Source organism: Mytilus trossulus, chromosome 4 (assembly GCF_036588685.1).
Source record: "Mytilus trossulus isolate FHL-02 chromosome 4, PNRI_Mtr1.1.1.hap1, whole genome shotgun sequence".
In the NCBI taxonomy this organism is placed as follows: Eukaryota; Metazoa; Mollusca; class Bivalvia; order Mytilida; family Mytilidae; genus Mytilus; species Mytilus trossulus.
Window position 1 is genome coordinate 14,476,590 of NC_086376.1, and position 124,699 is coordinate 14,601,288.

At 32.8% G+C, this 124,699-nt stretch overlaps 5 protein-coding genes across 5 annotated transcripts; 2 read left to right on the forward strand and 3 right to left on the reverse strand.

Annotated features, from left to right (window-relative positions):
* Positions 1-2,900: 2,900 nt before the first annotated feature.
* Positions 2,901-10,958, reverse strand: LOC134716437 (uncharacterized). The gene is made up of 9 exons (XM_063579434.1): positions 10,953-10,958; positions 9,773-9,856; positions 9,088-9,268; positions 8,340-8,429; positions 7,424-7,519; positions 7,143-7,200; positions 6,373-6,402; positions 5,846-6,030; positions 2,901-5,442 (listed from the first exon to the last, which is right to left on the reverse strand). Exons 1-9 carry the CDS (start codon positions 10,956-10,958, stop codon positions 4,817-4,819), a joined length of 1,356 nt encoding a protein of 451 aa, XP_063435504.1. The 3' UTR covers positions 2,901-4,816.
* A 23,818-nt stretch (positions 10,959-34,776) lies between these two features.
* Positions 34,777-37,932, reverse strand: LOC134716438 (uncharacterized). The gene is made up of 2 exons (XM_063579435.1): positions 37,876-37,932; positions 34,777-35,976 (listed from the first exon to the last, which is right to left on the reverse strand). The coding sequence occupies exons 1-2, from the start codon at positions 37,930-37,932 to the stop codon at positions 34,777-34,779; spliced, it is 1,257 nt and encodes a 418-aa protein (XP_063435505.1).
* A 35,540-nt stretch (positions 37,933-73,472) lies between these two features.
* On the forward strand, positions 73,473-89,656 carry LOC134716439 (carbohydrate sulfotransferase 15-like). Its single transcript, XM_063579436.1, has 7 exons — positions 73,473-73,478; positions 74,979-75,186; positions 81,747-81,869; positions 82,760-82,916; positions 86,571-86,733; positions 86,988-87,135; positions 89,184-89,656. Exons 1-7 carry the CDS (start codon positions 73,473-73,475, stop codon positions 89,375-89,377), a joined length of 999 nt encoding a protein of 332 aa, XP_063435506.1. The 3' UTR covers positions 89,378-89,656.
* Positions 89,657-98,105: 8,449 nt separating this feature from the next.
* On the reverse strand, positions 98,106-99,014 carry LOC134716440 (3-galactosyl-N-acetylglucosaminide 4-alpha-L-fucosyltransferase FUT3-like). Its single transcript, XM_063579437.1, has one exon. It carries the CDS (start codon positions 99,012-99,014, stop codon positions 98,106-98,108), a length of 909 nt encoding a protein of 302 aa, XP_063435507.1.
* A 9,762-nt stretch (positions 99,015-108,776) lies between these two features.
* LOC134716441 (beta-1,4-galactosyltransferase 1-like) lies at positions 108,777-114,421 on the forward strand. The gene is made up of 4 exons (XM_063579439.1): positions 108,777-108,956; positions 109,659-109,846; positions 111,265-111,387; positions 114,313-114,421. Exons 1-4 carry the CDS (start codon positions 108,777-108,779, stop codon positions 114,419-114,421), a joined length of 600 nt encoding a protein of 199 aa, XP_063435509.1.
* Positions 114,422-124,699: the final 10,278 nt, after the last annotated feature.

A 124,699-nucleotide genomic window follows, 5' to 3' on the forward strand; every position in this document is an offset into this window, starting at 1 on the left:
TATCAATATTTATGTAGCAGCTTGTCTATATCTACACGTTCAAGTCAAAATCTACATAGCACTACGTAGCAGCTACGCTATTGAACGCGGCCCTGGTACCCAGCTGTTTGATGTATGAGTAAAATAAAATATTGTCCATCGCTCACTGTTTCATTCTAAAATAATACTAGTAATTGTCCTTGTCCATTAATTTTTGTCATCTCCTTGTGGACAATATTGCACCGAGTTGTGATCACTGAAAACACTAATTTTTGCCCGAATGACTATTCTCTTGGAGGACAATATGTTCACTATGGTCCAAAAAAGAATTTCTCAATAGATATATAGTTTATTCTCATAAAACCATGCAAGTATTTCAAACTCTATTTCTTCAAACACTGGCTTCAGTGCCTCTGCAAGTGATGACTTAAGTTATTGACACCTCTTATGGGAGTGAATTCATCACATTGAATATAACAAGCTTACTTGTTTGACTGACGCAGTGACATTGAAAATTATGAAAAATTGGATCATCTTGCAAAAGGCTATCAATTTGTGCCTTTTTGTAACATCATTTGTTTTCTTGTCGGATCCTAAAGAAAATGAATTGACCCATCTGCCTTCTAGTAATTTTTAACCGATTTTCAAACATTTCCTGGTCACGTGTAGAACTTCATGACTGCCATTTTCGAAAGTGTATTGATGAACAAAAATAGTTTTGTTTCCAACGTGTATTCATTAATTAATTTGTGATTGTTATCATCAACCAAATAAAACACTTTACTGCTATCATTATCCAATATGATATATGTTGTAATTCCACCTTATGTAATAATGCTGTATTTTGATTGGATGAGAGACATGGTATTTTTTACCAATTTCTATGTATTGAGATTTTCTTTTCTCTGCCGGGGTATTTGTCATTAGGGAATTCCATGTGCCGGGGTATTTGCTAGCAAATACCATAGCAGATGGGGAATACCCTAGCAAATACCATGGCAGATGGGGAACACTGTGTCTAAAAATAACTCAATGAATTATTTCGATTCTAATATGACAAATTCATGGTCATTTTAAATATACGGTTCCAGATGAAATATTTTAAGGATAAAAAACATCATTTGAAAGAGGTTGAACATTCGGTGGAATTAAACAATTATATCATGCTTACAAGGGGTATTTGCCAAAAATACCGGTTTCGAGGTAATCAAATTTCACTCGCCTATCGGCTCTGGAAATTTGTACCTCTCAACCGGTATTTTTGGCAAATACCCCTTGTAAGCATGATATATTTGTATAATAACCTACTTTCATGAGACACAATTAAATGACAATTCGTCTATGAAATGTCTTTATACACACAAAATATAGCCTCCTTGCAACAGGACAAAGTTGATCTTATTCATAAGCTAAATATTGTCTTTATACATAGAAAATTCCACAATGAAATTTTGTCCTTCTCTGGACAAATGACTAGTAAAAATATTTCATGATACATAGTCAATATTATGAAATATTGTCTTGATGGACAGTATTTGGCTTTATAATTTGTACTTGCAGATTAAGATATTTGAATGCACTCAGACAAGCATCAAAATCTGTTTACATGAAAGTCCTGTAGAGGTATATAACACATTGAAGGAAAAGTTCATTGTCATGTTACTTTGTACATCAACTTATTATATTTACTGAGTTCTGAACTTGTGGCCATGTAGGATGGCTTATCAGCATGAAGCAACAATTTAGAGTTGGGAGTCAACCGAGTGTAAAGTCCCTTCTTACACGCCTTATAGAAATAATTTTCCAAACAGTTTCTGCCATGAATTTTTGTATCAGCGTCACTGATGAGTACAAGTCTTTTGTAGTCTGAAGACAAAATGCAAAATTTTTAATCCTGTACTTTATCATCCCGCAAATGTGCTGTGCCTTGATCATTTTTGCTAATGTGCATTGTCTATATGCCATTTTTTTCTTCCTTGTTTATTTTGATCATTTTTACCAATTATGTCTGATTTACACATTCTTGTCAATATAATGTAATTCTAAGGTACTGTCATTAAAGTAAGAGGTTAGACCATCTATAAAACCAGGTTTTATAATGTATCTCTCTCGTTGTAAGCAAGGAAAAGGAATGCCTGTACCCAGTTAGGAATTTGAGTTGTTTTCCATTAACTTGATGTGTTTTATCTTTTGATATTACAACCATTTGTAACTTTTAGTTGTTGAACTCGCAATATGATAGTTTCTAGGTGAATTTCAGACTTCCAGTAACTCAATTATGTACTACTCTTTTTTTCACTCACCTGACAGTTTTATACAACAAATCAAATCAAATCAAATATATTTTATTGTCAATTAAAGACGCCCATAACAGGCAGAATAATCACAAGTTAAATTTGGTACAATGATAACAATTATTTGAATACAATTAAATCAATGATTACAATGAAAAGACAATTGAAAATGACAAGAAACACATACTAATGTGTATTTATAAAATGTATCATGTTTCAACTTTGACAAATACAGTGATCCTAAAAAATATAGGAGACTGAAATTCAATATTCTGTTTTTTTCCCCTGGTGCTTTCATGATCCTACATTTACAAAAAGAAGCTTTACAAATATCTTAATTTGTAAATTAAGCCTCTGTCTTTTTACAGTAAAATATATAAAATATATAAACTAATAGTTGTTTTCGAACAACATTTAAATTATTAATTAAATTGCTTACTTGATTAAAAATGTGACTATCTTCATTGGACATAAGCCAAATAAATGGTGATTGATAATCTAAATCGTGAAAGTTTTTGTAACAAGAATAGAATAGAATATAATATTTTAATTTGCCAGATCACAGGGCCTGTTAAGGGTACAAGATTTTATATATTTTTTATATAATATAATATATAATATATTTATATATATTTGATAAATAATACAGCAATAAACATCACAGTGTACAAATGTAGAAGAATCAATTAAGAACTATCAACCAGGGACTTTCTATACTGACAGGACTCATCTCTATTGATTTTAATTAATAATAATAAAGCCACCAGTGTAAAGATACCACCAATCATAAAATAAGTTTCAAATCTCTGATATATGAAGCTAAAAGTTATTTCAGTATTTCACTCAATTGAAATTATACTGGGGATTCATTTATTTTCCTGGGTACCAATTTTTGTGGATTGAGGAAAACTTGCATTTTCGTGGAGATTTGATATCATGGTTTTGACAAATTCTGTATATATTCCTATAGAAAATTCTTAATTCGTTGAACAATTTAATTCGTGGTGCCCCTCTACCCACGAAATCAACGAAAATTGGTATCAAACGAATAATAATGAATCCACAGTATATAACTATTTTTTTGTTAAAACATAATCTGAATACAAGCCAATCATTATGACTAAAAAAATAAGATCTATCTTTAAAGGGACATTAGCTACGAGATATATGAGAAATCTTAAGTATGATTTGTTTTTGTTCAATCAATAATAGAACTGAAAAAAATATTCGTTTTAAGGGTACCATACATTTACAGGAGAGGTAATGACGTTGCTAACATAAATTGTTAATTTCGCTACGTTAAACTATGACTTGTAGGGAAAAGATTCAATTTTTGACAGATTTTTATCATTCAAACTTATTTAACTTGAAAACAAGTTCATGCACTGTTTTAAAATGCCTATTTTCATGAAAATGTAAATAGTACTATTTTTATAAATTTAATAAATATATAGCAAGTTGTTATGTCTTTCTTTTAAAAGCAAAAATACGGCCACAAATCTGATTTTTGAGCAGATAAACAAAATTTCAACCTCATTTTACTCAAAAATTAGCGCATAACATTGTATTTTGCATTACATATTTGATTTAATCAGGTAAAAAATAGTCTATGGATTTTTTTATTTATCAAAATGTAAATACATGATCATACAGGATCAAACCTGTATAAAATGGTTCAATTTTGACAAATGAAGCTAAATAACATTGATTATGAATTATTCACTTGCAATTTCCACCTCATTAAATCTATTCATGAGAACTTCAATTTAACCCCTAAACTAGTAATAGACAACACATGCATTGTATGTGTACTGGTTATTAAAAGGAAAAGAATGTCAACATTGAAAGTGAAACAAAGGTGAATCAATTGATGAGTGATTTGACCTACCATTTTTTTTAAACAGGTAAAAATGATAAGAAAAATATATTTTTAATCTATATAATAAAATTAAACAGACCTTTAAAAATCTAAGAAAAAGAGTTGGCTTAATATATTTGTATCTATATTTATGTTAACATCGCTTATATGGTCATCTAAGGTCAACTTGATAGTTTATTAGATGTAGTCTTGACTAAGATATTCACAAAATTAAACTACACATTATTGACCCTATGCTCTGTAAAGTGTTGACTTAAAATTTTTGATAGTTTTGATAAATGAAGTACATTGTTATAAAAAAAATATGAGAATTTGAGTTAAATCGGTGACCATGAATTTGACAAACTCTTTAAAGTTTTTTCCAATAAATTCTTAAAAGGCTTATTCTCAATTTCAAAGTTAGACATCTTTAACAAATACTGTAGTTTATATATTTCTTTATTTAAACAATAATTTACAGACAAATAACTAATTCCTTTTTTCTTGAGTTTATCATTTGATACTTCAGTTTATACCAAAATGTTAAATAACTTTCTCATATTGAACATTAGGTATCAGCTATGTTGAATCAATTAGCAAAAAATCTGTTGAAAATTATGAGTTTATAAAGCAAATTTTTAATTATATATCATAAACCAAAAAAAAAGGATTTAAAATGTACTTTTTAAGCTAATTCGGTCTCACAGTCACTCTCATCTTCACTGTCACTTTCTATATCACTGTCACTATCTCCATCTACTAATAAATCTTCAACAGATGCCAGGTAAGCCAACATTTCAGACATTTTTTTGTGGTCATCTGACATTACATTTTCTGTTAAAATTAAAGGTAGAGGAGTAAATGTATCCCCAATGTATTCTTGGAAAAGATTACTCAAATGAGTAATTAACATTTCCAAGTACATTCCTTCTCGTATAAGATGTGAGAAACTCCCAGAAGTATCAAGCTCTCCCAACCTTCTCCTTAATTTCACAAGTTGATCCTGGTACCAATTCAAAGTCGAGGACATTTCTTGTTTCAGGAGTTCTTTCTCTTCCTGACATCTGGTGACAAGGCATTTCAACTGGACAATTTCCTGTTTCAATACTGATGGTATCCTGGAGCTTCCTTCATTCTGTCCTAGGCAATTGAAAATCTCGCTCTCAACAGTATTTACATCATCAGAGCAAATAATTAGAGGCATGTTAAAACAGGGCTCTCCTATTTTGTTGTATCCGTCAATTGACTTCTTTTCTTTTTTAATGACACACTTAAGCTGTTTCGAAAGTCGATGGTAAATTGCTTGCCCCTCTAAATAAAAAAATAATAATTTAGTTAACAAGAATTAGAATGAAAATAGAAATGAAGATATTTAAACACTGCTTATTATGAGTTATTAAATCTCAATTATTGCCAAGTACAGTAAATATAAAAAAAAATAATAAACACACTCTCTTTTAATATAATAATTATTAACTACAAGACATATATTTCTTTTAGCCTATTGCTTGAAAAGTAAAACATGATATATATGTTTTTTAGATACCAGTGGTGGGAAGGAACCAGTCATAATTAAATGTAGGATTTTCCTTTTTTAACAAATCTGTATACTAAATAGATTAAAATCAAATGCAAATGGGTTTAATAATTAGCACCTTTCAAAACCCCTTAAACAACGCTGCAATAGCCTAAACAACATTTAATTGATCCTTACTTGCATATTTCCTTATTAGTTTCAACAGATACTGTTTCTCTGAAACCTGCTGGCGAATTGTAGTCAGTGCTAGCTTCTTTTCCTTGGTCTTTGCTACTTTCAAACAAGATATGAAAGTCTCACCGTCTTTATCAATTCTTTTTATCTTGTTCTTATTTTCATAAGCAGATAACTTCTTTTCCAACCTGAAAAAATAGATTAATATTTCACATAAATCCTCTGTTCCATTAAAACATATATGGTACGCATGAAAGGCAATTTAAACCCCTAAATATATTCTTAAATCAAACAAACATACCATAAAGTTTAATTAGTAATGGTAATCAGAATTAATGTTTTAAATACATCAAAGTTATGTTTATTTCTGCTTCCGCTAAAATCGAGAAAAAAAAGAACAAACTTTCGTTTTAATTAAAATATTTCTTTGATGAGTGTATTTAAAAAAAATATATGGTTGCGATTTTGTAGTATGTTTCCTATGTCTTTTTATAAAAAAAAAAACAATTTACTATATTCAATTGCTATACCTTGAGAGATCTTCCTCATTTCCATCACATCTACAAATACAAAATAATTTTACTGAAGAGAATTTTCAGCTTAGCAAGATGAGACTATAGCATGTTCACAAAGGAAAATACAAATTTACAAACAAAAACATGAAAAAAATATAGTATAAATTTTATCTGTTGCCAACACTTTTAAGTTTCCGCATTGAAAATAATGCCGAGGCTATGATTTCAAAATGTGCAGTTTTTTTATCAGAAAGTTCATATATATATATACTGAAACATTACTTTCAACAACTTGCGATCTTGAGAAAACTCAAGATCATAAAATGTTCATATGTGAAGTCAATCTCTGTTTTGACAATATTAAATACAAAAAGAAACATCAATGTATTGCCACCATTTGTTTGGAAAATGGGATAAATAGGTGTCAGATCGCATATTTCTCTCTCCAATTTAGAACAAATGTAAAAGTAACCCTACTCTGACACAATATAGTGCTTTGATGTCATTGTTTACTTAAACTAACCAACAAATTTGCAGAAATGAAACTTTTGATGAAAGAGAAATATATTTATACTATGCGAGTTGGCTTTAGGGTTAATGCACTCCACAGTTTAAATAAATGAAGATTTAAAAAAAAACAGACATTATTTTTAGGAGTACATCTATTCCATGGTCAGTTTTATTTTTATTACAAACTATCCTATTTCCCTCAAGGACCACCCGAGAAAATGATATCAAGAACTCTCCTCTATGACAGTTCATGGTCCTTTATGTTATGATAGTACCTTATTCTATAATATTTCTGCAGATCCAAAGCATAAATATCTGTCTTGCTAAGAACATCTGAAAAAAAGAAACACTAGACTGAACATTCAATTTTTTAGTTGAATAAATGAAAGATCATATATATACTTTTTAGAAATCTCTTACAATCAACAAGATGTAAAAGTGAATTATAATCGTGTCTAAAAAAACATCTTTAACCCGTAACATTTTATTTTAAGGATGATATAATGAAACTGGTATTCACTAATAATTATCATTATATGAAAAATGGGATATTTACATTCAGATTCATTTGAACTGTTCTGCATTCTGGACAAGATAGATGTCTTTTCTTCATTCACCCATTCCTCAACTATGTCCATGTCAGCTTCACCATCTATAATAAGAAATTGCTTATATCAAGTTTAAAGAAACCACTTAGCACTATCACTATCTTAAAGGAACTTTTTAAATCAGGCCTAATGGAAGATGGTTTGCAATAGCCCTAAACGTCCAATCTTAAAAGAAAATATTTCTATGCATTTGATCTTTAATAATCTCATAATTGTCTTCATTTTTTCCCAACAACTTTAAAGAGTAAGTGGTAGATGGTGTTACTGATCCCCTGATTCAATGTGAAAAGTTGAATTGGGAAAGTTAATTTTATATTTTTTTTTAAAGCCAATGATATTATCATTACAGCAGCACAATAATTGAACAAAATCAATCAACAAAAAGATAAAGAATTTTTTTTTGGTTAAAACTGTTTTCCACTCCTGTTATCATATGAATACTACAATCTACTCCTAGAAAAGACTCTCATAAGCATAATTGTAAGCCAAAATGATGACTGGAACAAAATATGAAGAATGTACAAACTATTATTAACACATCATAATGACACAATTAAGTATTGATGCCATACATCCTTCAAAATAGCCAATTGCATGCTTCAATTAACTAAATATTCTTTTATCAAATAGTTTTTCATGGTTTAGAAATTTTAAGGTGAATGCATGCACTCAATTTGACCATAACTAAAAATACATTTTTTGGCCCCATTATAGATAGCTGTTGGGTGCCTTAAAGTGTTGAAGATGTACTTTGACGTATTATGGTTTTCTCTTACAAATTGTGACTTGGATGGAGATTTGTCGAATTGGCACTCATACCACATCTTCTTATATCTAGATTAATCTTTTACCCATAAACTTTACCTGGAAATGAAGATAACATTTCTAGCAATGAAGTGTTACTGTTCTCCTCTAATTTTGATGCTCTTTTATACTTTGATACAAGAGTGTCACCTAAAAAACACAATATAAACAAGCATTCTGAGAAAACTGCATAGAAATACATAGTCCTGTGCCAGTTAAAAATTAATTGTATTGGAACACAACCTGATCTATTACTTGTATGGTTGAACTATTTCACAAAAATATAAAGTCAAGCCTTACAAAAAAGTGTGGAAAACTGATTACTTGCCTATATTTAAAATTTTGACAAAACATTGGGTTCCAATATTTACCTATTATGGTCCAATAATAACACAGTTAGATTTACCCATTATGGTCCAATAATAACACAGTTAGATTTAGCATATCACAGAAGTTAAGAATAAAAGACTTGTCAATGGACACAGATGATGACCACATTATAAAGGGACATGACTCAACAATGGTAAAAATGAGGCAACCAAAATACCAACGAATTCAATTTTTTTTTAATCTGTATTAGTGGTCATGAGCATTATGTTAAAAAACTTTTGGTTGAGGCATACTAAAGTTTGGATGTACATAAAGACAAGGGTAACACTTAACGCCCTCTCCATTGCAGCATGGCTGTAAAAAAAACTGTACGAGTTTAATCACTTAACTAATTGCTGGGCACATACATACACCTTTCACATTTGAGTTTTAATGTTCTTTCGGTCTATCTGATTCGAGATCAACTATTAGAAATTACCTAACTTGTCTTTAATCTTCTGTCCATAATAAATCAAGCCATCTGTCAATAAATCAGTTCGGTTTTCTGGGGACATCTCTTTAGTTATAGATGAAAACTTGCCAAGATATGACCAAAGCCTCTCTATCCCTTCTCCATCTGTCAAACCAAGATTTTTAGTTCTTCTGGGTCCATACAAAATCTGTAAAAAAAAATGCATTTATCTAAATTATACTCTCGCTGGAATTCCCAAGTTTTATGATTTTTTTGGTCTGATAAACATAGGCCACAAGATCTACTGTTCATCTGTTGATATATTTGTTTAAAATATCTTTTATCCTCATCCCATTACTTTAATAATTGCTTCATCAGCATCCCTATTAATAGTTATTCTGTTAAGGGACCAAAATTAACATACAAATACAGTAATTAATCATAATTGAAGGAAATCAAGACCCTTTTTTTGCTGACAACAAACACCAGTAATTTTCATTTTTTTTTTTATTGATTAATAACGATTGAACATGAAAATAAAACTAGAACAGAATCATATTGAGTGAAATTTCTTCCAGATCAAACTTTATTGAAAATTTAAATTTGTTAAAAAGGAAAGACACCACAAATATTTTCTTTCTAAAACATTATAGTGAATTTTTCATCTGCCTTTCTCACCTTGAAAATAGAAGTAAATGATATGACAAATTACCTGACATGGAACACCATGCCCATAACAGTGGAATATTGGTATAGAAAATGATACTTTCTTCAGAATATCTTCATGACCATTTTTCTGAAACACAAATTTAGTAAATAATTTGATTTGTTTTCCCCCCAACAACCTATTATAAAAAATAACATTGCATAATCACTACAAACAAAAGCATTTTTTTGAAGTAATATTAATTGTTCTTTTTTACTTGTAAAGTTTGAAAAAAAAACCTTGCAACTTTCAAAAACTACATGTATATTTAAAGGAGTAAATAAGGTGATTGTCAATTATACAAAGTCAGATTCAGAAGGTAAAATTTGGAACTTACTTATACAAAATGTAAACACAGAATACACTCTAATTGCAAGAGAAATGACCTCATTCAACATAGATGCTCGGCTAGAAAGACTTGTTCGGGAAATTGAATCATTAGACGTAGTTATCGCTGGGGGAGCTACGCGTGAACAAAATGGAATTTGGAAATTAGGATGTTATCAAACTTCATATGCGAATTATTCGTTAATGTATCGTGAAGGTTATGACGAGTCAATGCATGAATGTGTCTTTTGTGATTATATAAGTGGTCCATTTATTTCGAAGACAAGTGTTTTGAAAAGATATGATTTTGACACAAACATGAAAGTTATTTCCGTTTTTCATGATTTCTTTTTACGTATTTCACAGAATAAGTTAGAGACCGTTGTGTGCCCAGATTCAATGTTTTATGTGCAAAGGCAAGAGCAGCCAGCAGAAATGAAAAATTGGATTCCTTTTATTAATAAATGGCAACTTTTCCATTTAAAAATTGCTGACGAAGTTGATATCATCGCTGATTGCGAGAACCTTACACAAGAGTGCATTCCAAGAAAAGGCTACATGTCATTGCCTTGCTGCCTACAAGAACTTAAAAGAATAATACCATTGTAATTGTTTATATAAAACTGGTTTGATATTTAATCGGTATCAAAACAATAATGCCATTATTTTCTATGTACTTGTTTACGAGTTTCTAAGAATGTGGTATCGATGTAAAGCAAGAGCAAATAACATAAGACAAACAAGGTGTATTTACGCAAAGCAAAAGCAAAATTCCCTTAAAGCAAATTTTGATTTTGTGAACATGCTCTAACGACTAATCATATGATTAAATACTAAGCAGGAAATATTCATATCAAACTGGCATGTTGGTATCGTAATAAGTCGTAATATGTTTCTTCTCCTGAGGGTGATTCAGCTATCAATTAACAAACTGAAATTCAAATTGTTCACAATCTATAGGTTGTGTGTATCTGCTGGTTGTCTCATTGACGTTTTATCAATACCCTCATACCAGGTTAATATTGCGCCTTCTTGTTTACATCACTATACAATGACTATGATATACAAATAGTATGCATACATCGAATTAAACCGCTTTTTTTTCAAGTATAATGTATAAGGTACATGAATATCAAATAGGAAAATGAATGTGTTTGTAAGCTTACTACTTATTCAAATAAGACTAACAATAACAAAATGGTAAAATTTATTTGTATTACTTTTGTATTCTTATCTAGTAAAATCAATATCATCATTAAATCTTTAAATCTTTTGGGGGCATGAACTTAACACGGCACTGAATGTGTTATAGACATCAAACAGACTCGATGCCTTGTTATTCATTTGTACCCAAATCGTGTCATTTGTTATCAGTTGTATATTGATAGTTTGGGATGCCATGTTATAGTATTTATCAGTGTATAGCCACACCAAAATTACTCCATTCTTCCTAATAGTAGTGTGAGCAGTTACAAGGCCTGACATCATGGTAACAGACACCGAGTAAACACCGTCCACTGGTACAGTAAAGATTCCCGTAGAGTTATCGTATGCATTTCCAACATTATCAATGACTTCGCTGTATTTAATAATACTATCCTTCTGGTATGATTGGTCACCTCCAGGTAATGTTACTGTAAATGCAGCTGTAAAAAAAATGTATAATATAAAAGTGAACATAAGCGCAAGTGTAATTCTTTAAGATAAAAAAAGGCATTACACAATCCCTTGAATAATTAATCATAAAATCAGATGTTTGATATACTTGGTATTTGTAACTATTAAAACAGAAACGTTCTTGAATATTTTAAGTTGGTATTCTGTTTCTGTGATTTCATATGTTGTACAGGCTGCAGATACACTTAAAACTGTCCAAATTTTTTCCATTTAATGTTTTGGAAATCCAATATAATATATATTTTCATATATTCAACGGGCTATGGACGTTTATCGATTTCAATATCGATACCTTCAATATTCAAATAGTAGATTCGATCTATATATTTTATTCAAATGAAAGTAAAATCTGTTTTCATTTCAGCATGTTCAGTGGACATTTTTGGACATATATTGTGTCTACAGCTTTATTATAATTTTCATTCGAAATGTAAATACCAAATGGTTCATTTACGTCTCAAAGAGTTTCAAATGTAAAAATTAATGATCTTTTGCGAAACATCTGACCAATTTCAAAGAAAGAAGCAAGAAAACTGTGTAAACATGTTAAGGCAACATATTTTTCAATTTGAACAGGAACACCATCCATTTTGGTTTTCTATTTACAGTAGGTGTTCATTAAAAACAAATGCTTATGTTTTATTACATTAAAGACAATGATACGATTATGTCGCGCATAATCCCTTAATTCTTGTTACAATGGTTTTTGTAAGACGATAACCGATAACTCAGGTTTATAGAATCGGCTCAGCAAAACTAATCAATCAACACCATTTCTCTTCGTATGATTGTAGGACTTTGTAAAAACAGTTCAGCTGTTCCAAAATCATCACTTTTTTGATTATTGTTCACTTAGAGTTAGTGTAACGGGTTATAACTTAAAAAGTTTTTGTCATTATGTAAATAACACATAAAAAAGGGACGAAAGATACCAAAGGAACAGGTAAACTCATCAATCGAAAATTAACTAACAACGTCATGGCTAAAATGAAAAAGACAAACACAAGTACACATGATACAACATAGAAAACTAAAGAATAAGCAACACAAAACCCACCAAAAACTAGGGATAGTCAGGTGCTCCGAAATGGTATGTAATCCTGCTCCACATATGGCACCCGCCCTTAAAGAGAGGCACTAGTCATGCTATTCGTACATATCAAATTTCACAAAGTGTTTTTACTTGCAAAAGGTTTAAAAGAAGACTAACATGACAACTTGGCAAATATGTTTGAAATAATTAATTTTTAGATTGAACGATTTAAATGATGCGGAGACAAATGATGTTTCTTAAAAATGTACTACGTTTATAAATCTGAAGATCAAATTAAAGATTCTTTTTAATCCAAAAAGTATATTCTGTTCTCTAAATTATCAGGAGAAAGATTGGCAAATAAAGCAACAAAATGATTTAAATGAAAAAAAAAATCCCCAAAACTGTAGTGAAGTTAATACTATTTATGGGTTTGGTGCCCATTTTTCAGCATAAAAAAGTTAAAAGCAGATAAAGTCAAAACTGAATTCAATATTCGATATGACAACTGCCCGGAGGATATTTGTTTTTCTCTCTCTCCTAATAGATTTTCAGAAAGGGGACTTTCTATTTAAAAGTTGAATATTTGTTTTCTGTCTGTTTTTAAATCCCGAGTTTTTCTACGTCACATTCTTGAAGCAAAATTAATATATATATTTATAATTATACAAAAAGGACTAAATTGAAAATAACGTTCAAACCGGAATAATGTTTTTTGTTCGAGTGCAGGAATAAACAATTTCTTGAAAGAGGGGTCTAATTACAGCACACGCAACAATTTCCAGAAGACTATTTCAACAAAACACACTTGACTAACAGTTCGAACAACTGATGTTCTTTAACCCTGCTGTCTGCCATTGGCATAAATTGATCAACAGGTCTATCAAAATGGTTTTTAATATTAATTTTATGCCAAACAGAAAACAAAAGACTTGTAGCAAATATGGTATACCACAAACATGAGGTGCAAAATTTGTACGACATATCAGGATTTCAACAATCAATGTTTCTTCAGTGATGTTAAAAATAGAGACGGTATTTGGAAGGCCATATGGTGTACCACAATTTAGGATAGCTTCAATATATATATATTTTCCCTCCAGTTTATATGATCCGTTCATCCTGTATCAACTTTTAATACATATGAGGGTACTTTTTATGGCCTTCCAAATACCGTTTCGATCCCTTACATCACTGAAGAGACATTTATTGTCGAAATCCGGATCTGGTGTACTAAAATAATATTGACACCGTATGTTTACGGCATAACATCGTGGCCACAAGTTAATATATTAAGATCCATTTTGTTACATCTTGTGATCAATTTTATTTGGCAAACGCCAAAAGCGGTCAGCAGGGTTGAAGAACATCAGTTGTTCGACCTGTTAGTCAAATGCGTTTTGTTTAAATTTACTTTTTCTCTTTTTTGGTCTTTTGGAAAATGTTGTTTGTGCTGTTTTTAGACACTTCTACAACGAAATTTGTTTACATGCACACGTATAAAAATTGCGGTTTTTATCCAACGCAACCATAGGTTTGAATGTAGTTTTCAATTTAGACTCGTATATATATATATATACAACCCGTCTAAACATTAACCAAACAATGTTAGATCTGTAAATTTTCTTTCGCAAATTTTTGTTCTTCCCTCGCCGGGATTCGAACCCATGCTACTGACATATCGTGACACCAAATCGAATGCACTGTAACTGACGCGCTAGACTACACGACACCTGGACGTGGTGGCCAGATGTTACCTTTCCACGTCAGTTTAAATCTAGCGTCGTACTACAGTACATGATATATAATGTAAGATACAGCCACAGAAATAATTATATCTATAAGTACGTCCGAACCAGTGACAACTCTACAACAGATGTATCCATCGGATCACCAGCAGTAATGGTGATACATGGCTGTGTACATTCTGTATATACAACTCGTCTAAACATCAACTCAACAATGTTTAATCTTTAAATAAAGGCAACAGTAGTATACCGCTGTTCAAAACTCATAAATCCATGCACAAAAAACAAAATCGGGTAACAAACTAAAACCGAGGGAAACGCATTAAATATAAAAGAAGAACAACGACACAATACTGAAATGTAACACACAGAGAAACGAACCAAGCATCAGACAAATTCCCACGAGAATAACAAATATAAAATCAAAACCAAATACATGAATTTGGGATAGACAAGTACCGTGACACTTCTTATCGCAATGTGAATTTACACTAAAAATAAGAGAAAACAAACGACGCAACGTTAAATTGTAACACACACAGAAAGGAACAATAATATAACAATGGCCATCTTCCTGACTTGGTACAGGACATTTTTAAAGGAATAAATGGTGGGTTGAACCTGGTTTTGTGGCATGCCAAACCTCGCAATTTTATTGTTTTTCCCTCGTCGGTATTCGAACCTATGCTACTGAGATATCGTGAAACCGCAGCCACAGAAATAATTATATCTATAAGTACGTCTAAACCAGTGACAACTCTACAACAGATTTATCCATCGGATCACCAGCAGTAATGATGATACATGGCGGTGTACATTCTGTATATACAACTCGTCTAAACACCAACCCAACAATGTTAGATCTGTAAATTTGCTTTCGAACATTTTTTGTTCTTCCCTCGCCTTGATTCGAACCCATGCTACTGAGATATCGTGACACCAAATCGCCTTTATATGTATATTTACTTTCATATCACTATCTACCAATTTATTGTATGGTTTTGTTTTTATTTCAGTTTGACCAAAACTTCAATCTTTAAATATTAATTTGATGGAGGCGGGTTGTTCTACAGAAACAAACTTATGCTTAGAATACTCAGGAAAGAAAGTTTGGAAAATTATGAGATAAATGAATCAAATAAAATATGGTAAGTTAAAAGCACGAATTACAACTTTATATATTATATGGCTTCCAAGTGAAACCAAAGCTTACAAAATATATTACGAACGCACAACAAAAAAAGGAAACTATTCGTTAAATGCTTTATTTTAAAATATGTTTTTTTTTAGTAAAACTATTGATCAGTATCGAACGTAAACCACATGAAATAGCATCAAATCTTTGGATGTGGTTTTCTTTACTTACGATGTTTCAGAACTGGCGCACCTGTAAATAGAAATCAAACAATAAAAACCTTATGCTAATGTTAACACATTATGTTTTGTCAAATTGATAGTACCTATTTTATATGTTATAATATTTATAGTTAATTAATATCATCTATATTGATCTATATTGGTTTTCTAATATTTACAATACGGACTGGCAATGAATCCTGAATTGCATATTAACACATATTATGCTTGCATTCAGCATCATTCATTGCAAGTCCGTATTGGAAATATTGGTCCTATATTCATATATTTGACAGTCCGTATTGGGAATATTGGCCCTATAATTACATCGTTGCCATTCAGTATTGGAAATATTGGCCCTATATTTACATCATTGCCATTCAGTATTTGAAATTTTGGCCCTATATTCACATTTGATGTATGTTATACATAGTTCTCTTATATTTGATAAGTTTCCCTCAGTTTTAGTTTGAAACCCGGATTTGTTTTGTTTACTATCGATTTGTGAATTTTGAACATCGGTATACTACTGCTGTCTTTAATTATATATCATAGAGAACAAGTCTCTATTGAACAAGTTGGATTATATAATAAAAGTGTAATGAACTGGCTGTTTCTTGACTGATATTAGTATAGATTATCGGTAAGCTGCATTGGACCTCGCGAGTGGGTATTTTTCCGAAGAATTTAACAAGTCTCTTATATAACGTGGGAAGTCTTCCGATGTATTTAACAAGTCTCTTATATCACGTGGGTATTCTTCCGAAGTATTTAACAAGTCTCTTATATCACGTGGTTATTCTTTCGAAATATTTAACATTTCTTTTATAGTATGTGTATATTCTTCCAAAGTATTTAACAAGTCTCTTATATCATGTGAACTTTCTTCCGAAGTATTTAACAAGTCTCTTATATCTCGTGGGTATTCTTTCGAAGTATTTAACAAGTCTCTTATATCATGTGGATATTCTTTCGAAGTATTTAACAAGTCCCTTATATCATGTGGGTATTTTTCCGAATTATTTAACATGTCTTTTATATCACGTGGGCGCAAAATATTGAATACAAATTGTCTTGTTTCTTATTTTGAACGCATTGTGTGAAAGAGAAATTCTTCTCTCCTTCGATAGAATAAGCAATTCATAAAAAAGTTGATAATCCCTTAAACAATGGAAACGAACTATGGTAGGCTTTATGCTTTTCCTACATGTATGTGTCAGACATTTATGTGCATTTACAAATGGTACACCTTTTTATCTCTTGTCAATATGTTTCTATATATTGGTCTCAAGTTTTCTAATTTCCATTGTCCTATGTATTGCAAGTAATTATAATTATTACATAACATAAAAAGGCAAATATGGTATGAGTGTTAATGAAACATTCAAATGAATAGTCTTTGGAAATTTAAAGATACATTTAACTATTTTAAATTAACTTTTTGTATCCAATGCAGGTTTTATGTTGTGTTAAGGAAGAGTGGTAACATTAAAAGATGGATTAATCATAACATTTGTCATAAACGCAGATATAGTGTATAGTTTTTTCTTATTATGCTACGATTAGTGATTGTTGCCAGTTGAGAAATCCTTTAAAAAACAAAAATATGTTTAATAGTTTCGTTCACGATGAGTAAAATTTTATCACATGTATCAAACTATCGATACATACATATTAAAACTCTATCACATGTATCAAACTGTTGATACATACACATTAAAAATCTATCATATGTATAAAAATGTCGAAACATACACATTTCAAACTCTATCACATGTATCAAACTGTCGATACATATCATTAAAACTCTTTCACATGCATCAAACTCTCGATAAATGAAAATCGAAACTCTATTACATGTATCAACTGTCGATACATACACATTAAAACTGTATCACATGCATGTATCAAACTGTCGATACATACACATTAAAACTCTATCACATGTATCAAACTGTCGATACATACACATAACAACTCTATATCACATGTCCAAAACTGTCGATCCATTCACATTACAACTCTATCGCGTGTATCAAACTGTCGATACATACACATTACAACTCTATCACATGTATCAATCTGTCGACACATACACATTACAACTCTATCACATGTATCAAACTGTTGATACATACACATTACAACTCTAGCACATGTATCAAACTGTCGATACATACACATTACAACTCTATCACATGTATCAAACTGTCAATACATACACATTACAACTCTTTCACATGTATCAAACTGTCTATACATACACATTACAACTCTATCACATGCATCAAACTGTTGATACAAACACATTACAACTCTATCACATGTATCAAACTGTTGATACAAACACATTTAAAAAGTGACAACAACTTACCACTACTTGAACGAATCATTAACACACACAAGAGGAGTGAAAAGATATTTCCCATATTCATTGCACTGATAGTAGGTAAGCGTAGCTGCAAAACAAAAGCATACAAAAGTCAATCAGCCAATTGGTCAGAAAATCATAGGTCATTTAACAACAATTTTATGAATCTTATGATAAGAAGCTACTTCCGGTTTACTGAAAAAACCTTTAGGCGATTACTTATGTGTTTTCAAACTGATTCAATATATATATGTATATGTAATATACACAATGTAGTCAATAAGTTAACTAAACTAAACTTGTCAATTGATGTTGAAAAATACTGGTCTGAGGTTAATTGTTAAACAATGCAATTAACCTCTGAAGGATACACGTTATTTTACAGTGGACAATGTCATTTATTGGCTGCATGGTATTGGTATATGTTTATGATATTCGTACACATTGTTATTAAGTGTCTAAAGGGTAAATGTAGTTGTTTCGGGTATGTTATATTTAATTACACCTTGATAATAATTGTTATGAAACACAATTGTGTTACATATTCTTTCCTCCAAATAGAACGAAAGTTTAGTAAAAGATGGTAGTTTTTCTTCCTGTATGTTGTTCTAAATAGTTCATTGTTAGGTTTTCGGTAACCATCCGCACACATCTAAAGTTTATAAAGTTCTATAAGTCCAATATCAGGATATGATAAATTCATTTAATTCATTAAGTTCAATTGCTGGATATATTCACACATAGTTGAATCGACAGTGCAATATTTCGGTATACATAGTTTATGTTTTATTTCCGTCACCATCATAGTATAATGTTCATCAATACTGGGTAGGAACGCAAGTCTCATAGGTTCACTTTAAAATAATTTACACGGTTCGCCATCTGCTAGTGGATACGGTCGTCTACGTTGTAAGGTTTACAATCTAGTCCTTTTACAAAGTAGTTGACGTATCTAGCTCTGGGTACATCTTTCTCAAGAGACTGGTCGCATCGTTCTTCGGTTTGGCTTGTCTTTGAATAATGGTGCAGAAGAAATCTTCTCTCTGGAATCAGGTACTTCTGTCCCAACATTTTACGTTGTCACCATTTGGTACCAATCGTTCGTGGCATTCGAATCTGAACTCACACCTTTCTTTCTGACAATCATTTTCTGTTTGTAATAGACAGTCATCGCTTAAGACGGTGACACATTCATTCAAAAATAACAAAAAAATAATCTAGTGTTGCGTTTCTAAAGAAGGTCAGTATATTTGGTTTATATTGTACAAAGTCAAACATTCATCAAAACTATTAAAAGTATAACATATACAGTTGACAGGTCGTGAGCTCGATAATATGTAGCTTCGTTTCGTGTGTATTTTAATCTAGACGCCATCAAGTTACTATTCCTGAAAACGTCCAATGACCATATAAGCGATATCAACATGAATATAGATGTAAATGGATTTAGCAACTCGTGCAATTAGATTTGTCATGGACTGTTTAATTTCAAATTATATATTAGAAATATAATTTTATTATCGTGTTTACTTGTATAAAAATGGGCTTTATTTTGTGGTTCGAATCAGTTAATCAAATGGGTTACCTTTGTTTCAATTTCAATGTGTAAATCCTTCTCTTTTACAAATAAAAACATAAATTTTAAAAATTACTTTACACGGACAATGCATCTGTGATGAATCTCTAGCTGAGGATTGAATTGAACTTCACATTAATAAGGATTCGATGAGGTCAATGTTTTCATTTGCATGTGAATAATTCACGATCTATAATCCTTAGCTAATTTTGACAAAATTTAACCATACTGTGAAGGTGTGATGCGAGCACCAATCAGAAAACACTCCATCCAAGATTGCAAGCCTCAATATGTAAAAAGTAAAAATAAGATATTGAACAAAGTACAGATTTCAACGCGGAGCCTTGTCTCATAAGAAACAGAAAGCTACAGGTAACAATAGCGCTATAGTCCATCAGCTGGTAGGGCAAACATTCAGTTCTGTGTTACACCCCAGGGTACCGCAATTTTTTTGTTTATAAATTTAAAGAGTAATATCTGAAGAATATTTTAAGAGGTGTTAGACTTTTGAAAAAGTGTCCAAAAGGGGTTAAAAGGGGACTTATTTAAGGGTATATCAAACAATTTGTTTTGCACATATTTACAGAAAAATGTAAAAGTAATCATGTATTCAGTACTATACTGTTTATTAAATGGAACACATCATATCTAATTAAAACGCAGGCTATTTTTTAATTCATTTTTAAATCGTAGAGTACCAAGAATAAAAGGCGGAGGGTGATTTCCAAAAGTCATGATTTTGAATGAAAAGTAGCATACGTACTAATTTTTTTGATAAAATGGTATATGTTTTCACATTGAAATAAAGAGCATAAAGTATATAAAGCCTATTGAAAAAAAAATAAAGGTAAGAAACAAAAACGTAGAATCAACGACAAACACAAACATAAGCAACCAGAAATGCACGATTCTGTCACAGATTTATACATCACATTCATGAAATAACTCACATATTAAAACACACAAAACTGTCAGGGTTTCTATATCTCTATTTTTTTTTTAAATTTAACAATCGAATTACCATATTTTAAGGTCACACAGACGGTCAATCCATAGAATCATCATCAGATTGGTCACCTGCATCTACCAAATTATCATTATCATCATTTCCATCATCTTCGTCGTCGTCGTTAGCAATATCAACGATTTGATAATGCTTATATCTACACGCTTTCGAGCATAAACATACAGCTATCTGTTCAGGATAAACCTTGTTGTACACATGAACAGCACATTAGAATTATCAAAGCATCTAACGCTGGTTGGTCTAGCAAATTGATACTGATCAAAGCGCTCTTAACAATCCAACCATATAGTTGTTTGGCAACAGACCAGCGTTGTGTTTAAGAGCAGATTTCCAAATCTTCGTCTGAAAATTGGCTTGCGTGATGTGCTTTAACATTGCGTCTTTTGCATTTCAAAACGTTCTGATCTTTATTCATCGATATTTTTTAATTTCGTAGCCATATAAAGACCACGAAAATCTCTCCCAAAGACCTGCCGTTCTATTTCTTTATGAATATTGTGGGATATTAACCTGTGACAAAAGCAATGCGGGACCACTTACGAAACTAAAAGGATGGTTTTTGAAATAATAATAATTGCCAAATCGAAAAAAGGGCTTGGTAATCTAGTAATGGTTTGAATAACTGCCATGTCATCAAAAATCCACATGCTTTCCTAAGGAATGAGCCTTTTCTAAAAGACCACTCAGGATTTTAATTATTCATTACATGTGTACCATCAAAGTTTGCAAGAGACATTGGAAGAGGACCTAATTCAAACTGGAGAACCTATCGCATAACCAACTATCTTGTCTGGGTTATGACAAGCATGCGATTTTTTTTTCATCTGCTCTCAATGTTTTGTTGTTCTTATCAGCCATTAACTGCTTGCCTTTTATTTCCTTTTTTAAAAATGTAGGCTAAGATTTTCTTTTGAGTGTTTTGGAGATGTCGGTTGACTTTTGAATAAGCCGTTCCGTAATGAAATTTTCGGAAGCAAATTTTTCCTTTTCCTATGCGTTTAAAAGGTCGCACATTAATTCCGAAGAAGCAACATAACCCGATAACAATCCATATAACTGTTCAGATGTTATAATGGAATTGGCCAGCTTTGAAGTGTCTGAAACAGTTTAAAAACATCAGTTTCGTCTCGCTTCATTCTAGTTTTTCTGAGTTTTTTTGGGCGGATGTTTCAAGGTTAACCATTCCTACCAAAGCTCGACATTTTAAGGATATAGAAGCTATGTCATGTGCATAATTTTAGCCACCAACGTTTATCAGAATCTTTATTTAAACTGAAACAATCAAAACCATTTTTTTTTTGTATCTCTAAGAAACCTAAGAAAAATAAAAAGTATTGCCAAATCCCACAACTGACTATTTGACGTTCGTTCAAATCGATGTTTGTCGATTGAATGACTTAACAATCTTAAGTCAATCATTACATAGCTAAAACACAAATTGTTATCAAGCACACCTTTATTGAGTTCGATAGAGTGCACCTTTTGTGAACGCAAAAAATTCTTATTAATTTGTTATGTTTTCATAAATATTTCGTTACTCATTCACTTAATAAAATAATTTGTCTCACAAAAACACCATAAACCGACACTTAAATGTTTGTTTTCAGTTGCAAATTGATACTGCTTATGTGTGATTACATCGTACAAGTTGCATACTGAATCAAAGACGGTAATTTTATGATTTCCGGGATTTCACGAGTATTTGCATGTACATGTATTTTATTAAATAATTCATATTTTAGACGATATATAAATACTGCAAATGATTTAAACATTGCATAAAAATGAATTCTCAAGTTTAATTAACTAAAACGTGTAGTTGTATAACGAACTTCTTTATGAAAGGAAAAAAATATGCCTTAATTTGAATCCAAAAAAATCGGATTGTTTGTAATGTAAAAAAAAACATTATTTTTTAAACAAAAATCTTTCGAGTTACATTTTTAATATGATATTTTTGTATCTGTTTTACTTGTTTAAACCTATACTTTTTTTTTAATCGCTTTATTATAAAAATTTTGATAAAAAATTACTTTAATCGTGATTGCTAAATGAGGGAACCATTGGAAGGGACGTTTTTAATCCTTTTTTGGACACTTTGTTTTTAGTGTAACACCTTGTATTTTATCAATAAGAAAATGAAGTTGAATTCTATAAAAAAAATCGCGGTACCCTGGAGGGTAACACAAACTCCTTAACTAGTGCGCTTTTGAGAACTAGCTGATGGACTACTAGCATAAATTTGTAGTTACTTTGCATTGATACAAAAAGTGAAATATTATTCAAGACATCTATAAGTATGCACAATATATTTCATCAATAAAAGCTAGGTTTAATTAACAAATATCAATAACGTACTGACTGAGTAAAAGTCCTTAATTCACATATTATATATGTAAATAATTTATTAAACAAAATGGCAATAAATGTTCTTTCTGCGTATTTGTAAATTGTATTTTTCAAGAATTTCAACATGTTATTTGAAAATATTGTTTTTTGAACAACTTCATAGCTTGTTGCATTAGATTTCTTGCATTTGACATAAAATACTTGAATTATCCTGATTAACTTGCAAATGTTCTTTTTGTCTGCTGCGGCGCTTTCTCTTTGGTTGTTATGTGTGACGTTATAACGTCATAAATCTTTTAGCTAGATATTGTTATATTAACGACCAATATACATATAAGTAGAAATATAGCGTCAATATAACTTAGTAATAGAAACAAGCCTATATATACGTAAAACAACTATTGAAACACGCGCTCGTTATATCCAATGTAAAATAGTAGAATACTACACCATGTCTAATTTTTGATAATATTATGCATTGTCGACAAAAGTTTAACGTATACCCCATTAACACAGTGCATGCCACGCATTTCCTGTGTAGAGTCAATGGCTACACAAAAAAATGGGAAACAACACATTTAATAATTTTTGTTGATCCATTGTTTACAATAGTTTAACGTTTACCCCTTTAACACTGTGAGTGTCACGCCTTTCCTGTGTTGATCCATTGTCTACAATAGTTTAACGTTTGCCCCCTTTACACTGTGAGTGCCACGCCTTTCCTCTGTTGAGTTCAACTTGATCAATTGTCTACAATAGTTTAACATTTACCCCTTACCACTGTGAATGCCTCACCTTTCCTCTGTTGATCCATTATCCCCAATAGTTTCACGTTTACCCCCTTAACACTGTGAGTGACACGCCTTTCTTGTGTTGATCCTTTGTCTGCAATAGCTTAACATATACCCCCTTAACACTATGAATGCCACGTCTTTACTTTGTTGATACATTGTCTACAATATTATAGCTTAACGTTTAACCCCTTTACACTGTGAGAGCCTCGCCTATCCTTTTGCTGTTAACCCATTAAAATATATAACTTACCTGTTATTTACTCTTTTTTCCTTAATTGATGATTCAACTCTCGTTGGAACTAATCTGTTCATACCTATGGAAGAATGGTCGCTTTTATACTCTATTTAACAGTGTAAGTATTCATTAAATGCAACAGATTTTTGAGTGCCATGTTAATAAATTAGAAAACCAATAATATCTTGATAAGAAATTGAAAAGAAGGAAAAATGAAAAAAACATTATGATATACTGACATCTGATTAACCTCTACGGTATTTCGAATTAACGATCTAATGTATCATGTATCTATGAGTAATGTGTATATCCAACAATATCAACGAACATACTTAGCATCGTATTCAACTCAAAATAATAACCACTTGTAGCTATAGCGTCAGGCTATCCATCAATTCTAACCCTGCAACTCTCTTTATAAAACCTATCCTGCAATTCGCCATCATGTGATTGCGTTTGGAAAACTACTTTAGTGACAATTATATTTTTCTTTAAAATCATAGTCTTTTGACTTTTTTGTTTGAAACAAGATTTATATAGAAAATCAAAGCTTTTTATATCCCATTGACAAAATTATTTTTATTTGCAGTTATGTAATATGCATTTACAATTACTGATTATGCCTGTTTTGTTCACGCATCGTTGTCAAAAAAACGGAATTTAATTTTAAATGCCTGTACGCAGCCAGGAATATGACTGTTATTGTCCATTCGATTTATTTGTTTTATCCTTGTATGACAATATCTTTACCCGGGCTAAAATATTTTCCTTAAAAAAATCCTCCTAAAATTACTATGATATGTATATAACTTTGAGAAAAATGTCCTTTTTTAAAACACGACTGTTCATATATCTATTTCGCAGTAAGCCGAGAGAGAAAAGTAAGAGAAAACGGGAGTTAAACTATTTTGAGAAATATCGTTTTCCTGATACTAGTACATGTACATATAAACCTGAACAAATTACATAGAAACATTTACCAACCGACGAAAATTATTCTAAATTTTGAGTCCATAAATCAGTTGTTAATGGTGCAAAACACATTATACAGCAACATCGTATTTTCCATATAACATTACGAAGAGTTTGAAAGACATATTCATATTGCATTAGTGAAAGAATGAATTAATCTTTATTTCCTCCATGTATATGAAGATTTTGCATACAATTCACATAATAAACAAAATATTATAAATTTCCAGATAAATACCCATTGGAAAAAAAAAAAAAAAAAAACCCCACACAATACACATTCTTGTATACACAACAAAAACACAATTTTTTTCAATCAAAGTCTATTCAAAATTCATTTTTCTATCATTACTGTACGACAAATGATTTAATGGCTGTTCATTGGTAAACATCATCCCTCGTAGATTATATATACTACTCGCAGGCACGTGCAATACATAGATTAACTCGCGACAATATTTACCAATAATTACATTAGATGTATGTTTCATTGTGATACTTTATTATGATTGGCTAACTGCACATCTCGTGTTATACCGTAAGCAATTGCATTGCTCTAAAAAACTTTTCATTCATGATAACACGTGGTCCCACAATAAACTGCACAGGTGAATTAAATAAAACAATAATAAAATTCGTGTTTTCATGATCATAGCTAAAAAATGTAATTATAAGTATTGAATGCTTCTTTTTGTAACTTCATAGGGTTGTAAAAGCGTTGAACTAGCGCACATTTTTCGTCCGCGCTTCATACAAAATGTACTTCGGTCAACGCTTTTACACCCCAAGGAAGTTACAAAAAGAAGCATTCAATTCTTAAATATTAATGTAATAACAATATTTAGTGACATATCAAGAATAAACAAACAAGGTGAAATAACATCGTGATGACATATATTTCGACTCAAGAAATGGCTTTCGTAAGTGCGTTAAAATTTATATTCATTCTTTAAGTAATATAATCAACAAATTTATTAAAACGTTCAGTGACAAATTATGAAGAAGAAGATAGATTGATATTTTAAAATGGCGTTTTAAGAAAACATGTTTCTCCAATGATCGAAAAGATAGCTTAATTAATAAAAAAATGATTTTAATGAGAAGTCATCACAACTTTGAAGATATTTTTGCCATTAGCACGTGTACTAGTTCAGTGGCGGAACCAGAACTTTTCATAATAGGGAACGCTGACTGACAAAAAAAGAGGCTCCAGCCATACGTCAGTGATTCCCTATATAATCAACCAATTTTTTCAAACAAAAGAGGGGCCGGGCCTCAGACCTCCTGGATCCGTCTCTGTAGTTATAAAGACACTAGTAAAATACAAGTAAGATATTATCTAAAAATAATTTCTAATTATTCCAATTTATATTTAAGAATAAGAAAACATTCGTTATTCTAACCTTTTTCTAAATATACAGAAAACACAAACATAGTCTTACAGAAACGTATATATTTAGAAATTAAAGGCCGAGGTGACTCAGTTCAAGTAAGGACTGTTCATAATCTTGTGCACATAATAAATTTTATCGTATTAAATCACGAGTTTTTCTGGAGGCAGTGAAATCGTAATAAAATAAAAGATTAAGGTTTTAATCGCTGATATGCAATTCGATTTCTCCAAAACACACCCACCGGTTGTGTTACGTACCAACCGTACCTGATACGTAGCAAATCGGGAAACCTCTGATAAGACATTACCTCGGTAAATTTTACGGACGAATAACGTAACAGGATAATTGGAGATAGTCGACAATAACACATATGCTAGTAGTTCATGAAAATAAAATCTGCAGAATGTAGTATAAGAGCAAAACATGTCAAATTGACCAAAATATTTATTCAATATAATAGTAAAAAGTCTAATTCGGTAGTTCACAATCATGAACAGTAAAAGGTATCGTAGTTACGACATAAGGAAATGGCTTATCAACTATTGCCAGCTAAACAAAGTGTGTAAATGCAACAGAAAGATCAAGGCCTACAACACAGGCTAGACCAGCTTAAACAAAGGGTTATCAAATATGCACAACCTGTGCAACAATAACACCCAGTTTCATTTATTTACAACCACTGGGTCGATGTCACTGCCGTTGGAGTATTAACTCCAGGAGGGTATCAAAAACTCAGGAGTCAGCACTTCTGTGATGACATGAGGTATCATTTATATGGTCATATTTATTAACTAACTGTTTACAAAACTTTTGAACTTTTGAAGAAACTAAGGATTTTCTATCTTAGGAATATATTACCTTAGCTGTATTTGGCAAAACTTTAAGAACCTTGGTACTCAATGCTTTTCAACTTCGTTCTTTATTTGGCCTTTTTTACTTTTTGGGGTTTGAGCGTCACTGATGAGTTATTTTGTAGACGAAACGTGCTTCTACCGTTAATACAAAATTTTATAATCGTATTACAATTGTTATTTAAACTGATCGGGTGGGTCTTATGTTTAATTTGCATAATGACATCATCTGAAATTGTGTGCGATAAGATTGATTGCCGTTACAAATATAAACAAGTTTTTAATCACTATTAGTGCCATCGAACGGATATACAAAAGAACTGAGTGTGTAAGTTGGGAGCAATAACTGTATACTTCATTGATGAGTTTATCCCCAAACTCCTGTCTATAGATGGGCTGGTTTTTAATAAGTGAACCGGATAAATTCCACCAAGTCAAGTGAAATAAATCAAGTAAGATCTATGATTAATTTATCCTTACTTCCTGATGTTGTTACCCCAACAGCGGCTACACCAAAAGGTTTCAACCTCCAAGTTCTGTACAAAGGATTAAAAAAACTAAAATGATTGGTCAGCGATCATCAATGTTCCAGTCTCCTCGAGGTGGACCATCGCTACAGCCACCAAAACATTTAACGCTTTACAACCAAGTCAGGGTCAGCCTTACCCTTCAAGCTATCAGTCACACCATTACACGTGCCTTATCAGCAGTTATTTATACCTGACACACAACTGCAACATCCACCATAAGGGGCATCACATTACGACCGACCGTCAACAAGACAGAAGGAATGTCATAGTGATTAATACGAGAGACAACGAGAAGCGATCCTGAACATAACTATACAAGTGTCTCTGACACGTCATATGCTTTAGTATACCGTCAGACAAGAAATAAGCGAAGATCTGAACCTGGATACAACAGACCCCGTGAGGATCAATAGCGTGATTTGTCACCTATATGGAGTATAAGGAATTCTCCGTTACACAGTACTGGTCATATTCATAGAAGGTCTAGAAAGGCAAATGACTCACAATCAGAATTGGACACAGATGGGTGACTCTCTAAAAGCAGTTGGGGGCTGTAAGAAAAAAAATTATAAAATAGATAGAAAACCATTTCTGTTCTCAATCCTAAAAACAATCTGTTACAGCAGGAAAGGTAAATAGAAAGCATATGACACCATGTTAAAACTGCTGAGTTGACAGTTGAACAAATTAGGGAACATCTCTGCTGGTGATTGGATGATGTAATCAGTTAGTACTACACTTTACTTCTAGAAAATAATTAAACTGCGAGTTTAACTGATATGATATTTTATATGAACAGTAGATTCGGTTAGAACTGCCAGAAACCACACAATTTCAGTTGAAAGCCGCAATGAGACACTGGAAGAGTGATTGGAAAGAGTGTGGCTTCTCGCTACTAGCGCTTACAGCAGGTACAGCCAACAACTGATGACTAAACAGTAAATCATGATTTTTTGCAAGGGTTGCAATGATACAGTTGCTGGAACAGAAGCCTTCATCTCTTAACCTAAGCCTATGGATGCAGCCTTGGATATGAGTCCATCTTACTAAGACAACAGGCGTACTGACTGTTAGCCTAGGCGTAATATTGGCCGAGTTAGTGGAATAATTAAGGTGACGGGAGATATATCAGACGTGGTTATTATAATGAAGAATTTCATTGTCACCAGCAATGGCATTATATCAAAATCAGTCCAGATATTTATGTAAACGAAACAAGAAATGGTCAGTCAGTACAGAAAAAGCCAACATCGATGACAGCAAGTATCTTTAAATGGGAATAGAAAAAATGATGAATCCAAAGGAGTAGTATCAGGAATCAATACAGTCAGACCAATATGAGCAGCCAAACGTTTCGGAAATGAAGTACTTGCACTAGTTTACTTAGTTGAGCCTCATCCCTATGTTATCAGGGATCCTTCCATGTAAGGACTGGTACCAACATCACAACGCAGGCTTACTAGTCCTATGGAGTTCAATATTGGACATATGATGTTCAATCAACAACTGGTTGTAGCTCCATTTTCATGTGATATGATACTTGGATGTAACTTAATCATTCAAGGTTTTAAATTTCATATATTTAGTCGTATATTTTTTTTTTTTTTTTTTTTTAACGGTTTCTTTTTTTATTTGATATTTAAATTTGTTTATATGTTCTTGTTTCATTGTTTTTTATGCATTGTAAAGCACTTAGAGTAAATGTTTATTTAGATAAGCGCTATATAAGCACTGTAAATAATAATAATAAATAATAAAAATAACGTTTTCATGAATATTGGAGAATTAACTATAACTGTACAAAATATGAACATGCTACTTATTCTAGGGGTGAAAATACTGCTCATTTACCGAAGGTCAACATTGTTCAAGGACCAAACACTTTAGATTCATCATTTGATGAGAAACTCAGTACAGATGGGTCAACACAGAGGTTCACAACCACACTACTCTGCAAGCAAAGTGCTGATTTTCATTATAAAACGGTCATCCCTCGACTAGAGTCTAACCTAAGCATGATAGCCTCTACCCAGGAGTCTAATGATAGAGGAATAAAGAAAGAGCCTGATTAATGTACAGACAATAAAAAGCAGTGCTAGAGGAATAAAGAAAGAGCCTGATTAATGTACAGACAATAAAAAGCAGTGCTAGAGGAATAAAGAAAGAGCCTGATTAATGTACATACAATAAAAAGCAGTGCTAGAGGAATAAAGAAAGAGCCCGATTAATGTACAGACAATAAAAAGCAGTGCTAGAGGAATAAAGAAAGAGCCTGATTAATGTACAGACAATAAAAAGCAGTGCTGTACTAATAAGGTATAATCCAGAGGAAACCTTGGGTTTTCTACTTGTCCCAAAAGTAGGAAAAGGGAGATAACATGTGTTAAATGTCCTGTATAGAAGTGTCCTGTAGTGGTAGATATACGAGACTTAAATCGACATTGTTTCAATGACCAAAAGGCTCTAAATGATAGTAGATTTCACCAACATAGAGCATATGTAGAGGGTTGCCGCTTACAGGGAAAACCAAGAGTTCAAAATGGTGAAGTTGAAATCACACCTTCGTAAAGGAGAATGTTCAGTACGGGCCGATTTTGGCCTCAAATTTCAGTTTCATCTAACGAAAGATTTAAGACAATCTTTAAACACTGAAGTGTTTATTTAAATTGATTTGATTAGTTTATTCGACACTGATTTGGTCATTAAAAACGCTCCGATTCAAGCTAATATATGAAACATCTATCAAATATACTTTTCAAATGGTTTTTGTCAAAAATGAAAGTGATCGCATCCGTGTTCATCCTAAACTTATATATATATGTTATGTATTATCATCAAAGACAACTTACATTTCAAAATTGTGAATGAACACAAATGCGGCCACTTTCATTTAAGACGGAAAGCGTCTAAAATCTAACTAAAATTCTAAAATCGTGAAGATTTCAGTAATTTAGCATGACTTTCATGATACTCTTACCAGATATATGTGATTTGTTTGTCAAAAACAGTCTATATTTATGTATATAAATAACTAAAAGATAACATTTTTACAATTTTATATATATTTTGGGGCAAAAAAGGGGTCTTACTAAACCTACTACTTACGAACGCAATCACAAGTTGTTGCATTGTTATGGAATAACTGGTTCACTGATGATTCCGGGTATGTTCCTTACGTCGTAACCACAATCCCCTCCCCTTTCATGAATTTGAACTACCGACTAAGACTGTTTACCGGATTTGTTATAACATGAGCAACATCATGGACGCAACAGCTGGATCAGGATCTGCTTACCCTTCCGGAGTAAATTAGATCAACCCCAGTTTTTGGAGGGGTTCGTGTTTCTTGTTCTTTAGTTTTCTATGTTGTGTCATGTATACTATTATTTTAATTTGTCTTTTTCATATTAACCATGTCGTTGTCAGCTTTAGACTCAAGAATTATTAAACGGGTAGTTTTCCTTTTTAAACATCACTGGGTCTATACATCTGCTGGTGCACTATCAGTTCTTTACTCAGTATTTTGGTACTGACATAATATAACATTTTTTCTAAAATTATCCGTGTATAGATTTTGAAATTATTTAGAAACCAAGGTTTCAACTTCCTGAGGCAAAGTTGACTTTTGATGAATTTCACTAGTTATTTTAGACTTTTTTGTCATAAAGCTCTTCAACGGGTTCAGTACTTGTAAACATCTTCGGATCCCAAATATTTGGCTTTAAGCTTTTTAGATGAAGGTAAATCCAGAAAAGTGCTATAGAAGCATGAAATTATTAAAAATGCTTTTTTCCATTTTTTCTTTTCGATTTATGAGTTTGACTGTCCCTTTGGTATGTTTTGCCTCCCTTTTATGTAGTAATGCGAAAAGGGAAATGTTTTACCAGGTAGGAAAAGGTGACTGCTAATGAATTGTTGATCTTCCCAAATGAGAAGTCTTTTGTGCCTCGTTGTACACATGCTACAGGGAAACAGAAGCAAATCCATTGTAAAGTGTGTAAAGAGATGGGGTGGACAGATTATTTCAGATATAGTAAACACTGGTAAATAGCCCTTCATGTTTACTCAACTTGAGAGTCTTTAATTCAGATCTTCCCTTTGTCAGCCCAAAACAACAAGATATTGTAGCATAGGGATTTAACACTAATCCTAGAAATCTTCTAGAACTCGAGGAACTTGCTCAGATGATAGACAGTTTCTGGCCAGTGTTTGTTAATAAAACTCAAGTTGAGTCAGCAATTCTACCAACAGAAGGGGAGGAAGACAATGTTGTGTCTGAACAGGAATAACGTACCATAGGAATGGAAGAAATAGAAGAAATTCACTATAGAGAGTGAAAGTTTAAACTTTAGTTATACGGACACATCTAGCAATAAAAAAAATCTATGGGAAAGATTTAGTTGGATCCATTTAAATTTCCTACAGTTAGAGAAGTGGAAATTAAAGACACCCTTTGTCATTGTTAGGTTAGTAAAATACGCTGCCGTCCTCTTCTGAGGATTTAAGTGAGATTATACAGTAGTTTTTTTGTCGGAACTGAAGTTATTTCTTTTTAAAACGGAGGGGATGTGTTAATTTGCCCGGTAGTTCTAGGTGGCTTCCCTACTCTGTAACGAGCTCGAGGGTATTGGTAAATCTCTGCGGGATCCGATGGGATACTTGCCACAAGGGTAACAGTTTGGTACTTCCAGCGTTTACTTCGAGTGCACCCCTCTCCTATCGTGTGTAACATGTCAAAAATTACATTAGAACTGTTTGAGTTATCCCTCTTTGTATAAAGTTCAGCATTTGAAATTTTATAACATGTAAAATTTTACATTAGAAATTCTTGAGTTATCTCTCTTTGTATAGAGTTAAGCAAATGAAGTGAAATTTGGAAAGGAAATAAAATAAAAAAAAAAGAGAAAAGATAATTCTTATATGAGCATTTATATATTTTATCAAATCACATTTATGATACAGTTTTATTATTTTGTTCAGATATTATTTAAAGGTATTTCAAAATATTATTTACTTCATTCGTGTAATCAGTGTACAGGTAAAATCTGTTCACTACATTGTATGTTTTTACTAATGATAAATAACTGATCGACAGGTATAGTTGTGTCTCAGTTTTGTGAACAAGAATATTTGAAGATTTAAGGTTGGTGTATTTTGTAAATATTTATAATAATTGTGAATATGGCTGTTTGATATAAAAGAGTTTTATAAAATACAAAAAAAACAAAACTATGATATGTACATGTAAATAGCATGTGACGGGGTTGCTTCCCTTAGAAAAACTTAGAAGTTACTTAGTCAGCCGTAAGCGGTTGAGCTAAGGAAGTACTTCTTTAGCTCAGTCGGTTAGCGCGCTGTCTTGTTATTTTGTTTTTTGTCCATGGATTTATGAGTTTTGAACAGCGGTATACTACTGTTGCCTTTATTTGTAACACAGAGGTCCCGGGTTCGAGTTCCGGTTGAGACAAGCAATTTTGAAATGAAATTCGTGGTCTCCCGTTACTTTGGCGCCCAACAATAATAACCCAAGGTTAGAAGAATTACCTAGCCAGGTTAAAAAATATAAAAAAGATGAAAATATCATCATTATAGAGTATAATGACTCTTGAGGTGGGGGGAAGTGTGACAGGATTGCTTCCCTTAGAAAAACTTAGTAGATACTTAGTCGGCTGTAAGCGGTTGAGCTAAGGAAGTACTTCTTTAGCTCAGTTGGTTTGCCCCCTGCTTGTAACACAGAGGTCCCGGTGGAGACATACAATTTTGTAATGAAATTCGTGCTCATCGGTTACAAATATTCTATATTCTTATCTAAAGTATAGCAAATGCAAATATGATTTTTGAAATTTTGTTTAATCATTTGAATTTGAAATATAGTTTTATTGAACTTATTGATAGGCATTGTTGAGAAATATTTATACTATGAAATATGTGTTTTACATTTTAAATATAAAAGGTTCTGATAAAGTGAATATTGTTCACAGGTAGATCTATGGGATTTTAATACTACAGGATGATATTATTGCAGTAAAATTGTCTGCCATTATCTTAATTAGGGTATGTATATTGAATTGTTATTATGTTCCCTTGATTGATATTATGATTATGTGTAGTTAATTTTTGATATTTCTAATTGAAACATTATTGATTATTCATAAACAAATGTTGTTTACCTTGAAGACTTTCTCTTGTGTTCATATTTTGATTTGAGAAATGTTATGAATTGTAATATTTAGAAAAGGAGATAATTGTTGTCCGAAAGCTTTGATATAGCTTTGTATAAATTAATGTTTCTATTGTATTTAATTGATATTTGAAAAAGGTAATCTTTATTTCAAGTTAAATTTAATTTAATTGATATCTGCATTTCATTAGACTTATGATGTTTTGTGTTTTGTGTTTCCAATTTTTTCACAAATATTTAACTATTCAGCGTTGCCAATAACTAATGTTATTTTCGATATATGTATAATGTGAATTCGAATATATGAATACAGCATACAAAATTCATGAATCTTTGTGCCTTCGTAAGCCAGTTTTGTCGTTTTAGGAGGTTGCACGTGAACGTGCAAGGCAAGGTGCCTTCTATCTAGGATATGGTTATCTGGGACTGATACCTAGTATGAAGGTAAGGGCACTCTCACGTTACGCATAGCTGGTATAAACTCATGGGTTAACCGTAAAGCTCAGCTAGACAGGCAAAATAACACATGAAAACATTTTTGCTTTCTACCACAATAATAACACCCTCAAAACTCTTAAATTTTTATTAACTATGGCAGGTGCATTGTAAATTGAAGATTACCGTCTCCATTATAAGTATCTAAGCAATCATGGCGTCCTGATAGTAGACATGACGTAAATGTCATAGATTTATATCTTTCAGGTCTTTTTATTCCTAGAACCGCCCAGTGTTCAGCATGGGCATATATTTCGTTTCCAAATTCATTTCGAAGCCAGAAACCCGGATTTCTAGGAACCTGAATTAACTGGCCGTCCAAAAAGACTTTCGTTGGCTTCATCCCTTTTGTTGCTAGTAATCCTGAAGTCATAGGATCTAACTCATACATTTGAAGCTGCCAGTTTGTGCTATCTACAATCAAACACCGAACGTTCCACATTTTCTTAAATTCCACCACATATTTCTTTGAAAGTATGGGTTCCAGTTGCTTTAAAGACGAAAAATTTGATGATAAAACTCTGAAATCTGCATCTTTTTCCCAAGGCAAGACTTTGTAGAATTTGACAGCTCCAAGTACAGTCCCACCATCTGCTTCACAAATGATATCATTTTCTTCACAAGTTTTCATGATAAATTTAATCATATCAGTAAGTTCTTGTAGACAACAAGGCGCTGACATAAAACCTATATTTGAATGACACTTTTGTTTTTGATCTTTACAATCGACCTTCATGTCAAGTTCGTCGCCAATGTTTAAACGGAACAGAATCCATTTATTGGTGAAAAGTGACCAGTTAGTCAATTCTACTGACTTCTCTTGTTTTTCCACATAAAACATTGAATCTGGACAAACAACAGACTCAAACTTATTCTGTGAAATACGTAAAAAGAAATCATGAAAAACTGTAATAGCGGTCATGTTAGTGTCAAAATTATATTTTTTCAAAATATTTGTCTTTGAAATAAATGGACCACTTATATAATCACAAAATACACATTCATGCAATGATTCGTCATATCCCTCATGATACACTAACGAATAATTTGCATATGAACTTTGATAACATCCTAATTTCCAAATGCCGTTTTGGTCACGTGATGCTCCGCCTGCTATAACAACGGCTAATGATTCTATTTCCCGAACTAATCTTTCTAGTCGAGCATCTATGTTGAATGAAGTCACTTCTCTCGCAATTAGAGTGTATTCTGTTTTTACATTTTGTATAAGTAGGTTCCAAATGTTTCCTTCCGAATCTGATGTTAATAGAGGCCGAGATGAAACGATATTATACTGGTTTTTGTTTGTTTGTCTAATTTAGCTTACCAATACAAAGTATTAGCTATCATTGTTCAGAAAAGTCATGACAGAGTGATGGGGTATGGTCTGTTGTATGCATGACAGTTGTTGTCCATTCGATTTTGATGTGTTTTGTCATTTGATTTTGCCATGTGATTAGGGACTTTCCGATTTTTGTGAATTTATTTTTCACTATGTAACTCACTGTGTAGCGCACGGACTTAAATTAAAATTGAAATCATAACAATGACCGTGTACTATACGTATTTACAACATACAACTATTACAGTGTTGGGTGCTTTGTTGGCCTGTACATACACAAACTGTTCTGTAAGTGTTTGAAGGTTGATTCTTATCGTAGAAATAGGCGTATGATGCACTCTTTTTTATTATGAATATTACTTTTCTACCATCATTATTTTATTTATTAATATTACTTTCACTAATCTATCTTGGTCCGAAACAACAATTATTTCGTTGTGCATTTCCTTTGGAACATAAATGAAAATTTAAAATTCCACACGCGCTTTCTCAATGAAATTTTTACAATGTGTTGTACTACTCTTGGGACAAATTATATTAAAATTTAATATGTTGTGGGTTTCCCTCAGTTTTAGTTTGTTACAAATTTTATAAATCTATAAATAATTATCATAAAGACCAACCTAAAAGCAAATAACTTCGACCAATATTAAAGACATAAAGTACCAATGAAAGAGTATTCACAAACCCTGAAATATATTCAAAACAAATAGGAATACATACATATGTTCATTTTAGATATTTGTTTTATGGCGCTAGCTCAACTAACGTTTTCTAAGGTAATTAACTCTCTGCAGGGTGAGATTGATTAAGACATAATTTATGAGGGCCTGAATATATCGTGATTTTACCACGGGTCGGCCCTTTATGGCAAATATTTTACTCTGAACCCCATGAATTATTTCGAATCTAATATACACATGGAAAAAAGTATTGCAACACCTTGATTTTTTAAAACTTTAAAAATCAGCCTTTTTTTTTGGATGAAATATAATAAAATATGTGTATGATATTATTGAAACATAGTTTATGATAACATTGGCATTAAAACGAACAAAAAATGTTTGAAAAAAAATGATTTATGTAACCACAATTTTAATAACAAAATGAAGTGTTTTTTGTACAAAAAAATGCATTTTACAACTTTTACTGTAGTCGAACTTTACAATGTCAGGCATTTCAAAATTAATCTTCAGATGACTGTTCGCATCATGGTTGGTCATTATACGCCAAAGAATTAGTACTTTGTGCGCTGCCTCCAATCAAACGGATAACCGCATCTCAACGTCATCGGATTCCTGCCATAAAACGACTAATATGTTGTTAAGGTAGCAGCAACCATTTCTGATGAAGGGCATTGTTTATTTCAAGATTTTTTTGAACTGGTGTGTCCTTTTGTGCACTTTCCACCCAATAGTGTCCCATATATGCTCGATTTGGTTCAAATCCGGGCTACGATCGGGCCAAGGAAAATGAACCGAATTCCATTTGAACATTGGATCTTCCTCCACGATGCTAATTTCCAACTTTGGCGATTACTGCACTACATTGGATACGGAAAACTGTGTGTCTGTTCGTTAGCAAAGGTCTCCGAAATGGTCTGTTCGCAAGATAACCAGTAGCGACGAGTTGATCTCGAACAGTTCTTGTTAAAAGGCTCATGTATGGCCACCACTCTCTTTTTAGGATTGTCTTGTATGCAATGGGTTTCCTTCTGACTAACCTTCAGTATGCTTGATTTTCTCAAGCAAATGATATAGGGGGTCTTTATTATCTCGGAAGGTCTTTAACAGCGTTTATTGTCGGATTTTTATTCTCAAAACGACTTATAGTGGAATGGTGATGACCAACAATACGTGCAGTTGTTACAGTGACATCCCTGCTTCTCTTATGCTGATAATCTGCCATCTTGCTACAGTTAAGAGTTGTCAAGGACCCATTACAAGGTGCCAATCACATAAATTTAAAAACTTGATTTTTTAAAGTGTTGAAAACAAGGAGGATAAAAACATCTGTTTTGCTGTTTACGGGTACAGTAGCTGCATGTGCAGATAAAAACTTATCGAGTCGATATTTATTGATTAAACTCAGGTGATACTTAAATGATGTTTAACTAGTTCTATTTTACTAAATTATATCACAAACAAATCAAAAGTGTTTTTTTTCTTCATTTCAATTTCAATTTGGTGTTGCAATACTTTTTTCCAACTGTATAGGACAAATACGGTCATTTGTTTGGATCGAAGCGCTCTATGCGGAAGCAGATATTTGCCATCCCAATAAATAAACGCACTATTGAATTGGCGTAAAAAAGAGATGCTAACTGAATTAGTGACATGCTTAAAATGTTTCGTTTTGGATGAATTCAAATGATAATTAACTTATATGTCTTATGAGTTTTAAAAAACGGCTAATACCACATTTCAGCATTGTTTGTTTACGTTTCCTTGCTGTGATGATTTTTGGTGTCAGAAGCGTGAATTTTCCCGTAAAATGCTTATATTTTTACGTCATCGTTCTATGACGTCGGGAAGCTCATTCATAAAAAAACATATGACGGTGGAGTACGATCGGAACAGCCCTTGAAATATATTTAGATTTACCACGGGTGTGTACTCAAAGCGTTTGAATGACGTCATGTTTGAATTTATATTGTATTTTTATAACCCTCATGTGTATGTTCGATATTATACAAATACAGCCTTTGTATGAGGTCGATACAAGGATATATTGACCTGAAAGAAGTATATTGACTGAGGACGAAGTCCGAGGTCGATATATACTTCTTTGTGTCGATATATCCTGTATTGACCTCATACAAAAGCTATATTTGTTATATTATTAATTTCCGACCATATTTGTATACAAATCGTCATTTAGGATTATTGGAATTTTATAGATATTACATTGTCTACTTGACAGTAACAACATATTAGTTGTTATTTCATTTACCTTTTTTTTTTTACATCTTATGTATTTAAAGATTTTTTGTCAAATAATCGATGACAGATATCATGTGTTATAAAACGTTAAAAAATATCATGAAATTCATTACATGACGTCACAAAGTATATCGGTTTTTAGATATTCTAAAAATAACCGTGCGATATGCTTTTTGCCGGTCAATATGCTTTTTGTTATCCGCCTTTTTCTCTCTACCTTCGAAAATATAGTTTAACATGTGACTATCTCTAAACGAATCAAATTTGTTAAAGTATACGAATTAATAATATACATCTTTAATAGCTAGGAACGTCCCTTTGAAATACTTTTTTCTTATCCCCAATCGACAATCAAGTTCAACGTCTAATGTTCTTTGCATTGTACATATTAAAAAGGGAAAAACTTCCAGGAAGCAAATTAAATCGAATGGATAGCAACTGTCATATTCCTGACTTGATACAGTCATTTTTGTTTAGGAAAATAGTGGATTTAACCTTGTTTTATTGCTAGCTAAACCCCTCACTTGTAGAGCAGTTGCATCAATTTCCATCATATTGACAACGACGCGTGAACAAAACAAATAGACGCAATAGGTAAAAATTTCAAAAATAGGAGTACATGAGTCAACATTGCGTTATCATCTTAATCATTCATCGAATACATTAGATTGTTGTTCATCTGATTGTCATTTGTATTTGTGCATTTAATATACACCAGTTCCAGATTATGATATCACAATGACATTGGAAACCGAACTGCAGTACTGATCATGCATCTCATGAAGTGTCTTCTGATTTTCAGAACCATGTTTGACTTAAACATAATTCCAGTTTACCGAGGGGCACCAAATGTGAAGGATATTTTACCCGCTGGTACTTTTATACCAACGCTAGATTTCAAATCACCAAAAGCACTAGCGGTATACTTGAAATACGTTGCTGACAATGAAATTGTTTATTGTAATTATCTAAAAGAGAAAGATAAGTTCTGGGCAGCTCCGTATACACGACATGAGATTGTTGAATTTATATATTGTTCTGTGTGTGAAAAACTTTCAACAAACTATATACGTGATACCAAACTTAACTTAACACGCTGGATAGCGAACAAAGGATGTCGACATTAGATGTCTGAATTTACTGTTACTTTATATAGATATAGGAAGATGTGGTGTGAGTGCCAATGAGACAACTCTCCATCCAAATAACAATTTATAAAAGTAAACCATTATAGGTCAATGTACGGCCTTCAACACGGAGACTTAGCTCAGACCGAACAAAAAGCTATAAAAGGCCCTAAAATGACTACTGTAAAACCATTCAAACGGGAAAACCAACGGTCTATTCTATATAAAAAAAACGAGAAAGGAGAAACATGTATAAATTACATAAACAAACGACATGTACTGTTCATCAAATTCCTTTATGTGTGTTTCAATGGGATACTTAAAAACAAGTAAAGACCATGTTATAACTGACCTTGTTAGATGAATAGATCGTTTACCTCATTAATATTTAAATCAAATAAAAACCATGATATAAGTGGCCTTGTAAGGTGAATAGATCGTAAACCTCATTAATATTTAAAGCATTACGATACTATTATCGACACAAATTTGAAATAAAGATACTCTTACACACCAGTACATTAGGTCGTCCCATATTAATCCAAAGTACTAGAATTGTTTTCCCCGCTTACTTGTTTCATCTGCAATAATTTTGTTTGGCAAACTAATTTTAAGATTTGTTTTTATATTATATCAAACAATTGTTGCGAGTTGGAAAATAACAACACTTTACCGAACTACTTTCACTGTGTGAATTATCTCCCCAACCACTATTGGTTTGGTAAAAAATATTTTTTTTGTATTCTTAAAAGAATCCGACAAATACCATGCATGTTTAAATTGCTCGAATTCTGATGCATATTTCCTTCTGTGTCTTTGATACATGTGGTATGCATTAGTAACTGGCCATGGTAGACCGTAATTGATTGAGAAATATCGTCTTTTAATGTAAATCCTAGATTCACCAAATAGAAAATTAGGTCATTATCAAAATCGTAAGACGTTGTTTTTTATTTGTATTTGGCATATCATTGTCTATTTTGAAAATCATTTAATATACCAACGTTTTAACCAAACTGTAAGTAACATGACTATTCTCTTACAAAAAGGTTATGGTGACATTTTAAAGAAATGAGCTTTCTTGTAATATTAAAGATTACCTGTATTGGGATATATCTTTTAATAGTAAATACAATGTAACTTTCTTTCAATTTGCATAGTATTACCACTTTTATCGTTTCTACACTTTACAAAATTATTCCATAGTCCAAACTAAAAGACAAATTAAAAGAGTTAGTATTGCTTTGTCTCATACAAAGAATGGCCAATGAAACTGAGAGTATCAGGATGCTAAATTTCATAATTGACAATTTGGGTCACGTTTGGGGGACATGCATTTCAACAAACTGTCGGCATTCCAATGGGAAAAAAATTGTGCCATACTTCTTGACGACTTGTTTCCTGATAGGCTGACTTTATACAGGAACTTCTTAGGAAGAAGGATAATAAGTTAGCAATGTCCTTTAACTTTACTTTCCGCTAAGTAAATGATGTTCTTTCACAAAATATTTCAAACTTTGATGACCTCATCTATCCCAATCTTGCTAGAGATAAGGGATACTACAAATACAGTTAATCGGTCTCATTTCCATTTCCATTTCTAAGTTGCAACATTCCGGCGGCGACTGCATACGGGTATACATCTCCCAATTGATACGATATTACAGTGCTTGTTTTTCCTTTCATAACTTTCTTAACTTTCTTTGTTCCTGCTTACAAGGAAGCTATTAAACCAAGAGTTTGAAATGGTGAAGTTGAAATCATTTCTTCTAAATTTTATGAACGCCACCACGAGTTGGTTGACCGTTATGGAATAACCATTTCACAGATGACATTGAATATGTTCCTTGTGTCATAACTGTAACCGAATTAGACTGTTTACCACATTTGTTAAAACATGAGAAACACGACGGGTGCCACATGTTGAGCAGGATCTGCTTACCCTTCTGGAACACCAGAGATCACCTTAATGTTTTGGTGCGTTTCGTATTGCGTAGTCTTTAGTTTTCTATGATGTGTCATCTGTACTTTTATTTGTTGTTTTTTTTTCAATTTTTAGACACGGCGTTGTCAGTTTATTTTCGATTGATGAGTTTGACTGTCTCTCTTGTATCTTTCGTTCCTCTTTGACAGAAGGAAGCGAATACATTAACTACAACGGGAAAACATTGAAACCACAGGAACACCTTTTAAGTTGCCACAAAGTAAAAACACACATAACAAACAAATTGAGAACAATTTTCATAACCCTGACACGCAATTCAACTTTGTAAATGCGTTTATAGCAGGAATATATGAATCGCAGGTCATTAAATACTCTTATATTTCCTATTTTGAGCTCTGTGAATTTTTAATTTCTAAAGAAACTACTGATAATTTACAGTTCATATTATCATTTACGACCATAGAGCAGGCAACAGCCGAATGCAACCAATGGGTCTTCAAAGTAGCGAGAATTCCCGCACCCGTAAGTGTCCTTCAGATGGTCCCTAAAAATATTCATACTATTACAGTGATAATGGACGTCATACTAAACTCCCAATTACACACAAGAAACTAAAATTTAAAATCATACAAGACTAACAAAGGCCAGAGGCTCCTGACTTGGGACAGGCGCAAAAATGCGGCGGGGTTCAACATGTTTGCGAGATCTCAACCCTTCCCTTATACCTCTAGCCAATGTAGAAAAGTAAACGCATAAAAATACGCACAACAAAATTCAGTTCAAAAGAAGACCGAGTCTGATGTCAGAAGATGTAACGAAAGAAAATAAACAAAATGACAAAAATACAAAAATAACAACAGACTACTAGCAGTTAACTGACATGACAGTTCCAGACCTCAATTAAACTGATTGAAAGATAATGTTTTCATCATATGAATATCAGGCACAATCCCTTCCGTTAGGGCTTTAGTATCATACTATCATGCAATGTATGAGAAGAACATAACCCGTGTCATGCCAACAACTGTTTTTTTTTTTTTTAGAAATAAATGTGTTTAGTAACGATGCAAAGACCCTATAATTGAATCAATATTAAAGTCAAATATGCAATCTTTAATGACCTGACAACAGTATCGTAACTATATCCCTTTTTAATAAGTCTATTTAAGGTTTTGTGTTAGTTTCTGAGAAGAAAATTGACATTCTTGTACTTTATAAAGAATATTTCCATAAAAAATTGGATGTGAAATAACTGAACGTATAAGATCATGTTGAGTTATATTTACGAATTATTTCCTTATACCGGTGATAAAATTTAGTGATGGTTTTGACCAGTTTGTGATATCGAAAACCCTGGTGTTATAATTTTTCAGTAAAACATAAATTTCTCTCGGTAAAATCTAATACGTTGTCTGTTATAATGTTTGTCTGCGTGCACCAGTGATATAAGGCACTTTCATTATTTGTCAACGTGCACTAGTGATATAAGGCAGTTTAAACATTTGTCTTCATGCACCAGTGATATAAGGCAGTTTAAACATTTGTCTACATGTACCAGTGATATAATGCAGTTTCAATGTTTGTCTGCATGTACCAGTGATATAATGCAGTTTCAATGTTTGTCTACGTGTACCATCGATATCAAACATTTTCCACAATTTTCTACCTGTACCAGTAAAAAACGCAGTTTCAACGTTTGCCTATCAGTACTAGTTGTGTCTGATCTTTTTGTCATTTTGAACAATAAAATATGTTTTAACTACTAGTTATATAATGCTTTTTGACATGTGTTTACCTGTAAGAGTGATATAGGGCAGCTGTAACGTTTGTCTATGTGTATTAGTGATTTATGGCAGTTGAAACGTTTGTCTAATTGTATTAGTCATATGTGGCAGTTTAAACGTTTGTCAACATGTACTAACGATATAAGCCAGTTTAAACCTGTGCTACGTGTACCAAAGATATAAGCCATTTTCAACGTTTGTCTAAGCTCAACAACCATATAAAGCAGTTTCATCGTTTGTCGATGTGTTCCAGTGATATAAGGCAGTTTCAAAATTTGTGTATGTGTACCTGTGATATACGGCAATTTTAACATTTTTTTACAAGCACCAGTGTTATATGCAGATGGCAGTTAGGTCCGCTGCTGTATGACCTGAGGGAATCGGTGCCCTCAGGTAATCGTGGCAATAGTGCCCATATGCGTAGTAATAACATGATCTAAAAATAGAATAAACTAAAAATACATCATTGTACTTTCTATTTCGACTGACAGTATATGTGCGAAAAATAGGAGAAAACAGTAACACATACAATTTTTACAATAAGTTACAACAAATAATTCACTAAAAAAAATCCAAATATTTGGTTTATTTGTGATCATTGCAACGTGAACAGATATTTAGTTAGTGAAACGTAAATGACTTAAAATAATTAAAAAGAAAACACTTTTTGAATGGCGATTTAAACTTTTCTAATAATAGTTGTCAAAAACTGGTTTCATAGAGATTTATGTAAATAAATGTATATACAATTAACTATTAAAGAATAAAAGTTATCCACACATGCCCAAGGCAGCAAACATTTGATTTTCGGGGGGGGGGGGGGGGGCTATATATTTTTTTTCCTTCGGCGAAAGACAATATTTTTTGGAGACAGGTCGAAAACATTTTTTTCTTTCATTTCAATTTCAGCATTACATATAGTGGCAGAACAATTAGAAACAAACTTTAAAAAAAAACATAGCCCCCCCCCCCCCCTGAAAATGAAATGATTGCTGCCAAAGTTTCGTGAATGTCCTGTTGAAACTTTGACTATCATTGTGTTTGGTAATATATGACACTTACATATGGACAGATTACGCATATATTGATTTTGGTTACTTCTTTTAAAGTAACATAAGTAGAAAATGATAACATTTAAGAGATAGGTTATTAAAATCAGTCAATCTTGTTCGACTGCATGAGGGGCAGTGGCGGATCCATTCATTTTTTTTTTAAAGGGGGAGTCCCCAATCCAGGACACAAGGAGGGGGTTCCAACTATATGTTCCCATTCAAATGCATTGATTAAAAAAAAAAGGGTTCCTATCCCCAGAACACCCCTGGACCCGCCACTGAGCTGTTACAAAAAATATCGCTATAAACTGTCACGGCATTATTTGAATTTAAGTGTACTGCATGCATCTTGCACTGTAAGATTAGCATTAACACTAATGCAAAATTGTTAAATAATTACCACTTTCGTTGGTTTTTTCTTATCTTTGTTTGAAATGTATTTTATTTAAAGCTTCTTTGTGTACCATTCTTTGTTTATTCGAAAGGGGTAGTAGATATATATATATATATATATATATACAATTAAAATAGAAGAACCTAGATAACGATATGTATGCGTTCAATAATGATACATATAAAAAAGAAGATGTGGTATAAATCCCAATGAGACAACTGTCCACAAAAGGACACAGAAATTAACAACTGTAGATCACCGTACAGCCTTCAACAATGAGCAAAGTCCATATCGCATTGTCATCTATAAAAGGTTCAGAAATAACAATGAAATTTAATTCAAACGAGAAAACTAACGGCCTTAATTATATAAAACAAATGAACAAACACAAATATGTAGCACATACTAGTAAACAAACGACAACAACTGAATTACAGGCTCCTGACTTGGGGCAGGCACATACGTTTTTTTCTCTCATAAAAGTTGTACAAACAATCGATATGTGAAAAGTATTCCATCAATTATATCAAAGTAAAAATAATCATAAATCTTTATCATTTAAGCAAAGCATACATTTATAGATCCGTATTTTACTCGATTGGCTTTAAAATAGTTAATAATATATGACACTAACATATGGACAGATTACGCATATATTGATTTTGGTTACTTCTTTTAAAGTAACATAAGTAGAAAATGATAACATTTAATAGATAGGTTATTGAAAATCAGTCCATCTTGTCCGACTGCATGAGGGGCAGTGGCGGATCCATCCATTTAAAAAAGGGGGGTCCCCAATCCAGGACACAAGGAGGGGGTTCCAACTATATGTTTCCATTCAAATGCATTGATCTCCAAAAAAAGGGTGCCTATACCCAGAACACCCCTGGACCCGCCACTGTCCATTGTTCAACTACTAAAGTGTCTGTTTTACTTACTAGTACACTTGGTACAATAAGAAAAACTGATAATAAATTGTTCAAAATAGGCCTTTGAAAATAGTGGAATTAATTACTTTTGGAGTGTCAAAAACTCGTTGGAAGTACTTGATAAATTGCATGCATATATATTGGTGATTCTAAATCTGTTCAAAGTTTTGATTTTTCTACCCTATATACCACTTTGCCTCATATTCTTCTTAAGAAAAAATTCACATCCCTAATTAACTGGGCATTTAAAAAGTCGGAATGCGAGTACATATGTTCAAACTCTTTGCGATAATTTTTTAGTAGCAATAAACAAAAGAACTATGTCAATTGAACATGCTTTGATACTATTTATGCTCTTGAATTTTTATTTGATAACATTTTTGTTCGCTTTAGAGATTCCGTATACCGTCAAGTTATTGGAATTCCAATGGGGACTAACTGTGAACCAATTATTGCGGACCTGTTTTTGTATTGTTATGAGTTACAATTTATGACTTAAATTAGCAAAGACCCATCAAGACAATATTTGATACAAAAATTTAACAACACTTTTAGATATTTGAATGATATATTGGCTCTCAATAATAACGACTTCCGTATGTATACTTAGTTTAAAGAAATTTATCCTGTAGAACTTACTTTAATTAGACCTAATGATAACAATGACCACTGCCCTTTCCTCGATCTTGATATCTATATCATAAACGGGAAGATTAATACAAAAATTGATGATAAGAGAGATGTTTTTTCATTTCCTATTGTTAATTATCCATTTGTAGATGGTGACGTTCCCTTGTTATCATCTTATGGTGTTTATATATCTCAACTTGTACGATTCTCTCGTGTATGTAACAACATATTAGATTTTAGCGAGAGAAATTTATGTATTACTAAAAATTATTACACCAGGGCTTTCGATATCACAAACTGGTCAAAACATTTACTAAATTTATCATCGGTATAAGGAAATAATTCGTAAATATAACTCAACATGCAGACATCTTATACGTTCAGTTATTTCACATCAGAACAAAAATGTCCGTATTCTCCTCAGAAACTAACAAAACCTTTAAATAGACTTATTAAAAAGGGATATAGTTACAATACTGTTGTCAGGTCATTAAAGATTGCATATTTTGGCTTTAATATTGATTCACTGATAGAGTCTTTGTATTCTATAAACGGCATCTATATTTACCTTTCAAATCTACAACTCTCAGTCTATGGCTACACGTGCTGATCTTATCTATATGCATGCATAATATTCATTAGCTGTGTATGAGTATTAAAATCGTATCATACGCGATGATGACCAGCCAGTACACACTGTAAGGATTGTATTCACCAGTATTATAAAAGAGAAACATTGCAGTACGAACAGTAATCTATTTTTTTTTCATTTGACATTACTTTGAAAGTAACGTAGTTACAAGCACAAGTTATATAGTATATAACTGCTTTTTTAAAATGTTAATTGTCTTAATCAATCTTATTTGAGAGATGTTGGATATTTTCAAGGAAAAACCTCACATCTCCAGTGGACTTTTGTTCATGGTCAGATAACCTTAGGTCATCTCTAAATTACTGTGTATTTCCTGTATCTCAGATCATATCTATGATTGCTCACATGGTGAGGTTACCTCAGGTCACCTCTGTATGATTGAACATTGTGAGGTTACCTAATATTACCTCTGTATTGCTGTACATGGTGAGGTTACTCTGTATTACTGCACATACTCGTATTACCACACTTTGTATAAACTTTACAAAACACTATTTTTTTAGTTTCCCTCAGGGCACTTCTGCATTTCTATACATGGCCAAGTGCACATGTTAACTAATGTCATTTCTTAACTACTGTAAGAATATGTAACCTCAGAATACCCCTGTATGTTAGAATATGGTGAGTTTACCTAAGGTCACAACTTCATGGACATTGTACCAGCTCCATGTTACCACAGATAAACTTTGCAAAACGCTAGTTACTTGAGGTTACCTGATCATGCATAGTTGTACAGAGGTTCCCTGAGTAACCTAACAATGCACAGTATGACAATGGTTTCCTGAGGTAACTTAAACATGTACAGTAGTACAATAGTTCCCTGAGTTAACCTGACTACGCACAGTAGTACAATTAATCCCTGAGGTAACCTGACTATGCTGCATACACAGTAGTACAATGGTTCCCTGAGGTAAACTCATAATGCACAACAGTACAATGGTTCCCTGAGGTACCATGACCATGTACAGTAGAACAATGTAAAGTAATGTATGCCCTGTACATGTATATACCTATCAAAGTCATGGTATTATCATGGGTTATATTATGAAATTAACTCCCATCTTCCCATAAGGAAGTACACCACTAATTCATGGTCCCATTGCTTTCTATGTTAAATTCCTCCGTTTCAAGCAGGCACACCTCTTTTATTTTAAGTTCAAATAAAGTGGCAATCATTGCATTTCAAAGCAACACTTTATGGTGTCTTGTACTGAAAAAATCAACATACCTTGCATGGCATATAAGAAAGAACTGGTTCCTGGAACTTCAGATGGACCAAAACAGGTACTTCAGATCTGACAAACAGACAAAATGTACCCTCTTTTTAAAATTTGGTGCAGTTTTTAGCTCACCTGGCCCAAAGGGCCAAGTGAGCTTTTCTCATCACTTGGCGTCCTGCGTCCGTCGTCGTCCTGCGTCCGGCGTTAACTTTTACAAAAATCTTCTCCTCTGAAACTACTGGGCCAAATTTAATTAAACTTGGCCACAATCATCATTGGGGTATCTAGTTCAAAAATTGTGTCCGGTGACCCCGCCAACCAATCAAGATGGCCACCATGGCTAAAACTAGAACATAGGGGTAAAATGCAGTTTTTGGCTTATAACTCAAAAACCAAAGCATTTAGAGCAATCTGAAAATTGTTTATCAGTTTAAGATCTATCTGCCCTGAAATTTTAAGATGAATCTGACATTCCGTTGTTAGGTTGCTGCCCCTGAATTGGTAATTTTAAGGAAATTTTGTTGTTTTTGGTTATTATCTTGAATATTATTTTAGATAGAGATAAACTGTAAACAGCAATAATGTTCAGCAAAGTAAGATCTACAAATAAGTCAACGTGACCAAAATGGTCAGTTGACCACTTTAGGAGTTATTGCCCTTTATAGCCAATTTTTAACCAGTTTTCGTAAATCTTAGTAATCTTTTAGAAAAATCTTCTCCTCTGAAACAACTGGGCCAAATTTAATGAAACTTGGCCACAATCATCATTGGGGTATCTAGTTTGAAAATTGTGTCCGATGACCTGGCAAACCAACCAAGATGGCCACCACGTCTAAAAATAGAACATAGGGGTAAAATGCAGTTTTTGGCTTATAACTCAAAAACCAAAGCATTAAGAGTAAATCTGACATGAAGTAAAATTGTTGATCAGGTCAAGATCTATCTGCCCTGGAATTTTCAGATGAATTGGATTATCGGTTGTTAGGTTGCTGCCCATGAATTGGTAATTTTGAGGAAATTTTGCTGTTTTTTTTGTTATTATCTTGAATATTATTATAGATAGTGATAAACTGTAAACAGCAATAATGTACAGCAAAGTAAGAACTAAAAATAAGTCAACATGACCAAAATAGTCAATTGACCCCCTAAGGAGTTATTGCCCTTCATGGTAAATTTTTAATAATTTTCACAAAATTTGTAGATTTTCACTAACATTTTCCACAGAAACTAACTACTGTTATAGATAGAGATAATTGTAAGCAGCAAAAATGTTTAGTAAAGTAAGATCTACAAACACATCACCATCACCAAAACACAATTTTGTCATGAATCCATCTGTGTACAATGTTTGATATTAACATAGACCAAGGTGAGCGACACAGGCTCTTTAGAGCCTCTAGTTTTAATATTCAAAACTAAAAGCCCAAAAGTGTTCTACAATGATCACCAGTCCTTCAGCTTTCATTTGATACCAAAAATAATTAAATAATCTACATATTTTGAAAGTTACACTCATGCGTAGGAACTATTTTGTGTTAAATATGTACTACTTTCTGGTATGTGCTTTCTGGCCGGGCCTGAATTAGTGGTGTTACACCATAAATCCAATTTTGGACAATATGAGAGCATACAATATATAGTTTGTACTACTCAGACTCAAGTCTCCAAGTCTCCTTTTATGATTGAACTTAGAAAGAGAAAACAAAACAGTTTCCATCTCCTGGGACTGTATCTATTAAAGGGATCTATGTGACATAATCAGTGAAAAGATTTGTTGAGAGTTTGCCAAAGGAAGTTATGAAAATAAATTTGTAGCTGTGAAGTTGCTAACATGAGAGGTCCCAAATTGCACATTTATTGTTAGTTTTTTAAACAACTTAAAAAAAAAAACCAGACAGATTGTGAATTATGGGGGGGGGGGGGGGGGGGTAATCATTAGTTTTGAATTAGTCTGTGGGTTTCATGGCTTACCGTGATCAACAGTATAACCAACGTCATTATCACTGTTCTTTGGTATGGGGAATTCTGTGGTAGGTGAACATAAGTAGACATGGTCAACCACAACCGGTGCACTGGAGTCTACCCCGCATGCCGCATGGCCATTAATAGCATTATAAAAAAAAGTCCGAAATGTACTACTTGCAGAGTTTTTTACTGTGTTCCCATGACTGGACGGAACTTTTACACTAAATATGTTATCGTTTACTATGATAATGTGACTTTTAAATGCAGTACCTGTTATTATTTAGGTGATTTGTTTTGACCTCACTGATAATGGAATGTTGTAGCAGACGAAACATGGCGTCAGATGTTGTTGTCCTAACTTCGGTAATTTCCGTGGTACGATAAAATTTAAATAAACTACAAAAGTTACCAAAATTTCTGAATTCTTGTTTTTGCAAACAAATAAAAATTCATGACGTAATTAACATCGAAATTATTCCGATCTGTCCCGTTTTTTCAAGATCGCGTTGAAACGAGAATTTTGGCAGCCATTAAAAAAAAATAATCGTACGAGATTTAACGAGAGTGACGAAACTTTTCAGATGGGTCGTCTAGCAAGAGTTATCGTTCTTTGTCCCAAAACGATGCTTCTACCATAAGTGCCAGCATAGCTGGCATATTAAATATGTGACAAACATTGTTGAAGCTACTGTCCGGTCATTTGTACCATTTGGAAGACGTGTTAGTTTTAACATCACGTGTTATTTGTAAAAGATGTTGAATTGCAATCAATAAAACGTTCGTTGTTGAAATAGACTTTTATTCAAAATGTGATTTGGTTTATGCTATCCTCTCAGTTTTTAAAGTGATGATGCTATTTTTCAAAAAATTTCACGCGCACATATTTGGCTTACTAAAATATATACCACTACCTGTATTAAATCATGTATGCTTCGTTCTACTTTAGTTCACATAAAGAAGTTTAAAAACAAGATTATTGTTAAAGAACTACAACGGGAAACGTCGAAAGATAATAGTAGTTAGAGATGACAATAGCCCACAACCCCTTGTATTTTTCTCTTTAATTTATGTCTAATGTGTTAACCTAGACGAAACGCGCGTCTGGTGTTTTTTCTTTCTTTTTGCTTTTATAAGAATTAAAATAATACAAGAGTGTTGACTGTCGACCTCTATTTTTAGTATTGTAACCAATTATGTCTGTTTTTTGTTCACACATCGTTGTCAATACAATGGAATTGTATGTGACTGTCACACCAGTGATATGTTCAGCTAGCTATTTTACAGATTTAATCTTCCATTTTATACCTTGAAAATATCTATACCAAGCTAAGGACTTGACAGTTGTTATTCATTTGTTTTGTGTGTTTGAGCTGTTGATATTGGCATTTGATTACATACTTTCCTTTACTGTTTTTCGTAGAGGTCGTTACTCTTGTTATTCTATTCTTCTGTTGATGTGTTGTATCCTAAAGAGTGTTTCTTTCGGTTTTTGTACAGTTTTATTGCAATATTCATTTAGAGCTTGGCACCTTTTAAATAATAAAACAGTTTCTATTTTCAAATGATTAAGTGGTCTTTTGTTTAATATTAGCTTGTAGCTTACTTGTCTACAATGGTTATTGTTGTGTTAATTTGCTTCTTCCGTTGCAATTCAGTTTAGTTTTTTTTTTATAATCTCATTAATCGGCATAATGGTTTAATATTGTGGAATTTGTTGTAATATAGGGGGGAAAAGTTAAGCAATAAATTTTGAGGAAAATTCTTAACAGAAAGTCCATATAATGTAATTATAAAATGCTCTTGCACATCAAACGAATCGGTAACGACTGTCACATTCATGACTTGGGTACAAGCATTTTCCATTATGGAAAATAGACGGTAACCCCTTCTTTTGTATAACAAATGCATTCAGTTCCTTAATATTTGTAACGGTGTGTGCACAAAACAAACAGACATAAAAGGTAAAAATGTCAAAATAGAAAGAAAACAGTCAAATTTGCGTTATTATCTAAAAAGACTATAAAAAGAAATAAATGTGCCAACAAAGAAATACATGGCATTTGAAAAAGCACATTAGCGAAATCGAAAGACAATAAAAAAAAATTGAGCATTGCAGAGTAACACAATGATGGAATCTTCTAGAAATAGAGCCACGTCAAATGGATATTACTAAGAATCGACTAAGACAAAATCTTGGTTTAATTATTCCGTTGAACTTTGTAAACCAAAAAACAGGACGAGACTTTCTTTCATATACACTTTGTTAATCAACTTTCTGCTCAGACACTGGTATCATTAAACAATCTTTGTGGTATGTATGAGTTGACAATCAGATGTAGTTTTTACATTAAAGTTCAGCGTTTTCACTTTCTAGGATGGAATATAGCTGGCTATATTGACTCTACTGAAGTTCTGCTTCAAATGCTATGTTGACAATAAACATATAAACGGCAGCTGTTGTAGATCTTATTGGAATGGATTGAAAGTGTCTTATAGTTTTTATATTGACTTGTCTTATATCCAGTTCATAAAGAAGCCTTTAAAGAACTTACGCTTGATATATCTTGTATGATGTTTTAAGTCGCTTGCTATATCTTTTATGATGGTTTTGAGGTCTCTTGATAGTTCTTGAAATATGTTAAAGGGTCACTTTGATAGACCTTGCATGTATGGTTTCTTTTTCTTGTATGATGTTTTGATAAATCTTGAAATATCTTATTTGGCGTTTAGGGGTCGCTTAGTAATTCTTGTATGATGTTTTGGCTTGTTTGTGTGTATTTTCTTTGGTTCCATCTTCTGACTCGGGCTTCTCTTGAACTGATTTTTAATGTGCGTATTGTTATGCGTTTGCTTTTGAATATTGGCTAGATGTATAGGGGGAGGTTTGAGATCTCATAAACATGTTTAACCCTGCCACATTTTACGCCTCTAATCTTTGTTAGTCTTGTATTATTTTTAATTCAAGTTTCTTGTGTACAATTTGAAGTTTAGTATGGCGTTCATTATCACTCAAACTAGTATATATATTTGTTTAGGGAACAGCAGAAGGACGCCTCTGGGTGCGGGTATTTCTTGCTGCATTGAATACCTGTTGGTTACCTTCTGTTGTTGTCTGATCTATGGTCGGGTTGATGTCTCTTTGACAAATTCCCGTTTTCATTCTGAATTTTTTTTGAGGTCGCTTGATATATCTTGTATGATGTTTCGGGGCCGCTTGATATATCTTGTATGATGCTTTGGGTCGCTTGATAGATCTGATATGGTGTTTCGGAGTTCGCGCGATAGATCTTTCTGATAAGACTTGAAATACATTTATTTAAAATCACCTGAATATAATTTACCTTTTATAACTCAGGGAAGTATACACAAGGGGTCCTGATTTTACAATGATCTATCTTCCAGGGATAAACGGTGGACTCTTTTATAAAACATCTGTTTATATTTTTTGCATACATAAGGTATACATTCATATTAATTACACAGACATAGATTGCGTAGAAAAAATAATTAATATTCTACAGTAAATTAAATACATCAAAAGTCATCAAAAGACAGACTACAATCTACACAATAATTTACATTTACTTATAATTGACATTTATTTTTTTGTACTTTAACACCTGGATTGATTACATTGTAATGTGTTGGTCAGTGATTTTAAAGGTCACATGCTCGAAATTGTAAATGCGTTAATTCTATATTTCTATTGTTGGATGTATGATGTTCTAAAAAGGAAAAGAAAGTAAGTACAAATTGATAAGTCACTTACTAATGTATAAGATTAATTAGATTGATAAACCTTGTAGAATGTTTGATGTATCTTGATAGATTTTGTTTGGTGTGTAGGACTCGCTTGAAAGATCTTTAATGATGTTTTGGGGTAGCTTGATACATCTGATATTGTGTTTAAGGGTCCACGTTACAGATCTTGTATGATGTTGTGGGGTTATTTGATAAATCTTGTATGATGTTTTGATGTAGCTTGATAGACTTGTTATGCATTTAGGGGTCGCATGTTTTCTATGATAGTAATGGATCGCTTAAAAGATCTGATATATGTTTTAGGATTCACGTGATAGATCTTGTATGATGAGCTGGGGTTATTTGGTAGATTTTGTATGATGTTTTTGGGTTGCTTGATAGATCTTATATCATGTTTTAAGGTCGCATGAGATCTTATATGATGTTTTGCATGTTTTGAGGTCGCTTAATTTATCTTGTATGGCGTTGATTCGTCTATGGTTGGTCGCTTGATTCCTTAATGAGTCTTATTATTATTTTTTTGTATTGCTTTATTCCTTAGTCTTACCTTTTCTGATTGACATTTTTAATTAGTTATAATAAAGCTCTAAACAACATTGTTTGTTTGTGTAAATCTCATTTCATAATTGTCTTGATGACGGAATTAGGTATTGACAATACACTTACAAACTCAACATTTACCTACACGACACTTACCAAAAGGGACAGCCTGGATAATCATAGGTCTGTTCTATGTTCCTTTGCCTTTGGAATATCAAACAAAGATGAAGAACTGGATCACCCATCACTGTATTGCATACATAAACTTCACAAGTCTCCTTACAAACAACGGTACATGGCTGGGTCTATCAAGTGCTCCACGAAACCTATTTCTACATTAATAACATATTGATTGTTAGCAATCAAAGTCGGGGTCACAGTTATTGTAAAACTGCCTATTCGAGATGTGGCGAAAATCAGATGTGGCTACTAAAAATTTCAAATATGTTTAGAGTAAATACAATCTAAGACTATTTCATCTTGCAATAGTATTACAACATTTGATTTATCTACACTTTACACATTCCAGTATTCCCAATTCCATACTAAAAGACAAATTGAAAGAGTTGAATGAGACAACTAGAACAAGAAACCAAAATGACACAAACAACTATAGGTCACCGCACGGCCTTCAAGAATGAGCTTTGTTTCATAAAAGAGAATGGGTAACGTAGATACAAGTACCTTGTCTAAGGGAGGGATACATCTTACTTTATAAAGAATAGTATGATTCAAACACAAAATTATCTGAAAAGTTCGAAAGTTTTTAAGCTCACATGTTTGCCAAAATCTGATGTATTGTTTTTGGCAATGTAACAGATTTTTTTGTCACATACTATGCAGATGATAAAATCATAGCCTATTGATTCTACAAATGAAGGAATTGTTGGGTAGACCCGAGATTAGCAACAAGATGTTGCTGAATCAACTGTTACCTTATATGTTTACTGTCCTTCTTTATTGCCTACATAAAAGGGACGAACGATACCAGAGGGACAGTCACAATCATAGATTGGAAACGACAAATAATAGTAGGTAAGACAAAACATAGAAAAGGCTAAGCAACACGAACCCCACCCAAAACTTGGGTTTATCTCAGATGTTGCAGAAAAATAAGCAGATTCTACCCTACATGTTGAACTCACCGGGTTGCCTATGTCATTAAAATTACGATAAAAAAATATATATAATTTGGTAGGTCACAGGCGTGAATAGGGAAGGATCTGGTAGTTGAGATACAGATACTCCATACGCCGTTGCCGTTTGGATGTTGCTACACAGACATTTAAAGTTGACTATAGTCTATATAGTTTCTATGTGCCATTTGTTTTAGGTTCTACTTTACTGAAATATTTATCTATCATATAATGATTACTGTAATTACACATCGTTGACAGAAGAACCCTGTGAAATTGTTGCTCCTTTTGAATGAATGAATAAATGAATATTTTATTTTGTATGTAAGAAGCATAAACATGCTATGTTTGCCGATAATATAAACAATTAATAACAAACAAAAGACAACAGAGAAAAGTTCTTACAGAGTATACAGTAATTAAGACGATATACTTGCTATATGTGATCTAATTTTTGAAGCTGCATTAAAAATATAATACTTTTGCTGTCAGAGATTAACGATGAGCTTGTACTAAATTATGCTTTATGTCTGTTTTTTTTTGTTTACTTATTGTTGATAATACAATAGATAGGTATCAAACGTACGAGGCTTATATTATTGAAACTTCAAGACGCGCGTTTTATCTACATAAGACTCATCAGTGACCCTCAGTGAACTTATATGCGTCTGTCGTGTAAGTGAGATATTCAGCTATCTATCCAACTATTTCAAATATAAGGAATTGCCTGTACCAGGACAAAAATTAGACTTTTGTTTTTCATTTCAGTTTATCTATGTTTTGATATTTGTAGATTTTGATAATTTCTTGTTAAAAACTGAGATCGTATGATGTTACAGTAGGCTATTTTGTTTTTATCGTTAATGCATTGGATATCAAAGATATCGAATCACCTTATTGTATGATCAAATATTTTTTTGTATACTACTTCAATGTATTTTTTCCATTATTTCCAGGAATTAAATGAACACAACGATGCCTAACCGCATCAAACAATGGATCTTTTTGATAATTATTTCCGTCAATCTATTTTACATTTTTGATACTTTATTCTACAGTGACCTGAAAGTAGACCTTAGACAAAAGGTTGACACTCAAAGAGATAGAACTACACACGTTGTTTCAATTGTTTATAATACAAAGAGAAAAAGAAACATAACTGGATCTAATGAACAGGAAAATTGGGTTGTGGTGTCAAACATTAATGAACATCTTACCAATCTTTTCAAAGAATTACAAAAAGCTCAAATTCATGTCCGAGGATCCAAAACAAAAGACGCAGTTCATAATGCATTGTTCATTATAACAAATTTGCTAAGGAAAACAAAAATAAATGAACATAATTTAGAACGAAAGACAAAACCATCACAAAATATTTGTGAAGAGGTTTATAAATTGGACAAAGGATTTGTTACACAGAAATGTTCATATTCGAAATCGTTAGATAAGCTTCTGACAGTCGTAATGGTCTTAAAACCAGAGAATATTGTAAATATAAAATCGACTATACAAGGCCTATCCAAAATAAATAAGCATATTCAAATTATAATTGGAAAATTGAACAATGTGAGCATATCATTAATAGACCGAAGTAGTCATATATTTTATGTCAATTATAGAAAGTCAGTTACAGAGGGCAAAATGTGGAACTTACTTGTACAAAGTGTACAAACAAGATACACCCTAATTGCAAGGGAAGTGAATTTATTTAACATAGATGCTCGGCTAGAAAGATTAGTTCGGGAAATAGAATCATTAGACGTTGTAATTGCAGGCGGAGCATCACGTGACCTGAACGGTATTTGGAAATTAGGATGTTTTCAAAGTTCATATGCAAATTATTCACTTGTGTATCATGAGGGATATGACGAATCATTGCATGAATGTGTATTTTGTGACTATATAAGTGGCCCATTTATTTCGAATACAAATGTTTTGAAAAAATATAATTTTGACACTGACATGAACGCGATTTCCGTTTTTCATGATTTCTTTCTACGTATTTCACAGAATAAGTTAGAGTCCGTTGTTTGTCCAGATTCAATGTTTTATGTGCAAAGACCAGATTATCATGCAAGATCGAATGACTGGTCACTTTTTAACCATAAATGGCAACTTTTTCATTTGAAAATTGCTGACGAAGTTTACATTAAGATTGTATGTGAGAACCAGACACAAAAATGTCATTCAAAGATAGGCTACATGTCATCCCCTTGCTGTCTACAAGAACTTACTGATATGATTAAATTTATCATGAAAACTTGTGAAGAATATAATATTATTTGTGAAGCAGATGGTGGAACTGTACTTGGAGCTGTCAAATTTAATAAAGTCTTGCCTTGGGAAAAAGATGCAGATTTCCTTTTTTTGACATCAAATTTCACGAATCTTAAGCAGCTTGGATCCATCATTGCAAAAAAATATCATGTAACAATTCATGAACCTCCCCGAAGGTGTATGCTTGTAGATAGCACAAACTGGCAGCTGCAAATGTATAGCTTGCATCCCATGGATTCAGAAAGACTTATACAAAAAGGTATAAAGCCAACAAAAGTTTTTTTGGATGGACAACTGATTCAAGTTCCTAGAAATCCGGGCTCATGGCTTCGAAATGAATTTGGGAACGAAATATATGCTCATGCTGAACACTGGGTTCTTCTAGGAATTAACCAACCAGACAGATATAAATCAAAGATATTTACGTCATGTCCAACTCCAGGACGCCATGACTGTTTAGATAACTATAAAGAAGACGGAAATCTTCAATTTACAAGGCACCTGCCCTAGTTAAACAAATGTAAGAGTTATGATGGTTTTTATTTTTTGTAATAGAAAGGTCAAACATGTGTTTAGTGGTCATCATAACGAAATCAAATCGGTATCAACCATTGCAACACAAATTTAGAATAAGGTAAATGTATATACGTAGGACATGAAAGTGCGATGGGAACGTTAAGATGAGATGGTCACTCTCACGTGCGATGGAAACGCTAAACCGTGATTGGCACTCTCACGTGCAATGGCATTCACTAAATTGCGATCATGTGATGGTCTAAACTGCGATGATCTATGTTATTTTATTGACCACGATAAAGTCCGATGCAACAGTTTGTTTAAAGCTGTCCCATTGTTGTATAGATTACGCATGGAACATCATAATCCATGCAATAAAATGGAAGAATACATGATAAAATTTGAAGATAAAATGTGAAAAGATAGCTTTTATAACATGCCTTCTGATAAGAAAAAGAAATAAAAATGGGTCACTTTACTGTGTTTTTGTTACATATCAAAGTAGGGAAATTCACAACCATTTAATTTTTGAATTGCTATATATTAGTTGTCTCTCCTACTTTATGAGTGATCTCCCATATGCATTATTTGGCAATAATAGAAATGAAATTAATGAAACACACAAAAGAGTGTCTTTTTTAGAAATTTATTAAAACAAAAATCGTTTTGATAAAATTTTCTATATTTCAATCAAAAATTTGCCCACCTCATTAAAGATCTAAACCAACTGTTATCTGCAATACAAAATCCAAGATGAAGGAAGACACCCAAGCGAACTTTACTAGCATTTTACGTTATAAACGGGTTGTTCAAAAAACAAAAAAAAAGTACATGCCGGTACCAGAGCGCATTTCTGCAGATTATATCAGTAAAAAAGAGTGAAAACATTAAAATATCAGAGATCAATTTAAAAAAAGGAAATTCGTACAAATTTTATCAAGAAATATTTTTTGTGTATGTTCTCTTATATCATTTACCTACGTGAAATAAAGTCTACTTTTTACTTTTTAATTGTATTATTTTTATTAATATTTGTTTTCACAAATTGATTTGTCATGTTGTGAAAGAGATTGATATAGGTAAACAAGACAGTGACCTAATGACCAGAGGTGTATTGCTATGATACATGATTGTCACGGATGCAATTTTCTAACCAAGACCAAATATTGGTCAGTATTTGGCGTACCCTGCAGATAATATTCTTTTAGGAATAGAGGGTATAAAAATGACCAGTATAATACAATTAAAATGACGTATTGATTTATATAGAAAACAATTATCAAAAACAACGGTATGATATATAATGGGTAAAAGGTACCAGGATCATTACTTTATTCGCAAGACGCGCGTTTCGTCTACATGAGACTCATCATTGACGCTCAGATCAAAATAATTCTCAAACATCATAAATCAGTTCAGTTGAAAATGCCTCTTTATTATAAAGATCAGTCTGTACCAATCATTTTTCAATAACAAACATATTTTGCAGGATCACAATATTGACGACTTTAGGTCTGAACCTCCCGATTGCACCTGTACTAGTTGCAAATTCATATTATCTGGGTGGCCACTTTATTACTATTGACCTCAACATTGTCAATAATACTTCTGTGCAAAATGTGTTATCCAAAGGTTCAAAATATTTTGAGCCTGAACCCGTCAATTGGAAATACAACTTAAAAATACTGATTGATTAGTCGAGGACTTTACCTGGCAATAGGCTTAACGCGAGAAAAAAAAAGACGTAGATAGTCTTTCTGAATGAACAAATGTAAGGTCGTTGATACAAATTAGGGTTATGAAACTGAATCCGTCAATTGGAAATACCCATTCTACATCAATCCTTAAAGACATTGATGTTACAATTTTTTGTGTGTAAATCTCTTTTTATAAGTTGCTTGATAAATGAATTTCATATTGACAATTCACTTGGAAACTCAACATATACCCTCACGAGACTTAACAAAGATGGAAAACTTGGGTAGTCATAGGTTTGTTATATGTTACTTAAGAATTTCAACCAAACATAGATAACGTAATCTTCCATCACTGTATTGGATACCTAAACTACATTAGTGTCCTTACAAACAACAGTATATTACTGGGTCTTCCAAATGCTCTATAAAACCTCTTTCTTGAAAATAAAGATCTATTTGATCAGCAATCAAAGCCGGGCGTCAAAGTTATTGTAAAACTGCCTATTCTAGAGGTGGTGTGCATCAGATACAAATACTTCAAAATTCCAAAGATCTTTTAGAGAACATTCAATCTAAGACTCATTCATCTTTAAATAGTATTAATAAATGCTATGTAGTTTCCTATCGAACTTTTTGTTTATTGTAAACTAAAATAATGACACTCGAAGGACACCGTTGGCAAATTCCTCTCAAATGTTTAAGAGGTATAAAAATCCACCCATTATTGAAATACCTGCCGTGATATCTGCATACATGTTGTTCGGTCCTCCTTAGCATATACTATTCATTACCACATATTGTTAGATTAATTATACACGAATTCCCCCTCTGAAAATCAACGGCTATAGAAAAGTATCAACAAAGCAGTTCCTCACTTTGTTTAACGATTCTATATCGTCTTTTATCTTGTAAACGACTCAAACTAAAACATTTAGAACCGTAGTTTATTGGTCCATTTCGGTTGCTTTGAATGTGTTTTAACATTAAATGCTTTAAATTAGGCTAGTGTAAAAATCATAATTTGAAACCAACATTCAATAGTGTAGTCAGAGGGACATGCAAACTGATAATTCGACAACAGGACAACACCAGAACTAAGAAAAACAAAAAGAAATTAACAAACAAACAGACACACAGGAAAAAGAACATAAAACACTGCATAGTAAAGACAATTAGCAGCAATAAACCCATTGCATTCGCTGTGAATTAGTTATGACATTAAGGGTCTTACTATTAGGTTAGTGAATGAAACATAATTTGAACCCAACATGCAATAGTGAAGTCGGTCTTTAAAAACTAAAAAAGGGGCGACGATACCAGAGACATATTTGAATTTATAATTCCAAATATGATAACGCCAGGACGAAAAAAAAACAAAGACAAAAAACAACAAACTGATAGATAGAAAAGAGAACACAGAACACAGCAAGGTAAACACGATTAGCAGAACAAACGTCGCCAAAACATATTTGGATAATCTTATGTGCTCTGAAGAGTAGGCAGATGTGCTCGCGTCTATTTGTCAATGTAAATACAAACTTTGTAACACGTCTTATTCGCTAAATCTCATTCGTTTAAATGGACCTACATATTAATCATAGGGGTCTCCTTTTCAAATTGAAATTTACTGTTAAATTTGATTTAAATGTCAAAACACTCACAATTTGTGTGTATGAGACAAGCTTTTTGGCTCTAATGCACCTATTAACACATGAACATCCTAAAACAAAATAAAGACTTATCCCTAGAGTTGTCTTTTATTTTCGGCTAACCGTTACTTTAGTTACGATCATCCACTTACCACCAGTAATCATGCGAATACTAGTCACTCATTGTTAGACATTGTACAAGGTCATGCGTGTCGCAGACTGTTTTTGATGTCGTTACACTTATTCCGTCAGGTGTTCATTGATTTGTAAATGAGTGAAATTCTGTCCGTAGTGCTAAAGCTTCTTTTTCACTTTTGTTTGTTCAACCTTGTATACCATAATCTCCTATGCGAAATTGAAAAAAATCTTAAAGAAATAACCCGCAATGCTTTTCAAAATAAAAACGATAGCATATGCTATACATTTATTAATTTGGGATACCAAAATGCAAATTGTGTGTTAAGTTAACATGCTATAAACAGGGAAAAATAATAATGTTGTAGTTGCTTATAATTGACAAACTATTTCTTGAATTTGAAGACTTTTTCAAAAAATTGTCGGCATTTCTATGAAGACGAACTGTGCGCCTCTTCTTTATGACTTCATCTTATTTTGATGTGAATCGGACATCTTTCAGACACTTGTCCAAAACGAGAAGATCAAAGAAGCCAGGTCATTTAATTCTACTTTCAGATATATTGATGATGTACTTTCCATTAAAAATCCATCTATACTTCGCATTTGTTAGCCACGTCCATCTCAGCACCAGAATCTATGACACGTGAAACCATTTTAATTTGGAAATAATCAATTTTTGCAATCAGTCATATACTAACTTGACCGGCATAGAGGATATTCATTTCCTAACTATTGTGGTATTTAAGAGCTTTCAGCTCCTTTAGAGACTTTGTTAAACGTAAAATGTGTCTGAGTTTCTAATTATATATAAGTGATGAACCAGTAGTATGTCTAAGAACGTCAAGTAATTTTTCCGAAAAGTTCAACGAAAGGTGTCAATACCTGTTGATATACATTCCATATCAACTTAACAAATAACACACGAGGGTTTTAAAGTAAATATTCAGAGAGAGGACTGGTTAAATGTTTGCAAAAGAATAAATTATTCTAAAATAAGGATGTGCTAATCCCAGGCAGAACACCTTAGCTGGATTTGGAACAACGTTTTGGAACTTTTAGTCCTCAATGCTTTTCAACTTTTTACTTGTTTTTTTTGCTTTCGAACTTTTTTCATCCGAGCATCGCTGGTAAGTCTTGTGTATAACATTATAAACCTGTCAGCTTTTGTTAGCTGTTCTGCTTGTGTTTCTGTTTCCTATATACTCTCCCATTTATTTGTAGTGTAGTACTATCATGTAATGTTGTCATCTTAGAGTTATATTCAACATTGTCACAAAAGCGAGAGGTTTCGCATACCAAACGAAACAGGTTCAAATTACCCCTTTTTATTTATTCAAATGTCATAAACCAGGTCAGGGAAATTGCCATTGTTATATTAAATTTGGTTCTGTATGTGTTATATATTAATGTCGTGTTCCTGTTGTGTCGTAGCTCCTCTCTTATATTTGATGTGTTTCCCTCGGTTTAAGTTTGTAATCCGGATTCGTTTTTTTTTATTATTACTCTTGCCTTTCATTTGTTATTTAAATAAGATATAACTAGTATGCCATTCTTTTATTTGTCTTTATGCATTTTACTTTCTCTGATTAGTATGTTTTATTAACTTTCATTTGACTTGCCTCGATATTTATATATTCGGTTATTGTGTTATTGTTTTATGATAACTATGGTATTCCTGTCTTTCATGTTTACTAATTTGCTTTGTCTTAATGCCTTTTGGTGTTTCTCTGATAAATATGACGTTATTTCAACAGCTTAGACAAAACATATCCCTTTGAGAAAAAGATCAAATACTAAACTCCTAGGTTCAAAACGGAAAGTCCCTAATCAAATGTTAGAATGAAATGATAAAGCACATCAAACGAACGGACAACAACTTTCATATTACTTACTTGGTACATGCAGTTTTAAATGTAGAAATTGGTTGATTGGACCTTGGTTCTAAGCGCTTAGCCTCTCACTTGTATGACAGTCGCATCAAATTTCATCATATGTATAACGATGCGTGGATAAAACACACATGATAATTTATTCATACGGTATTTAAATCGGAAATGAATTTATTCTAAAACCAGTAAAAATCATTAAACAAATGTAGGATTATACTCTTGGGGACAAAAAGTTCAGAAGTATGTGGCATCGACCTAATGGCGTAAAAAGTTCAAACGTAGTAGGATTATAATTTAGTACGCTAGAAGTGCGTTTCGTCTACAACACTCATCAGTGACGCTCAGATCAAAATATTAATAAAGCCAAATAATTACAAAATTGAACAGCATTGATGACCAAAATTTCCAAAGCATGTGCAAAATACGGCCTTTGCATTTTATTTCTCGGATACGAAAGAACTTTGTTTTCTAAAAAAAGCTTTGTTACAGGAAATTTACAACACCAAAGCGTTGACTACTGGGCTGGTGTTACCCTGGGGGACGAAATGTCTACCAGAAGTGGAATCGACCCAGTACTGTTAATAGTTATCAAAGATAACAGGATTATAGTTTAATGCTTCAGACGCGCGTTTCATCTACAATAGACTCATTAGATTTTTAGTTTAGATCAAAATAGTATTTAAGCCTATCAAATACTATGTTAATATAAAAAAAGAAGATGTGGTATGATTGCCAATGAGACAACTATCCACAAAAGACCAAAATGACACAAACATTAACAATTATAGGTCACCGTACGGCCTTTTTTTTATGTAAAAAAATGAACGAAAAACAAATATGTAACACATAAACAAACGACAACCACTGAATTAAAGGCTCCTGACTTGGGACAGACACATACATAAATAATGTTGCGGGGTTAAACATGTTAGCGGGATACCAACCCTCCCCCTAACCTGGGACAGTGGTATAACAGTACAACATAAGAACGAACTATACAAATCAGTTGAAAAAGGCTTAACTCATCAGATAGACAAAACATATAAGTTGACGTGGCCGGGTACTTATACATCACGACACAAAAAGACACAATGGAGAGATCTGAGAGTACTCGCAGTTATCTGACAGCTAGTTCAAAGCCATTAACAACTAATAAAAAAATCATGCCTCTAAGACTAAGCAATCAATCCGTACACATCCAATATACAATGAATTTCGTGTACAGATGTCATAAACAGCCAGAGAAAAACATGACTTTGTGCAATGCCAAGTAACAGGTATCGACAGATTATGAGGATGTGCTATCACGTTTGAAATTAGTTTTCTACAGGTACAACCAAACTTCAAAACCAAATCTTTACATCTATGGAAAAATTAGTAAAGTTTAAGGTAATTTATGGTAACGATATCCCTGGTTAAATAATTTCCCAGTAATACATAGGTTGTGTTCGTTAAAATCAAAAGCGTCACAACAGACACGGACATAGCGAACAAGTTGTGAAATATAAACACCGTAAGATGGTGCCAAAGGAACATCACCATCCAAAAATGGAAAATTAACAATAGGGAACGAAAAATCGTCTCTTTTGTCGTAAATTTTTGTGTGTAGTTTCCCGTTTAAAACCGAAATATCTAAATCCAGGAAAGGACAGTTATTACCGAATACATTTGATTTATCTAAAGTAAGTTCCTTGGGGTAAATTTCAGCAGTATATTGAGAATAACTCTTGATTATTTAACGAAAAAATGTCATTAAGATAACGGTAAGTGTTGTTGAATTTATCAATTAAATGCAATTTCGATAGGGTCTTTACTGAGTTTAGTCATAAACTGTGATTCGTAACAGTACAAAAACAAGTCTGCTATTAAAGGGGCACAATTAGTGCCCATGGGGATACCTACAACCAGTCGATAAACTTTGTTGCCGAAACGTACGTAAATATTATCAAGGAGAAAATTAACAGCCTCAATCATCTCATCACACCTCAAGTAAGTATATCTAGCATATTTACCTTTATCATTAGAGAAAAAGGCTTTAAATGAGTTGCAGCAAATATATCTACATTCAGCTTTACCAAACGACCATTTAATTAGATAGGAAAACTTTTGTTAAATAAGATAGTGTGGAAGTGTAGTGTTAAGAGTAGAAAAATCAAAACTATTAACAGAATCAAAAGGACCATCAAAAGCCCGCAATTTATCTAAAACATCCAAAAAAAAAATTACACTCCAAATATGGTTTATACCACTATGTTCATATATTTTATTACAATAATTTATGATAAGCTACTTAACAGTAGTTAATGAACTAGTTAATAGAACTGACAGATTAGTTGTAGAACACTTACTAGAGGCCGAAATGAAACGAAATTTAAATGTTTTTTTGTGTAGTTTAGGTAGCCAATACATAGTAGGGACCTTCAAATGTTCAGAAGAATCCTTAAGCTTTGATGTGGTTGTAATATGCTTGTTTACTATATGACTCTCTGTTAAGCGGATGGACTTGAATATAGATGAATTTAAAATTTAATTCTTAAGAACGTCCGTGTAGTATTTACGTCATACCACAACCACATTGTTGGCTGCTTTGTCGGCCGGTACAAACACAAACCGCTTTGAAAGTATTTGAAGTTTATTTCTTATTCTGGAAATAGGTGTATTGTGTACTCTATTACTTCTAAATTATTTTCAAATTGTGATATTCTCTTATCTGCCACATTCATACATTTATTTAAATAAGAATCAAGAGATTTTTTATCAGATTTTTCCCGTTTACACCTTTTTTTTACAAAATGAGGAAAGAGCATCTTTGGTGACTTGACGACACTCTTTCCAATCTATTTTAGATGGAGGACGATATTTTGGTCCTTTTTTCAAAAAGTTTTTAACCTCTCTATCCTGGACGATATTGTGGTCCCCTGTAATAACATGGCCATAAGGAAAATATCTAAACTTCGACGATTCACAGATTCAAGTTAAGGGAGAATTACAATCTATATTCACGTCGGATGTAACCGACGTATAATTAAAAATTAAACTTCTGCTGTTTTTTTTTGTATTTGTATGAAGTTATAGGTGGTTCTACATTATCAATATAAGGAGGTATACAGTTTTGAACGGTAGAGTCATTAAATATACTAGATAAGTTGATAAAATCAATACCTCTGCTAATATGTTTAATTTGTCAAAAAATGACGTTTATGATCTTCAGGTTTGTCGATACGTGGGAACAGCCTATGGTTGAAAAAGCTGTAATTATACGAGAATATTCATACAGTGGGCTGAAGAATGAGATGGTGTCACACTCTTTTGAAATATCGTGTAATTTACTTATGGGTATTTGACCCAGTTAACAAAATAATTGATGCCTACCATTATTTTAAAATATAGAAAGGAGATTATCAAGTGTATAATTTATACGATGTTTAACTCGTTGATTTCGATTAATACGTTTCCCATGACACCTATTATTTCGTTGTTTTTTTATCAATAATATTCATGATTTCAATAGAGGTAGTACAAAATGTAGTAATTATATTCCCTTGTCCAAGGATATTGTCATTTAGACCCAGGGGATAAGCTGTTTGAAGTCGTTTAATCCAAGACAGTTCGATAATTTTACGGGAATCTTTAAATTGTTTATGTGACTGCCCTTGTTGTTTCTGGACCGTTTCGAGCGGTTGAAATCTAATAAATTTGATATTATGGTTGTGTTTACCTAAATGTTGATAAATTATGCTTTTGAATTTCTTAGGTTTTCGGAAGCGGTATAGCTGTTCCTGTGTTCGTTTTAAAAACTCACGTCCTGTTTGTCCTACATATTGTATATCACACTTTGGCTTTGTTCATGTTACCAGATAAATGAGGCTTTGGGGTTTTCATGTTATGTCACAGGAAAAGCTCTGTAACATTGTATATGTGCCTGTCCCATTCAGCATTCTGTAGGTCATTTTTTGTCACGTGGTTATGTCTGTCAGATTTGTTTTTCATAAATTGTTATGTAATTTATACGGCCGTAAGTTTTGTCAATTGGATTGTTTGATAAATTTTATGTTTCGGTCTTTTTTAGCCGACTACATTATATGTTTTTTTTCCTTTTTTCTCATAGTTGATAGCAGATTTGTTGCCTATAATTTCTTTCATTCACTACAATTAAAATAAGGTGGATAGTTGTTTCATTGACAATTAAATCAGATAGTTAACCTAATTGTAATAAAGCTATTTGTATACTGTAAACAAATTAATGAAATCGTTATACATGTATATATAATTAAAAGGGTAAATACATTAGTGTACGAAATATAGAAAAGATTTAATAAGTGCTCTTATATAAATCCACATAATTCGTTATATTCTGACAAACATAACGTGCTATTTTTGACTGTTATTGTATTTAACCATGAATACCAGATGTTGTTAAGAAATATACCAGATGATTATGAATAGTTCGCTGAAATACTTGTAATATGTTAAAGTCATAGTTACCCAAAACATTGATTAGATAAGTGATGATATTTTGTTTTGAAGTCAGAGGTGAGTAACACTTTTGTAAACAAAAAATATTTCTCTAAAATAAAGAACAATATTTGCAGTTAATGATAATCTAATTAAGCAACAGTAGTAAACCACTAGTTAAGAAAGCTCGAGGGTACAAAAATGTCAGCAATTTTTTTTCATAGTAGCCTTAGAAATCTTCTAAAAATGTTAATATCTTTTAAAAAGCTCCTTATCATTTCCCTTTGGTTCAACATGCCCTTTCTTTGCATTAAAATTGAAATATTTTTTAATTTATAAGTGACCTATTTTGATCATTTTTTTTAATAGGCTGTACTTAAACTAAAAAAATGCATACTTCCTTTGAAGGCAGATAGTGATCGTAAATAAACGATGACCTCATTTTTGTTCTTTTTCTAGATATATCTGTATAGGATAAATTGCTATACAGGAAGAAACAAATCTTATATCTAACGGATTTATTCCCTCGATTGAGCGAGAAACACATGTGATTACAATGTAAAGATGAAGGTAACAAACCTTCTGTATGATTGCAAAAATGAACAACATCTATCTTGAACTGACACAAAATCAAACGCCAGAACACACATGCTACATAGTAACAGGCAATTTGGCAACACTTATTGTACTACTGATTTTGTACAGGATATTTTACTACGTATAAAACTGTCAAATTCAAGGAAATATTTTGTTCTGCTTGTTTTCGTGTGCAGCTGAATGTGACGTTCTATGATTCGGTGATATTACACATGGAAATGAACAAACAGGTTTTAGTCAATACCATTAAACGAACATCTACTTAACTTTTATCAAACAGTATCATATGTGTTTATGACTTGCCATAAGATTGCTAGGCTTATAAAATTACCATTTTCTACATAAATAAATGCATGAACCAAGTCAGGGTTGTTATAGTTAGTATTCATTCCCTAGATGTGTTTCAGGTTTTGTTTTGTCATTTGATTAATGACTTTCCTTTTTGAATTATCTTCGGAGTTCAGTATTGTTTGTGAATTTACTTTTTATAAAGGTCCCTAGTCTAATGTTTTGTCAATACATAGTGTAATGAAACGTCTTGTCAAGTTTTTTTGACGGACTTATGCCACTTATTGCGGACCTCTTTTTGTATTGTTATGAGTTACAATTTATGACAAAAATTAGGAAAGACCCATCAAAACAACATCTAATAAACAAATTTAATAATACTTTTAGATATTTGGATGATATTTTGGCTCTCAACAATGACGACTTCAGTATGTATATTAATGACATTTATCCCGCTGAACTTACTTTAAATAAAGCTATTACTAATAATGACCACTGCCCTTTCCTCGATCTTGATATATATATCACTAACGGAAAGCTGAATACTAAAATTTATGATAAAAGGGATGATTTTTCATTTCCTATCGTTAATTATCCGTTTTTAGATGGTGACGTTCCCTTGTCACCATCTTACGGTGTTTATATATCTCAACTTGTACGATTCGCTCGTGTTTGTAACAATGTTTTAGATTTTAACGAGAGAAATTTATGTATTACTGAAAAAGTATTACGTTATATTTAACTGTGCCATTAAAGTGCGAGGTTTGGCATGCCTTAAAACCAGGTTCAACCCACCACTTTTATTCCCCTTTAAAAGTGTCCTGTACCAAGTCAGGAAGATGGCCATTGTTATAATATTGTTCGTTTCTGTTTTCTCTTATTTTTGAGATAAGACGTGGCACGGTGCTTGTCTATCCCATATTCATGTGTTTGGTTTTGGTGTTATGTTTGTTGTTCTCGTGGTGTATTGTCTGTTGATTGGTCCGTTTCTGTGTGCTGTTGCGTTTCGGTGTTGTGTCGTTGTTCTCCTCTTATATTTAATGCGTTTCCCTCGGTTTTGGTTTGTTGCCCCGATTTTGTTTTTTGTCCATGGATTTATGAGTTTTGAACAGCGGTATACTACTGTTGCCTTTATTTACACCAGGGTTTTCGATATCACAAACTGGTCAAAACATTTACTAAATGTTATCATCGGTATAAAGACATCATACGTAAATATAGCTCAACATGCAGACTTTTTATACGTTCAGGTATTTCACATCCATTTTTTTATGGAACTATTCTTTATAAAGCACAAAGGTGTCAGTATTCACCTCAGAAACTTACAAAACCTTTAAATAGACTGATTAAGAAGGGATATAATTACGATACTGTTGTCAAGTCATTAAAGATTGCATATTTTGGTTTTAATATTGAGTCACTGATAAGGTCTTTGCGTCGGAACTAAAGACATTTATTCTAAAAACAGTTGTTGGCATGACACGGGTTATGTTCTTCTCATATATGTTATGATGTCATGATACTAAACCCCTAACGGGAAGGATTGTGCCTGATGTTCATATGATGAAATCATAATCTTTCAGTCAGTTTAATTGAAGTCTGGAGCTGGAATGTCAGTTAACTGCTAGTAGTCTGTTGTTATTTATGTATTATTGTCATTTTGTTTATTTTCTTTGGTTACATCTTCTGACATCAGACTCGGACTTCTCTTGAACTGAATTTTAATGTGCGTATTGTTATGCGTTAATTTTTCTACCTTGGTTAGAGGTATAGGGGGAGGGTTGAGATCTCACAAACATGTTTAACCCTGCCGCATTTTTGCGCCTGTCCCAAGTCAGGAGCCTCTGGCCTTTGTTAGTCTTGTATTATTTTGATTTTGGTTTCTTGTGTACAATTTGGAAATTAGTATGGCGTTCATTATCACTGAACTAGTATATATTTGTTTAGGGGTCAGCTGAAGGACGCCTCCGGGTGCAGGAATTTCTCGCTACATTGAAGACATGTTGGTGACCTTCTGCTGTTGGTTTTTTTATTTGGTCGGGTTGTTGTCTCTTTGACACATTCCCCATTTCCATTCTCAATTTTATTATTGATATAACTTCGTCTAATAGACGTTGTAACTCATGAACTATATTTACTTAATGAACGATGTTTAAGCTATATGTATAATGTTGCTGACTTTGTTAACATATGTATACATGAATGTTCGAATATTTATTAAATGTAAATGACGGAGCCATGACTCACACCAAACAATAATCTGGAAATGGCTCAAAAAGTGACAAAAATATTAAAACGGGCAAACCAATGGTACAACACACTGTGGATTCATTGTTATTCGTTGGATACTAATTTACGTGGCTTTTTATGGGTATAAATGAACCACGAATTTTAAAAGCCTTAAAAAGTCAACTCATATCTTAAACAATATAGGAAAAGTCTACACATAATTTCACTCTCAAATTTTTGTACATGAGATTCTTCCAAATAGTTTAATTTGAATGTTTTTATTTGTGTATTCAGACATGCTTTGAGGACCATATTATACAACTGAATGATAACATGGCACTAAATAAGCGATTAAGAAGTCGATGGCGTGCAATGGTGATATTTCTAATAGCCTATACACTAGTTTCGTTCACCATGATGACTTTGGATTCTTCAACAAATATAAGAATTTTCATACAGTTCAAAGCGTTTTCCAAAATGGATTTAAAAAGATCTAAGGTATTTCAGCTATGGAAAAATGAAGAGAAATACTGCAAAAACCAAGGACAAAATACAAGTGTTGATGACATTCTTTGCATAGTTTGTATTTTTTTTTTTTTGCATTTATTAGTATATTCCCAAATTTAACGTTTACCAATGAATGTGTGTGTATATTATTCTATCATGCCCCTATACTGTCATATTAGTAACCTACTGTGTTAGTGATCTAATATGATACATTGTATATATGGGGGTAGTTAAAGAGGGACGACAGATACCAAAGGGACAGTCAATTCCGTATAAATAACTTTATCATAGATACCAGGACTAAATTTCATATATACGCCAGATGTGCGTTTCGTTTACAAAATGACGCTCGAATCGAAAACGGTTAAAAAGGCCAAATAAAATACGACGTTGAAGAGCATTGAGGACCATAGTCTGTTTAAAGTCAGTAAATTCCGTATAAAGTCACAAGCACACTATGTAACAAGTTTATCTTACCGACTATCTTTATTTTTTTAATTTAGACAAGAGTTATCTCGTATGCAACCATACCAGAACCTACTTCCATTGGAATGCACAAAAAAAAACTAATGTCAACAATAACAATTCAATATCAACAACCTTCATGCAACAATATCAAACAGAACTTTTTATACATTTGATTAATCACGTAAATCCACTTCCAACACATGTTTTCTGTAAAAAGTTAAAAAAATTAATGTGTTATAGTCAGAGTATGAAAAAAATAAATGATAATGTCAACAAGACAAACGTGACATATTCATCACAACTACTTGTTAATGGTCAGGTTGTGTATAACAGTTACTTTGGCCATAGAAAATTTGGGGTTGTGTCGACTGCATACATGTGGTTGTTTGTCTGTATTGAACTTGTTTTAGAAAATTGTCATTAAACTATCCTAAAATATCCCCAATATAAATATCCTCTATTTGTTCCATACATGACGCACTATCGAAACTATGGTTGGAAGCAATAAATGCTCTTTGGTCAAGATTGTCGGAAATAATGTTTCCCATTTACCATTTCTCACCAATATAAACACGCTGGAAAGTTGTGAGTGACTGTACGAAATCGAGTACAGTGACTGTCATAATGTGCACAAATCCATACATGTTTAGTGATAAAACTATGGCAGTAAAAAACAAATAATGATTTACAGGCTCATGATTCAGTCTATAATTAGATTGTGTTTACTACTTATTGCTTTTAGGTTTACAATTTTAGGAATGTTTAGGTTGGTTAATAATGTCTGTGTGGAGATCTTGTATATTTGATTTAAAGTTAGTAGGCGTGCTTTCTATACACATTTAGTATGGTACTACGTTTATTATCTCTTTTTTTTTTATTGTTTATTGTTTTTTCTTAGTGGGATAATCCTTTTGTAATGCATACTAATCTCCTCATGTTTAATACTTTCTTTTTCTATGACTATACACACAATTAGAGATTCGGGAATTATTCCAGATAGAAAGCTCTTTATCTGATTCTATGTGGTTCTTCGTTAGCTCATCATTTGCCTTTGTAACATATTTGAGTCTTGTCTTGCGTGTTTTAACAGTGAACGTAGTTTTTGTTATCATTATATGTATATTTTTTTATACTTTTTCTGCAAACAAAATGTCTGACATCAAACTGAACTGTATACAAAAGACCAGTTGGTGTTGTAGATGAAATTAACATAGACGTACTAGTAAACAGTGTTTCACGAGCCACTTCATAAATGACTGGAAAATGTCCAATGTTACCAAGTCATAATTGTTTCAATTCTGCCAAAACGGCTTTAAAGTTTTGCGTTACTGTATTTCTATGTAGAATCCGTTACTATATTAAACGTTATATATCTGTTAATGCCATATCTGATGGACTCCAGTGACGATGTTTTGTACTGATTATCATCCGCCTTACTTAGATCTTCATGAAATGACACAATGTTTCTCTCAGCCGCACATAATCAAAATTTTTAAAGTCATACTCTTGTTCTTTCTCCTTAAGATATTCCAGGGATGTATTTGCTTTCAACTTATTATCGGGGTTAACATTTAATATTTAGAATCAATTCAGATAGCTGTTGTGCTTGCAAACCGTTTCGTTCTTCTCATCTACATGAAGGGACGTAACTCCACTACTAACTGTGAATTCAAATAAACCCCACCTCCCTACTATGAACTTTTTTAAAATTTTATTTTCTGATATAGTCATTGAAGGTATATTGAAAGAGTTACATGTTAGAACAATAAATCTATACTAAACTATTGGCTATAATGCGATTTCTATTTTTTAACAGAGTTTTAGATTTGCAATTATACAACTATCACACAGGTTAATGTAGAGCGGTTTTACGCCGTTAAAAGGTTATCATTCGCTCTTTAGCAGTAATCATAACCAATACCATATAAACAGTTGTAAAATACCTAAAGTAATCGAATTAAAACACAAATACTGACAGGGTCTCGGGAAACTTTTGACTTAATCGATCTTGACTTGAATTATACACATATACGATTTGGCAGAGTACAAAAGATCATGTGTGGAACTTTAAATCTCATCTTCTCATCCACATTGTACATTGTTGTTCTCATAATATCAATAAATCCTGAAAATACAATAACTCTATAAAAATAACATACTTTACAGAAACCTTTCAAGTTCTTGGCTAACTTTAAGAACCCATGCTGGAAAGAGATGAACCTTACAATTAAATGTCTTCCATATTTTATGTTAATTGGAATGGACAAATCCGGCACCACGGATCTCTACAATAGATTAATAAAACATCCAGAAATTAGGATGAACTCTGGAGTAGGAGGAAAAGAAACCACTTGGTGGAGCTGGCGAAGATATGGTATTAATATGTATTCACAATTCTATTCTTTTCTAGCTATATAATTTTTTTTTTAAATTTCAAAGATATTTATACACATTAATCATTGCTAATAAAAAATAAAATCAACGGTACCAATTTTGTTGCACCAGATGCGCATTTCGACAATACATGTCTCTTCAGTGATGCTCGTGGCCAAAACATTTGAAATCCAAAGCATATATAAAAGATGAAGAGCTATAATCCAAAAGGTCCAAAAAGTATAGCCAAATTCGTGAAAGGAATCAGAGCTTTGCATGAGGGAGATACATTCCTTAATTCATAATAATTTCTAATATTTTGCAACAGGAAATTTTAATAACACAAAAAATCCGTATTTTCATGCCAGTACCGAAGTACTGGCTACTGGGCTGGTGATACCCTCGGGGCCTAATAGTCCACCAGCAGAGGCATCGACCCAGTGGTAGTTATAAAATCAACGGTACCAATTTTGTTGCACCAGATGCGCATTTCGACAATACTTGTCTCTTCAGTGATGCTCGTGGCCAAAACATTTGAAATCCAGAGCATATATAAAAGATGAAGAGCTATAATCCAAAAGGTCCAAAAAGTATAGCCAAATTCGTGAAAGGAATCAGAGCTTTGCATGAGGGAGATACATTCCTTAATTTATAATAATTTCTAATATTTTGCAACAGGAAATTTTAATAACACAAAAAATCCGTATTTTCATGCCAGTACCGAAGTACTGGCTACTGGGCTGGTGATACCCTCGGGGACTAATAGTCCACCAGCAGAGGCATCGACCCAGTGGTAGTTATAAAATCAACGGTACCAATTTTGTTGCACCAGATGCGCATTTCGACAATACATGTCCCTTCAGTGATGCTCGTGGCCAAAACATTTGAAATCCAAAGCATATATAAAAGATGAAGAGCTATAATCCAAAAGGTCCAAAAAGTATAGCCAAATTCGTGAAAGTAATCAGAGCTTTGCATGAGGGAGATACATTCCTTAATTTATAATAATTTCTAATATTTTGCAACAGGAAATTTTAATAACACAAAAAATCCGTATTTTCATGCCAGTACCGATGTACTGGCTACTGGGCTGGTGATACCCTCGGGGACTAATAGTCCACCAGCAGAGGCATCGACCCAGTGGTAGTTATAAAATCAACGGTACCAATTTTGTTGCACCAGATGCGCATTTCGACAATACATGTCTCTTCAGTGATGCTCGTGGCCAAAACATTTGAAATCCAAAGCATATATAAAAGATGAAGAGCTATAATCCAAAAGGTCCAAAAAGTATAGCCAAATTCGTGAAAGGAATCAGAGCTTTGCATGAGGGAGATACATTCCTTAATTTATAATAATTTCTAATATTTTGCAACAGGAAATTTTAATAACACAAAAAATCCGTATTTTCATGCCAGTACCGAAGTACTGGCTACTGGGCTGGTGATACCCTCGGGGACTAATAGTCCACCAGCAGAGGCATCGACCCAGTGGTAGTTATAAAATCAACGGTACCAATTTTGTTGCACCAGATGCGCATTTCGACAATACATGTCTCTTCAGTGATGCTCGTGGCCAAAACATTTGAAATCCAAAGCATATATAAAAGATGAAGAGCTATAATCCAAAAGGTCCAAAAAGTATAGCCAAATTCGTGAAAGGAATCAGAGCTTTGCATGAGGGAGATACATTCCTTAATTTATAATAATTTCTAATATTTTGCTACAGGAAATTTTAATAACACAAAAAATCCGTATTTTCATGCCAGTACCGAAGTACTGGCTACTGGGCTGGTGATACCCTCGGGGACTAATAGTCCACCAGCAGAGGCATCGACCCAGTGGTAGTTATAAAATCAACGGTACCAATTTTGTTGCACCAGATGCGCATTTCGACAATACATGTCTCTTCAGTGATGCTCGTGGCCAAAACATTTGAAATCCAAAGCATATATAAAAGATGAAGAGCTATAATCCAAAAGGTCCAAAAAGAATAGCCAAATTCGTGAAAGGAATCAGAGCTTTGCATGAGGGAGATACATTCCTTAATTTATAATAATTTCTAATATTTTGCAACAGGAAATTTTAATAACACAAAAAATCCGTATTTTCATGCCAGTACCGAAGTACTGGCTACTGGGCTGGTGATACCCTCGGGGACTAATAGTCCACCAGCAGAGGCATCGACCCAGTGGTAGTTATAAAATCAACGGTACCAATTTTGTTGCACCAGATGCGCATTTCGACAATACATGTCTCTTCAGTGATGCTCGTGGCCAAAACATTTGAAATCCAAAGCATATATAAAAGATGAAGAGCTATAATCCAAAAGGTCCAAAAAGTATAGCCAAATTCGTGAAAGGAATCAGAGCTTTGCATGAGGGAGATACATTCCTTAATTCATAATAATTTCTAATATTTTGCAACAGGAAATTTTAATAACACAAAAAATCCGTATTTTCATGCCAGTACCGAAGTACTGGCTACTGGGCTGGTGATACCCTCGGGGACTAATAGTCCACCAGCAGAGGCATCGACCCAGTGGTAGTTATAAAATCAACGGTACCAATTTTGTTGCACCAGATGCGCATTTCGACAATACTTGTCTCTTCAGTGATGCTCGTGGCCAAAACATTTGAAATCCAGAGCATATATAAAAGATGAAGAGCTATAATCCAAAAGGTCCAAAAAGTATAGCCAAATTCGTGAAAGGAATCAGAGCTTTGCATGAGGGAGATACATTCCTTAATTTATAATAATTTCTAATATTTTGCAACAGGAAATTTTAATAACACAAAAAATCCGTATTTTCATGCCAGTACCGAAGTACTGGCTACTGGGCTGGTGATACCCTCGGGGACTAATAGTCCACGAGCAGAGGCATCGACCCAGTGGTAGTTATAAAATCAACGGTACCAATTTTGTTGCACCAGATGCGCATTTCGACAATACATGTCTCTTCAGTGATGCTCGTGGCCAAAACATTTGAAATCCAAAGCATATATAAAAGATGAAGAGCTATAATCCAAAAGGTCCAAAAAGTATAGCCAAATTCGTGAAAGGAATCAGAGCTTTGCATGAGGGAGATACATTCCTTAATTTATAATAATTTCTAATATTTTGCAACAGGAAATTTTAATAACACAAAAAATCCGTATTTTCATGCCAGTACCGAAGTACTGGCTACTGGGCTGGTGATACCCTCGGGGACTAATAGTCCACCAGCAGAGGCATCGACCCAGTGGTAGTTATAAAATCAACGGTACCAATTTTGTTGCACCAGATGCGCATTTCGACAATACTTGTCTCTTCAGTGATGCTCGTGGCCAAAACATTTGAAATCCAGAGCATATATAAAAGATGAAGAGCTATAATCCAAAAGGTCCAAAAAGTATAGCCAAATTCGTGAAAGGAATCAGAGCTTTGCATGAGGGAGATACATTCCTTAATTTATAATAATTTCTAATATTTTGCAACAGGAAATTTTAATAACACAAAAAATCCGTATTTTCATGCCAGTACCGAAGTACTGGCTACTGGGCTGGTGATACCCTCGGGGACTAATAGTCCACGAGCAGAGGCATCGACCCAGTGGTAGTTATAAAATCAACGGTACCAATTTTGTTGCACCAGATGCGCATTTCGACAATACATGTCTCTTCAGTGATGCTCGTGGCCAAAACATTTGAAATCCAAAGCATATATAAAAGATGAAGAGCTATAATCCAAAAGGTCCAAAAAGTATAGCCAAATTCGTGAAAGGAATCAGAGCTTTGCATGAGGGAGATACATTCCTTAATTTATAATAATTTCTAATATTTTGCTACAGGAAATTTTAATAACACAAAAAATCCGTATTTTCATGCCAGTACCGAAGTACTGGCTACTGGGCTGGTGATACCCTCGGGGACTAATAGTCCACCAGCAGAGGCATCGACCCAGTGGTAGTTATAAAATCAACGGTACCAATTTTGTTGCACCAGATGCGCATTTCGACAATACATGTCTCTTCAGTGATGCTCGTGGCCAAAACATTTGAAATCCAAAGCATATATAAAAGATGAAGAGCTATAATCCAAAAGGTCCAAAAAGAATAGCCAAATTCGTGAAAGGAATCAGAGCTTTGCATGAGGGAGATACATTCCTTAATTTATAATAATTTCTAATATTTTGCAACAGGAAATTTTAATAACACAAAAAATCCGTATTTTCATGCCAGTACCGAAGTACTGGCTACTGGGCTGGTGATACCCTCGGGGACTAATAGTCCACCAGCAGAGGCATCGACCCAGTGGTAGTTATAAAATCAACGGTACCAATTTTGTTGCACCAGATGCGCATTTCGACAATACATGTCTCTTCAGTGATGCTCGTGGCCAAAACATTTGAAATCCAAAGCATAAATAAAAGATGAAGAGCTATAATCCAAAAGGTCCAAAAAGTATAGCCAAATTCGTGAAAGGAATCAGAGCTTTGCATGAGGGAGATACATTCCTTAATTTATAATAATTTCTAATATTTTGCAACAGGAAATTTTAATAACACAAAAAATCCGTATTTTCATGCCAGTACCGAAGTACTGGCTACTGGGCTGGTGATACCCTCGGGGACTAATAGTCCACCAGCAGAGGCATCGACCCAGTGGTAGTTATAAAATCAACGGTACCAATTTTGTTGCACCAGATGCGCATTTCGACAATACTTGTCTCTTCAGTGATGCTCGTGGCCAAAACATTTGAAATCCAGAGCATATATAAAAGATGAAGAGCTATAATCCAAAAGGTCCAAAAAGTATAGCCAAATTCGTGAAAGGAATCAGAGCTTTGCATGAGGGAGATACATTCCTTAATTTATAATAATTTCTAATATTTTGCAACAGGAAATTTTAATAACACAAAAAATCCGTATTTTCATGCCAGTACCGAAGTACTGGCTACTGGGCTGGTGATACCCTCGGGGACTAATAGTCCACGAGCAGAGGCATCGACCCAGTGGTAGTTATAAAATCAACGGTACCAATTTTGTTGCACCAGATGCGCATTTCGACAATACATGTCTCTTCAGTGATGCTCGTGGCCAAAACATTTGAAATCCAAAGCATATATAAAAGATGAAGAGCTATAATCCAAAAGGTCCAAAAAGTATAGCCAAATTCGTGAAAGGAATCAGAGCTTTGCATGAGGGAGATACATTCCTTAATTTATAATAATTTCTAATATTTTGCTACAGGAAATTTTAATAACACAAAAAATCCGTATTTTCATGCCAGTACCGAAGTACTGGCTACTGGGCTGGTGATACCCTCGGGGACTAATAGTCCACCAGCAGAGGCATCGACCCAGTGGTAGTTATAAAATCAACGGTACCAATTTTGTTGCACCAGATGCGCATTTCGACAATACATGTCTCTTCAGTGATGCTCGTGGCCAAAACATTTGAAATCCAAAGCATATATAAAAGATGAAGAGCTATAATCCAAAAGGTCCAAAAAGAATAGCCAAATTCGTGAAAGGAATCAGAGCTTTGCATGAGGGAGATACATTCCTTAATTTATAATAATTTCTAATATTTTGCAACAGGAAATTTTAATAACACAAAAAATCCGTATTTTCATGCCAGTACCGAAGTACTGGCTACTGGGCTGGTGATACCCTCGGGGACTAATAGTCCACCAGCAGAGGCATCGACCCAGTGGTAGTTATAAAATCAACGGTACCAATTTTGTTGCACCAGATGCGCATTTCGACAATACATGTCTCTTCAGTGATGCTCGTGGCCAAAACATTTGAAATCCAAAGCATAAATAAAAGATGAAGAGCTATAATCCAAAAGGTCCAAAAAGTATAGCCAAATTCGTGAAAGGAATCAGAGCTTTGCATGAGGGAGATACATTCCTTAATTTATAATAATTTCTAATATTTTGCAACAGGAAATTTTAATAACACAAAAAATCCGTATTTTCATGCCAGTACCGAAGTACTGGCTACTGGGCTGGTGATACCCTCGGGGACTAATAGTCTACCAGCAGAGGCATCGACCCAGTGGTAGTTTAGAAATGCAATTGAGTAGACTATCATTGTCATGTTCATTAAATATGTTTAGAAATGCAATTGAGTAGACTTTATCGAAATGATAAATTTATAATATACTTATTCACAAGCAAATACATTCATCATAGATACCAGTATTGACATTTTATATTTGCATAAGATGCGCGTCTCTCATTAGTAAATCTCGAATCAAGAACTGTTTAAAGGCCAAATGAATTAAACAGTTGAAGAGAATTAAGTCAAACATTCCTAAAAGTTAAGCAAAATACAGCTAAGGTAGTATATTTTTAAGGTAGAGAAGCCTCAGTATTTCAAAACTTTAGATTTGGTAAACAGTACCTCTATTTTAATGAACATGACAATGATAACTTAATTCTACACAGAAGTGCTAGTGATAACATCAGGGAACTAAAACTCCACCAGCAGTGACATCGACCCAGCGCTCTTTGAACAAATACAATTGATTTTGATAAAATAAAAGTTGTCTTTATTGTTCTATTTTTTTTTTTTAGGTTTATGGCTAAATCGAGTAATAAAACGACAAGATCTTAATGATTATATAGCTTACTTTGATGATCCAGCAGCAGAAATAAACCATACTGCAAATGACCAAGGATATCATAACTTAATAACAGGTTTGTTGTCTTGCCATAATATAATAGCTGAACAAATCTAAGGTCGCTATTATGAAAAGTATGTATCAAGAAAACAGGTTGTGGGTACAATGATCAGAAGTTATTATGCCTTTGTTTTTGTTTTTTGAAAGAAATAAAAATTACTGTAGTGCTTAAACAAGAGTAAGACGACACCTAATGACAATCATTTATCGTCCGACAATTAGTTAAGCAACAACATTGAATGTATTAATGGCATAGTTGATTCTGCATGAGCATTGATCTGAAACATTGCCTTTTCTTTAGAATATAAAACTTTTAATTTATTCACTTTTTCATGATATCATGTCGTTAACCGATGTGTGCTTAAATGTAGGTACGAAAAACGATCGTGGGTGCACCAAGATTGTAAAGTGTGACTTTGCAATATTGATTATAACAATTATTATTTATCAAATTAAAAAGCAACAATGAATCTTAAGTCGTAAGTATACATTATTTATGAATGCACATTTCACAAAGATACTGAAAAGGTTTTGATGGTAGCGAGTACCTCGAATGTGCCAAACGCTAACCAGCGAGTATGCATACTTTCGGGACAACATATGTCAAATGTGTTCATAGTACAAGGATGCCCGAACTCTCAAATTGATTGGATGTCAGTTTTATCAAACACTACCTTGACCAAAAACTTTAATCTGAAGCAGAAAGACGAACGGGCGGACAAACGGATGGACGAACGGACGAACAAACGGTTGCACGGACGAAAGAACAAACGGTTTGACGAACGAACGAACAGACGCACAGACCAAATTCCTAATGCCGATCTACTACTGTAGGTTGCGCGTATTAGTTCATTTGAAGAATTTAGTTAACCCTGCCTAAGCTGTTGAATGCGTGTTTTTTTTCAGGAGATGGTAGTCCAATGGACATGTGGGATTTTAGAGGATGGCCACAGATACCACAAAACCTGAATAAAACGGAACCCGAAATTCTTACTCCACATCTTATCAGACATCTTTATCCGCAGATGAAATTTATAATAATTTTACGAAATCCAATAGACAGGTACTTGAATTTTAGAATCAGATATAACCAACCACCAATTTTGGTTTGTCCTACCTTAATTTGATATTCATGGTTCATTGAAAAATAAAAAAAATTTAAAAATACTGAACTTGAGGAAAAGTCCCTTAGCAAATGAAAAAATCAAAAGCTCGAACACATGAGGGTGGTAGTGGAGTCTTAAATAAAATTGATAGACTTTGTTCAAAACAATTGTTTTAAAATCTAAATCATTTTAAAAAAAATCAAAATTTGTATCAAGCTATGCAATTCTTTTAAGATTTTTACTTACTTATTATGTTAAAAAATCCCAGACATTTCTGATATACATAGCTCTGTCTTCTAAAAGTAAATAATTTGAATAAACTGGTTCACAGAAGACGAAGAATATGATGCTCTAGTACCATCATATAAAAGAATGAAGAGCATCACTAGTTTTCAGGACATTGCATAATAACACAAACGCAAAAATCCTTTAACTAAGAAACACAGTGGAAAGGATTTATTATCCTAATATTAAAAACCGAAGCGGCATTGCGACGGACATATATTACACACTAACAAATTTCCTAAATATTTAGCCTTTAATCCTTGTCATCAAATAATCACGCAAGAACGAATATCCTTTTAAATTTTGTAAAACGACTTAGTACTATAAAAATTTTAAAAAAAATCTGAGAAAAAAGCTAAACGGAATGTCCTCAGTCAAATGGCAAGACAAAATCCTCAAAAAGATTAAAAGAATTGATAACAAATAATATCATAAAAAGGTATCAAAAAGATATCCGTAAAACAGACTAACGACACATACTAAAAGACAGAAATTACAATATAACATTTAATTAAATTGTTAAGGGAATTGTACGAAACCTGTATTGCTGTGTCTGAACATAATGAATAACCAGAACGACCTACAATTGAAGAACAACGAAGTATTTAATATCAATAATACAAAGTTACCAAATAACGATAAACTTAATTAAAATATAATAACCAAAAGTAAACAAACACCACAGCTTTCCATGAACATGTTTATCAACGCTCGGCTGTCGAGTGATAATAGCAACATTTATTAAAACGAACAAATGCGAAACATCGAACTGTGGAAATATAGATCATTCTAGGTATATAAACAAAATGTCCTTTCTCCTCTTCAGCTCATCGAAGGGCGATACCACAAGTGAGATGAGAATGATAAAATGTATCTAATTAAAAAGATACACGAATAATCTATCAATCGCTGTTATGTAGTTTAAACATATTTATTTATATTGATCCCTTTCCACTTTGCGGGTGCGAGTGCTGCCTTGTAGCGGCATTAGCCTACTCTTTTTCGAAATCTACAAGGGTGTCTTTAACGTGCAAGAGATATGGCTCTCTCTCTTAACTCGGGTCAGCCATTTATCGTCCCCTTCCGACGGACTATCATCGTTTCCTCAAGACCATACTCGCAAATGGTGTCAAGGAAGAGCCGAAAATTGAGTTCCGGAAATTTTCATCCCAGATGGGAATCAACCAGGAACCTTTGTGCTAGTAGTCCGATGCACTAACCACTACAACACGGCGCTGTTATGTGTATGTTCGCTTATCATATACTGCAAATTACAGCAAATAATTTATCTTCAAGCATAGTATATGGATCAAAAACAGAGTCCCATAACTCTGAAGTGTCCATGAGTGCGCTTTGGGATGAATAAATATATATTATACATGCAGACAGACAGACATTTGTAGCCGATTTATGTACAAATTTCCATTGTAAAACTGAAACGAGTAGATACTTTTTATGTTACAATATCAGCGCTTTCATCAGATAATTTTTCCACATAATTCTGGCTAAACCTTTCTGATTGCTTTACTCTCGGGCGCGTGAATATGGATATATATGCTGTGTCTATGGACATTAGCGATTATATTAATTTCCAAGCGAGTCGAGTCAGAACTTATCACATAAAAAGTTCGGAAAAAAATATATATGTTAAGACTGTTACACCAAAGGTTCGAAGATCATTGTAAATATGGCCAACTGTCTAGTATCTAATAGCATTGAAAAAATATATTGTACATACTGGCATGCTGAATGTATGAAGAAGATCATTTACAATAGGGCCAACTATCTTATATCTAATATCATTGAAACATATATTGTTCATAATGGCATGGTATGTGTATGAGGAAAATCATTAAGGACTTTCAGGAATGTAACTTCATAGAAAAACAAAGGGTGACTGAAAACAAAATTGTCAACCGATTTACCGACAGACTCAGAATATCGAAGATAATAGTAAACGTTTCAACACGCAACAGCCCTAATTGTGGCTTTTGTTGGTATAAACGTGAATTTTCAGTTCAACTTACCTAACTTTATACAAATATATCATGCTTACAAGGGGTATTTTTGGCAAATACCCTTTGTCAGCATGATATAATTGTTTAATTCCACCGAATGTTCCACCCCAGTAAGCTTATTATAATCAGGGATCATATGCAAGTTCTACTTGAATGTATATTTTTTGTAAACACTGACGCCGTGCTATTTGCGCAGTCAAATTGCATTGACCGTATAATCATTTCTAATCATTTTTTTTATGTACAATCACCAGCTGACCTTTTTGTGATAATTTGCTGATTCTCGGCTGACTACTACACTTAGTTCATCAGTTTCAGTGAGGCGTAATACAAGTGGATTCCAGTTTTATATGACCAGTTGATAATTCATTTCCGTTGATTTTTATTTATGACGTCATTAAAAGTACAGGTTCGCGGAATTTTTATATCATTCAATAATGATGTTTTTTATTCTTAATATTTCATCTGTAACCGTATATTCAAAATAACCATGAATTTGTCATATTAGAATAGAAATAATTCATTGAGTTATTTTTAGACATGGTATTCCCCATCTGCCATGGTATTTGCTAGGGTATCCCCCATCTGCCATGGTATTTGCTAGCAAATACCCCGGCACATGGATTTCCCTAATGACAAATACCCCGGGAGAGAAAAGAAAATCTCAATACATAGAAATTGGTAAAAAATACCATGTCTCTCATCCAATCAAAATACAGCATTATTACATAAGGTGGAATTAAACAGGAAACCCCATGATATAGATACTTATGTGATTGAATCGTCAAATACATTGCTAAACAGTACTGGCCCACGTTAAGAGAGGATTAACAAATGCCACAGTAGTATATCGCTGTTCGAAATTCAGAAATCGATTAAGAAAAAACTAATTCTGGTTACACACTCAAACTGAGGAAAACACTAAAATGCAACAAACAGAAGATTTGCAAAAAATAACCATATGATTAATATACATATTTAACACCGAAGTGGTGATTACACGTTCAAAAATCTGTTTTATCCCTCAAAATTTGACCTTTGCCTTTTCAGCCTTGTTAAAGTCGGAAGTCTGTAATTCATTTCAAACATGTTCATGCAAGATCATATTAAAGCGTACTATATCTATGGGTTGGGCTCAAATGTTTAGGTCGTTACGTACCCTGCTGATGTGAACGATTATCATCATGTATATAAATACATGTCTCTATTTTATTTGTGGTTTTATAAACATAGTATTAACCAAACAAGGAGTCGAATTAAGTTTGTTATTTATAAATATGGATAACAAAATGTTATTATAAATTGCAGATTATACTCCGATTACTTGTTTCTGAATCTTAGTAAACAGACACCTGATGCGTTTAACGAGGCCGTAAATACCTCACTGCTGATACTTAATACATGCTATCGTATCAACAGTTTCAGGAAATGCTTGTATGATGCAAATCTACATCATAAATGGAATGCACAGGTACTTTTTATAATATTAAATTTCATTTTCATTTCTATATGGTGGTTTGTATTTCTAGATAAACGTTACCAACTTTATAAAATATGTTTCTATGAGTGGTAACACGATGTCAGTGTATACATGGTATACCAGGCATGAAGTACATATATTTCATTTCTTCTGCTTTGAATTCCGCCGTTGATTTGATTTTTAAAACGGGTTTAGACGAAGAATATGAAAACCTTTCCGTTAATATTGTATCAAATATTTTTCAGGCTAGAATACATTTGGGATTTTATTATGTATATTTGTTAGAATGGTTTGAAGTTTTCCCTAGACACCAGTTCATAGTTTTAAGGACAGAAGATCTTTCAAAAGATATTTCCAACTACATGTTGAAAGTATATCAATTTCTTGGAACCGGTAAGCTTATAACTTGAGTGTTGACATCTGTTACTGATTTATGTTTATAAAGCCTAAACTTTTAGAACGCCCCGTCGGGGTGGATATGCTAAACGGAAATGTTTAGAAAAATGAAATGATATATGCATGATTCTGTATATTCCTTGGTTACATATCTGATTTCAGAACAAAGTTGTATCACATTCCAAAAGACACGAAATAAATCAATAAAAGATACGGTAATGAACTCATATAAGAATCCAATTTCCTCTTAATCTCCGTGAATCTTTGTTTAAATTATTCATGAATTTGACATTCATCTAATATGAGTTTTCATACGCCCGTCAAAATTTTGACGGGACGTATTATGTTGTACAAATGTCCGGTATCCGTCCGTCCGTCCGTCCGTCCGTCCGTCCGTCTGTCCGTCTGTCTATCTGTCTGTCCGGCGTAAACATGTCGCACCGTTACTTGAGAATGACTTATCCAAATTTCATGAAACTTATTATAGTTGTTTATTATGATAGTCAAATGATCTGTATAGTTTTTGGTGAAAATAAGATTAAAACTGTTTGAGTTACGGCCTTTCTAACTAAACCAGATGTGGGTTTTTTTCACATGTCGCACCGTATATCAAAAACGATTGTTAATCATTGCCTAAAACTTTACACACTTCTTAGAAATATTAATCTTAAGATCTGTATACTTTGTGGTGATGATTTAAAATTTCATTTTTGAGTTATTGAGTATTTTGTAGAAAAGGGGGAGGGTTTTTTTACATGTTGCGCCGTATCTCAAAAACAAATTATGATTATTGCTTAAAAACTTTTACACTTCCTTGTTATACTACTCTAAAGATCTGTATATTTTTTTGGTTTTGATTCAAACTTTTATTTTAGTGATATTTAGATTTTTTGTTAAAAAAAAGATATGATTGTTGCATAAAACTATCACAAAAGACAACGGGCGTATCATGCACTTATGGCGTAGCTGTTTATTAATATTCGTTTCTTTTATCACTTGTGTTCTGGGTGTCGTTATTGTTAAAGGCCTTACGATGATCTCTAGTATGTGTTAACATCAACGCCATTGTGTATATTGGTTTGAATGTGTATTATTTTGAATAGTAAAACAACTCTATAAATATAGATCAAGCATACGAAACATTTCTAGAAAAGAGTCAAATGTAGCTGCATATTCTATTTAGAATCTCAAATATTTGATAACTTGATATCTTACATCAAAACATAATTTAAAAAAATCATTGTCTTTTTGGAAGGTGGTTAAATTTATTTAAATAACAAATCATGGATAATTGATCAAAATACAAATTATTTGTTCTCTGTCAATGTTTTATATATTGCAACAAAATATTATTTTCGTTTCTAAAAGATGTATTTATTTCTTATTATTGTATATCTTTTACAGACGGAATTATACACCTTTTACTAAAATGGCATTTGTAGTCTTGGTTTACTTATATAAATTATGAAATAAATAAAGAGTTGTATCTTTGGCTCAAACCACATCTTTTACTATCCATTTGTAACGCCTGCCGTGATCATAACTTATCAGTTAATACACATTTTATACATGTAGTGTTGTATGTTCGCATCTTTTTCCAATTTTGTTTTCTATTGATTAATCCGTGAATAGAAAAACACTCAATTCAGTTATTTCTATGTCTATTTTACACGTTGACAACGTAATGGAATTCTTACAATTTCTACTGCGGTTTCTCAAAATTGTGAAAATATCGAATCTCTCTCGACTTATTCATTGTTTAAACTTTCTTCAGTTTCAAATGCTGCCCAAAGTCGTTGTCTGATTTTAGATGATTCTTAAATTCGGGCACTATTGAAATATATTGTAGATTGGAGTTTCGTTGAAGGGTTCAAATTCCAATTTGATTGTCTTTGGAGAAAGTCCAAACAAAAATCGTGTATCGGTACTCTAAATCAAATCACAACAGTATATAATATTATACTATTGCCATACACGTCTTATATAAAGTTTGTTTCAGTTCATTGATTGGTTGCTGTTAATGGGTTGTATACCTTATTTTTCAGAAGAATTAAGCATGAAGCAAATGAATGATTTGGGAATTCTATCAAAAGAGCATATATATAAAACAAAGGAAAAACAGAACATTGCACCAATGTCGACCTTTACGAGAGAGAAGTTATTGAATTTATATGCACCATTCAATAATAAGCTAGCGGAAATGCTTGATGATCCTCGTTTTTTGTGGAAAAACAGTTAACAGATTCTGAAGCTTGGAAGCATTTTTTTTATGGAGACGCGATATTTTATTCGATTTGTAGCCTCTATGATTGTTTTTTTTTTTTAGAAAAGTTGAATTAGTGAAAATGATTTTGAGGAAACTATAGGGACTCCTCTGATATATATACTGATACAGTTAGAATTATATTGGAGAGATGAATGAAGTGTATGTATTTATTTGTATGCCCAGTTAAGATTATATTGGAGAGATGACGGAAATGTATTAATTTATTTGTATGCCCTGTTTGGATTATATTTGAAAAATGACGGAACATGTATGTGATTATTCCAATGTGTGATTAAAACATACGGGCATACTTGACTTTTTATTTCTAACTCATCATAGATCATATTTATTCGTTTGTTCACTTGAGTTCATATATCTTTTGGTCGAGTTATAGACCAAACAGCCTATTCATTTCTATCAGTGATTTTTCCTTCAAATTTTGTGTGAAGGTGTTGCATGATATGAGGAACAAAATATGATGAAAAAAATTGGGGGTCACCGACTTAGTTTTGTCACTATAGCAACCTTAGTTTCGTGTTTTCCCGAATATTAACATAATATTTGCTTTTTATCTAAACTCACAAAAAAATGCTGTATATCAAACCTACAAGCATAATTCTTGTTTCAGGAGATTTGTATCTTTCAAATACATGTTCAAGAGTTTAAGGCTTATATTTATTTGATCTTTAAAAATATGATTTATTTATTTCCCGCCAAAAATTAAACGTAAAACTGAAAAACGTTTCCAGTAAAAAAAATAAATCTACCAGTGATTTCTTCATAAAAATTTAAAAAAGGAAAGTGCTATGTGTACTCTTAAAAAAAAAGCCAAAAAAAGTGTATGTCACCGACCTTTCAAAAAAGGTAGGAGCAATTTTCATGTTTTTTCTCGTTCGTTTTGAATAAAAGAGTTGTCTTTCTTCAGAACATTGCATCTGCCGTCATATGCATAGTACAAACTTTCTTTGAAAAAAAGAAATCGCAAATAGGACGTTTGAAACCCACATCTAAATTCTCAAGAATAATAACTATATTCACCTACTTTATTATCCGGTAATACAAGAGATTAAGCATGTATCAGTTTCAGATCTTTATGATGTTGTTGCCGCACAAAATAAACCTTCAGAAACACCATCCATCAGAATGGAAAATTGTTTAAAATAATCTTTCACGCCGCTTTTGTATAGAAAGTCTATTTTTGTCCTCTGTCCCACATAAGCAAAATTATTGAAAAAAAAAAAGAAATGAAAGATGGCACTGGTTAACTTACAGAGTATTTGATTATACCAGACTAGATGTGCTTTTTCTTTTTCGCGTCAATTTTAGAAGTTTGCCGTAACGAACTCACGCACAGACCAGAAAACATGATGCCCATAAATCGAACATAAAAATAACTTTCACCTAAACTGTTCACAATCAGCACAAACGAAAGACAAAATCTTCGCAAGTGAAGAAGAAAAAAAATGAAATGCAGATCAACGAAAATATGAGACAAAAATCTACACATGTGAAAGAATAAAAAGAATGAAATGCAGAACGGCACAAATGAAAAAGTCGAGGTCAAAATTTAAATTTAATTATATTTATCAGTACTAAGGTTAAATAAAGTGTAGTATCTTACGTGTCTATTTGTGTTAAACCACATGATATTAAAGTAGCGCGGCGCATAATAGTTCCTCTTTTCTTGGGTGACGTACCGTACACCATGTTGGAATCTGTGAAAAACGCAAAATAGGACGTTATAATTTGACGTTTTTTCATTGCTAGAAACAACGTCATAGAGTTTTAATGTCACTACCAAGTTGCGTTAGCTGATGCGCATAAACCATAGGATGTTTGGTCTTTAAGTCTTTTCACTTGACATGTAATAGTGTGGGTTTCTGTGTTGTGATATTACACTTTTGTAGTAGATAAGATGAAGATTGATTTAAAACGTTTAAACCCGCTGCAATTATTTGCACCTGTTCTAAGTCAGAAATCTGATGTGAAGTAGGTTTTGTTGCTCGTTTTTTATATAAGTAAACCGTTGTTTTCAAGTTTGAATACTTTAACCCTTGTAATTTTGAGGGTCCTTTATGGCTTGCTGTTCGTGTGAGCTAAGGCTCCGTTTTGAAGACCGTACTTTGACCTATAATGGTTTACTTTCATAAAGTGTACCTTGGTTGGAGAGTTGTCTCAATAGCATAAAAACAAGATCTTCTTGTATCTTTTAAAGGTAAAAATAGCAACAAAAGGAATACAACAGTCAACATTGTGTTATAATCTTAAACACCACATTCATTTTTTGTAATTTTAATTTTGTATCAAAATGTGAACAGTGTCCCATTCAACTTAAATTCCTACAGATCATGTAAACTTGTTTCCAGGGTGAACTATAACAAAATAAAACGTCAATAAATGTACATAGATATAGGAAGATGTGCCAATGACACAACTCTCCATCCAAATAACAGTTTAAAAAAAAGGTAAACCATTATAGGTCAATGTATGGCCTTCAACACGGAGCATTGGCTCACACCGAACAACAAGCTATAAGGGGCCCCAAAATTACTAGTGTAAAACCATTCAAACGGGAAAATGTTTACATTGATATACCATAAGTATTAACTTATCTTAAAATACAGATTTTGCAGGTTTTTAAATTCTCTAATTTTGCCTTTTGAAATTGTATTTACTTTATAAATTTTCAAAAAAGCCTATCTACTAAATTTAGAATAAAAATAACATATTTTTATATTGTTCATCATCAAGCCGTCCTCATTGTGAGGTAAATCAAACAACTTTAATATTGAGTTATTGAATACAAACCATGACTACATATTCAAGCCATCTGAATTTCGTTTTAGCAATTGCTGCTTTATCTAAAGTCTTTTTATATTGTTTTCGTCTATTAATCTTACTTTAATTTTCTGATGCGATCAAATTTTGAATCATTATCGAAACATTCGTATTATAAAGTTCACAAATTAGAAACAAAACAAGTAGACAAAACCATAAACAATCATCACTTCCAATTTAACTTTTTGCAATACCGGTGCTCCAGATGGGTAAGCAGATCCTGATCCACATATGGCTTCCGTCGTGTCGCTTCAGTTATAAAAAGTCTGGTAAATACAAATGTAGTCTAAATCGATAGGTCACATTTGTGAAAAGGAAATTGTATTATATATTGTAGTTACGACATAAGAAACAGGTTTAATATCATCTGTGAAACGGTTATTCCATAAATATCAACCAACTCGTGATAGCGTCCATAAAACTTACGAAGGGATGATTTCAACTTCACAGTTTGGACTCTTGGTTCAATGGCTTCCTTTTGAGCAGCAATCCTCTATCAAAGAAATCATGATAGAAAATACAAGCCCAGGGATACCGTACAGTATCAATTAGGAGATAAATACTCCGTATGCAGGTGCTGCTGGAATGTTGCTACATAGAAAAGAAAATTTAACAATTGGGAATCTGCAAATCATCTCTTTCGTCTAAAAATATTAAGTAGAGTATAATATGTGAAGCGTTAACATTTTATTTTCCTTAATGTCATTATCGTTGTCGTCTAATGTTTTACGTTATGCATTCACGATAGATATATACTATATAATCGTCCACCTTAATGAAGTCCAAATAATTTATAATAGTATGTTGCTATTCAAAAGTTGTCAATCGATTAAACCAATATAAATTCCGGTCACTTACCAAAACCGAGAGAAACAACGGAACACCAGATACACTAAACAGCTACAATAACAAACGCCAACATACAAAGCAACGGAATATGTGATTAAAACTTTCATACAACTGACTTGGTACAGGACATTTTAAAACACATTGTTGGTTAAACATAGTTTTATAGCTAAACCTCTCAATTGTTTAAAAATGTTAAAAATATCGCCTAAATGACAACATTCCATATACGGAATTCCGTATAAATAAACTAAAAAAAATCCTGATAGAGACTTAACTGCTATTAGTCTGTTGTTATTTATGTATTATTGTCATTTTGTTTATTTTCTTTGGTTACATCTTCTGACATCAGACTCGGACTTCTCTTGAATTGAATTTTAAATGTGCGTATTGTTATGCATTAACTTGTCTACATTGGCTAGAGGTATAGGGGGAAGGTTGAGATCTCATAAACATGTCCCAAGTCATGCGCCTCTGGCCTTTGTTAGTCTTGTATTTTTTTAATTTTATTTTCTTGTGAACAATTTGGAAATTAGTATGGCGTTCATTATCACTGAACTAGTATATATTTGTTTAGGGGACAGCTGAAGGACGCCTCCGGGTGCGGGAATTTCTTTCTAAATTGAAGACCTTTTGGTGACCTTATGCTGTTGTTTTTTTATATGGTCGTGTTGTTGTCTCATTGACGCATTCCTCATTTCCATTCTCAATTTTACATTCATAAATATATACTATAATAAAACATTACATCATGTAAACCACAGAATAACCACCAGTACCTTAAATAAACAGACAACAGCATAATAGAAAATTCTGAATTTGCGTTGGAGTTTTGTATTTTTGTGATTTCACTTTTTGTTGAAAAAGTCTTCCTCCAAATTCAGCAAATAGGCTGTCAATAAGAAACGCCAGCATACTGATCACATTTCCCTCGCTGCGGCACATTAAGTTTTTCGTTCAATAGCAATGAAACTTAACGTTTGGAATTCGAAAGGAATAAATATATAGCGTTTCCCACCCTTTTTATGTTACAAACCATTGTTGATTCAATTTCACATTATTTCTGAAGTCCTCCTATCAATGCGGGGCAGAATTTCTGTCAATCCAATAGCCAATTCCTTAGTCGCACATGCAGATTAGCCGGCAATGTATAGTTGTATGTATGAACTATTTTCTCAAGAGATATCCAATGCAAACATAGAAGAACCCCCAACTATGCGTGTCAATGTAATGTTCATTGAAACCATAAAACAAAGATTATCAACGGCATTTTAGAAGTTTGTTGACCGAATTGACAAAGCAACCAAGTATTTGAAAACCATCATGTGCCGAGGATCCTACAAATTCATGTAAGATACAGTCACAGAAAATATTTATATTCATAAGTACGTCTGAGTCAGTGACAACTCTACAACAGATTTATCCATCGGATCGACATCAATGATGGTGATACATGGCTGTGTACATAATGTATATACAACTCGTCTAAACATCAACCCAACAATGTTAGATATGTAAATTTGCTTTCGCAAATATTTGGTTCTTCCCACGCCGGGATTCGAACCCATGCTACTGTGATATCGTGACACCAAATCGCCTGCACTGCAGCCGTCCCGCTAGACCACACGACCACCTGGGCTTCACAAAAGTAAAGCTTTCAGTGGCCGTGTGTTACCTTTCCTCGTCAGTTTTAATCTAGCGGCGTACTACAGTACATGATATATAAGGCATGGAGATGTTATTGTTACAGATTAGCTCAATTATATATAGTAAAGGATCCTACAAAATAATGTTAGATAAGTCACAGAAAATAATTATATTTATATTTAAGTACGTCTGAGTCAGTGACAACTCTACAACAGATTTATCCATTGGATCGCCATTAATGATGGTGATACATGGCTGTGTACATTATATATATTATACAACTCGTCTAAACATCAACCCAACAATGTTTATATATATATTACCAACCAGCAAATTTACTTTGTACCGGATCGTCTAGAAAAGGCGATAATATGCAGATAAGGAAAAAATTATATCAGTCTAAAGATTTGCAAAACGGTACTGATATAATGTGTTATTAAACGAAAATGTTGTTAATAAATCGTGTTGACAAATATTTTGGCTCAACAAATGGCCTTCTTCTTGTGTCACAAGTTTTAACAATACTGTTAATGCGTTTTGTTTAAATACACTTTTTCACTTTTTTGTTCTTTTGGAAAATGTTGTTTGTGCTGTTTTTAGACCCTTCTACAACGAAATTTGTTTAACATGCACACGTATAAAAATTGCGGTTTTTATCCAACGCAATCATATGTTTGAACGTTGTTTTCAATTTAGACTCGTATATATATATATATATATACACAACTCGTCTAAACATCAACCCAACAATGTTAGATCTGTAAATTTGCTTTCGCAAATTTTTGGTTCTTCCCTCGCCGGGATTCGAACCCATGCTACTGTGATATCGTGACACCAAATCGCCTGCACTGCAGCCGTCCCGCTAGACCACACGACCACCTGGGCTCTAGCGGGACGGCTGCAGTGCAGGCGATTTGGTGTCACGATATCACAGTAGCATGGGTTCGAATCCCGGCGAGGGAAGAACCAAAAATTTGCGAAAGCAAATTTACAGATCTAACATTGTTGGGTTGATGTTTAGACGAGTTGTATATACATTATGTACACAGCCATGTATCACCATCATTGATGGCGATCCGGTGGATACATCTGTTGTAGGGTTGTCACTGACTCAGACGTACTTATGTATATATATATATATATATATACAACTCGTCTAAACATCAACCCAACAATGTTAGATCTGTAAATTTGCTTTCGCAAATTTTTGGTTCTTCCCTCGCCGGGATTCGAACCCATGCTACTGTGATATCGTGACACCAAATCGCCTGCACTGCAGCCGTCCCGCTAGACCACACGACCACCTGGGCTCTCAAAAAAAGAGCTTTCGGTGGCCATATGTTACCTTTCCACGTCAGTTTTAATCTAGCGGCGTACTACAGTACATGATATATAAGGCATGAAGATGTTATTGTTACAGATCAGCTAAATTATCTATAGTAAAGGATCCTACAAATTAATGTAAGATACAGTCACAGAAAATAATTATATTCATAAGTACGTCTGAGTCAGTGACAACCCTACAACAGATGTATATATATATATATATATATGTCTGTCTTTTTAGCGTTTAGCTATGTCGTTGTCAGATTATTTTCGACTTACAAATTTTAGTGATGCCACTCTGGTATCTGTATCGCTCTTTCACAAACGTCATCTTCATGGGATACCAATATTTTACTTGAAGAGGCTTCATTTGATTTACATTTGTCGTTTTGAATTGTCTGCAGTCACACTTGTACAATTACTATAATCTATATATTCAGTGGTTCAAATTATCCGTCTGATATAAATAAACGAATTCTGTCCATCCAAATTGGTGTGTTTACTTAACTTAAAGACTGTAAAGCCACAACATATCTCTCGCTTAAAACTGCATAAAGCAATTATCACTGGCGATTGATAATTCTGAATAATCATCCTTACTACGGTCCATCAATGTATAAATCCGATTTCATAATAGAAAAGCCTATCAAGAACTATCACAAACTCAAACATCAAACTTTTTAAAAGAGTCTAGAAGTTAAAACCTTGTTTTTAGACTAGTAAACATTATTTATCAACCGGTTTTTCTGTTTCAATAGATATAAGATGATTTGGGTGCAAATGAGACAACCTTGCAACCAAGTCCGACAATTTGTTAAAGTTATATGTCAATGTATGGCGTTATAAGTGACTAGTTATCAGACACACGTGATTTTACTAGGTTGACAATTTATAATTTTATTGAAATTATTATTTGGTACATACGAGTATTTACATAACCTGATATATTTGATACTATTATTATGTTTCTGAAAGAATTTTAACTCCGACAATTCTTTTTTCAGCAAATGTTCATTCTTTGCATATACAAATTGAATTATGGTTCACTTCTTAGAAAAGACAAACCTGTGTACAAATTGTAAGAATAATACTTGAACAGGGTATAATGTTTCAGCACTTAGACAGATAGAACATGTCGATGATAATGTAGTTGGTCTGATATATTTTTGGTACTCACGGGTAATAACATTAACGTCATCCAATACATTGTATAATGCCAAATCTGGAAAATTACAGGATACACGAGGAAAATAGATATAGGAAGATGTGGTGTGAGTGCCAATGAGACAACTCTCCATCCAAGTAACAATTCAAAAAGTAAACCATTATAGGTTAAAGTACGACCTTCAACACGGAGCCTTGGCTCACACCGAACAACAAGCTATAAAGGGCCCCAAAATTACTAGTGTAAAACCATTCAAACGGGAAAACCAACGGTCTAATCTATATAAACAAAACGGGAAACACGTATATATTACATAAACAAACGACAACTACTGTACATCAGATTCCTGACTTAGGACAGGTGCAAACATTTGCAGCGGGATTAAACACTTTAATGGATCCAAACCTTCTCCCTTTTTTCTGAAACATAGCATAACATCACAACATAGAAAAGTCTGTTTTCTTGAAGAAGTAACAATGCAACAAGCTTTTTTGGACAACTACTGTACATCAGATTCCTGACTTAGGACAGGTGCAAACATTTGCAGCGGGATTAAACACTTTAATGGATCCAAACCTTCTCCCTTTTTTCTGAAACATAGCATAACATCACAACATAGAAAAGTCTGTTTTCTTGAAGAAGTAACAATGCAACAAGCTTTTTTGGTGAATAAATATATAATGTAGGATAAACTATATATTTGCGATAAAAAAAAAATAACAAAATTGCAGCTTGAGGTCATTTACTTCATATCATTTTGAAGAAGAAAATAGTATGGTCGTATTGTAATTATAAAGTCTCATTTCTTAACACATAATACACATGTACAATAAATATTGCACTTGGAAAGCATTTTAAATCTCAAATATATTTATTACTTTAAGTGTGTATGTCATTTGGCATGTGACACTGATTTTCCCATAACCATTTGGTAAGATTTATGGTTTTAGAGTATTGCTTTCTATAATTTAAACGATGACATATGTCACAAATTCCCACTCTCAAACAGCCATTTACAGTATCAAAATATTTGTCTTTTTCTTTCAAATATGAAATGTAACGTGTTTCATTGCTGCCTAACATATGAAGGAACGCCGCCAGTTTCCGAGGGGACTCAAAATCAGACGTAGAAATGAATGTCTTTTGTGGTAGGTAATCTCCTGCATTAGGTGCACCTCTAACGATTGGAAGAAAATTTATATTATTATTGTATATTCTTAGTATTTTTTCTGACATATAATCCTTGCATAATGAATTTTCAAAAGAAAGATAAAATCTGTGAGTTTCGCTTAAATGCGTTTTACAATCTTCTTTGAATGAGCAAGGTTTCCCACATTTTCCATAAATATCAACATCAATATATTTCGAAAGTTCTTTCACATAAGCTTCTCGCTTCGATGGAGTTCTACAGCGGCTGACGACCCACGCAACGTTTTTTGTTTTATTCAGGTATATAGAAGTGTAATTCTTTACTGGACTTTGAACATGTTTCCTCAAAAGAGCATAAGGTGAAAACCCTTCTGAATCTTTTCGGTACGACATTGTCCAATTGAATTTCCTTTTCAATTGATCAGTTTTAAATCGGTTTATTGTAAAATATGGACTCTCTAAAGTAGCAAATATCCACACTTGACCATTTGGCTTTTTAGGTAATGATGAAAATGAATCGTGAAGAAAAATAACGGCTTCACTTGTGGAAAGTTGTTGCATGTCTGTTGTAATTTTACAGTTTTTGAAGTCACATTTATCAAAGACGAGAGGTTTAGGATTGAATAAACCACGTGTCATATAAAATAATATAGTTAAATCTTGTTTTTTTATCTTATCAAAATATGTTTTTTCAAAGTCGTTTATTTCAACTGCATTCAAAAACATAGATATCGCAAATAAAAAGGCTAGAACACCAATGCACACTCTCTTGGCTGAAAATAGAAAAAAAAACCCATATGGGACACGTTGAAACCTCAAAACTTATTTATTGTTCGACTACACTACAAACTGCACAAAGTCTGAATTGACCAGTGTTTGTGCTCGGCCAGTAAAATCGAGCACACATTTTACTCGACTAGTCTCTACATTGCCTCGACTGTACTTAACTGTACTTAAGTGTACTCGACTAGGTATGGACTTAACTTCATTAGTCTGATTCAGTACTTGATGATCTTTGTGTAGTCTGAAATGGTCTTGACCAAGGCTTGACCTATCTTGACTGGTCTCGACCTGTCTCGACTAATCTCGACTCAGTCTCAACCAGTCTCGACCTGTCTCTACTAGTCTTGACTTTCACTCAGTTTTTACAAAATTCACGGTACTTTGATTTAATGCTGTGAAAAGGAAGAATTTGATTTTACAACAGGTAAAAATAAAAATTATTATATAAATTCCGATAGGCTCAAAATAGAGATAGTACACTTTAATTTTTTCAAATCAACTTGGATTTTCATCAAACTATGCAGCTATTAAGTTTACTGAATCCCTGGTCATTTTTTGTTGTTGTTGTATTGCTGTCAAATTTAAGTATTAAATAAATCTAAAAAAAAAGCTAGAATTTGTAGTTCGGACAAAATAGAGATAGTGCAATTTTTTTTTTAATGACTTTTTTCAAATCAACTTGGATTTTCATCAAACTAAGCAACTATCTTAGATATATGTTTAGCTTACTGAATCACAGGTCATTTTGTTTTTTGTTGTATTGCTACATGTATGAATTTAAGAATTAAAGTAATCTTGGTAAAAAAAGCTAGGATTTGCAATTTGGACAAAATAGAGATATGTACTTTAATTTTTTTATAACTTTTTCAAATCAACTTGGATTTTCATTAAACTATGCAGGTAGGTTGAAGACTAGTCAAGAAAGGTCGTGACAGGTCGTGATAGGTCTGGCCTTTGTCAAAACCATCTCAGACTACACACAGATCATTAAGTACTGAACAAGACTAATTAAGTGCCAGTCTGCCTAAGAATCAGGCAGTGGTGAAAACATGACCAAAAAAACCAACCCAATTTGACATTAATTTCAGTTCATAATATGTAGTTTTGCACAAAAATAACATTCATTTCTGTTTTCTGTTCTGTAATAGAAGATAAAATTTGGTTGAAATGCACTAGAAATTAACGAATAAGGGGAGATAACTCCGTAACTGTCTCTTTGACACATTCCCCATTTCCATTCTCAATTTTATCATTCTATCAAATTTTCTAACCGAGTTGTTTGATATTACCAGACACACACAAACGAAAGACTAATTATTTTTATCTTAGGATGATGGTTATTATTAAATGAAATGATTAACTCGGCGGGTATTTTCTGATCATGTTTTGATTTTTACCTAAGTTGTCTGATTCTTACAAAGACTGGCACTAAGGTAAAGTCGAGACCTAGTCAAGTACACTTAAGTACAGTTGAGACAATGTCAAGACTAGTCGAATAAAATGTGTGCTTGATTTTACTGGTCGAGCACAAGAACTGATCAAATCAGCAGTTTGTAGTGCTATCATGATACACATGTGTATAAAATTGTAATAAAAGAATGTCAAGGAAAAAGATACATTACCGCGTCCTCTAATTCATTAGATCAAAGATATTGAATACACCTTATCATTGAGTTTGTACGTAAAAGATTACCACGACATGTGATACGTTGGACAGAATCACTTAACCTTTCAGGAGGTTTGTATGTACACGATTACCACGACATGTGACACGTTGGACATGATCACTTAACCTTTCAGGAGGCTTGTATGTTCAAGATTACCACGACATTTGATACGTTGGACATGATCACTTAACCTTTCAGGAGGTTTGTATGTACAAGATTACCACGACATGTGACACGTTAAACATGATCTCATAACCTTTCAGGAGGTTTGCATGTGCAAGATTACCACGACAATTGACACGTTGGACATGATCACTTAACCTTTCAGGAGGTTTGTATGTACAAGATTACCACGACATGTGACACGTTAAACATGATCTCATAACCTCTCAGGAGGTTTGTATGCAAAAGATTACCTCGACATGTGAAACGTTGAACATGATCTCTTAACCTTTCAGGAGGTTTGTATGTATAAGATTACCACCACACGTGACACGTGGAATAGGATCTCTTAACCTTTTAGATTCTTTAGTGATGTTCTTGTTATGTAAGAGATTATCACAGTCATTTATATTTTAGTAAAAAACGTAAAATAATTTCCCGCTAGATGAGGAACAAAATATATATTTGTGGCGTTACAATATTTTTGTTTTGTTTCGGAATAACGTTAGTTGACATCTAATTATATTTTTCATCGACCGAGGCCCATTTTGACATGTTATGGCAAATTAATGATTTTACAAACTTACACAAACTCGATCTGATGAAAGTGTTACGTATCATCGTTCAGTATCTTAAAACATTCACGAAATGTTTTGTTAAATAATATTCAAATTAAAGTCATCTATTTCTAAAACCATACAGAATGGTCGATAAGTTATTAGTTTCATACTAATATCAATGTATTTACCTAAAGCTGCTACACTTATCTTGTTATGAATTTGCTAAATAAGTACTCTTGAATATAATTATATTTAACAACAAGCAAGGGTCGATCCAGCATTTTTTTTAAAATGGTTCCAACCATATGTCTCCATTTACAAACAATTAACGAAACAAACAGGGCTTTCCAACCAAGGCTTCACAGGTCCTTCTACACACCTGACATGCATCGTATTGCTCATTTCAGTATAAAACCAGCTAACAGTGTAATTTGGTAGATCAATTTGATTTTGAAATATCAATAGAATTCCCCTGTCTTCATTTATTCCTTAAATTTGAAAACATTAACACTTGTTTTTGAAACTAACATGGATATGTTCATAATGATGTAATTTCTGTTGTTTTTTTTAACGAATTTGACCTACTGTATCAGACTTTTGACAGTGTATGACCAACATTGCATCACGACTGGTGCGTTGTCAGTTTATTATCGACTTATGCGTTTAAATTCCTCCGATATCTCCCCCTGTCTTTGACGCACATTATGTTGATGAAATTGTGTATAATTGACCTTTAACAATTATTGTTGAATTAATCTTTTTTTAAGGATTTTTAAAGTTAGATTCGAAATTGTATGCTGCAAAAAGGGAATCGACATCGGGAATTCAAAAGAAACTTATATGATAATTGTTTTGAATTCAACCAACTCTTGATGGCGTCCGTAAAATTTACAAAGTGAGGATTTCAACTTCCCCATTTGGAACTATTTGTTTCAAAATGAAAAGGTCACAACTTGGAATCTGAAATCATCTCCTTTGTCGTAAAGTGTTGTTTTCAACCGACCATCATAGCCAAATTTTAGATATAAATCCTAATCAAATGGCAAAAAAACCCTCAAATACATCAAACGAATGAAAAACATGTACAACAGTCATTTACCAGACTTGGTACAGACATTTTTTTATGCAGAAAATGGTAGAATAAACCTGGTATTACAGCGCTTAAACGTCTCACTTGGATGACAGTCGCGTCTAATTTTGTTATCTTTACAATGATGCGTGAACAAAGCGGACATAAAAGGTAAAATAGTCAAAATATGGTTACATCACTGTGTTACAATCTCAAAACAAACAAACATTTACAAAAAGCATCTGTCCAATTAAAAAACACATGCATTGCTTCACGTGTTTAACGTCAGATAATGTACACGTCACATAGGAGGAAATCTGTCGTTAAATGTATATAAAGAAAATTATAATTTAACATGGGGAATTGTGGTATGCAGGGTAACAAAATTAAAAATTATAATAGAATAAATTTCAGGAACAGACCGAAATTTAAAATTATCTAGAAATTCTTTAGGATTTTTAAAAATCCTCATATAGTTCAAACCACTACGAGGCGTTTATAGATATATAGAGGAGGGTTAAAATTTCATAGAACTTGCGTATCCTCGCTTCATTATTGTGCCTATTCCAACTCAGGAACCTCTGGCCTTTGTTATTTGTAGGTTTTGTAATTTCAATTTGTCTTCCAGTATTTGTTTAAGCGTTTATTTAGGAAGACGTTTATTTTCTATTAAACTAGTATGCTATGTTATTTAGGGTTGGTTCAAGACTGCATCCGATATTCCTACCGCTGTGTTGACGATCCATTGATGACCTTGGACAGTGTACTGCTCATTATGAGGTTGTTGTCTCTTTGACACATTCACAGTTTTCCATTTAACCATAGAATTTGCTTCCCTTGAAGGTGTTTCACTGGAATCATTGATATAATCATATAAATATAGTCTTTAGATATAGGAAGATGTGGTATAAGTGCCAATGAGACAACTCGCCATCCAAATAATAATTTATAAAAGTAAACCACTATGGGTCAATGTACGGCTTCAACATGGAGCTTTGGTTCACACCGAACAACAAGTTTAAAAAGGACACAACATTAATAGACGTATAAACCCATTCGAACGGGTAAAACCAACGGTCTAGTTTAAACTGTAGTTGTTCTATGTGTGCATTCAAAATGCGTTGACTATAATTTACTTTTGCGTAATATACAGTAATATATAATATACCACCTGTTTTCGTGACGTTGACAATGTGGTGATATAAGTATCAAACCATATACCACATAATTTCACAACCTTAATATTTGTAAGATTGTTCATCATTCAATCTCGTTTTAATTGGTGTTATCATAATAAATGACACGTTTGCCTCAATTGAATTGGTTTTTATTTTGTTGGATTTTCCTTAAATTAAACACTGTTTAAGCTTAGTTAACTGTCCTTTTGTAGAAAAAATATTTTTTTACTAAATAGTTGATTAATGTTGTCAGTAATTAAAATAAGTAAAGATACAGCATATGCATGTTCTTTAAAAAAATGTGTTTCCATTTCTATTTGTTTTGTAGAAAACTAATATCCAACAAATTTAAAGTCCACTTGCATGTAAGTTTTGCTCATATAACAAAAATCCTTTTTACCTGCCACAATAGTTATGACTTTTTTCAGTAAAAGTAAAAACAAATGTAATTTTATTAATTTGCATTTTTAACTGATTTTCCTTTACGCTTTTAATTTTTTTGGAGAAACAGCACACAGCTGCAAGATTTTCACGGACACAGCAACTAGGAATTTCTACGATTTTATTTAATTTATATCATTGACCTATTTATTTCCACTATGAGTCTTTCTGGAATAAATGTAAAATGACAAAAAAAAACCTTTGTGCTTCCAACTCTTTTAAAATATCCTCGTATTATGATTTACATACAACGACATCATTATATGAAGAATTAGAAGGAGAACATACATAGCGTTGTCTCTGAAAACGGAGTTTAGTCGATTATTCCAGCTTTTGACTTCTACGTTTAATCATAGACCTGATAGTGATAGTTTTGTCCAATTCTGACAAAGAGTATAGTTCAACTTATTTTCGTTCAGTCCATCTCTTACGTAGTCCATTATAGTTTTGAAGTTATGGTTCCAATTAAATGTTGGAGTTCTATAAATTTAGGACCATGTTATACCGGTATCACCTTTTCTAGATGTTCATGTTGAAATATGTTTAGATTCCTAGTAAAAACACGGCTATGGGCATGTTGATATATGGACAGTGGGAACAGTCACGAACGACACAGTTTTATGGTTTTGGTCTTAATCAAGGTCCTGCAATGCTTGTTTATAATTAAATACTTCGGTGCAATGGTTTTGGACTAACTGTAGGATACACTAGAAACACACGAATTTTGAAAATGAAGTAGAAATTAGAGGTAACTTCCTTGTGACGTACAACGTTGATGATGTTGATTGCATCAATTGTTTAATTGTAAAAAGTAAAATATGGTCAAAACGTAAGTGCCATCATTGGTCTAGATGGCTAAAATGTCGTAAATAATTTTGAACGAAGGAATTGACAATTTGGCTAGGCAACCCACATAAGAACTAAAATATACTACTGTCAATGATTTTAAGACAAGGTTATTTACCTCAGACAATGAGGGATGACAAGTTGAATAGGGAATAAAAGATACAAATGGTGACACGACATAAAAACTTGGGGAAAAGACGTAGTTCACTCACGAGTGAGATGGAAAACTAACAATTTTTGGGATAAAGAATGGGTTATTATAAAACGATTTATACTCAACGTTATAAGGTACATACGAAATAATACAATTGTGGCAAATTAGCACACCCCGAAGAAATAAAACTTGTCAGAATAATGGAAATAATTAAGGGGTATGAGTCTGTGAAACGTTATATGAAAACTGGGAAACAACACTGTATGACAAATGAATGTACGGTTACAACAGCATCATTAGAATCTTGTATGTATGTCAAACAAAACAAAAGATTAAGCAACGCGATAATTTACTTTTATTCTACAACAATACCATATAACATATTAATTCTTAAAAAATTGTCAAGCAAAATAATTGAGAATTTTGAGGTGCTCTACAGCTAACAACACTGGTTAATCCGACGACTTTACTATTGATATGAGTTGCGTCTGCACTCAGTACGCGGAAAAGGGACAAAAAGTTATCAAATGTACCAGGGTTATAATTTAACACGCCAGACGCGTGTTTCGTCTACAGAAGACTCATCAGTGACACTCAGATAAAAAAGTCATAACGCAAAACCATTACAAAGTTGAAGAAAATTGCAGACCCATAATCCTAAATGGTTGTGCCAAATATGGCTACGGTAATCTATGCCTGGGATAAGAAAATCCTTTGTTTTTTTAAAAGCTCAAAGTTTTGTAAACAGGAAATTTATAAAAATTACCATATAATTGATATCCATGTCAACACCAAAGTGCTGACTACTGGACTGATGATACTCTTGGGGACGAAACGTCCACCAGCAGTGGAATCGACCCAGTGGTGTTAAAAGTTATCAAATGAAACAGGGTTATAATTTGATGCGCCAGACGCGCGTTTCTTAAGCCTGTTCTGTTCGAAATTAAAATAATATGTCTACGTAGGGTAATATGTATTCCAGCGTACTGTAACTCTGTGAACGAAATACCAATTCGTCCAAGCGTGTCGGTCTAAAACAACGAATGGTCAGTTCTCATATTGCATTTCAATTTGCTAGTCCTGAATATGCATTCAATTCCCCACTGTACGGCAAAAATCATCAATCAGTCAATCTGAAATGTCAAATATCTATTAAAGATAAATCATTTACACTGCATCAACTGTTTTATGCGTGTTGGGAAGTTTGCAAATTAGAAATATTTAAGGAATCATTAAATGATCAATAACTCATTGTAAAGTATAAACAGCGATAATTACATTTATATTTAATGTTAGGGTCTTCATTTTCTGTTTAGTTTTTCTGCTTTTTATGACAGGTTGTTTTGTATGTATGAAAAAGTTTCATTTGTAAAACAGTGTTATCAAAAAATCAAACAAACAAGCAAAAAAAAAAAAAAAAATTAGATAAAAGCCCTGCAACCAAATAAACATGTGTTTATTATAAAGAATAATATGTGGCGGCATTTATATTGACATATTGGAGAACAGTAGATCAAGACTTCCAAATGGTGAAGTTGAAATCATTTCTTCGTAAATTTCAAGGACGCAGTCACGATTTGGATGACCGTTTCACAAATTAGATCGGATATGTTCCTTACGTCGTAACTACAATCCCGTTCCCATTCATGAATGTGACCTACTGAATTATACTATTTACCGGATTTGTTATTACATAAGCAACATGATGGGTGCCACATGTGAAGCAGGATCTGCTTACCCTTCCGGAGCACCTGAGATCAACCATAGGTTTTGGTGGGGTTCGTGTTGCTTATTCTTTAGTTTTTTATGTTATGTCATGTGCACTATTGTTTGTCTGTTTGTATTTTCATTCTTAGCCATGGCGTTGTCAGTTTATTTTCGATTTATAAGTTTGACTGTCCCCTATATATGGTATCTTTTGTCCCTCTTTGAGGAGCATTGAAACTAAAAGTGTACCAAATTTTTCTACAGCATTCGTATGCTTTGAGATATATTTCGAATAATAATAATAAGAAAAAATTAAAAACCAATTGTTCAGAGAACAATTGAAGGTCTTTCCATCAAAACAATGTATTTTGATATGAAAAGTTGTGAAACTAAGTTTAAAATGTCATTTCAATCGTCAAATGATAGCTCCTAGTAAACTGATTCCAAAAATATATTGTTTCCATACATTTTTTTTTAAATAAGGGAGATAATTTATTACTTCCGGTTTGAAAAATGTTACTTCAGATTATATTTGTATATTTACTTGACACTGATTCCAAAAATATCTGGTTCTATTTACTTTTATATTAATAAAGTACAAAAAAATAGCTACTTCCGGTTTAAAAAAGGTCACTTCCGGTTGTTTTTTTTCAAGGTTAAATGGTTTGATACCTTTTTCTAAAAGTTGTATATCTTTATCATGTAAACATATAGAATAAAAGCAAAGGTCAAAATCTAGAACGTCAAATTAAGCTATGACCTTGAGTTCAATTTCAAGGTCATAAACCAAGGACCTCAAATCAAAAGACCATAGGTCTTAATTATATTTAGTTAATGAGTTATATCACCAAACGCGTATTTTTACATACAAGAGGGGAGAAAACTCCCTTTTACATTTAACGTACGCTTGCAATCAAAATTTACATCTTACGACATGTCGCAACTAACAATTTAGTAAAAATAATTTGTTGATATCTTATACAGTCTTTGGATATAAGTGAAAATAAGCCAAATTCAAATATCAGAATATGACCTTGACCTTTGACCTTGACCTAATTTTAATTTTTTTGGACCAAGGACCTCAAATCAAAAGATCCTCGGTCTCTATCACTTATGATTTATAAGATAGAAATTCATATCACTTATATCAGATGCATAAGGTGAAATAACTCTCATATGGAGCGGTCATATCGCTTCGGTCAAAATAGGACAAATCATGCGAAGGATATAACGAACAATTTTGTAAAATAAATTTGTCATAATCTTTTACGGTTGCGAAGGAGATGCGCTAACAAGGAAAACAGTGTTTGGGGAGATAACTCCTACAAAAAAAAGTATTCGTTTACGCAGGGTAAATTTCAAAAGCGCATAAACTGTTCGATATCATATACAAAATATCTAAGCGACATATTGCGAAACAAATGTTTATCGCAAGAACAAAATTAGGCGGAAGAAAAAAAAAAAAAAAAAAAAAATAATCAGAAGAAAAACAATAGGTCTTTCCACAGAAAAGTGGAAAGACCTAATTACGTTTATTCATGTAACAGTAAGGAAATTATATTATATAGTAAAAACATTAATAATTTCGGGTATCATTCGTTATTTGATGTTGTCTGACTTTTAAATTATATAATTGAAATAAGTATCTCCAACTCTTGTTATTAACTGTATGCATGTATAACATGATATATTGTTCAAATATCTTTCTGGCAGAACGAATCATTTACAATATATATGTATTTCTCAATGTTAGCCATAACTTGTTATACAATTTCCCCCAGAAGGAGCCATTGAGGCAAAGCTAGATGCCCCGTCCCTCTCAGAATTGCAAACAATGTTTTCCAGGAGCCTTATTGGTGGGCGAAGTAGACCATCTGACTGTTGCTCCCGTCATAGTGTGGCTATTATTGTTCCTTACAGAAAGAGAGACCAACAATTAAGGACTTTTCTGTACAACATTCATCCAATCCTCCAAAGACAAGAACTAGATTACGGAATATATGTTGTAGAACAGGTATGTACACGACAGAGAGGATGTATTCAAACAATAACATGTGAATGAGGAGTAATGTATTTTGGTATCCACATGAAAATACAAACATCTGTATGTTAATTATGAACAAGGATCGGATTAAAGCATGCTCGTGTAGTGGCCAATACCATAATGCCGGAATTTGATGCCAATTTTATACAAATGAGAGGTTTAGCGCTATAAAACAATGTATTCAAACAATAAAACGTGAGCAGATCAGTACTTTGGTATCCGCATGCAAATACAAACATTCGCATGATAATTATCCTATTTTGTATAACAGTTTATACTAGTTTATACTATTTAGCAGTTGTCCCGACTACGCTAATATTTGATGTCTTGGCTTGCTTTGGAAATACTGTTAGTCGTTTTATACTATACTAGCACTTTCTTCTTTATTTTTTTTATATGCTACATATTTTCTGTCCTCGATGATAAAATTGAATAACACGTTGACATTTAACATTCGATGGAACAAATCAACTTATTTTTTTTTCTATTGAAACACGATTTATAGTAAATTGATTTATTCCTCAAAGTTTTAAATTGCACCTGAGTTAAAAATTGATATTGTCTTTTTTCATCGAATCTAGGCTTACTTTACGTATTTTACCTAACACATTATTCAAATAATTCAATAAATATGATGTAAGCCAATCATACTCTATATCATATCTTCTTCAGGACGGTCATACCAAGTTTAACAGAGCAATGCTGATGAATATTGGTTTTGTTAAAGCGTTGGAACATGACGACTATAAATGTTTTGTTTTTCATGATGTAGACTTGATTCCTGAAAATGACAGAAATATGTACACTTGTTCAAAATATCCAAGACATTTGTCTGTTGCAATTGATATTTTCAATTACAGGTAAAAAGAAGGACAAATAAATACATTTAATTAAGCATTGAAACGGAGATGTGTCAAAGAGACATCAACCCACACAACGACCGAAAATAGTCTTAGACCATATTTAATATATCTGTAGGACTCACATTTATCGGGGGTTTCAGATTTTAGACAAATATCTAATCTTTAGTAAATATATATGACGTCATGCTGTCTCAAATATATGGAAAAATACTGAGAATCGTATTCGATTGCATATTTTTAGTTTCTAAATGTATGGCAATTCTTAATATTCCTAATCTATGGCGGATTACTAGCTTGAGGTTTATAATTGATTTTTTGCAAATGGCGGACCAGTCAGTAGATAGCTGGCCAATTTATTCAAAGTCGAAATTAAAGGTAGAGAAAAAGCTGCTTTTAAGTAAAGGCCAGTTTAAGAAAAACGAAATTGGATTACTATTAATAAAAATAGCCATAACCGTTTCTAGAATGAACAAAAACTTTAGGGTTGAAATCAGATAACCCAGATGAATAAGGTTTTCTCATCTGCATGGAACCTGATTGAACCTCCAACTTAAAGAGTACCTCAATAAACCCACAAGCATTTGGTATCTTTACCTAATATTCATTCGAGCGTTTATTTATTTATGTTTTGACTGATGACAAGTTCAGTCCTGTAATGAACTATGGCTTTCCTCAAACACGTGCACGTGGCTTTCTTAAAAAGATTATATTTCTCCAACATTTTAGTAATTTGTCAGAAATATAGCGGACAATAATGAAAATATTTATTAGAAATCTACAACACATTTTTTCTACTAAATTTCAAGAACACTTATTTGCTACAATAGTACAGGTACAAGTAGTCACTGACATATAGCTGGAAACTGTTATATTCGTGATATTACACATAAAGAAAATTAAAGAAACCATAGGGATAAAAATCTGTTATGAACAATAAAAATTCATACAGTTACCATAGATAAGGAATTTGTCATAGTTCTGGAACCAATCATAGATTTGAGTCCAATATAGTTATTATGGATCTCAAGAAAACAACGTAACTACTTTGGTATTAAACTGTTAGTTATAGAAAAAAAATATGGTAATATCATGTCTTCTATATGTGATTTTTAATTTGTAGAGGCTGAGATAACTGTTTTTCCGCATATAACTATAATTCTTAAAATATGAATGTTTATCCACACTATACACCTTGTAAAGCAGTCAAAATGTACTTTTAATTGATGTATATGATTTATTTTTTAAATACCACGCGTTCGTTTTATCGAAACCGGTTTTAGCACAATCGTTATAATAACTTTATATTAGGCTTTTCGTTATTGTTTAAACATATAAATATCCATACGTTAGATTCATTGTTGATTACATGTTCATATTCTTCAAGTGTATTTGTACGTTGGATTTTACTTCCTTAGTTTACCCTACAAAACAATATTTGGTGGAGTTTCATCGATGACAAGAGAACAATTCCAGAAAGTGAATGGCTTCCCAAACAGATATTTTGGTTGGGGAGGAGAGGATGATGATATGTGGAAAAGGTAAAATTTCTTCCTGATATGATATATTTGATACAGAATATTTATCAAACAGAACTTGTTATCTTCCAAAGAACTTTATTAAGATAAACGAAAGTCAGGCAAACATATATGTTTTACACCTGAAGATACGAACAGGTAAATATGTGCCGTTTATAATTGAATAACCGAATCCATTATAGAACAATATTATTAAAGCATTTTGGGGGTGTCATCCAGTATCAGAATTTTTTTAAGGCTCTTAACCGCAGTTGTACTCCAAATAACGATGACACTTTGACGTGCGGTGGTTTGATGTTGAAGAGCGATAGTGGCATAGTGACGTTATTTTGTTGACAACCATTCAAAATTGTGTTGGTTGTAAGGTTGAACTGTAATGAGTTTTTGAGGAGTCTTTTCTTTTTTCTGGACTCAGCTTTAAGTTGAACGTTCATGTATTACTAAAACAGTCAATCTCACACCATCAATAGTTATTTCATTCTAAGTCATTATTCATCTGTTATAGTGTATTTTTTTAATTCAATTAGGCGTGAACAAAACTAAGCCAACGTTCATTGAATCGTTCATGAATGTACCATTTTAATGGTTGCTACATGCAAATGACATTAATCCAGTTCTAATTAAAATGACTTAAATTCATGGTTATTGTTTGAAATTCATAACAGAACAAGAGAAACAAACAGTTTATTTCAATCGTACTCATCGATACATACACTCGATATTGACATGTCATATGTTTACGTACCTTTGCTAACTATTTACACTACTGGGTTGATGCCACTGCTGGTGGAAGTTTTGTCTCCGAGAGTTTTACCAGCCCAGTCGTCAACACTTCGTTCTTGACATGCTTATTAATTATATGGTAATTTTTATAAATTTCCTGTTTACAAAAATATGAATTTTTTGAAATTATAAAGTTGTTGTTGTCCAAGGCATAAATTACATTAGCCGTATTTTGGCAAAACTTGTTTTGAAATTTTGAGTCTTCAATGCTCTTCAAATTTTTACTTGTTTGATTTAATAACTATTTTGATCTGTGAAACACTGGCGAATCTTATGTAGACGAAACGCGTATATGACGTATTAAATCATAAGCCTGGTACCTTTGATAAGTATTTACGGTCGATATTGAAATCAAATATCTTACTAGCCACAACATTATAATTATTATAACAATTGCATATCAGCACAAGCGTCATATTTGCCATCGCATTTGGGCCCTCAAATCAACACGAAATCAACCTGATGACGTCATTTATGTACATTTGACACGCATCAAAGCATTAATTCAATTAATAAGTTTGTCAATCCCTCGGATTTTTTTTGTGGGTTATTTTAGGTATAAAAATACTTATAATATATAACAGAGAGTAAATTGCAACAAAGCATGTATCACTACAATCATCAAGCGTGAAGCCGCTATCAAAAAAGTGAAGGTTCTAACTTCGGACTGGTTACCCCAGTTAAAAAGACAATATTTCAAATTTCATGTCGATTTCGTATCAAGTAGGTTTTCTGAATACCTTTTTTCCTACTTTAATAGTTATTAACTTTAATTTGTAAATCAGTTTTTAAAAATAATAGTATCAACTATTTGGAGTGTTTAAACTTTTTTTTTAGGTTTTAGATAACACATGTGCTTTTTAAATCTCCTACCAAATTGTGACTTAACAAAATTGGTTTAGAAATATCTAACAGAAACAGAGGTAGTTGTCCTATTCTCGATTTACTAATCTAAATTTCAAAAGTAAACTTAGTACTAAAATTTTTGACAAAATGGACGAATTTGTTTTATTTCCTATTTCTAATTTTCCTTTTAAGACAGCAATGTTCCTTTAAACTAATCATACGGTGTTCATATATCCCAACTGAGTTCGTTATGTGAAATGTTGTCCTGGATGTCAAAGGAAACGATGAAAATTTGCCGTCATTAACGGGATACCAAAACTACTAAAAAAACCTCAAGATTGCAGTTGTTATCTTATAGTCGTTTCTGCATTGTCGTTTGCTTTTGCTGCATTTCAATTTTTCTGTTGTTTCTTGGTTTTACTTGTATACTTGATGTCTTCGGCTTTAGTTTGTATCCCAGATTTGTCTTCTCTCAATTTATTTGACTTTGAACAGCGCTATACTACTGTCACCTTTTTCAATGAACGTTATCACGATAAAATTTAAAAGAAGGATTCAATTTTTATAAATTACAGTAATCATTGCTAAATTCTTTCATAGACAAAAAGATTTAAATAGACATTTAGACTGTACCTGTATAAAACTGCATTTTAAAAACATTTAATCACTAGAATGTGTTTGGATTGATATTTGTCTCTGATGAATGATTCCTTAATATCAATTGGTTTTTTAGTCTTGCTATGAGTTACTGCTAGCACTCACGATTCGTGTCAATTTGATCACGTGACACATTTTGTAATATATTTCTGTAATTCAATGTAAACTTGTTTTGAGTTACATTTCAACTTTTAATGTGTTTTTTTCATTTGATTTGTCTTCTTTGTGTTTTTAATGATGTCAAAACATTTCAATTGATTTTTACAGTGTGCCCTTTTATAATGTAATGTTTCACTATACTATATCAAATTGGATAAAAGGTTAAAGCATGATAAAACTTTGATCCATGTGTATGCATCTTTCCTAAATCAGGAGCATGTTGTTAATTGGTGTCCGTTTTTGTTTGAGTGGTCTTTCATTTTTTTTTTCGATTCTGTTTTTTTTTAATATAGATTAGAGCTTTGTTTTTCACGTTTGAATTATTTCACAATAGACATTTTAGAGCCCTTCATAGCTTCCTGTTCGGTGTGAACAGCGACTCCATGTTAAAGGCAATACTCTCAACTACAGTTGGTACAAAGATATTGGCACACTGATCACATCTATTTTATTTATATTATAAAAACAGTTTTTTGTTTGTAGAATTAAGAAAGCAGGCTTTACGGTAGGTCGAAGTTCAATGGATGTAGGGCGTTATAATATGTTAAATCATGGACCGGACAAAGGAAATGAAATCAATACAATGAGGTAATACTTTTATAGCCAACCTTTAACTTATGAACAAAGTATTTATACGTGTATAATGCTTATCAACAAAAATTCAGAAGTGTAGCATATAATATTGTTCTACTGTATCAATCATATAAAATGTTGACCAATAAATTGCAAAACTGATATGAACATCATAAAACATTTGCATACACGTATATAGTAAACCTATCAGTTCAATATATATACTTTACAATTATTCCATACACCAAATATAGTAGACCTTTTGCATAAATTATACGAAAAATAGACCAAAACCTTAACTAAAACAACTGAACCACAAAATTAGGTGAAGGTCAAACGACACCTGTCAGTTGCAAATGTACATACATTCCAAACACCCAATAAACTAGACCTATTGCTTATAATATCTTCGATATGGACTTGATCACCTAAACTTAACCGAATTCACACAAACCAAATATAATAACAAAAAACATATCATTATAATTAGTTATCAAAGGTACCAGGATTATAATCTAGTACGCCAGACAAATCATCAGTAGTCACTGAAACATAGAAATGAAATCAAGGACAATGTACTTCTGAGACGGAAGTTTCGTAACATTAAGCGTTTATATACAAAGTATGAAGCATAAAGGTGTTCTGAAATATAAGGCTTTTAGGAAGTAAGTTAACACCGCCGCCACTGGAACACTATCTCACTGTTTAAGCAGTAGCAAAACTATCAAGAAACTAACACTGCATCTTATAATATGCATGTAGTTACAACCAATCACTTAGGATATCTACTTCAATCCACTCTGCATACAAATGCGTCTAACATTCAAAACAAGCCATGACGCATAATAATTAACCTATCTTCAATTATAGTATGATATGACATATCGGTAAAAAGTCAAATCGCAAAAAAAATGAACTCCGAAGAAAATTCAAAACGGAGAGTCCTTAATCAAATGGCAAACCAAAATCTCAAACACATCAAACAAATGGATAATAACTGTTATACTCTTGACTTTGTTCAGACATTTACTTATGTAGAATATGTTGGATAAAACCTGGTTTTATGGCTAGCTATACCTCTCACTTGTATGAAAGTCTTGGCTTAACAATCATTATTATTTGAATTACTCACAAACGAGTAAAACAACAAACCAATGTGTTTTTTATCATTTTCAATCCATACTGTAGTCGTTTCTACAGATGTCCCTAATGTGCATATGATGATCTGATGATGATCTCGTATCCTCACTCCTACTCCTAAACGACTTTAAGTCTGTTCTTAAACAAGATTTTAAAAAAGGAACTAAAATCTAAGTATTACTATTAATTTACATAATCTAGGTTAAAGATGCATCAATCAATATTTATCCTCCCATACGATGTCTCTATGTTATACATGCATTGTCCCGTACGCTGTCACTATTTTATACATTCATAGTTCCATACGATGTTTCTATGTTAGACATGTATCGACCAATACGATGTTTCTTTGATATAAATGCATAGTGATACATATTGATTGGTATATGTATAACCTAGATTATGTAAATCACTGATTTTTATAGTTCGTTTTTATGTTGTACTGTTATATCACTGTCCCAGGTTGGGAGAGGGTTGGGATCCCACTAACATGTTTAAGCCCGACACATTATTTATATATGTGCCTGTCCCAAGTCAGGAGCCTGTAATTCAGTGGTTGTCGTTTGTTTATGTGTTACATATTTGTTTTTCGTTCATTTTTTTACATGGTGGGTTGAATCTGGTTTAGTGGCATGCCAAACCTTGCACTTTAATGGCAATGTTAAACAAAACATTGAAATGACAATAAATGACATGTAATATTACAGGACTACAATACAAATAAATAGGAGAACATATTAGACAAAGAAACACATGATTAATAGATAACAAAAAGTATCAGGTTTAAAATTCAATTCGCCAAAAACGCGCCTCGTCCACACAAGACTCACAAGTGACGCCCAGATATAAAAGATCGAAAGTGAAAAAAAGTACAAAGTTGTACAGCACTAAAGATCAAAAGTTGAAAAAGGTTGTGTCAAATACGGCTATGTTTTTATGCTTGGGATAAGAACATCCTTATTATTCAAAACAATTAATGCTATTGCAAACAGTAAATTTTATCAAATGAATATAAAAGAGATATACATAATGAAACTGAAGTATTAACTAATTACAGAAAACTAAACTCGAATACATAATGCTAAGACCAACACAGAATAGACACATCCGACTCAGTCTAGGCCTCAACGCAATAAATCATAAAAATGACGTCACATACGATGGCGAAAAGGCACAAAAAATTACGTCACATTTAAATTTATGAAATTTCTGAAACAGCACAAAAATGGCGTCACATATGAAAAACTATAATTCAAAAGTAAAATAGAATTAGGATTGATTAAAGATTATATTAGAACTAAATACTGATATTACATTTAAAAACTATAGTTGTTTATGTTTGTGTCATTTTGGTCTTTTGTGGATAGTTGGCAATCATACCACATTTTCTTTTTTATATAGTCCCATTCAATGTTTTTTAGTTATACATGTATCGATCAATGCGATGTATCTTTGTTATACATGTAGCAACCCATGCGATGTCTCTAAGTTATAAATGCCTCGTCCCATACTATGTCTCTAAGTTATACATGTATCGACCCATACGATGTCTCCAAATTATACGAGCATCGTCCCATTCAATGTCTCTATGTTATACATGTATTGTCCCATACTATGTTTCTATGTTGAACTTGTATCGACCCATACGTATACGATGTCTCTGTATTATACATGTATTGTCCGATACGATGTCTCTATGTTAGACATGCATAGTCCCATTTAATGTCTCTATGTTATACATGCATAGTCCCATACGGTGTTTTTATGCTATGCATGCATAGTCCCATATGATGTCTCCATGTTATACATGCATAGTCACGTACTATGTCTTCATGTTATACATGTATTGTCCCATACGATGTTTTTATGTTATGCATGCATAGTCCAATACACTGTATCTATGTTTTACATGTACCGGCCTATACGATGTCTTCATGTTATACTTGTATTAATCGATATGATGTCTCTATGCTATACTTGTATCGACCCATACGATGTCTCTTTGTTATACTTGTATCGTCCCATGCGATGTGTCTTGGTTATACATGCAAAGTCTAATACGATGTATCTTGGTTATACATGTATCGACCCATACGGTGTCTCTTGGTTATGCATGTATCAACCAATACGATGTTTCTCGGTTATACATATATCCACCCATACGATGTTTCTTGGTTATACATGTATCAACCCATACGATGTTTCTTGGTTATACATGTTTCGACCCATACTATGTCTGTTGGTTGTACATGTATCGACCCATAAGATGTCTCTTGGTTATACATGTATCGATCCATACGATGTCTCTTGGTTATACATGTATCGACCCATACGATGTTGCTTGGTTTTACATGTATCGACCCATACGATGTCTCTATGTTTTACATGTATCTTCCCATACGATGTCTCTTGGTTATACATTTATTGTGCAATACGGTGTTTCTTGATTTTACATGTATCGTTCCTTGCGGTATTTCATGGTTTTACATGTATCGACATATATGATGTCTCTATGTTATACTTGTATCTTTCTATAAGATGTCCAAGATCTTGCATCGCATTACCAGTAACATTATTAGTGTTCGTTATCTTCAAATGAAATATGTAGAAAATTGTATTTATAACTTTTAATTTGAGTAAAGGTAAATAAAACATTGCGATACACAAAATGCTAAGCGATAGATAATACAACATGATAATAGACAGCATTTACGATGACCGCTAAATGTACACGTAACAACATCAAGCGAAAGATATACACAAAGTATGCAATTGATACACGTACTTTGTATGAACGTTACACATAAAGGCAACAGTAGTATACTGCTGTTCAACAATCATAAATGCGGGTTACAATGTACAACCGAAGTTAACACTTCAAACTTTGGAGGAAACTAACGAAAAAACGGAATCACAAGTGCAACTATTCACCATACATAGACACGAAATATTTTATACAAACGATATCAGAATACTGTACATTGTACCTACGATTTACGAAAGAAAAAGTTATTATCTTTCAATTTCGATCTTATCTGAATGGGTTCATACTATTACCCCCCTGTTGCCTTCTGTATTATCTGTAAGCTTAAACGAATTTACCAGTTTGGAACATTGGAAATTGACTTTTGCTTTTTATTAGGCGAATGCTTTGAATGCTTCTGATTTTTTTCCAGATGGACAATGTTGGAAAATAGCAATGATTTTTTTAACATTGATGGACTGAACAGTCTCCAATACAAAGTTATAAAAAAAGACACAACCTCTCTCTTCACTCGATTTGTAGTCGAAGTCAACAAAACAGGGATTATGCAAGATTTACAGAAACGTTTGACACAAGTCTAATCATAGTTAGTACTATACTGATGATGGATCTTTGTCAGGGACTAGCAGTGTTTTAAATGCTGATACAGAGTACAACAAAAAGTACAATTATATCGCTGAAATGTAAATTTTGTATCAGATATCATTAATGTCTTATTTCCACTACTTAAAAGTAAAAACTATCAAAAATATGTCAACATTCTGTTCTTTTAAAATCGAATATATCGTTGGTAATAAAAGGATTATACAGAAGTAATCTTGATTTGGTTACATGTTATGAAATATATATTTTACAAAAAACAACGGATATATTCCGAATGTCAGTGAATGGAAGACACTACCCACTTGGTTGGTGCTTTAGAATCTTATATAAGCAGCACGATGAGTGCAACGTGAGGAGCAGAAACTGCTTACTCGTCGGGAGCACCTGTGTTGTTTTGTCTTTCGTTCCCTATGTACCGTTTTGTGTAGTGGTTTTGTCTGATGAAATTTTTAGCTATGGTGTTGTTTTTTTAAACGTATGATAACCACTGGTATCTTTCACCTTTTTATTAAGGCGATATATGAAAATGGATTTTCTTGCATCAAGTACAGTGGAAAAAGTGAGAATGGAAATGGGATATATGTCAACAGCCCAAGCACAGAAGAAACAACAGCCGAAGGCCACCAATGGGCTGTCAATTCAGCGAGAAATTATCGCATCAGGAGCTGGCTCAAAACAAAATTTGGTACTAGTTTTGTTACACTTGAAACCAAACATATACAAGTAATAAAATAAAAAAAACGTTCACAACTTACAAATATCAGAGGCTCCTGACTTCTATATTAATATCGATGAAATGCAAAGGTTTTAGACCCATCACGCAAGTACTAACAAAGTCATTCAATATTGTGCTCATTAAAAACATACTTACATGTGAAATAAAATTTAATCTGTGTTGCGTGACTACATGTACTTTGTTAAATAAAATACAAGGCTGTCCTTGAATGCCTCAGCATCTTCTACAACTAACAGTCTTATTGGTAAGGTATTCCAGTGTTTGATGGTACGTAAAGAGAGAAGCTGTATTTGTAGGTGTTTGTTAAAGTTTGAAGGTTTCTAAATTTACTTTGGTGATATTGCCCGTGTTGCCCTGCCTTGTATTTCTACATTATCTGGAATATTCATGGCTATTTTGTATGTAAAAGCTTATTGAAACAAGCAAAGTCTTTTTTTATTTTCCGTCTAACCTCTACTGGTGGTAGTTTTATCTTATTTAGTAAGCTATTAACTGACCCAGGTTCAGTGCTGTATCGATGTTCGATGAAACGTGCTGATCTTCTCTGCACCATTTCGTTTTGTTTGATGTGGTTTTTATGATATGAATCCCAGGCACTGATTTTATATTCAACGTTTGGTCTGACTATGGCTTGAGATGTTCTATTCTGAATTTGTTTTTGGAATTTGCCGATGTTTCACCTTACAAAACTGAATGATCTTTTGGCTTTTGTGATGATGTTGTTGGTGTGTATATCGTATTTCAGTTTTTTGGTAAACTGAACTGCTAAATCTTGGTTTGGGCCTACATTTTCTAAAACTTGGCTATGCATGCGATAACTATGTAATATAGGATTTTTCTTGTTGGTTATTCTTAGAACATTACATTTTGACGCATAAATTTCATCTGCCAATTAGATGCCAAGTCAACCTATTAATCCATATCTTTTTGTAATTGGTTGCAGTCATCATTGCAATCTATTGCTAGATATCAAGGCTATCATCTGCAAAGAAACGCAACATTAACATGATGTCATCCCCAATATCATTGCTAATCAAAATCAAAGAAAATATTGGACCAATCATACAACATTTTGGACCTAGTTTTTATTAAAAAAAAAAACAACGGCAGAGATCTTAACAAAGCTCTGTTCTTTACCGGTTAATAAATTAAATAAAAAAACAATAGAGGATTGCAACAAAATTTTATAGTGCATTTCATCATTTGTTCATAAGTATAAAATCTTTCAACTTATAATGGCATATTGTTATTCTAAACTTTTTCCCTAAATTGATCGCCGTGAAAATAAAAAAAAAACATTTTACTAAAATAAAGTATTTCAATAAAGGTTTTGATTTTGTAAATATTGCCGGTATTTTTAACAACCATTCTATTAAAAAAACAAATATTTTGATAATACTGAGCTCCCTCTTATTTGCTATAATTACAAAACATCTACCCTGCAATATGAGTTTAATTATACCCAATTGTGTAAAGATGTTAATCTCAATGCGTCTGGCGTACTAAATTATAATCTTGGTACCTTTGATAACTAATTATAAGTGAAAGACAAAACAATCATCCCGCGTCAATTATTTATTTGGAAGGAGTGTCGTAATATCATCCACGAATCACTCCGTACTTTCTGTTTGAAATGGATAAAACAGTAATAAGCTGACAACAACCGTTGGACTCTTTTTTTTAATTGAGTAAAGAAAATAGTTGGTATATAGTAGTCAACAAAAGAAACGATACACGACTTTGGAATAAAACTGATCAAAACTTATTAAACGTGAAACAAAATGAGATACACCATTTTAAAAAGCTTTCATTTGTTATGTATGCACATACGATAATTAAAATCAAAACCTGTCAGAAAGTACCTAAATTCCTTGTAACCGATCATAGGGTGCAAATTATTTTTTTCGGAAAGTGTGATAAAAATAGACACACAATCTTCTAAGTACAAACTGAAAAATATCCAATATGATATTCAAGCTATTTTTATGTTGTAACAAATGGGTTAAAATAATGTTTTTTGAAATTTTTGTTAAAAACAGCGTTTTTATTAAATCTAAAATTAATCTTTTTCGTCTCAAATCAATGCTTTACATATGAATACAATAAAGGCAACAGTAGTATAACGCTGTTCAAAACTCATAAATCCATGGACAAAAAACAAAATCGGGGTATCAAACTAAAACCGAGGGAAACGCATTAAATATAAGAGGAGAACATCGACATAACACCGAAACGTAACACACACAGAAACGGACCAAGCATCAGACAAAACACCACGAGAACAACAAATATAACATGAAAACCAAATACATGAATTTGGGATAGACAAGTACCGAGCCACGTCTTATCTCAATATCTCAAAAATAAGAGAAAATACAAACGACTCAACGTTAAAATGCAACACACACATAAACGAACAATAATATAACAATGACCATCTTCCTGACTTGGTACAGGACACACTGTAAATTTGGAATCTTTCGGATAAGTTTAAAGATTGTTATAATTTTTTTTGAAATTTCACTTTACACATATTGTCTATGGTAAATCAATAGATAAATACATTTTAACGATTTCTCATGTGGACGAACTTTGCCTTACCAATAAACGGAAGAAAAAAAAGAATTGATGACAAACATTGTAAGCATCATTCGTTTGAAAAACTAATATTTCATAAAAAATAATCCATTGCAAAGATCGTATGCCTGCTGGAACCCCTTGCTCAAACTAATAGAATGATTTTATAAGTTATCTTTCACGTAATAAAAATATCTACTGAGATTTACTTACTTAAGGCCTTTAAAATAGTGGAACTAATTACTTTTAGAGTGTCTTTTGAAGTACTTGATAAATTGCATGTTTATATTGGTGGTTTTTAACTGAAAGTTTAGATTTTTCTACCATAAATACCATTTGACCTTATATTCTCACTATGAAAAAAATCAGACATCTAATTAAATTGGCATTTAAAAAGTCAGAATGCAAATACATATGTTCTAACTCTTTTATGTCATGTTAAGTAGCAATAAACAAAAGAGCTATGTCAATTGGACATGTGAAGATACTATATCTGGCCTTGCATTTTTACTTGATAACATTTTTGTTCGCCTTGGAGATTCCGTATATTAAATTATCAGAATTCCAATGGGACTAACAGTGATCCATATATTGCGAACCTGTTTTTATATCGCCATGAGTTACAATTTATGACTAAAACTAGAAAAAAGCCATCGAAACAACTTCTGATACAAAAAAAATAATAATACTTTTTAGATTTTTGAATGATTTATTGGCTCTCAATAACGATAACGTCAGTATGTATACTAAAGAAATGTATCCTCTTGGGCTTACTTTAAATAAAGCTAATACAAACAATGGCCACTGCCCTTTCCTCTATCTTGATATCGAAAAGCTGAAGTAGTACAAAAATGTATGTCAAAAGAGTTGATTTTTCATTTCCTATCGTTAATTATCCGTTATCACATGGTGACGTTCCCTTGTCACCATCTTACTGTGTTTATGTATCTCAACGTATACAATTTGCTCGTGAATGTAACAACGTTTAGGATTTAGCGAGAGAAATTTATGTATTACTGAAAAATTATAACAGCGGGGTTTTCGATATCACAAACTAGTCAACAAATTTACTAAATGTTATTATCGGTAAAAGGACATCATTCGTAAATATACAGACACCTTATACGTTCGGGTATTTCACATCCAATTTGTTATGGCAATATTCTTTACAAAGCACACACATGTCAGTGTTAACCTTAGAAGCTTACAAAACCTTTAAACAATACCCATCAAGAAGGGCTATAGTAACGATACTGTTGTCAGGTCATTAAAGCTTTAATATTGATTCACTTAAAGGGTCTTTGCATCGGAAGTAAACACATTTATTTTAAAACCAGTTTTTGGCATGACACGGGTTATGTTCCTCTCATATATTTTTGGAGGACCAAAACCCCTAATGGGAGGGATTGTGCCTGATATTCATAAGATGAAGACATACTCTTTTAATCAGTTTAATTGAGGTCTGGAGTTGGCATGTCAGTTAACTGCTAGTAGTCTGTTGATATCTATGTACAATTGTCATTTTGTTTATTTTCTTTTGTGACCTTTTATGACATCCTGACTCGGACTTCTCTTGAACTGAATTTAACTGAATTATTGTGCGTATTGGTTTTTGTTTACTTTTCTACATTGGCGTAGGTGGGGGGTGGGGGGGGGGGTGATTGGGATCTAAAATAACGTGTTGAAACCCGCCGCGGTTTTGCGCCTGTCCTAAGTCAGGAGGAGATTCTGGCCTTTATTTGTCCTGTATGATTTTTAATTGTAGTTTCTTGTGTATAATTAGAAGTTTAGTATGAATAGAAAAGAGAAGATGTGGTATGATTTCCAATGAGACAACTGTCCACAAGAGACTAAAATGACACAGATATTAACAACTATAGGTCACCACACGACCTTCAACAACGAGCAAAGCCCATACCGCATAGTCAGCTATAAAAGGCCCCGATATGACAATGTAAAACAATTCAAACGAAAAAACTAACGGTCTTATTTATATAAAAGAATGAACGACAAATAAATATGTCGTACTTAAACAAACGACAACCGACATCCATTACCACTGAACTCGTATACATGTAGATTTTTTTTTAGGGTCCAGCTGAAGGACGCCATCAGGTTCGGGTGTTTCTCTATATATTGAAGACCTATTGGTGATAGTTATCAAAGGTACCAAGATGACCTTCTTCTTTTGTCTGTTCTATGATTGGGTTGTCGTCCCTTTGACACATACCCCATTTTCATTTTCAATTTTATATACAAACGAAACAGTAACGTGACTAAAACTGTACCTTGTGGTACTTCTGATTTTACAAAGGCGTTTGTAGATATTCCACCTTCAACTGTTACACACTGTTGTCGTTTTGTGTGCCATTAGTTAAGGGTTTAGTATTAAAGCATCAAAACATATATGAGAAGATTTACACCCTTATAATTCGCAGGTAAACATTTATCAAACATGATATGTCAATGATTTTCTA

What these genes read in the sequence shown, in the direction of transcription:
- LOC134716441 (XM_063579439.1), top strand. Translation starts at nt 108,777, where the DNA reads ATGTTTTCCAGGAGCCTTATTGGTGGGCGAAGTAGACCATCTGACTGT. An exon ending in ATTGATATTTTCAATTACAG is followed by an intron (nt 109,847 to 111,264) that starts GTAAAAAGAAGG and finishes TTACTTCCTTAG; the next exon opens with TTTACCCTACAAAACAATAT. An exon ending in GATGATGATATGTGGAAAAG is followed by an intron (nt 111,388 to 114,312) that starts GTAAAATTTCTT and finishes TTTTGTTTGTAG; the next exon opens with AATTAAGAAAGCAGGCTTTA.
- LOC134716440 (XM_063579437.1), bottom strand. Translation starts at nt 99,014, where the DNA reads ATGACACGTGGTTTATTCAATCCTAAACCTCTCGTCTTTGATAAATGT.
- LOC134716439 (XM_063579436.1), top strand. An exon ending in ATATCATAACTTAATAACAG is followed by an intron (nt 81,870 to 82,759) that starts GTTTGTTGTCTT and finishes GTTTTTTTTCAG; the next exon opens with GAGATGGTAGTCCAATGGAC. An exon ending in ATCATAAATGGAATGCACAG is followed by an intron (nt 86,734 to 86,987) that starts GTACTTTTTATA and finishes AATATTTTTCAG; the next exon opens with GCTAGAATACATTTGGGATT.
- LOC134716438 (XM_063579435.1), bottom strand. Translation starts at nt 37,932, where the DNA reads ATGGCAGATTATCAGCATAAGAGAAGCAGGGATGTCACTGTAACAACT. An exon ending in CTGTAACAACTGCACGTATT is followed by an intron (nt 35,977 to 37,875) that starts GTTGGTCATCAC and finishes AACAAAAACCAG; the next exon opens with TATAATATCGTTTCATCTCG.
- LOC134716437 (XM_063579434.1), bottom strand. An exon ending in GAAGATTAAAGACAAGTTAG is followed by an intron (nt 8,430 to 9,087) that starts GTAATTTCTAAT and finishes TGTGTTTTTTAG; the next exon opens with GTGACACTCTTGTATCAAAG. An exon ending in CAGAAATATTATAGAATAAG is followed by an intron (nt 6,403 to 7,142) that starts GTACTATCATAA and finishes TTGTATTTGTAG; the next exon opens with ATGTGATGGAAATGAGGAAG.